At 41.5% G+C, this 115,076-nt stretch overlaps 7 protein-coding genes and 1 pseudogene across 10 annotated transcripts; all 8 read left to right on the forward strand.

Moving 5' to 3' along the window:
* Window positions 1-841: 841 nt before the first annotated feature.
* OR4X5 (olfactory receptor family 4 subfamily X member 5) lies at window positions 842-1,771 on the forward strand. Its single transcript, NM_001075450.1, is given in 1 exon segment — window positions 842-1,771. A coding segment is annotated over 1 exon segment (930 nt).
* Window positions 1,772-9,076: 7,305 nt separating this feature from the next.
* On the forward strand, window positions 9,077-57,159 carry OR4X17 (olfactory receptor family 4 subfamily X member 17). 2 transcript variants are annotated; one of them, XM_059874648.1, is made up of 2 exons: window positions 9,077-9,154; window positions 55,993-57,159. In XM_059874648.1, exons 1-2 carry the CDS (start codon window positions 9,124-9,126, stop codon window positions 56,958-56,960), a joined length of 999 nt encoding a protein of 332 aa, XP_059730631.1. In that variant the 5' UTR covers window positions 9,077-9,123; the 3' UTR covers window positions 56,961-57,159. The 2 variants fall into 2 exon arrangements, with proteins under 2 accessions (XP_059730631.1, NP_001376789.1); NM_001389860.1 differs by lacking the exon at window positions 9,077-9,154 and having other exon boundaries at window positions 56,031-56,960.
* On the forward strand, window positions 9,077-107,821 carry OR4C45 (olfactory receptor family 4 subfamily C member 45). 3 transcript variants are annotated; one of them, XM_059874535.1, is made up of 2 exons: window positions 9,077-9,154; window positions 106,784-107,821. In XM_059874535.1, the coding sequence occupies exon 2, from the start codon at window positions 106,802-106,804 to the stop codon at window positions 107,708-107,710; it is 909 nt and encodes a 302-aa protein (XP_059730518.1). In that variant the 5' UTR covers window positions 9,077-9,154; window positions 106,784-106,801; the 3' UTR covers window positions 107,711-107,821. The 3 variants fall into 3 exon arrangements, with proteins under 3 accessions (XP_059730518.1, XP_059730519.1, NP_001377660.1); XM_059874536.1 differs by lacking the exon at window positions 9,077-9,154 and adding an exon at window positions 96,045-98,629; NM_001390731.1 differs by lacking the exon at window positions 9,077-9,154 and having other exon boundaries at window positions 106,802-107,710.
* On the forward strand, window positions 21,240-23,629 carry OR4S1 (olfactory receptor family 4 subfamily S member 1). The gene has a single exon (XM_024975920.2). It carries the CDS (start codon window positions 21,744-21,746, stop codon window positions 22,830-22,832), a length of 1,089 nt encoding a protein of 362 aa, XP_024831688.1. The 5' UTR covers window positions 21,240-21,743; the 3' UTR covers window positions 22,833-23,629.
* OR4X16 (olfactory receptor family 4 subfamily X member 16) lies at window positions 42,143-43,072 on the forward strand. The gene has a single exon (NM_001389848.1). It carries the CDS (start codon window positions 42,143-42,145, stop codon window positions 43,070-43,072), a length of 930 nt encoding a protein of 309 aa, NP_001376777.1.
* On the forward strand, window positions 72,394-73,313 carry OR4B1GP (olfactory receptor family 4 subfamily B member 1G, pseudogene; annotated as a pseudogene).
* On the forward strand, window positions 78,600-79,529 carry OR4X2B (olfactory receptor family 4 subfamily X member 2B). Its single transcript, NM_001389871.1, has one exon. The coding sequence runs from the start codon at window positions 78,600-78,602 to the stop codon at window positions 79,527-79,529; it is 930 nt and encodes a 309-aa protein (NP_001376800.1).
* OR4C3B (olfactory receptor family 4 subfamily C member 3B) lies at window positions 100,190-101,098 on the forward strand. The gene has a single exon (NM_001390080.1). It carries the CDS (start codon window positions 100,190-100,192, stop codon window positions 101,096-101,098), a length of 909 nt encoding a protein of 302 aa, NP_001377009.1.
* Window positions 107,822-115,076: the final 7,255 nt, after the last annotated feature.

A 115,076-nucleotide genomic window follows, 5' to 3' on the forward strand; every position in this document is an offset into this window, starting at 1 on the left:
CACACAGACGCTGACCTGGACTGCGGGCTGGTTGTGAAGTGTGTGAATATGGTCTTAGGATGCCTTTAGGTTTGCTGGCCGAGCTTGTTTACCTTGAGGGAACGACGGCTTCAGAAATGTGATTATGGATTTTCTGTGTCTGATCACCCTTTGTCAGTTTGCAGAGCTCTCTAAAGACTTACTCACGTTTCCTCTGCTCCATAGACACCTCCAAGGACAGCAGATGAGGCAGGGTGACTGTCTCTTCCCTTTCAGCCTCTCTCCTATGCGTTTTAGGGAGGCAGCCTGCAATTCAATAACTGCAGGGTAATTGAGGTTGAGAACGTCTAGTAGCCACTGCAAAAGTTGCTTCCATGTTACCATGAATGGCAAGACTGACTGAAACGCTTATTATGGATCCAAACATAAGGTGCACACTTCAGGAGCAGAATATGTAGTAGCAGCAGCTACATTTTGAGAGATGCAGACATCAGTTTAAAGACGAGCTGTGTGTCATTGAATTAAGGACTGAATTTCTCTGAGCTTCATTTGTTTTGTGTGAAATATTCTCTTATTTCCTCGTGGAGATTCATTAGTTAATGAAGTGACTGAATCAGAGAAAACACTTCAAAGAAGATTATTACAAGCTCAGCTCCTGCTTTGGGAATAATATCAAGATTTTATGACCATTGTCTTGTCCATTTGTCTCAAGGAGAGCATGTTTTGGAGAAGCTCAAGACAGAGGGGATCAAGAAGGATCATAAGGACAGTTTTCCTCAAGGTCTGAAAAGGATGCTTCTAATTATTGAAAAGACATCTTTGCTTTCTGTGATTTCAGGTGTCAGCTCCTGAGCTTTAGAACATGGCTGCTACAAGCAATGTGACTGAAATCATTTTCTTGGGATTCTCCCAGAACCAGGGTGCCCAGAAGGTCATTTCTGTGCTGTTTCTCCTCTTGTACGTGGCCATCCTGCTGGGTAATGGCCTCATTGTGGTGACCATCATGGCCGGCAAAGGGCTCACCTCCCCCATGTATCTATTCCTCAGCTACTTGTCCTTTGCGGAGATCTGCTACTGTTCTGTCACAGCCCCCAAACTCATCCTGGACTCTTTTATGGAGAGGAAAGTCATTTCCCTCAAGGGCTGCATCACACAGATATTTTTCCTCCATTTCTTTGGTGGCACCGAGATCTTTCTCCTGACGCTGATGGCCTACGACCGCTACGTGGCCATCTGCAAGCCCCTGCACTACACGGTCGTCATGAACCAAAGGGCGTGTGGCCTCCTGGTGGGGGCAGCATGGGGTGGGGGCTTACTGCATTCAGTTGGGCAAACCGTCCTCATCTTCCAGCTGCCCTTATGTGGCCCCAAGGTCCTTGACCACTACTTCTGTGATGTCCACCCGGTGCTGAAGCTGGCCTGCTCAGACACCTTCCTCATCAGCGTGCTGATCATCACCAATGGTGGCTCCATCTCAGTGGTCAGCTTCACGGGGCTGCTTGCTTCCTACGTGGTCATCCTGCGCTCCCTGAGGACCCAGACCTCAGAAGGCCGGCGCAAGGCCCTCTCCACCTGCGCCTCCCACCTTGCAGTCGTGGCCCTGTTCTTCGTCCCCTGTTCCTTTGTCTACATGAGGCCCTGTGTCACCCTCCCTGCAGACAAAATAGTCGCTGTGTTTTACACGGTGGTCACACCTCTCTTAAACCCCGTCATTTACTCCTTCAGGAATGCTGAAGTGCAAAACGCCCTAAGGAGACTGATGGGGAGGAAAGGGAGTTGGGAAGAGAAATAAATGATTCCATCAGGGAAAAATGGGGAGCAAGGCATAGGAAATTGGGGTACCGAGATTTCACTGTCTACATTTAACTGACCTGGAGGTCTTGGCCCAGCCACCATCTTTTTTTTTTTTTTTTAACATATAATTTCTTCCTTTCTTGTTCCTTCCTTCCTTTCTTTCCTATTCTTCAAATTCTTCTCCTATTTAGGTTATTACAGAATATGGAACTAAATTCCTGTGCTGTACAGTAGGTCCTTGTTGGTTATCTATTTTAAATATAGCAGTGTTTATATGTCCATCCCAAACTCCCAGTCTATCCCTTCCCAACCCACTCTTCCCCACTGGTAACCATAAATTCATTCTCTAAGTCTGTGAGTCTGTCTTTTAATCAAGTTTATTTGTATCATTAAAAAAAAAATATTCTGCATGTAAGTGATATCATTCAGAGAAGGCACTGGCAACCCACTCCAGTACTCTTGCCTGGGAAATCCTATGGACGGAGGAACCTGGTAGGCTGCAGTCCATGGGGTCACGAAGAGTTGGACGTGACTGAGCGAGTTCACTTTCACTTTTCACTTTCATGCACTGGAGAAGGAAATGGCAACCCACTTCAGTATTCTTGCCTGGAGAATCCCAGGGACGGGAGCCTGGTGGGCTGCCATCTATGGGGTCGCACAGAATCGGACACGACTGATGTGACTTAGCAGTAGCAGCAAGTGATATCATATGATATTTGTGTTTTTCTGTCTGACTTACTTCACTTATTATGATACTCCCCGGGTCCATCCATGCTGTGGCAGATGGCATTATTTCACTCTTTTTAACGACAGAGTAATATTCCATGTGTATATGTACCACATTTTCTGACCCATTCACCTGTTGATAGACATTTAGCTTACTTTCATGTCTTATCTATTGTAAACAGTGATGCTCTGAACATTCGGGTGCATGAATAGTTTTGAGCCAAATTTTTCTCTGGATATATGCCCACCTTTCAGTTTCTTCATCTTAATGGGACTGGACAGGATTGAAGGGGTCACTAGGACGAAGTCTAGGAGGGGTCTTCTGGTGCTGCACTTCCACACTCGACAGTGCTCTTGAGGCAGATTGGCTGATATGGGGAGAATGAACTCTCTAGAAAACCAGGGGTGCTCTGGGAATAATGAAGAGGTAGGTGGAAAAGCAGAAGGAGCTGCTTCAGGGAGGTGAAAGTTTAGGAGAGAAATAGTGGCCCTTCCAGTGCTTAGAAACTTTATTGTTCTGACAAACCAAAGATTTGCCCAGTGGGTTCTAGGCAGGCCAAGTTGAGCCTGGAGGTTTTAGTCCTCAGAATAGAAGGTGGTTTAGCTTTCGACAGAGATTCATATAAGCTCATGCTACTAAATGGAACCACAAGGAGATTTTAAGAGGTCTGAAAGCACTAGGTGATGATATCTACTTAGGCACAGATATTTCCCATGTACCATTACCATGCTGATGTCTAAAATTCTCTTCTGTTCACCTCTGTCTGTCCTTTTCTCTCCCTCCTTATGCCTTCATTGTTTGACCCATTAGTTTTCTCTCTCTTCAGCCTCTTGGCTTCTCATGTTTCTCAGCCCTTTGAAAAAAGCACCCCAACAACCTGCTCTCTTGTGCAACCCTGTCGCTCTCCATCCATGAGCACCCCTGCTGCCTCACTCTGGAGCTGCCTGTTGACTACGGTATGAAGTCAACTGCCCCTGGGGCCTCACTGCTTGTCAATCATATTTTTTGAGTCCTAATATCTATAACTACCTCCCACATTAGAAGAACATACCCCTCAAACTCTAACCCTGGCACTGACCCTCACTCACAGCAGATGATTTCTTTTCAGAAATCACCTGGAAGCACTTCTCTGATTTCAGCGTTTCTCTCAAGACTCTTCCACGACTCCCCATTGCCTCTGAATCAACCACAAACTCCTATTTGACATGTAATACCCTTAAGGTATGGCCTACTCTTAATGTTCTATTTTTTTTTTTAAGCTGCATTCTGGTAAAGCTCACTGGCTTCTGAAGATCCCTAGTGCCTTTCCTTTAAAATATTTTCCCATCTCTACCTTTCAGCACCTTACCTACTTTACAATGCCCCTCAGAAATGCTGCCACCTTTAGGGAGCTTCCAAAATTATCCAAATTGAATATGCCTTTTTCCTTCTTTGAACTCCCATAATGCTCAGCTGGAATCTTTTAAGAACTTTAATAACTATTTTTCAGTGTTCATTTCCCCCATTAGAATATAACTCCTTTGAGAATATGGCCTGAATCCTATTTATTTGTATCTTGCTCTAAGTGACATAGTGTAAAACTCAGTAAATATTTTGTTGATTAAGTTTCTAGAATTCCATAGTGCTTCAGGTTGTACGTGAACAATGGTTGTTATATCTGTATTATTTTGGTTCATCTCAATTATCTAAATAATACACCATCATCACTTGTGGTGGTAAGACAAATAGTTACACCTTGTATTATTTCTGAAGATAATGTTATATACAAAGAATAAATATGTATATGTGTGTGTATTTTACAATTATCCAAGTGATTTCATATATTTTATCTCATTTTATCCTATTATTAATAAGAAAACACTTTGGTGAGATGAATATGTATCCTTTTGTTTTACAGGTGAAGACACTGAACCTTTGGGAGATCAGTGTCTTGATTAAGGTCACAGAGTTAGTAACCTACAAAGCTGGGTTCAAACTCAGGTTTGCCTGATTTCTAAGCCCTTGTTCTCTCTGTACATGCCTCTGCTTCTCTTTAAGGATCACCAAAACATAAATACATCTAAGTTTCTGAATTCTGATCTGAGAGACCTGATAATTTCTTTACTGTAAGGTATTTCTTTCCAGACACTTCAGGGTAAAAATAAATGTTTTTAAAAAATTGCTGCATGACTCCCTGCATGTTTCTGGGTCCACAGAAAACCTGAGCTGCAGATCTGGAAGTATAGGGCATGAAAACAGAAAGATAAGATATTTCTGTCAGCTCAAGCTCCTCTTCTTACGGAGGCAAAACCTAGGCATTGAGCCGCGAGAGTTACCTAACACATGGAAACAAAACTCAATGTGTTGGCCAAGAAGAGAGTTTTATTCTAGTGACATAATACTGAAAATGGCACAAATCTTGAGAATATCACACAGATCAGACAATAGAAAGTACGAATCAAATGACCACTATGAACTGAGCATCCACCAATAAATTTCTTAAATTAGATTTCAGGGGACAAAGCTCACTTTGCATTTGAGGAAACTTCAGGTCAAAGACTTTTCCAAAACCCTTGATGTTTTTTCTCTACCAGTTGTGTGTGGACTATGATTTAGAATCCAGAGTTCTTCAGGTACGTCCGGGGCTGGTTGGGGAGCAGAGCAGGAGAGGATAGGATGCAATCTAACAGGCATGTGAGGACTTTCAATCAGAGCAGTGAATTATCTCTTAAAATCATTTTATGTAAGATTTATGTTGATAAAAGTCAAATATTTTTATAAACATATATCTTGTTGATTCATGTTGATAAAAATATTCAACTCCTTAAAAAAGTTTAAAGTCACCATAATATAATATGTTCACACTTCTTTGTTGATTGGTTATGGCCAGGTTCTGTGGCTTGGTTATGGAGTGGCAGGCTTTAGGAAATTTCCTACATGCTGAGCAGGGAAAGCATCTAAAGTTCAAGTCTAGACAGTCAGGGCAAGACCTTCCTCAATGAAAGTGAAGGCATGCCTCGGAACATGTAGCACGTCCAATCAGGGTGAACGCTTCTGAACATGCAGTTGTTGACTCAGCCTGCTCAGCCCTCTTGGGATGATATCACTATTGTCTCTTTCTATTATAATTGCAGACTGTATCATGAGACTCATAGCATTCAGAGTCTTTTTCAAAATTTAAAAAAATGTGAGACTTGTATGGAACTAGAAGTATTGTACTTTATGTGTGTGGTTAATGTCAAGGGAATTGGGTGAAACATTGTTGCTGTTCAGTTGCTAAGTTGCATTCTGACTCTTGGTGATCCCACGGACTACAGCATGCCAGGCTTCCCTGTTCTTCATTATCTCCAGGAGTTTGCCAAAATTCATGCCCATCGAGTCAGTGATGCTGTCTAACCATCTCAACCTCTGTCGCTTCCTTCTCCTTTTGCCTTCACTCTTTCCCAGCATCAGGGTCTTTTCCAATGAGTTCGCTCTTCACATCAAGTGGCCAAAGGATTGGAGCTTCTGCTTCAGCAGCAGTCCTTCCAATGAATGGGTTGATTTCCTTAAAGATTGACTGGTTTGACCTCCTTGCAGTCCAAGGAACTCTCAAGAGGCTTCTCCAGCACTACAGTTCGATATCAATTCTTCAGTGCTCAGACTTCTTTGTGATCCAACTTTTGCATCCATACATGACTACTGGAAAAACCATAACTTTGACTACATGGACCTTTGTCAGCAAAGTGATGTCTTTGCTTTTTAATACACTGTCTAGGTTCATCATCGGAGAAGGCAATGGCACCCCACTCCAGTACTTTTGCCTGGAAAATCCCATGGATGGAGGAGCCTGGTAGGCTGCAATCCATGGGGTCGCTAAGAGTCGGACATGACTGAGCAACTTCGTTTTCACTTTTCACTTTCATGCATTGGAGAAGGAGATGGCAATCCACTCCAGTGTTCTTGCCTGGAGAATCCCAGGGACGGGGGAGCCTGGTGGCTGCCATCTATGGGGTTGCACAGAGTCGGACACGACTGAAGTGACTTAGCATAGGTTTATCATATTCTTTGTAAATTACATTGAGAGTTCTAGGTGTTTGGGCTTTTATCAGTTGATAAACCATCTTCAGAGACATCTCCCTGGTTCTCTCACTTCTTAGCCTTGGTTGACATCCACATTTAGTCACATTTCTGGGAAGCAGAGACATAAAACTGAGATGTGGCTTCTTTAGGAAAAGTCTGAAAAGCCAGATGTTGCAACAGAGTTAACCACATTGTATATGTTCTGAAAATGGTGATTTTCTTGTATGTGAAAACCTACCCTGGGGAATCATAAACAGTGTTAGAGCTGACAGAGTCATAGTCACGTATGACATAGCTGTGGTCATATGCAGGACATCACATAATGTAGGCATTGGGGGAGGTGTTATTATCCCCAATGTACATGGATCTGGCTAATACTCAGATAATTTTGGTTAAAACTGCAGAGTAGATAGGTAGGGATTGGGTTTCACACCTATTTAATTTGGGAAAGCTCTTTGACATAAAGCCTGGGTGCTTTTTCGAAAGGCTGCTTCTGTGCTGGACTCAGGTGGATGAGTTTGCCCACAAGCCTTTAAAGAGCCATTTCTTAGTTTGCTATAGCCCTTTGAATCTTGTGGACATGAGCCCTGTTGGTTTTAAAAGCCGGATGTGTTGGGGGCTTATCTCTTGGGTATAGGTCTTAAAAGTTGGGATGCTTGAAGTGGGATACAAAGCCTTCACTCCTCAAGGAGAAGTTCTGGCTTGTGAGTTCCCTCCTGATTGGGGGTGTGTTCTGGGGTTGGGGTTCATGTAGAGGTTGTGTCTGAGCCTTGGAGGTATTAATATCTCCTACTATCATTGTGAATTTTATATTGATTTCTTTAAATCTGAGATAGAAAAAAAAATTCAGATGGGAAAATGGCATTCAGGAGATGTTAAGTCACTTGTTAAAAGTTATGTATCTACCAGGGGGCAAAGTTAACCTTTAAACAAGGCAAATTGACCCTTTAGCCCTTGCTTTTAGGCAACATAGTATACTGTCTGTTGTCTGTCTTACCCTATTCACAGGGTGGAAATACTTTTCCACATGTTTTGTTAACATAAGGTGGTAGTCAAGTTGCTAGGTTAGTTCCAACTTGTCCCTGCTGCTTAAGAAAAACAAGACAAAACCAGACAAGTTCATACTTAATACTAGCTTTTCCCCTAAATTGATAACACAATACTGCACTCTATATGTAGTAGGTGTTGTTGTCCAGTTGCTCAGTAGTGTCTGATTCTTTGAGACACCATAGACTGCAGCACGCCAGGCTTCCCTGTTCTTTACTATCTCCTGGAGCTTGCTCAGACTCATGTCCATTGAGTTGGTGATGCCATCCAACCATCTTGTCCTCTGTCATCCCCTTCTAGTCTTGCCTTCAATCTTTCCCAGCATCAGGTTCTTTTCTAATGAGTCAGCTCTTCACATCAGGTGGCCAAAGTTTTGGAGCGTCAGCTTTAGCATCAGTCCTTCCAATGAATATTCAGGATTGATTTTCTTTAGGATTGACTTGTTTGATCTCCTTGCTGTCCAAGGGACTCTAAAGAGTCTTCTCCAATACCACAGTTCAAAAGCATCAATTCTTTGGCGTTCAGCCTTCTTTATGTCCCAACTCTTGTATCCATACATGACTACTGGAAAAACCATAACTTTAACTATATGGACCTTTGTTGGCAAAGTAATGTCTCTGGGCCTGTACTTGACCCCACATGTTTTTAACATTTGTTTCATGGTGTTATTTTCAGGCAAAAAAGTCCCCATTATCTAAAACCCTACACATCAGATTTTCTGTTATTTCTCAAGAATTTTGGCACATCTGAATGTTTTCATCTACTCTGCACAGGACAGAATCCCACAATGCAGAAAACACTGTAGATTTTGGAAGCACTTCCAGTGAAGCCACAGTGGGTGGTAAAATATTTTCTTACATGGACTTTCCCCCCAATTAAATAATATCTGTAGAAAATGAAGAGAGAAGGGAAACCCAGCAGCAAACCTGAGGATAGTTCCGGAGCCTTCCTGTTATGCAGACAGCAGGGGCCCAGGTGCAAAAGGAGCGGGAAAGTCAGGGATTTTGGATGCAAGAGCCAAAGTGCAGCTCTTAGTGTTTGCAGCTCCGGTCACTACATATGTAACCTGAGTAGCCCCTGCCCCGTCTGGCTAAGGCAGAGGGATGATGGCAGTGCGAGGAGGCGCTGCACTTTGTAAGTAGAAGGTGCAACAGAAAGTGTTCTCTCAATGCTAATTTTAGGCCGACTGCTTCCTTAACACAGGCAGAATCACCTGGGCGGCCTTTTGAGGAAAGGGTCGAGGGTTTGTATGCTCAGACCACCCTAGATGACTGTCCTCCCGTACGTCCCCTGCTGGACCAGTGCCTGCTTCATCTGCACCCTACTCACAGAACTGACCTTCCTACAAACTCGCCCCAGGCCCAGCTGATGATTGTTTCCAATAGCTCATCAAAAGGGCGGTAAGGGGCGTGCCCCTCTGCTGGTTTCCCGGGTAACTGATGAGCCGACCTTGCGTCATTTCCTCCTGTAACTGATTACCTAGCCTCCAGAGCGAAGCCTGCCGCCATGTCCTGTTGTGTCTGCTGCACATAGTAATGAGTTGCTCCAGGACCTTGCTTCAGACATGTAAGTTCTCCTTACCTGTTAAACCACTGTTTCTGTTGCTGACTTTGGACTTTTTCTTCAGTCTTTATGCTGGTCAAGTAAAGGCCTGGCAGGCCTGCAGGATAGAGGTCTTGTAGACCTCTGGGGTAGAGGCCTGGTGGGCCTGTGGGGTAGAGACCTTGTGGGCCTGTGCCGTAGAGGCGTGGTGGGCCCTTGGGGTAGAGACCTTGTGGGCCTGTGGGGTAGAGGCCTGGTGGGCCTGTTGGGTAGAGACCTTGAGGGCCTGTGCCGTAGAGGCGTGGTGGGCCCTTGGGGTAGAGACCTTGTGGGCCTGTGGGGTAGAGGCCTGGTGGGCCTGTGGGGCAAAACCTCTTAGGCCTGTGGTGTGCAGCCCAACAGGGCCAGAGACACAGTGCTGTGAAATATGCTCCTCCCTTTATGTCAATTACAAGAAACTGCAGTTATGCCATTTGCCTGTTGCCGTGCCCTGATTCAGTTGACCAATCCTTGGGCTTCTTAGAGTTAAGGCCTTAGACTGATCTGTTAGCCTGGTTCAATACCTTAATAATGATATGGCCCCTGCAGGTCCACGTTAATGCTCCTTAATCCTTGTGGTTTGCACTGTGTACGTGCATGCTAAGTCACTTCAGTGGTGTCCGACTCTTTGCAACCCTATAGACTGTAGCCCACCAGGCTCCTCTGTCCATGGGATTCTCCAGGTGAGAGTGCTGGAGTGGGTTGCTATGTTCTACTCCTGGGGATATTCCCAACCCAGCTAAGTTTACACTAGGAGCCAATATTTTTCCATGATCTAAGACAACCTCATGTCAGCTGCAAGAATGAAAACCAGGAAAGGTCCTAAAACATAGCCTCCAGGTGGAGAGCACTCACTGACTTCTGGTCACTAATAGGAATTATTACAGTGGCTTTCGCCATATAGAAATATTGCTCTGAACTCAAGGTCATTTGGCAAGTCCACAAGAACCACAGAATGTAAGAGCCATGCTCAGGCCCTTTATGACAGACGAGGAAGACCACAGAGGGGCAGTGACTTGCCCAAGGTCACAAAACATAAATGGTGGCAAAGCTGCTCCAAGAGCCCTTACGTTGCACAGCTGATGTTGAGCTGCAGACCTTGACTGTGTGATTCTAGAACTTGTGTTTCTAACTAGTGTGCTTTGGTCCCTACAATGTATTAAAGAGCAAGGTCTCTGCAAGATCATATTTCCTAGACAACTTAGGTTCAATTTTTTAAACACCAAAGCATCTAATTGTAGCCTAACATCTATTATGTACTTCATATCCAATATAAAGGTCACCAATCAGAACCCTCTGGGCTATTGAAGTATTGCAGGGACAAAGTTCCCCTTCACTGGATAACTTCAGACTTCCTTGATTTTTGAATGTAACAATTTTATTATTGCTATCATTATTACCTTTTAAAATTGCAAAGTAATACATGCTCATTGCATTAAGTTTAAAAAGATACAGAAAATAATGTATTCAAATGAAGTCCTCATGGTCATATGGGAGGGATTGTTGATGAAGGAATTCTGATAGGCTGTTCTGGATGACCTCTAGGGTTTATTCTAGTTCAGTGTTTCCATGTTGATTCAGTTCCCCGAAACACCTAGCATCTCATCATCAGAGCTGTCTGGTCTTGGCTGTTTCCTCCATCCAGTTACATTATTACTTTCCCTATAAGCTACCATGGACTACCTACAAGCTTTCTCTACAAGCTTCAAGTCCTCCATGACCTGATTGTCTAACTAAATTTCCCAGTGTTGTCTTATTTAGGCCTCAGACACAGTTGTTTTAGGAAAGCATCTTTTGTTCTGAACCATATAGACAATGTTTACTTGGTCTTCTTTACTCAGTGTTATCTGGAGACCACTGGCATCAGATTAATCTGAGATCTGAGATGCACTTGTTAAAAATGGAGATTAAAGGAATTTCACACAAGAGCTATTAAATAAGAAAGTCTAAGACTGAAATCAGAAATCAACATTTTTCTTCAACCAAAACATGCTTTGTTTTGTGTTAGCAAATTGTCAAACATATTCAAAAGTAGAGATAATACTATAATAAGCCATATGTAGTCATTACTCAGTTTCAACAATTATTAACCCATGGTCAGTCTTGTTTCATCTGTAAGTTGAAGTAAATTCCAGACACGATATCATTTGAATGTTTGCAGATCTGTCTATACAACATAACCATAATACAATTATCATATCTAAAAGTTAAATAATAATCATTAATGTCATTACATTTCTAGGGCAGATTTTCCTTGTCTTAAATATTTCTTAGTTATGTAGTGTCTCACTGCAGATGGTAATTGCAGCCATGAAATTAAAAGGCACTTACTCCTTGGAAGGAAAGTTATGACCAACCTAGATAGCATATTCAAAAGTAGAGACATTACTTTGCCAACAAAGGTCCGTCTAGTCAAGGCTATGGTTTTTCCAGTGGTCATGTATGGATGTGAGAGTTGGACTATAAAGAAAGCTGAGCACCGAAGAATTGATTCTTTTGAACTATGGTGTTGGAGAAGACTCTTGAGAGTCCCTTGCACTGCAAGGAGATCCAATTAGTCCATTCTAAAGGAGATCGGTCCTGGGTGTTCGTTGGAAGGACTGATGCTGAAGTTGAAACTCCAATACTTTGGCCACCTGATGCGAAGACTTGACTTATTGGAAAAGACTCTGATGCTGGGAGGGATTGGGGGCAGGAGGAGAAGGGGACGACAGAGGATGAGATGGCTGGATGGCATCACCAACTCGATGGACGTGAGTCTGAGTGAACTCCAGGAGTTGGTGATGGACAGGGAGACCTGGTGTGCTGCAATTCATGGGGTCACAAAGAGTTGGACACGACTGAGCGCCTGAACTGAACTAGATGCTGAATCATATCATTGTTTATATTTCTTTATTTTCTGTGATATATGGGATGTTGGGAGCAAATTCAGTAGCCACTTCTGGCAACTTTACAAAACCTCATCTATGCATTTTGTCTATGTACTTCCCCCTGACTTCATCTTCATTTTACAGGCTTCCCTGTCCTTCACCATCTCCCAGAGTTTGCTCAAACTCATGTCCATTGAGTTGGTGATGTCATCCAACCATCTCATCCTCAATTGTCCCCTTCTCGTCCTGCCTTCAAACTTTCCCAGCATCAGGGTCTTTTCTAGTGAGTCAGCTCTTTCCATCAGGTGGAGTTTCAGTTTCAGCATCATTGCTTCCAATGAATATTCAAGACTGATTTCTTTAGGATTGACTGCTTTGGTCTCCTTGCATTCCAAGGGACTCTCAATAGTCTTCTCCAGAAACACAGGTCAAAATCATCAATTCTTTGGCACTCAGCCTCCTTTGTAGTCCAACTCTCGCATCCGCACATGACTACTGGAAAAAACATAGCTTTGACTAGGTGGACCTTTATTGGCAAAGTAGTGTCTCTGCTTTTTAAATACATTGTCTAGGTTTGTCATAGCTTTTCTTTCAAGGAGCAAACATCTTTTAATTTCATGGCAGCAGTCACCATCTGCAGTGATTTTGGAGCCCCCCAAAATAAAGTCTGTCACTATTTCCATTGTTTCCCCATCTATTTGCTATGAAGTGATGGGACTGGATGCCATGATTTCAGTTTTTTGAATGTTGAATTTTAAGCCAACTTTTTCACTATCCTCTTTCACCTTCCTCAGGAGGCTCTTTAGTTCCTCTTCACTTTCTGCCATAAGGGTGGTGTCATCTGCATATCTGAGGTTATTGATATTTCTCCTGGCAATCTTGATTCCAGCTCGTGCTTTATCCAGCCCTGCATTTCACATGATATACTCTGCATATAAGTTAAATAAGCTAGGTGACAATATACAGCCTTGATGTACTCCTTTTCCAACTTGGAACCAGTTCATCCATGTCTGGTTCTAACTGTTGCATACATACAAGTTTCTCAGGAGGCAGGTAATGGTCTGATATTCCCATCTCTCACAGTTTTCCACAGTTCATTGTGATCCACACAGTCAAAGGCTTTAGAGCATAGTCAGTGAAGCAGACATAGATGTTTTTCTGAAGTTCTGTTGGTTTTTTTCTATGAACCAACGGATGTTGGCAATTTGATGTTTGGTTCCTTTGCATTTTCTAAATCCAACTTGGACATCATGAAGTTCTCGGTTCATGTACTGTTGAAGCCTAGCTTGGGGAATTTTGAGCATTACTTTGCTAGTATGTAAAATGAATGCAGTTGTGTTTTAGTGAGGGAATCACACCATCATGGCTATCTGGGTCTTTAATATCTTTTTTATATAGTTCTTCTGTGTATTCTTGCCACTTCTTAAAATCTTCTGCTTCGGTTAGATCCCTACCATTTCTGTCCTTTATTGTGCTCATCTTTGCATGAAAATTTCCCTTGGTATCTCTAAACTTTTTTGAAGAGATCTCTAGTCTTTCCCATTCTATTGCTCTTCTATATTTCATTGCATTGGCCACTTAGGAAGACTTTCTTATCTCTCCTTGCTATTCTTTGGAACTCTGCATTCAGGTGGATATATTTTTTCTTTTCTCCTTTGCCTTTCGCGTCTCTTCTTTTCGCAGCTATTTGTAAGGCCTCCTCAGACAACCATTTTGCCTTCTTGCATTTCTTTTTCTTGGGATGGTTTTGATCACTGCCTCCTGTATAGTGTTACAAACCTTCTTCCATAGTTCTTCAGGTACTCTATCAGGTCTAATACCTTGAATCTATTTGTCACTTCCACTCTTTAATCATAAGAGATTTGATTTGGTCATACCTGAATGGTCTAGTGGTTTCCATACTTTCTTCAATTTAAGTCTGAATTTTGCAATAAAGAGTTCATGATCTGAGCCACAGTCAGCTCCTGGTCTTGTTTTTGCTGACTGTTTGGAGCTTCTCCATCTTTGGCTAAAGAATATCTTTATCTTCAGCTAAAGAATCTGATTTCGGTATTGACGATCCGGTGATGTCCATGTCTCTTGTGTTGTTGGTAGAGGTGTTTGCTATGACCAGTGCATTCTCTTGGCAAAATTCTGATAACACAGTTTTGTGTCATCAGAAAAAATTGATAACAGGGAACTGTTCCCTGTATGTAGTAGTGACTTAATAAATATAGTTGAGTGAATGAGTTTGGGATGATTTGGTACGGAAATTCAAAGTTGGGATAAAAAAGTGGTTTCTGTGGACAGAGGAGCCTGGTGGGCTGCAGTCCATTGGGTCGCAAAGAGTTGGACACAGCAAAGCACGGCGTGGTGGTTTGTCTGAGCCACTAAGTTAATGCGACAAGAGAGCTGTGCCTGTCTCTGTGGCCCCCTCCTCTAATTGGATTGTAATGCCTTTGGGGTCTCATTAGCAAACCTCAAGGTGCTCTTGCCAACCATGAATGTGTGTTGCTGACACTTCAGAAGCAGAGGTGTCCAAGCTCTACAATGGCTTTGCCTGTGGAAATTCTGTGTAAGATTCCCTGAACACTTTGTGCTTAAAAGTTTCCTGAGACCTTTCACTTCTCCAGCCAGAGTCCTTTATTCTCACTGCTCAGCTAGGAGGGTGGAGCTCACTAAGGTCAGTTCTCATGTAGTCATGGTTTTCTGGGGGACTCTCTAGCTAGAATAAACCTGAACCAACCAGGGACTCTTACAGAAAACAGATGTTTTCACTTGGTCTGTGCTTTCTCTGTTTTGTTCTCAGTACAAAGATAGAAGTCCTGCTGCACAGTATCTTAGTGTTTCTCAGGTCCTTGCCTTTAAATGCATAAAGTGTCAAATTGATTTATTTTCATATTCCCACGGCATCACTAGAATCCTTCCGCTTCAGCCATTTTCTTTTTTTGCTATACAGTAAACATACACACACACACACACACACACACACACATATATATATACACACACACATACATGTCATAGAGGGGGTTCCCTGGTGGCTCAGTGGTAAAGAACCTGCTTGCTAATGCAAATGCGGGTTTGATTTCTGGGTCAGAAAGATCTCCTAGAGAAAGTAATAGCAACCATGGAGAAGGCAATGGCACCCCACTCCAGTACTCTTGCCTGGAAAATCCATGGACGGAGGAGCCTGGTAGGCTGCAGTCCATGGGATCGCTAAGAGTCGGACACAACTGAGCGACTTCACTTTCACTTTTTACTTTCATGCACTGGAGAAGGAAATGGCAACCCATTCCAGTGTTCTTGCCTGGAGAATCCCAGGGACGGGGAAGCCTGGTGGGCTGCCGACTATGGAGTCGCACAGAGTCGGACACGACTGAAGTGACTTAGCAGCAGCAGCAGCCAGTATTCTTGCCTGGGAAATCCCATGGACAGAAGGAACCTGGTGGGCTACAGTCCATGGAGTTGCAAGAGTTGGACACACCTTAGTGACTAAACAACAGCAATATATCATAGAATTATTTATTTGAGAAAATTTCCTTTTTTAGATCACCTTATTTTAAACAAAGTTAAATGTATCTAGATGAAAAATAGAAATTCACTCTACTGTAAAGATTTAGAGATTTAAAAAGAAGCATTCCAGAATTTGTAACATATTTGTGGAATTCATCTGAGTAATTTAAAGAAATAAAGGAATTGAATTTTTCAAGCTTCCTCCCCATGCACCGTTACCGTATTGATGTAATTGTTCTCCTTTTGTCTTGATTTTTTTTTCCTGAAGACATGGCATTTTTGTGGTTACAAAGCAGGGATGCCCCGAAAGCGTCTTTTCCAGGGTCCGATGTAGCCTGTGCTCACCTCTCATCGCTGAGCTTCTGTCTGCTGCCTTCAGCTGTCATCTCCCTCCTTTTTGGATGATCAGATGCTCCTACTTTCCTAGTCAGGAGTGTTGTGCAGCAACTGAGAGCATGACTTTGGAGCTGTGTACCTTGGGTTGCATTTCTGGCTCTGACTTTTACTGGTCTGAGAAGTTGGCCAAGTCACTCATTTGCTCTAATCCTTATTTCCCTCATCTGAAAAAGAGAAACAAGCATCATAGCTTCCTCCAAGTATCGTTGAGTGGATTTACTGAGATGATGCATTTTAAGTGCTCCCTGTAGGGCTTGGCATACAGCATTGCTTAATAAATGCAAGCAAATGTCTTCGTGCCTGGGTGACCATTCCCTCTACTTGTGGAGATGTTCAGACTCAGAGAGTGTTTTCACAGATATTTTATTATTTAGAGGCTTGCCATATGAATGCCCCGTCCTTGGCTGGGGGTTGCTGAAGGCAGAATGGAAGGATCAGAGTACGCAGAGAAGGCTGAGTTCCCAGCTTTTCCCATGGGCTGTCCTGGTGTGTGGTCCCTGACACCAGTCAACTTCCTGGAAATTCGAGCAGATTCCAGAGTGTATTTCACTGAGGCACAGTCTTAGCACCCTTTCCCCAAAGCCCAGCTGGCAAGGTAGTCGTTCATGTCAGTGACTCCTTAGATACCTAAGTCTGAAAGCCTCTTAAAAGACTTACTGACATTTTAATCTTTTAAGGTAAAAATGTTTCTAAATTGCATTACAAATTTCCTTTCTCTTTCAAGAGAGAGAATATATCTGAAAACTCGTGTGAGCTCAATCAAATTCAATGTAAGGCATGGGAAATATGAAATGTATACCCCAAACCCCCACTAACGCCTAAGCAAGGGAGTGAAAGACGTGAGTAATCATACAAAGGTATTTACTTGCTTTCTAGTTATTTTAAAATTCACCACGATATTGATGATGTTTATCAGTGAAATTAACCTGAAGGCTGTGTATTTCTACTTTCCCAGCTTAAAATCATAGTACTTTGTCTTACTATCATTTTGAATAGATGGGGAAATAGGGCACCAGGCAGAGAGAGAAAGAGAGTTGTTTGAGGTGACTGCAAACAACAAAGCTGGGACTAATACTGAGGTCTTTTGACTTCCAGGTCAATGCCCTTTTCAGGGTTTCAAGCTGCTGCTTTTGGGCAAAGTCAACTCTATGTTAATCACCTGAAAATTTTCAGTAGGTTTAGAGTAGCAAGTACTGTAGGGGAGAGAGTAGGAGGAAATGGTTGCAATAGGGGTGCGGGGACTGTTGTATTGACTGAAAAAAAAAAAAAAGGCTCAACCTAGAAGTTTAGAATTATGTTTTATTTGGTGGACAAAACTGAGGATTTAAGCTAGGGACACAGCCTCTCAGATAACTCTGAGGGACTGGTCTGAAGATGCAGGGACAGGAATCAAGATATATAGAAGTTTTTGCAACAAAGACCAGGCAGTTGGAACACCAAAGATTATTGTTAACTAAAGAAAACCAGATAGCTCCAGTTGACGAATTCAGCACTTTTCTAAGTGTGGGAGGATGCAGGAGTCTGGGCTCCCTGAAATTGCCCCTTTGAGATGCACTCAGCTCTCTGCTTTCCTCATCCCAGTCTCCTCAGGGAGTGCCCTTGAGGATGGCTGCAGCAGGTGGCTGCTAGATGTCAGGCGTCCTCTTTCCAACCTGAGTTCCCTCAGGGCTCACTGGAGGTGTGGCTGTAATGTGACGGCTTGATGGCTGCAGCATCCTTTGCTTGCGGATACAGCAGGCAACCGTTTTCATTCACAACTGCAATAGGGAGACCTCTCTGACAATAAGGTGTACAAGTGTCTTTCAGGTCAGCTTGTAACACCTGTCACGGTGTTTGCTATCAGTGACCTCGAGCAAGTCCCATAAACACTAAAGTTTTTGAGCTTCCTTTTCCTCACCTCCGAAGTGAGAATAGTAATAGTTGTCTTAAAGGTTTGTTATGAGTGTGAACTCGCATAATGCGTGAATGAAGGTCATGAGCCGTGCCTGACCCGCGGCAGCTTTGCCAGGGTGACGGCAGCATGAACCGCAAGAGGTGAAAAGTTCTTTTTGCACTCCACGCAGTCTTGTTCAGGTCCTCACAGGCTGCAAGGTCCAAAGATGTGTTTACAGGTTAAGGGTGGTGTGAGGACTTTGGGGGGAACCAGAAAGAACCTTGGAGGAAACAAGGACAGAAATGAGTCCTTGGAGGAGAGGCTGAAGGTGTATGGAGATGTTTAGGTTGGGGAAAAGTGGTCTGTGTTGGGAGTTAATGAGCATTCTTATTTCATCAGTGTTTACTTCTGGGAACAGCAAATGATATTGTTTCAAACTGCGTGAGATTCTAGCTGGACCCTAAAAAATCGTCATGCCCTCTACCTCAGTCTTCCCATTCCAAGAAATTGATCCCAAGATATTTACAGAGGGAGGCCATACACTGGAGTATGAAATAGGGAGCAACTCAAAGCTCATAAATAAAAAAAAAATAGTCAAATAAATTAGGGTATGTGTTTTAAGATGCACCGTTAAAAACAATCTCTTGAAAACTATCGCCTTGGGGAAATGCTTAAAGAAAGTGTTAAGGGAAAATGCTGAATATAATACTATGTATACATCTCTTTCAAATTCATAAAAATGTTTTCATAACTGAAGGAAACAACCAAAAGAAGCTCTCTGTAATAATAATGACTTCTAACTTCTAATAGTATTTTCACTACTTTCCAAAGTATCTCTAGTGAATATGCTGAACTTGAGCAAATTAGCTAATCTCCCTGAGCCTAATTTTCCTTATCTGTAAAATGGGGATAAGGACAGTAAACATATACTCTGGATTAAATAACAAAGGCATGTATTATTTCATTATTTTATGATAAAAATCATAAAAGTAAAGTTCATATGATTAAGATGATGTTCTCTGGGAGCGTCTGGGTCAGAAGAGAGTCTCATGAGAGAAAGGGAAGTGAGAACAAATCTTGACTTGCATCACCCAAGCATGTTGTTCCCTCTTTGTCCTCAGAGGAATTGGCTTTAAGAGCAGGTGGATGACCGTCTTGCTCATTAGATATCCCAAGTTTAATGATTCTTCGTACTAGAAATTTAATAAAAATGTTTGGAAATTAAATGGCAAATCACCTTGGCTATAAATCCTAGGAGATGGCCCTTGCAAACCAATCTCCCACCTGAGAATGACGTGAAACCATTGAGGCCTAGTAATACTTGGTATTTACTGAGCACCTACTAAGGGCAAATAACTGGGCTAAATGCTCTTTTCTTTAAAAAATTATTTATTTATTTTTGGTTGCACTGGGTTTTGCTGCTGTGTACAGATTTTCTATGTTTGTAGCGAGCAGCAGCTATTTTTCATTATGGTGTGTGGGTTTCAAAAGTTGTGGTACACTGGCTTAGTCGCTCTGCAGCTTGTGCAGTCTTCCTGGACCAAGGATTGAACCCACGTCCCCTGCATTGGCAGGAGGATTCCTATCCACTGTGCCACCAGGGAAGTCCTAAATACTCTTCCCTTATCTTATAATGGCAGCCTAGGTGATATGTATTATTATCTGATATAGGAGGAAGCAGAGTTTCTAAGGGGTCAAGCAACTTGTCCAATGTCATCCAGAGAGGGACTGGAAGAACTGGAAATCAGTTTCACAGAATTTGTCTCTAGTGGCTGGCTTCTTGCTGACTGTGATACTGCCTCCCAAGCAGTTTTCATTTGATGGCCTGAACACCAGCTGTGCAATTCCAAGCATTTGATCTCACATCAGAATGTCTTTTTTTTCAGCATGACAAAATGCCAGATAGAAACAATGGGTGTATTTTACATTTATTACAAGACTAAATAAAATATGGCAGACATTTTTTTTCATGGAAATAATGGTTAGATTATTTATCTGCTATCAAAATCTGTTTTGGGGTGTGCACAATGATTGTATCATTATTTTTTTTATAGCATTCTCCTTCAGTGGCTGGCAGGAACTGGCTATTTCCAGTGCTATCTCTCCTCTCTGCCTTGTGGGTGAATTTAACCATCTGATCAAAGCATTTGCACAATTTGAGCAGGGAGTAGTTGAGCAGGGAGTAGAAGAATCTTGCTGTAAGATCCTGGATTTTAGGAAACTTCTGGATAAGGGAGATGCTAAATAAGTCTGGGTAATATCCCAGGGCATGACAATTTTTCCCTTGTTCTTGCCTCTGGCATTGTCATTGTTTATTGTTTTAATTTTCAGCTTAAAGCAGATTCAACCGCTTAAAGACAAGCAGTGTGTCTGGGACCTGGAATTGGAGGTAGGAAGGAGTGGAAGAGGCTCTGAGTGTGAATTCTTTGTGTCAGCCTCTGTGGGTCAATGTCCCAAGTGTTTCAAGTCGTCCTCTCTGTCTTCTGTGAACCTTTTCCAGGATCCTAAGTCGCCTGGGAATGTAGGGACTAGAGTTGATCACATACAGTGTGATCATCTTTCTAAAAACATACTTATTATATTTATTTATTTGACTGGCCCTTTCTTAGTTGTGGCACTCAGGATCTTTAGTTGTGGCACATGCGATCCAGTTCCCTGACCAGGGATTGAACCTGGGCCCCTGGCATTGGGAGTGTGGAGACTTAGCCACTGGACCACTAGGAAAGTCCCCAAATGTGATCATCTTTACTGTTCTGCTGGGCTTCACTGATGGCTCAGACGGTAAAGAATCTGCCTGCAATGTGGGAGACCCAGGTTCAATCCCTAAAAGTCCCCTGGAGAAGGGAATGGCTACCCACTCCAGTATTCTTGCCTGGAGAATCCCATTGACAGAGGAGCCTGGTGTGGCTGTAGTCCATGGGGTCGCAAACAGTCAGAGATGACTGAGCAACTATCACTTTACTGTTCTGCTATTCATAAATGTTATTTGCCATTTTTGTTTTTCAACAGCCATGATAACAAGACACTTGTGATAAAAGCACTACTCAGAACAGTCTTGTATGATTTCCCTTCCTTTTTCCCTACACTCTACCAACCTGCCCTTGACTATGAAATAATTACCATCCAGCACTCTCTGGTTGTTACTGAGGTACTTATGGTGGTTTTTCATACTTACTGATTGATGTACACAAAGCCCAGCTTTGTAATGTTAGCATCTCTCATCTTCCCCCTTAAAGTTTTTAAATTATATGCTATACACAGCCCTGTGGTTAAAAACATTTGGTATGGTCCTAGGCACTTAAGGATCAGTGACAATGTTTGTTGGCACTTAGAGGGCTCAACAATTTTTGTTGAATTTAATGCAATTTTTTATATCTTAATCATTTATAAATTTAGTATCTGAGACATTTGTTCATGCATTCATTAACTTATTATTTCATTTATTTCTTTTACATGCTTTCCTATTTTGCCAGGTCTGTCTCTGGTCTGTGTTCTGATACATGTATGTTCTAGGGTAGATCTGTGCATGAAATCTTACAGGTTCTAGATAACAAAATGTTTTCCACATACTGTATTTTAGCTATGGCATAGAAAGGAATTATGAATGTTAGTTTTAACACCCTTTGAAACAGGGTGTTAAAATCATTATCAGACTTGAATACAGTGTACTGACTCCTGGATTTGGGAAACTATCTGTAATTTTTTTTTTTTAATTTATTTTTAAAATTGGACTGTAATTGCTTTGCAAAGTTCTGCTGTACAACAACCATGATTCAGCTATGAGAATGCATATATCCCCTCTCTCTTGAGCATCTCTCCCATCCCCCCATCCCTCCCCTTCTAGATCATCACAGAACACTAAACTGAGCTCCCTGTGCTCTACAGCAGCCTCTCACTAGCTATCTATTTACACACGGCAGCCTATGTATATACGTCAATAATGCTCTCTCAGTTCATCCCGTCCTCCCTCCCCCACACTGTGTCCATAAGCCCCTTCTCCATGGGAAGCTTTCTTACATCCTGCAGTTTGTGTCCTTGCAGACCTAACCAGATTGTCAGTGCTCAGGAGAGACAATCCATGGGCGCCAAGAACAACCTGACTGAGTTCGTCTTGCTCGGCCTTTTCCGGAGCCAGGAGATGCAGCGTGCCTGCTTCCTGGTCTTCTCTCTCTTCCACGTGCTCACGGTCCTGGGGAACCTTCTGGTCATTGTCACCATCAACGCCAGCAAGACCCTGCACGCTCCCATGTACTTCTTCCTCTGCCACTTGTCCTTTGCCGACATGTGCTATCCATCCGCTTCCACACCCAAGATGATTGCTGACACTTTGGTGGAGCGCAAGACCATCTCCTTCAAGGGCTGCATGACCCAGCTCTTTTCTGCCCACTTTTTTGGTGGCACCGAGATCTTCCTCCTCACGGCCATGGCCTACGACCGCTATGTGGCCATCTGTCGGCCCCTGCACTATGAGACCATCATGGGCCGCCGGAAGTGCGGCCTGCTGGCGGGGGCCTCCTGGGTGGCTGGCTTCCTGCATTCCATCCTGCAGACGCTCCTCACAGTCCAGCTGCCCTTCTGTGGGCCCAACGAGATCGACAGCTTCTTCTGTGACGTCCATCCCCTGCTGAAGCTGGCCTGTGCGGACACCTACGTGGTGGGGCTCATCGTGGTGGCCAACAGCGGCATGATTTCTTTAGTGTCCTTCATCATCCTTATCATCTCCTATGTGGTCATCCTACTGAACCTGAGAAGCCGGTCTTCTGAGAGCCAGCGCAAGGCTCTGTCCACATGCGGCTCACATATCATCGCTGTGCTTCTGGTCCTGGTGCCCCCCATGTTCATGTACATTCGGCCCTCCACCACTCTGGCCGCTGACAAACTTGTCATCCTCTTTAACATCGTCATGCCACCTTTGCTGAACCCTCTGATCTACACGCTGAGGAACAGTGAGGTGAAAAATGCCATGAGGAAGATCTTCAGGGTCAAGGGGAGCTCGCGGAGAGAAGTGAAATTACAAGGCTTCTCATGAGCCTGGACTTGGGAGACTTCCCGTCTTTGTAGCATCTAAGACAGTTTTTTTATTTTTTTTATTTTTAAACTTTACAATATTGTATTGGTTTTGCACATACCGAAATGAATCTGCCACAGGTATACAAGTGTTCCCCATCCTGAACCCTCCTCCGTCCTCCCTCCCCATACCCTCCCTCTGGGTCATCCCAGCGCACCAGCCACAAGCATCCAGTATCGTGCATTGAACTTGGACTGGCGACTCGTTTCATACATGATATTATACGCTTCAATGCCCTTCTCCCAAATCTTTCCACCCTCTCCCTTTCCCACAGAGTCCATAAGACTATTCTATACATCAGTGTCTCTTTTGCTGTCTTGTACACAGGGTTATTGTTAGCATCTTTCTAAATGCCATATATGTGCGTTAGTATACTGTATTGGTGTTTTTCTTTCTGGCTTACTTCACTCTATATAATAGGCTCCAGTTTCATCCACCTCATTAGAACTGATTTCAAATGTATTCTTTTTAATGGCTGAGTAATACTCCATTGTGTATATGTACCATAGCTTTCTTATCCATTCATCTGCTGATGGACATCTAGGTTGCTTCCATGTCCTGGCTATTACAAACAGTGCTGCGATGAACACTGGGGTACACGTGTCTCTTTCCCTTCTGGTTTCCTCAGTGTGTATGCCCAGCAGTGGGATTGCTGGATCATAAGGCAGTTCTATTTCCAGTTTTTTAAGGAATCTCCATACTGTTCTCCATAGTGGCTGTACTAGTTTGCATTCCCACCAACAGTGTAAGAGGGTTCCCTTTTCTCCACACCCTCTACAGCATTTATTGCTTGTAGACTTTTGGATCGCAGCCATTCTGACTGGTGTGAAATGGTACCTCATAGTGGTTTTGATTTGCATTTCTCTGATAATGAGTGATGTTGAGCATCTTTTCATGTGTTTGTTAGCCATCTGTATGTCTTCTTTGGAGAAATGTCTAGTTCTTTGGCGCATTTTTTGATTGGATCATTTATTTTTCTGGAGTTGAGCTGTAGGGGTTGCTTGTATATTTTTGAGGTTAGTTGTTTGTCAGTTGCTTCATTTGCTATTATTTTCTCCCATTCTGAAGGCTGCCTTTTCACCTTGCTATTAGTTTCCTTTGTTGTGCCGAAGCTTTTAAGTTTAATTAGGTCCCATTTGTTTATTTTTGCTTTTATTTCCAATATTCTTGGAGGTGGGTCATAGAGAGTCCTGCTGTGATGTATGTCGGAGAGTGTTTTGCCTATGTTCTCCTCTAGGAGTTTTATAGTTTCTGGTCTTATGTTGAGATCTTGAATCCATTTTGAGTTTATTTTTGTGTATGGTGTTAGAAAGTGTTCTAGTTTCATTCTTTTACAAGTGGTTGACCAGATTTCCCAGCACCACTTGTTAAAGAGATTGTCTTTAATCCATTGTATATTCTTGCCTCCTTTGTCAAAGATAAGGTGTCCATATGTGCGTGGATTTATCTCTGGGCTTTCTATTTTGTTCCATTGATCTATATTTCTGTCTTTGTGCCAGTACCATACTCTCTTGATAACTGTGGCTTTGTAATAGAGCCTGAAGTCAGGTAGGTTGATTCCTCCAGTCCCATTCTTCTTTCTCAAGATCGCTTTGGCTATTCGAGGTTTTTTGTATTTCCATACAAATTGTGAAATTATTTGTTCTAGCTCTGTGAAGAATACCATTGGTAGCTTGATAGGGATTGCATTGAATCTATAAATTGCTTTGGGTAGTATACTCATTTTCACTATATTGATTCTGCCAATCCATGAACATGGTATATTTCTTCACCTATTAGTGTCCTCTTTGATTTCTTTCACCAGTGTTTTATAGTTTTCTATATATAGGTCTTTAGTTTCTCTAGGTAGATATATTCCTAAGTATTTTATTCTTTCCGTTGCAATGGTGAATGGAATTGTTTCCTTAATTTCTCTTTCTATTTTCTCATTATTAGTGTATAGGAATGCAAGGGATTTCTGTGTGTTGATTTTATATCCTGCAACTTTACTATAATCATTGATTAGTTCTAGTAATTTTCTGGTGGAGTCTTTAGGGTTTTATATGTCATCTGCAAACAGTGAGAGTTTTACTTCTTCTTTTCCAATTTGGATTCCTTTTATTTCTTTTTCTGCTCTGATTGCTGTGGCCAAAACTTCCAAAACTATGTTGAATAGTAATGGTGAAAGTGGGCACCCTTGTCTTGTTCCTGACTTTAGAGGAAATGCTTTCAATTTTTCACCATTAAGGATAATGTTTGCTGTGGGTTTGTCATATATAGCTTTTATTATGTTGAGATATGTTCCTTCTATTCTGCTTTCTGGAGAGTTTTTATCCTAAATGGATGTTGAATTTTGTCAAAGACTTTCTCTGCATCTATTGAGATAATCATATGGTTTTTATTTTTCAATTTGTTAATGTGGTGTATTACATTGATTGATTTGCGGATATTGAAGAATCCTTGCATCCCTGGGATAAAGCCCACTTAGTCATGGTGTATGATCTTTTTAATGTGTTGTTGGATTCTGAGTGCTAGAATTTTGTTAAGGATTTTTGCATCTATGTTCATCAGTGATATTGGCCTGTAGTTTTCTTTTTCTGTGGGATCTTTGTCAGGTTTTGGTATTAGGGTGATAGTAGCCTCATAGAATGAGTTTGGAAGTTTACCTTCCTCTGCAATTTTCTGGAGGAGGTTGAGTAGGATCGGTGTTAGCTCTTCTCTAAATTTTTGGTAAAATTCAGCTGTGAAGCCGTCTGGACCTGGGCTTTTGTTTGCTGGAAGATTTCTGATTACAGTTTCAATTTCCGTGCTTGTGATGGGTCTGTTAAGATTTTCTATTTCTTCCTGGTCCAGTTTTGGAAAGTTGTACTTTTCTAAGAATTTGTCCATTTGTTCCACGTTGTCCATTTTATTGGCATATAATTGTTGATAGTAGTCTCTTATCATCCTTTGTATTTCTGTGTTGTCTGTTGTGATCTCTCCATTTTCATTTCTAATTTTATTGATTTGATTTTTCTCCCTTTGTTTCTTGATGAGTCTGGCTAATGGTTTGTCAATTTTAATTATCCTTTCAAAGAACCAGCTTTTGGCTTTGTTGATTTTTGCTATGGTCTGTTTTGTTTCTTTTGCATTTATTTCTGCCCTAATTTTTAAGATTTCTTTCCTTCTACTAACCCTGGGGTTCTTCATTTCTTCCTTTTCTAGTTGCTTTAGGTGTAGAGTTAGGTTATTTATTTGACTTTTTTCTTGTTTCTTGAGGTATGCCTGTATTGCTATGAACTTTCCCCTTAGGACTGCTTTTACAGTGTCCCACAGGTTTTGGGTTGTTGTGTTTTCATTTTCATTCGTTTCTATGCAAATTTTGATTTCTTTTTTTATTTCTTCTGTGATTTGTTGGTTATTCAGCAGCGTGTTTTTCAGCCTCCATATATTGGAAGTTTTAATAGTTTTTCTTCTTTAATTGAGATCTAATCTTACTGCATTGTGGTCAGAAAAGATGCTTGGAATGATTTCTATTTTTTTGAATTTACCAAGGCTATATTTATGGCCCAGGATGTGATCTATCCTGGAGAAGGTTCCATGTGCGCTTGAGAAAAAGGTGAAATTCATTGTTTTGGGATGAAATGTCCTATAGATATCAATTAGGTCTAACTGGTCTATTGTATCATTTAAAGTTTGTGTTTCCTTGTTAATTTTCTGTTTAGTTGATCTATCCATAGGTGTGAGTGGGGTATTAAAGTCTCCCACTATTATTGTGTTATTGTTAATTTCTCCTTTCATACTTGTTAGCATTTGTCTTACATATTGCAGTGCTCCCATGTTGGGTGCATATATATTTATAATTGTTATATCTTCTTCTTGGATTGATCCTTTGATTGTTATGGAGTGACCATCTTTGTCTCTTTTCACAGCCTTTGTTTTAAAGTCTATTTTATCTGATATGAGTATTGCTAGTCCTGCTTTCTTTTGGTCCCTATTTGCATGGAAAATCTTTTTCCAGCCCTTCACTTTCAGTCTGTATGTGTCCCCTGTTTTGAGTGGGTCTCTTGTAGACAACATATGTAGGGGTCTTGTTTTTGTATCCATTCAGCCAGTCTTTGTCTTTTGGTTGGGACATTCAACCCATTTACATTTAAGGTAATTACTGATAAGTATGATCCTGTTGCCATTTACTTTATTGTTTTGGGTTCGAATTTATACACCGTTTTTGTGTTTCCTGTCTAGAGAATATCCTTTAGTATTTGTTGGAGAGCTGGTTTGGTGGTGCTGATTTCTCTCAGCTTTTGCTTGTCTGAAAAGCTTTTGATTTCTCCTTCATATTTGAATGAGATCCTTGCTGGGTACAATAATCTGGGCTGTAGGTTATTTTCTTTCATCATTTTAAATATGTCTTGCCATTCCTTCCTGGCTTGAAGAGTTTCTATTGAAAGATCAGCTGTTATCCTTATCGGAATTCCCTTGTGTGTTATTTGTTGTTTTTCCCTTGCTGCTTTTAATATTTGTTCTTTGTGTTTGATCTTTGTTAATTTGATTAATATGTGTCTTGGGATGTTTCGCCTTGGGTTTATCCTGTTTGGGACTCTTTGGGTTTCTTGGACTTGAGTGATTATTTCCTTCCCCATTTTAGGCAAGTTTTCAACTATTATCTCCTCAAGTATTTTCTCATGGTCTTTCTTTTTGTCTTCTTCTTCTGGGACCCCTATGATTTGAATGTTGTAGTGTTTAATATTGTCCTGGAGGTCTCTGAGATTGTCCTCATTTCTTTTAATTCATTTTTCTTTTTTCTTTTCTGATTCATTTATTTCTACCATTCTATCTTCTAATTCACTAATCCTATCTTCTACCTCTGTTATTCTACTATTTGTTGCCTCCAGAGTGTTTTTGATTTCATTTATTGCATTATTCATTATATATTGACTCTTTTTTATTTCTTTTAGGTCCTTGTTAAACCTTTCTTATATCTTCTCAATCCTTGTCTCCAGGCTATTTATCTTTGATTCCATTTTAATTTCAAGATTTTGGATCAATTTCACTATCATTATTCAGAATTATTTATCAGGTAGATTCCCTATCTCTTCCTCTTTTGTTTGGTTTGGTGGGCATTTATCCTATTCCTTTATCTGCTGGGTATTCCTCTGTCTCTTCATCTTGTTTAAATTGCTGACTTTGGGGTGTCCTTTCTGTATTCTGGCAGTTTGTGGAGTTCTCTTTATTGTGGCATTTCCTCACTCTGTGTGGGTTTGTACAGGTGGCTTGTCAAGGTTTCTTGGTTAGGGAAGCTTGTGTCAGTGTTCTGGTGGGTGGAGCTGTATTTCTTCTCTCTGGAGTGCAATGAAGTGTCCAGTAATGAGTTATGAGATGTCTGTGGTTTTGGGGTGACTTTGGGTAGCCTGTATCTTTGAGCTCAGGGCTGTGTTCCTGTGTTGCTGGAGAATTTGCTTGGTATGTCTTGCCCTGGAACTTGTTGGCCCTTGTGTGGTGCTTGGTTTCAGTGTAGGTATGGAGGCATTTGATGAGCTCCTGTCAGTTAATGTTTCCTGGAGTCAGGAGTTCCCTGGAGTCAGGGTTTGGACTTAAGCCTCCTGCTTCCAGTTATCGGTCTTATTTTTACAGTAGTTTCAAAACTTCTCCTTCTATACAGCACCATTGATAAAACATCTACGTTAAAGATGAAAAGTTTCTCTACCGTGAGGGTCACCCAGAGAGGTTCACAGCGTTACATGGAGAAGAGAAGAGGGAGGAGGGAGTTAGAGGTGACTCGAAAGAGATGAGGTGGAATCAATAGAGGAGAGAGCGGGCTAGCCAGTAATCACTTCCTTATGTGCATTGCACAACTGGACCGGTCAGAGATGTTCACGGAGTTATACAGAGAAGAGAAGAAGCAGGAAGGAGAGAGAGGTGGCCAGGAGGATAAAAGGAGGAAATGAAAAGGAGGGAGACAGATCCAGCCAGTAATCAGTTTCCTAAGTGTTCTCCACCATCTGGAACACACAGAAATTCACAGAGTTGGGTAGAGTAGAGAGGGGTTAGGGAGGAGACACAGGCGACCTGGTGGAGAAAAAGGAGAGTCCAAAGGGAGAGAGAGCAGTTAAGCCAGTAATCTCGCTCCCTAGTGAAAAATGGGTACTGAAGATTGAGTTCTTAAAGGTACAAAATTGGTAACAAGTACATAAAAGCAAAAATTAAAAATCTAGAGTAGAGTTTGGAATTTCAAAAATATGATGTTAAAGAAAAGAAGGAAAAGAAAGAGAAAAAAGGAACAAACAAACAAACAAGGTCGCGAAAATTATAAAGAAAATATAGGTACAAAATTGATAACTAATACCAAAAAGCCAAAGTTAAAAATCTAGAGTAGGGTGGGGAGATTTGGGAGAATGGCATTGAAACATGTATAATATCGTGTATGAAATGAGTTGCCAGTCCAGGTTCGATGCACGGTACTGGATGCTTGGGGCTGGTGCACTGGGACGACCCAGAGGGAGGGTATGGGGAGGGAGGAGGGAGGAGGGTTCAGGATGGGGAACACAGGTATACCTGTGGCAGATTCATTTCAATATTTGGCAAAACTAATACAATATTGTAAAGTTTAAAGGGAGGAGGGAGGAGGGTTCAGGATGGGGAACACATGTATACCTGTGGCAGATTCATTTTGATATTTGGCAAAACTAATACAATTATGTAAAGTTTAAAAAAAAAATACAGGTACAAAATTGTTAAGAAATACCAAAAAGCATAAATTAAAAATGTAGAGTAGAGTTTGGAATTTCAGATATACAATGTTATATAAAAGAAGAAGAGAAAGAAACAGAGAAAAAAAAAGTCACAGAAATTATAAAAAAATATATAGGTACAAAATTGATAACAAATACCAAAAAGCTAAAATTAAAAATCTAGAGTAGAGTTTGGAATTTCAAAAATACAATGTTAAAGAAAAGAAGAAAAAAAAAAAAAACAAACAAGGTCAAAAAAATTATAAAAAATATATATATGAAGTTTGCTTTAATAAAATAGTGTCTTTTTTTTTTTTTTTGCAAAATAATAGGTTATCAAAGTGAAAATTAAAGGAATAATAGAGGACTTAAAATTTTTTAAAAAAATTAAAAAAAAAAGAAAGAATGATCATAAAAATAGTAAAAATATATCTAGGACTTTCTCTTGTTTTGTTGCGAGTATTGTGGGTTCAGTTCATTTTTGGCTAGTTCCTTGGTCCGACTTATATTTCTCAAGATCTATAGGCCCCTTCCTATGTAGTCGGTACTAACCACAGGGTTTTAATCTATTGCCTGTAGCTTCCAAGGTGGTTCCTTCTGTTATTGCTTCTTCTGTTTGCTGGTCTCTTCAGTGTCTGGTTTCTGCCCTGACACAAAGGGGACGGTGGAGGACACTTTTTTTTTTTTTTTAGGGTCACTTGTTCAGTCGCGCTGTGGGGAGGTAGGGACGCTGCAAAAAAATAACACTGGCGTGGGCTCACAGTGCCTCAGCCACACTGGGTCTGCCTCCCACTCACAGCGCGTGTAGCCTCCCTGCCCGCAGTGCTCAGGCTCTAGGTTGCTCCGCCAGGAACCATCCGTGGCGGGCCCTGGGCTGCTTGCACCTCCTGGGTCCAAGCCTCTCAGGTTCAGGCACTCGGGTAATCCTCAGAGGCGCAGACTTGGTTGGGCCTGCGTTTTGTGCCCTTCCCAGGTCTGAGCAGCTCAGGTGATGAGGTGTTTGGCCAGCACGATTGCTGTGACTTATCGCCTCCCCACCGCTCGGTTAACTGGTGCACCTTCTCAGGTGGATGTTGACCATCCAGACCCCCAAGAAATTTTAGTTAGCAAAAAAGCCTGCTTAAGTTTTATAGATGATGTCTCTCTGGGGCTGCGATTGCCCCCTTCCGGCTCTGGCTGCCTGTCACCGGAGGGGGATGGTCTGTAGCCCGCTGTCTCTGTTCAGTCCTTTGTTTCATCCGTAGGCCTGGCGGTGTCTTAGGTTAGGGCTGGCTTTTCACGTGGTAGATATCCCACAGTCTGGTTTGCTAGCCCGAATTATTTCACTCAGATAGCGCTCAGGGTATTCAGGCCAGATTCTTACTCTAAGCGATGCAGCCCGCGCCGCGCCTCCCTGCCCAGCCCCCGCTTGCTAGTGGTGTGTGCAGGCATCTGTGCTGCTTCTCTGCTAGGGGAGTTACCAGTAGGGCTCGAAATCTGCGGGTTTTAATTGTTTATTTATTTTTCCTCACTGTTATGTTGCCCTCTGTGCTTCCAAGGCTCGGCACAGATTCGGCAGTGAGAAGGTTTCTTGGTGTTTGGAAACTTCTCTCTTTTTAAGACTCCCTTCCCAGGACGGAGCTCCGTCCCTCCCTCTTTTGTCTCTTTTTTTGTCTTTTATATTTTTTCCTACCTCCTTTCAAAGACTTGGGTTGCTTTTCTGGGTGCCTAATGTCCTCTGCCGGCATTCAGAAGTTGTTTTGTGGAATTTACTCGGCATTTAAATGTTCTTTTGATGAATTTGTGTTGGAGAAAGTGTTCTCCCCATCCTACTCCTCCGCCATCTTAGCTGCTCCCTCTCTAAGACAGTTTTGCATCTCTGGTCTGATGCTTGTAATGACAACTATTGTTCTTTTTCTAATAATATTCCACTTACCCCTCAATCTTTGCAGATATTTATTATCCGCAATGAGTGAGGCACTGGGAATACAAATAAAAGTAAATTGTAATCACTACACTCGAGGTGGGGTCATAGTCCCGGGGGCTCATATATGCTAAATTGCTTCTGTCATGTCTGACTCTTTGCAACCCCATGGATTGTAGCCTGCTAGGCTCCTCTGTCCATGGGTGTCTCCTGGCAAGAAGACTGGAGTGGCTAGCTGTTCCATTCTCCAGGGGATCTTCCTGATCCTGGGATTGAACCTGGGTCTCCTGCACTGCAGGCAGATTCTCTACCATCTGAGCCATAGTGGAAGCCTTTATGAGGCTCTTAGTGTGATATTCAAAGGCTTGTTCAGGAAACCTATGACAGCCGGTGAATGTACAGGTATCTCATCTATAAAATGGATAATAGCACCCAATAATTCCTTTATTAGCACAATAGTTGTTGAAGTTCACTTTCTCTTTGGTTATGATATTCAAGGCACTTTACTCATATTCCTCATTTTGTGCTCTCAGGAGATCAGCTGAGTAAATAAATGTAGCAAGGTTGAAAGATTTACCCAGGTCACACAGTAAGTCTTGAGCAAAGTGGTGACCAGGATCATAAGCCTGCTTCCAGGGCTCTTACCACCTCCAGAGGACTCCATGACAAAGACTGAGTGCATGGCTACCAGTCAGGATGGACCAGGAATTTTGGGGACCAACAATTGATGGTTTCCTGGGATGCTGGGGAGCAGAGCTGGGGAGAATAGGTTGTTAGCATTCCACCCAGTAGTGTCCAGTCCTTGTCCAGCAGAACAGGGACTGTTCCACATTAATCTCCTTTGCTTTGCCCTGTTTAGACAGGGCTAGTTTGTTTAGGATGGAATTTGAAAAGCAGGGTTAGAAGTCCTACTGAAGCAACCATTCATGGATCATTTAATTCATTTGGGTCTCAGTTTCTACAAATACAAACGGAGACAGTAATAATACCAGCTTCACAAGGTTTCAAGGGGACCTTCAGGGCTTTATACATTCTTATATCAAAGAATGTTGTTCAGGGGTGGCTGCTACCTCTGTTCCTTTATAATGTCTTCTAATCCCTTTTCTCTTCCTATTCCTCACTTTGTCCCTGACCTAAAGCCCTCTAATAACCATATTGATTAGTCCTTCCTCACATGTCTGTTGATCACTTAGTATGTGATAGGTTTGTTCTTTTTTTTTTTTTTCCAATTTGTGTTTGTGTTTCTTCAATACAGGCAAGCACCCAGCTCTTTCTCAGAAAAGTAGCTGAGCTGGAGGAACAAGACAAAGGGTTTCAAGGTGTGAGTGTGGATTGGGGTGAAGCCTGAGATGAGGGTGTACATGAGACATGGACACCTATTATCAGTGCCCACCCCTGAATCCTCACTCCTCACACATTCTAGGTGGGGCCAGTGAAGTTTGTCCATGGGAACAGGTCTTGGACTTTCTACCACTTCCAACCTTTTTTTTTTTTCATTTCTGCCCTCTCTCTTTCCTAAGGCAAATACTTCTTCCCATTCTGTAGGTTGTCCTTCTGTTTTGTTTTATGGTTTCCTTTGCTGTGCAAAAACTTAGGCGTTTGATAGGTCCCATCTGGTTATTTCATCCCAAAGTCACAGTTCAGTTCAGTTGCTCAGTCATGTCCGACTCTTTGTGACCCCGTGAATTGCAGCATGCCAGGCCTCCCTGTTCATCACCAACTCCTGGAGTTCACTCAGACTCACGTCCATTGAGTCAGTGATGCCATCCAGCCATCTCATCCTCTGTCGTCCCCTTCTCCTCCTACCCCCAATCCCTCCCAGCATCAGAGTCTTTCCCAATGAGTCAACTCTTTGCATGAGGTGGCCAAAGTACTGGAGTTTCAGCTTTAGCATCATTCCTTCCAAAGAAATCCCAGGGCTGATCTCCTTCAGAATGGTCTGGTTGGATCTCCTTGCAGTCCAAGGGACTCTCAAGAGTCTTCTCCAACACCACAGTTCAAACGCATCAATTCTTCGGTGCTCAGCTTTCTTCACAGTCCAACTCTCACATCCATACATGACCACTGGAAAAACCATAGCCTTGACTAGATGGACCTTTGTTGGCAAAGTAATGTCTCTGCTTTTGAATATGCTATCTAGGTTGGTCATAACTTTCCTTCCAAGGAGTAAGCGTCTTTTAATTTCGTGGCTGCAGTCACCATCTGCTGTGATTTTGGAGCCTAGAAAAATAAAGTCTGACACTGTTTCCACTGTTTCCCCATCTATTTCCCATGAAGTGATGGGACCAGATGCCATGATCTTTGTTTTCCGAATGTTGAGCTTTAAGCCAACTTTTTCACTCTCCTTTTTCACCTTCATCAAGAGGCCTTTTAGTTCCTCTTCACTTTCTGCCATAAGGGTGGTGTCATCTGCATATCTGAGGTTATAGATATTTCTTCCGGCAATCTTGATTCCAGCTTGTGCTTCTTCCAGCCCAGCGTTTCTCATGATGTGCTCTACATAGATGTTAAATAAGCAGGGTGACAATATACAGCCGTGACGTACTCCTTTTCCTATTTGGAACCAGTCTGTTGTTCCATGTCCAGTTCTAACTCTTGCTTCCTGACCTGCATACAGATTTCTCAAGAGGCAGGTCAGGTGCTCTGGTATTCCCATCTCTTTCAGAATTTTCCAGAGTTTATTGTGATCCGCACAATCAAAGGCTTTGGCATAGTCAAAGCAGAAGTAGATGTTTTTCTGGAACTCTCTTGCTTTTTCCATGATCCAGCGGATGTTAGCAATTTGATCTCTGGTTCCTCTGCCTTTTCTAAAACCAGCTTGAACATGTGGAAGTTCATGGTTCACATATTGCTGAAGCCTGGCTTGGAGAATTTTGAGCATTACTTTACTAGCATGGGAGATGAGTGCAATTACGTGGTAGTTTGAGCATTCTTTGGCATTGCCTTTCTATGGGACTGGAAGTCCCTATCACAAGGACTGTTCAACATACACAAATCAATCAATGTGATACACTTCATCAACAAAAGAAAAGATAAAAACCACATGATCATTCATTAGATACAGTGAAGCATCTGATAAAATTCAACATCCATTTATGTAAAAGCTCTCACCAAAGTGGGTATATAGGGAGCATATCAAAATATAATAAAAGCTGTTTACAACAAACCCTCAGCCAACATAGTACTCAGTGGTGAAAAACTGAGTCTTCCTGTTAAAATCTGGAAAAAGACAAGGATGAGCACTCTCACCACTTGTTCCACATTGTATTGGAAGTCCTGGTTACAGTCATTAAACAAACAAACAAAAAAATGGAATATTACTCAGCCATTAAAAAGAATACATTTGAATCAGTTCTAGTGAGGTGGATGAAACTGGAGCCTATTATACAGAGTGAAGTAAGCCAGAAAGAAAACCACCAATACAGTATACTAACACATGTATATGGAATTTAGAAAAATGGTAACAATAACCCTATATGCGAGACAGAAAAAGAGACACAGATGTAAAGAACAGACTTTTGGACTCTGTGAGAGAAGTCGAGAATGGGATGATTTGAGAGAGTAGCATTGAAACATGTATATTATCATATGTGAAACAGATCGCCAGTCCAGGTTCGATGCATGAGACAGGGTGCTCGGGACTGGTGCACTGGGATGACCCTGAGGGATGGGATGGGGAGGGAGGTGGGAGGGGGGTTCAGGATGGGGAACACATGTACACTCATGGCTGATTCATATCAATGTATGGCAAAAACCGCCACAATATTGTAAAGAATTAGCCTCCAATGAAAATAAAAAAATAAAAAAAGAAAGTTATCCAAATTGGAAAGGAAGAGGTAAAACTGTCATTATATGCATATGACATGACACTCTGTGTAGAAAACCCTTAAAACTCCACAGAAAAACCTTTAGAACTTACAAATGAATTCAGCAAGTCAGCATATAAAAGAATACAGGAATCTATTGCATTTCTTTAGATGAACAATGAAATATCAGAAAGAGAAAGTAAAAAAACAATCCCTGTTAAAATTGCATAAAAAAAATCATAGGAGAAAACTCGACCAAGTAGGTGAAAGACTTATATGCTGAGAACTATAAAACACTGATAAAGGAAATTGAAGATGATTTAAAGAAATGAAAAGATATCCCATGCTCCTGGATTAGAAGAATTAATATTGTTAAAATGGCCATATCACCCAGAGCAATCTACAGATTTAATGTGATCCCTGTCCAATACATGACATTTTTCATGGGACTGAACATATGGAAGTCCCCTGCTTTCATTGTATTATTGTTGATTTTCCCCATTAGTATTAGCTTAACATATAGGATTGGCCAGAAAATTAGTGTGAGTTTTTCTATAAAATCTTATGGAATGAACTTTTTGCCCAACAAAATATTTAGGTGTTTCAGTGTTAGTTGCATATATATTTACAAACACTACACCTTTTTGATGAATTGACTACTTTATTATTATCTAATGACCGTCATCTCCTATTCCAGTTTTTGTCCTAAAGTCTCCTTTGTCTGATATAAATATACAGCTATTCTGCCCTCTTTTGGTTTCCATTTGCATGAGCATTTTTTTTCCACCCCTTTACTCTTGAGTGTGGTGGTGGTTTAGTCACTAAATCATGTCCGACTCTTGTGACTCCATGGACAGTAGCCTGCCAGGCTCCTCTGTCCATGGGATTCTCCAGGCAAGAATACTGGAGTGGGTTGCTATTTCCTTCTCCAGGAGATCTTCCCAACCCAAGGATTGAACCCAGGTCTCCTGCATTGCAGGCAGATTCTTTACCAACTGAGCTACGAGGGAAGCTCTTCTCTTGGGTGTAGATTTTCCTAAATCTATTGTGTAACAGCATATAACTGAGTGTTCTTTTTATTTTTTTAAATCCTTCCAGCAACTCTGTGCCTTTTGATTGGAGAATTCAATCCACTTATCCTTACAGCAGTCATTGAAATGTAAAGAATTACTATTGCCATTTGATTGTTTTCTGGCTGTTTTCTAGTTGATTTTTTGATTCTTTTGCTGACTACATTTTTGAATTGGTAACTTTGCGTGGTGTTGTGCTCTGATTTCCTTGCCTTTATTCTTTTTGAATCTACTGTAGGTTTTGCTTGTGGTTACCATGAAGCTTACATGAAACAGCAACACAGTATGTCGATGGCAGCTTAATTCAGTTGCATACAACAACTCTACCCTCTTACGTCTCCTTTAATGTCTTTAATGTTGTAATATGCCTCTTTTTATATTGCATATTCTTTCACAAACTACAGTAGTTGTGGTTATTTTTGATACTCATGTCTTTTAACCTTTATACTAGAGTTAAGCGGTTACACACCATTTGTTACAGTATTAGATTTTCAGAAATTGACTATACATTTTCTTTATTCAGTGTGTTATATATTTTTCATATATTTTCATGTTCTACCTAATGTTTTTTACTTTAGCCAAACAAACTGTCCGTATTTCTTGTAAGATAGGTGGAATTGAATTTTTTTAGCTATTTGTCTGAGAAAGTCTTTTTTTCCTTTATTACTGAGTGATAACTTTTCTGGATAGAGTATTCTGTGTTGGAAAAAAATTTTTTTTTGTTCAATAATTTCAGAATATCAATTCATTTTCTACAGGCCTCTAAGATTTTGGCTGAGAAATCTTTTGATAATCTCATGGAGGTCCTTTTCAGGCTTCAAACTTCTTTCCTCTTGCTGCTTTTAGGATTCACTCGTGACTTTTACAATTTTATTATAATGTGTCTTGAGAAGGTAATTTTGGATTGGCATAATGAGTTTTGTCTGCCTCTTGCCCCATACACCTGTGGATGAGACTCTTCTCAAGTTCCTTGGCATATGGAGCTGGATCCCACATGTCCCATAGATGGACTTCTTCATGGGTAGATGCCAAATATTTATTGTTAAATGAAGGGAGGAGACAAAAGTGAGGGTGTCTTAAGCCACCATGATGCTGCTGTCACTCTATATTTTCAGGCATTTGAGGCAATTCAGTCCTTCTGTTTTAAGGCTCCTTTGGCCAGTTTTGCTTAATAGTTTTTGCTTACCAGGCACAGTACTTGGCACAATATAGCTGCTTAATAAATATTTGTTACATAGATATTGTCTGTAACATAGCACCTCTCCTGTTTTTTATGCTAGATATGCTTATATGGTTGACTCTTGAAACACGTGGATTTGAACTATGCAGGGCCACTTATATGAGGATTATTTCCAATAAGTATATTGAAAAAATTTTGGAGATTTGTGACAGTTTGAAAAACTTTAGAGGAACCATGTAGCATAGAAATACCTTGAAAATTATGAAAAAGTTAGGTATGTCATTATTAAAATACACATGAATAGATATGAATCTACCATTTGCTACAATTAAATATATACAAATCCATCACAAGCAGTGAAAATTTGTCAAAAATATGCACATTTAATATTAATATTAAATATTGGAAGCTTTTATGTAATTATTTGCTAATCTTCTTCCTAGTGCTTTTTTTCAATATAGAGAATAATGATTAATTAGGGTTTGCATTCTCAAAGCGATTGCATTAAAATCTTTAAAACAATCTTAAAATATATCATTATAATTTTCTCCTTAATTATGAGTTGAAATTTCTCATCTTGTTTCAGCTTTAATTTTACTCAAGACTGCATTAATGACATTCATGAATAGCACTGGTGTAGAGTACATTGATTCTGCAAAGTGCCATTATGGCATTGGTAAAACATTTTGTTGCAGAGTCAAAGCAGATTAATAAACTCATATGCAATCAAAGTCCAGTTTTAATAAACACCAATTCAGATTTTTGTTTCCTCTTTAGCAGGGTATCTGAATAGCAATAGTATTGTGATTTGGCTCAGATAAGCTATGCAGTAGAGGCTATCCTGTGCATTATAGGATGTTTCTTAGCATCTCTGGCCTCTGCCCACTAGATGCTAATAACACCTCCACCCCTGCAGGTTGGTTCAATGAAAAATGTGTCCAGATATTGCCAAATATATTCTTGAAGGCAAAAACTGCTCACGGTTGAGATCTACTCTTCTGTACCCTCATCCACACCAAAGGCCAGTAGAAGTGCTATCTCAGTTTACTGACACCACCCATACCAGACCACCTGATCTGCCTCTTGAGAAATCTGTATGCAGGTCAGGAAGCAACAGTTAGAACTGGACATGGAACAACAGACTGGTTCCAAATAGGAAAAGGAGTACGTCAAAGCTGTATATTGTCACCCTGCTTATTTAACTTCTATGCAGAGCACATCATGAAAAACACGGGGCTGGAAGAAACACAAGCTGGAATCAAGATTGCCGGGAGAAATATCAATAACCTCAGATATGCAGATGACACCACCCTTATGGCAGAAAGTGAAGAGGAACTCAAAAGCTTCTTGATGAAAGTGAAAGAGGAGAGTGAAAAAGTTGGCTTAAAGCTCAACATTCAGAAAACGAAGATCATGGCATCCAGTCCCATCACTTCATGGGAAATAGATGGGGAAACAGTGGAAACAGTATCAGACTTTATTTTTCTGGGCTCCAAAATCACAGCAGATGGTGACTGCAGCCATGAAATTAAAAGACGCTTACTCCTTGGAGGGAAAGTTATGACCAACCTAGATAGCATATTGAAAAGCAGAGACATTACTTTGCCAACAAAGGTCCGTCTAGTCAAGGCTATGGTTTTTCCTGTGGTCATGTATGGATGTGAGAGTTGGACTGTGAAGAAGGCTGAGCGCCGAAGAATTGATGCTTTTGAACTGTGGTGTTGGAGAAGACTCTTGAGAGTCCCTTGGACTGCAAGGAGATCCAACCAGTCCATTCTGAAGGAGATCAGCCCTGGGATTTCTTTGGAAGGAATGATGCTAAAGCTGAAACTCCAGTACTTTGGCCACCTCATGCGAAGAGTTGACTCATTGGAAAAGACTCTGATGCTGGGAGGGATTGGGGTCAGGAGGAGAAGGGGATGACAGAGGATGAGATGGCTGGATGGCATCACTGACTCGATGGATGTGAGTCTGGGTGAACTCCGGGAGTTGGTGATGGACAGGGAGGCCTGGCGTGCTGTGATTCATGGGGTCGCAAAGAGTCGGACACGACTAAGCGACTGAACTGAACGGAACCCATATTCCTTGGACCCATCCTTTGAACGGTGTCATTTCATGTAAAGTCAAATATCTGAGTTCACGATAAAAGCTGGATCTAACTGACCTCTAAACAGCATGGAGCCCCATAGCCTAAGTACCCTGTGAACACTGGGTGAAATTAATTTACCATTCCCTATTGATATCTGGAGTTATGTTACCTATGAGGAAGTTTGAGGTGTTAGTATCCAGGTCCTGCTTCCCATGAGGTAGGTGCCTGATTAGGAAGGGGCCAGGCATGGGTCTCTGGGGACCAATCTTCTCTCACTTGATCACCATGCCTTCCTCCCTGGTATCTCTCAGCTACGTGAACTCAGGCTGAGTCACCAGGATTCTTATATCTCTAGGGAACACAAGGGAGGCAAGTTTACTCTGCTCTTGTTTTAAATCAGCAGAGTGGACCTTCTGGCTTAGTCTCAACATTCCCAAGCCTGAGGCTGCAGAGGAGCGGATTCTCCATCTGGTGAATCCTGAGATGTATGAGCTCTCTTTGGTTGCTTGGCCTTAATGGTTTTAGACTGAATAACTGGGAAACTGCATGCTCTAGGGGATGTTCTTGGGGGTATTATTTGCCTCTCTGTGGTCAGAACAGAAAAAAGAATTGTGGTGAGACAGTAAACACTGGGGTGAGTTTTATTTTGTGAGCATGTGATGGTTGCTTTCAAAATTTCACTTTGAAAGCAAAGGGAATATTGTAAGACATCCATGGCATTTTACAAAGTGCTTCACATTGATCTGGTCTCTGCCTGAGGCAAGCACTGTGCTAGACACGGGACACAGGGATGGAGAATACATGGTGTTAATCTTTTGTTCTTTCAACATTTAATGAATATTTACAGTGTACCAAATACTGTGCTCAGAAGCTAGGAAAGATCTGTATTTCCTGCTTATTCTATGCATATTCACTGAGTACTGTATTGTGATGGATATTCAGTTGGCACCAGAGATGGAGTGTTGAGCAGCTTATAATCTCTGCCCCAGTAAACTCACAATTTAGTGGAGCAGATGATCACAGAACACAGTTATAAGTCAGTGTGTAAGATGCTGTGATTTCAAAATGTCTTGAGAGAGGAGGTATCACTGACTGTAAGGGTCTATAGATTGGGAAATGGATTTCCTATGTCTGAGAAGCTTCCAAGGCAGCACAGTATATGAATACTTAACTTCTTCTGGGATGGGCTAGGAGGGAGATATATGGCATCTGATTGTGAGGTAGGTTTTATCTCCATGGAACAGTGTGGATTTGAGTCTCTGAGAGGGTAACTAACTTTCTAGATTAGTTACCACCTGTAGTAATTGGAATGTGAACCTAGGAGTCCAGCAGTGGTTTCTTCTAGGAGTGATTTGGTAAAATTCTCAAAAGATCTGAGGGTTTAGTGATGGTTTCTGCAGTCATAAACTCTATTGGTGATTTCCTTATAGCGGTGACTTGTGATAGTCCATAATCATCTGTTGCCAGTGTTCAAGGAAGGATGCTTTGTGGTGTGAGTGGATGTCACATGACTCCTGGTCTCAGGTGCCCTGGAGTCCACCTATAGAAGGGACCATGTTGATGCAGTTTGATCTCAGTCACCTTGACCACATCCAGCATGGGTGAAGATAGTCTGCTAACCAGTCAATGCACAATCGTGGCAATGTTTTGAGGTGTTGGAAGGCCTGCCTTCTTATAAGGATGTGTCATAGTCGGCATTTTGGGTGGAGAGTGGTTTGTACTTCTGTTGCCACTGAGGGACAGAAGCCAGAAAGAAGTGAAGGTACCTGTAAAGAGAAGAATTGTGAATTGATTGAGCTGGAACTTTTGCAAGGAACTAGGTCACCTGGTGACCGAATGTAGAAGCAGATAATTAAGTGAAGAAGCAGAAATAAGAGACCATGCTGAATGTCCAGGGAAATTTCTTCAGAAGACCCTGAAGGGTATATGGGAAGGTGAGACTCCTATTCTGAAAAGCAGAAAGGGAGAGGAGCAAAAGGAAGTAGGATGAAGGAAATCTGCAGGCGAAAGACAGAAGCACTCAGTGGCAATAGAGACAGTTACTATGGACACAGCAGTGCTGTACCTGCTGCCCTACGTCATCCAGTGAGGCAATCAGTCTCCTAATAGACTTCTCCTAGTTCAGCCTCTGGTCCACTAGTCCAATTTCTGCATACCAAGCATACCTGCATACCAAGCCTTTGGGTCCACTAACATTTTTGATGATTACTCATTGTCTGTTGAGCAAACCCCAAAGTCCATAATAGTCCTTTGTGAATTGGTACTAGATCCTGTCTCCAACTTTATGGTTGCTATTCTTCACTTTACTCCAGCCTCGCTCAAATTTCTATAGTTTGCACTTCCTCCATGGCTTCCTTGCAGTGTTCTTTCCTTCTTTTCTAAATAACTAAATCCTACTTATCATTCAGTACCCAGCTCACAAGCTTCTCACACTTAAAACAGATTGTTATGTAAATTTCCCACTTAATGTAGGAGTCTTGTTTCCTGTCATTTCAGATCACCCTTCCAAATTCCTGCCTCCTGGTGGCTGTATCATGGCTAAAACACACAATGTGACAGAATTCATTTTCCTGGGACTTTCTTCCAATCCAGAGGTGCAGAAAGTCTGCTTTGTGATGTTTCTGCTCCTGTACACAGCCATTGTGCTGGGGAATCTCCTCATTGTCCTCACTGTCATGAGCAGCAGAAGCCTTGGTTCCCCCATGTACTTCTTCCTGAGCTACCTGTCCTTTGTGGAGATCTGCTACGCCTCGACGACAGTCCCCAAACTCATCTCAGATCTGCTGGCTGAGAGGAAAGCCATACCTCTGTGGGGCTGCATGTCACAGTTTTTCTTTATCCACTTGTTTGGTGGCACTGAGGCTTTCTTGCTCACTGTGATGGCCTATGACCGCTACGTGGCCATCTGCAAGCCCCTCAGCTACACCACCATCATGAGCCGGCAAGCGTGTGCCTTCCTGGTGGGAGCAGCATGGGTGGGGGCCTTTGTGCATTCCTTGGTTGATAGCCTTCTCGTCTTCCGCTTGCCCTTCTGTGGCCCCAATGTGATCGACCACTATTTCTGTGACGTGCTTCCCCTGCTCAAACTTGCCTGCTCTGACACCGTCCTCATTGGTCTTCTGATCGTTGCTAACGGGGGGACCCTGTCTGTGATCAGCTTTGTGGTCCTCTTAGCCTCCTATGTGGTCATCTTGCTCCATCTGAGGACTCGGAGCTCCGCGGGGCGGCGCAAGGCCCTGTCCACCTGTGGGTCCCACGTCACTGTGGTCACCTTGTTCTTTGGGCCCTGCATCTTCATCTATCTGAGACCTTCTACCACGCTGTCTGTGGACAAGACGGTGGCTGTGTTCTACACGGTGATCACCCCACTGCTCAACCCTGTCATCTACTCCCTGAGAAATGCTGAAGTGAAGAAGGCCATGAAGAGGCTGTGGGTCAGAGCAATGAAACTAGAAGAGAGGTAGAGGCTGAGCTTGGTATCTTGGTATTAACATCCATCACCACAAATAGTTACATATATTATATATATATATTACATATATGTAATATATATATATATATATATATTTTTTTTTTTTAACCTTGTGAGAATCCATTTTCCCCCCCCAGTCCAGCTGTGTTGCTTGTGGCATCTTAATTTCCTGAGCAGGAATGGAGACTGCATCCTCATCATTGAAACCATGTAGTCCTAACCATGAGACTGTCAGGGAATTCCTCTTCTTTTTTAAAAATCCATCCAGCAAGTCTGTGCCTTTTGATTGGAGAATTCAATCTATTTATCCTTAAAATAATCATTGAAATGTAAAGCCTTACTGTTTCCATTTGATGAGATACTTTCTGGCTGTTTTGTGGTTAATTTTTAATACTCTTGTTACCTACATTTGTGAATTGGTGACTTTGCATGGCATTATCCTCTTATTTCCTTATCTTTATTTCTTGTGAATCTACTGTAGATTTGCCTTGTGGTTATTATGATGCTTACATAAAAGACAACAAACTAGTCTACCTTATGTTGTTAGCAACTTAATTCAATTGCATACAAACACTTTACCCTCTTATAGCTACCAAATGTCTTCAATATTACAACATGCCTCTTTTTATATTGTGTGTTCTTTCATAAATTATAGTAGCTATGATTACTTTGCCACTCATATCTTTTAACTTTTATACCATAGTTAAGTGGTTAACACATCTATTACAGTATTAGATTTTCAGAATATGACTATACATTTGCTTTATTTTATGTGTTGAATAGTTTCCATATATTTTCATGTTACTAGTCACTGTCTTTTTTTATTTTACCATAAGGAACTTTTGACACTTCTTGTAAGGTATGTCTGGTGATATTGAATTATCCTAGGTGTTTATCTGTGAAAATTTTTTCTTCTTTATTTCTGAATGATAACTTTTCTGGATAGAGTATTCTGGGTTGGCATGTTTTTTGTTTTTTTTTTTTTCAATAATTTGAGAATATCTTTTCATTCCGTTCAAGCCTGCAAGATTTCTGCTATGAAATCTGCTGATAATCTAATGGAGGTTTCTTTGCTGGCTTCAAACTTCTCTTCTCTCTCTGCTTTGAAGATTATCCCTTTGTGTTTGATTTTTACAGTTTTGTTATAATATGTATTGAGAAGGTCATTTTGGATTGATATAAGGAATAATTTATTACTTTCATGACTTGAATGCCCAAATCTCTCTCCAGGTTTGGAGAGTCTTCTGTAATTTCTTCAAATAAGCTGTCTGACCCCTTCTCTTTTTCTTTGGAATGACAATGATATTGATTTTTTTTTTTTTTTTTGATGGTCTCCTATAGGTAACATTTCTTCACCTTTTAATTTTTTTCTATTCAGCATTGGATATTCCAATGTTTCTATTCTGTGTCTGGGCTTCCCTGGTGGCTCAGATGGCAAATAATTCACCTGCAATGAGGGAGGCGTGGGTTTGAACCCTGGATTGGGAAGGTCCCCTGGAGGAGGGAATGGCAACCCACTCCAGTATTCTTGCCTGGAGAATCCCCATTAACAAAGGATCCTGGCTATGGGATCACAAAGAGTTGGACATGACTGAGCAACTAAACACATTCTGTATATACTGATTTTTTTTTCTAGGTCTACTCTGTTCTTGATGCTCTCTATTGCATTTTCTATCTATTGAATTCTTCAGAAATTCAGCTCCAGAATTTCTGTTTAGTTCTTTTGTATGATCACTAATCTTTGTTAATTGTCTCATTTTGATCATGTATTGTTTGCCTGATTTCATTGGATTGTCTTGCTATGATTTCTTGAAACTCAGTGAATTTCCTTAAAGGAAATTTTGAATTATCTATTATTTATCTAAATTGTAGATCTCCATGTCTTTGGGTTTGGTTACAGGAAGATTACCGCAATCTTTTGGTGTTGTCTTGTTTCCTTGATATTTTATGTTCCTGGGAATTTTGCATTGTTCTTCTTGCATTTGATTTAACTGCCACTTGCTCTGTTATTTACCAATTGCTTTAGGATAAAATATCTTTCATCAGTCTTGCTACTGATTCTAAGATGTTATAGATTCTAAGGCTTTCTCATACTTTGTATAGATGTACCAGCTCTAAACCTCTTGCTTCCTTTGTGGCATAATTCTTAAGATTATTTGTATTCTTTTGAGCCTACACTGTGTCAATGGAACTGTCTCTCTCCTTTTCCCCTGGATACAGTGCACAGTACAGGTTTATGCCCACACACCTGGTGCTATTTCTACATGTCCGCCTATCTGTTAGAACCTGATCTTGCTGTTGCTCTTGGGAGTATGCATTGGGAGTTGGCTGCAGAAGAGGGGAAGGTGGGAGCTTGCATGCACGTGTGCTGGGGATGCCAGTGGTTTAGCTGGCTGTTCCTGGATGAGATTTGCTCCATGACTTGTGAACAATCTTCCTGATGGAATCTAGAATTCAATCAGTATGAACTTGTTGTTCAGTCACTAAGCTGTATCCAACTCTTTGTGACCCCATGGACTGTAGCACACCCGACTTCCCTGTCCTTTATTATCTCCCAGAGTTCACTCAAATTCATGTCCATTGAGTTGGTGATGCCATCCAACCATCTCATCCTCTGTCACCTGCTTCTTTGGTCTTCAATCTTTCCCAACATCCAGGTCTTTTAAATGAGTCAGTTCTTTGCATCATGTGGCCAAAGTATTGGAGCTTCAGCTTCAGCATCAGTCCCTCCAATGAATATTCAGGACTGATTTCCTTTAGGATTGACTGGTTTGATCTCCTTGCTATCCAAGGGACACTCAAGAGTCTTCTCCAACACCACAATTCAAAAGCATCAATTCTTCATTGCTCAGCCTTCTTTCTGGTCCATCTATCACATCTGTATATTACTACTAGAAAAAACCATAGCTTTGACTATATGCACCTTTGCCAGCAAAGTGATGTTTTGCTTTTTAATATGCTATCTAGGTATGTCATAGCTTTTCTCCCAAGGTTTAAGTGTCTTTTAATTTCATGGCTGGAGTCACCATCTGCTGTGATTTTGAAGCTCAAGAAAATTAAGTCTGTCACGGTTTCCATTGTTTCCTCATCTATTTGCCAAGAAGTGATGGGACCGGATGCCATGATCTTTGTTTTTTGAATATTGAGTTTTAAACCAGCTTTTTCTCTCTCCTTTTTCACCTCCATCAAGAGGCTCTTTACTTATAGTGGTATCGTTTGTATATCTGAGGTTGTTGATGTTTCTCCTAGCTATCTTGATTCCAGCTTGTGATTCATTCAGCCTGGCATTTTGCATGATGTATTCTGCATATAAATTAAATAAGCAGGGTGAACTTAAGTCTGTTTAATAAATTCAAGAATCCAAAATTCCTCACCACCCATCTGCTTCCTCCTTCCCTCCCTATCTGTGCTAATCATGAAACCCCCCATACAATTCTCTGGAAGCTGTGAGGGTGAAACGAGCCTTCTCAGCAGCATCCTGCAGAGCTGGTGAAGTCATATGTTCACTCACCAGCTCTCCTTTTCTCCTGTGGGAAAATCACAGGCAACCAAGGTCAGCCCTAAGTTGTGCCCCTTTGGGGGAGGAGTGATGCCCGCAAAGTCAAGATGTTCATTCTTCACACCCTAGTGCATCCAAAGGTGTATATATATATGTGTGTGTGTGTGTGTTATACACGAAAGTCTCACCTCCACAAAGATTCTCTCATATGTAGGTGAAATCCCCAGTTAGTGTTCCCACTGGCCCTCCCATGACAGGGCCAAGAGGGGCCAGAACTCATTCACAGTCTCCTGTAGGCCACACGGCTGGTCCTGACATCTGCCTGCCTCTTGCCCCATACACCTGTGGGTGAGGTTCTTGGTGAGTTCCTTGGCGTATGGAGCTGGATCCCACATTTCCCATAGAGGCACTTTTGCTCATGGGTGGATACCAAGTGTTTACTGTTAAAGGGAGGGGGCGGAACTGAGCGCATCCTATGCCAGCGTGATGCTGCCATCACTCTCCATTTTCAGGCATTTGAGGCAATTAAATTCTTCCTTTTTGAAGCTTCTTTGGCCTCTGTTGCTTAATAGTTTTTGTTTGCCAGGTACAGTACCTGGTATGATGTAGCTGCTCAATAAGTACTTGTTACATAGATGTTGTCTGTAACATAGCATCTCTATTATTCTTTATGCTAAATATGCTTACATGATTGATCCTTGAACAATATGGATTTGGACTGTGCAGGGTCACTTATCTGAGGATACTTTCCAATAAATATGTTGAAAAATTTCTGGAGGTTTGTGACAATTTGAAAGAGCTGGTAGATGAACCACGGAGCATAGAAATATCTAAAAAATTAAGAAAAAGCTCAAATTAAGAAATTAAGAAAATTAAGAAAAATACATGTAGATATTAGCCTACTTTGCTATTTACTGCAAATAATACACACAAATCCATTATAAACTGCTAAATTTGTCAATACTTAATATTACTTAAATATTGGAAACTTTTATGTAATTATTTGCTTATCTTTTTTTAATGTTTTTTGTGTGTGTGTGTGTGTGTGTGAAATGAAGTGAAAGTCACTCAGTTGTGTCCGATTCTCTGTGACCTCATGGACTGTCCTCTGTCCATGGGATTCTCCAGGCAAGAATACTGGAATGGGTTGCTATTTCCTTCTCCAAGTGTTTTTGTTTTTTTTTTTCAGTTTTGCCAAGAAAATGCACTGGTCATAGCAAACACCCTCTTCCAACAATACACGTGGACATCATCAGATGATCAACACCAAAATCAGATTGATTATATTCTTTGCAGCCAAAGATGGAGAAGCTCTATACAGTCAACAAAAACAGGACCAGGAGCTGACTATGGCTCAGATCATGAACTCCTTATTGCCAAATTCAGACTGAAATTGAAGAAAATAGGGAAAACCAATAGACCATTCAGGTATGACCTTAATCAAATCCCTTATGATTATACAGTGGAAGTGAGAAATAGATTTAAGGGCCTAGATCTGATAGATAGAGTGCCTGATGAACTATGGACTGAGGTTTGTGACATTGTACAGGAGACAGGGATCAAGACCATCCCCATGGAAAAGAAATGCAAAAAAGCAAGATGGCTGTCTGGGGAGGCCTTACAAATAGCTGTGAAAAGAAGAGAAGCGAAAAGCAAAGGAGAAAAGGAAAGATATAAGCATCTGAATGTAGAGTTCCAAAGAATAGCAAGGAAAGCTAAGAAAGCCTTCCTCAGCGATCAATGCAAAGAAATAGAGGAAAACAACAGAATGGGAAAGACTAGAGATCTCTTCAAGAAAATTAGAGATACCAAGGGAACATTTCATGCAAAGATGGGCTCGATAAAGGACAGAAATGGTATGGACCTAACAGAAGCAGAAGATATTAAGAAGAGGTGGCAAGAATACACAGAAGAACTGTACAAAAAAGATCTTCATGACCCAGATAATCACGATGGTGTGATCACTCATCTAGAGCCAGACATCCTGGAATGTGAAGTTAAGTGGGCCTTAGAAAGCATCACTAACAAAGCTAGTGGAGGTGATGGAATTCCAGTTGAGCTATTCCAAATCCTGAAAGATGATGCTGTGAAAGTGCTGCACTCAATATGCCAGAAAATTTGGAAACCTCAGCAGTGGCCACAGGACTGGAAAAGGTCAGTTTTCATTCCAATCCCAAAGAAAGGCAATGCCAAAGAATGCTCAAACTACCGTACAATTGCACTCATCTCACATGCTAGTAAAGTAATGCTCAAAATTCTCCAAGCCAGGCTTCAGAAATACGTGAACCTTGAACTTCATGATGTTCAAGCTGGTTTTAGAAAAGGCAGAGGAACCAGAAATCAAATAGCTAACATCCACAGGATCATCGAAAAAGCAAGAGAGTTCCAGAAAACCATCTATTTCTGCTTTATTGACTATGCCAAAACCTTTGACTGTGTGGATCACAATAAACTGTGGAAAATTCTGACAGAGATGGGAATACCAGACCACCTGACCTGCCTCTTGAGAAATCTGTATGCAGATGAGGAAGCAACAGTTAGAACTGGACATGGAACAACAGACTGCTTCCAAATAGGAAAAGGAGTACGTCAAGGCTGTATATTGTTCACCCTGCTTATTTAACTTATATGCAGAGTACATCATGAGAATCACTGGACTGGAAGAAGCACAAGCTGGAATCAAGATTGCTTGGAGAAATATCAATAAGCTCAGATATGCAGATGACACCACCCTTATGGCAGAAAGTGAAGAGGAACTCAAAAGCCTCTTGAGGAAAGTGAAAAAGTTGGCTTAAAGCTCAACATCCAGAAAACAAAGATCATGCCATCTGGTCCCATCACTTCATGGGAAATAGATGGGGAAACAGTGGAAACAGTGTCAGACTTTATTTTTCTGGGCTCCAAAATCACTGCAGATGGTGACTGCAGCCATGAAATTAAAAGACGCTTACTCCTTGGAAGGAAGGTTATGACCAATCTAGATAGCACATTCAAAAGCAAGACATTACTTTGCTAACAAAGGTTCGTCTAGTCAAGGCTATGGTTTTTCCTGTGGTCATGTTTGGATGTGAGAGTTGGACTGTGAAGAAGGCTGAGTGCTGAAGAATTGATGCTTTTGAACTGTGGTGTTGGAGAAGACTCTTGAGAGTCCCTTGGACTGCAAGGAGATCCAACCAGTCCATTCTGAAGGAGATCAGCCCTGGGATTTCTTTGGAAGGAATGACACTAAAGCTGAAACTCCAGTACTTTGGCCACCTCATGGGAAGAGTTGACTCATTGGAAAAGACTGTGATGCTGGGAGGGATTGGGGGCAGGAGGAGAAGGGGATGACAGAGGATGAGATGGCTGGATGGCATCACTGACTCAATGGACATGAGTTTGAGTGAACTCCGGGAGTTGGTGATGGACAGAGAAGCCTGGTGTGCTGCGATTCATGGGGTCGCAAAGAGTCAGAGACAACTGAGTGACTGAACTGAACTGAACTGAATTGCTTTACAATGTTGCATTGGTTTCTGCCATGCTGCTGCTGCTGCTGCTGCTGCTAAGTCACTTCAGTCGTGTCCAACTCTGTGGGACCTCATAGACAGCAGCCCACCAGACTTCCCCGTCCCTGGGATTCTCCAGGCAGGAACACTGGAGTGGGTTGCCATTTCCTTCTCCAAGGCATGAAAGTGAAAAGTGAAAGTGAAGTCGCTCAGTCGTGTCTGACTCTAGCGACCCCATGGCCTGCAGCCCACCAGGCTCCTCCGTCCATAGGGATTGTCCAGGCAAGAGTACTGAAGTGGGTTGCCACTGCCTTCTCTGGGTTTCTGCCATACAATAATGCAAATCAGCCATAAGTGTATAGATATATATCCCCTTCCTCTTAGGCTTCCCGCCCACCCCCTGCCCCCATCCCATTCGTCTAGGTCATCACAGAGCATCGCTGGGCTGAACGACCACCACAGAGCAGCTTTCCCTAGCTATTTTACACACTCTTTTGCAACATAAAGGGTAATGGTTAATTCAGGGTTTTCACTCTCAAAAGCACTTGCATTAAAGTCTTTAAAATGATGTTAAAATGTATAATATTTTCTCCTTAATCATTAGTTAAAACTTGGCATCTCATTAGAACTTTAATCAGCGTTGAATTAATGACATCCTGAATAGCACTGGTCTAGAGCACACTGAGCTTTCAAAGTGCCATTGTGGCACTGGTGAAAGCTTTCACTACAAAAATTTTAATACATATTCGGGTGTGGTCAAGACAGATTAATATAATCACATGTAACCAAAATCCAGCTTGAATAAATACTGCTTTGGACAAATTTTGTTTCCTCTTGAGCAGGGTATCTCAATAGCAGTAGTATTGTTGCTCTGGACTCAGGTAACCTTTGCTGTGGGGGGCTGTCCTGTGCATTGTAAGATACTGCTCAGAATCTCTGGCCTCTTCTCACGAGTTGCTAGCAGCATGTCCTCTCCACCCAGATTGGGATGATAAAAAATGTCTCCAGATATTGGGGGACAAAAACTACCCATGATTCAAAACCACTATACCTTATCCTCATCAATGGCCAGGAAGTGCTATTTCAGTATTCTGACCCTTGTGGCCCATATTCCTGGTGCCCATCCTTGAAATGGTATCATTTCATGTAAAGTCACGTGATTGAGTTCACGATAAGCAGGAGGTGTGTCTAATTGACTTCTGAACAGCATAGAGGTCCATAGCCTAAGTGCCCTGTGAACACTGGCTGAAATTAATTTAACATTTCCTATTGATTTCTGAAGTTATGTTACCTACAAGGAAGTTTGAGATGTTCGTATCCAGGTCCTGCTTCCCATGAGATAGGTGCCTGATTAGGAAGGGGCCAGGCATGGGTCTCTGGGGACCAATCTTCTCTCACTTGATCATCATGCCTTCCCCCTGGTATCTCTCGGCAGAGTGAACTCAAGGCTGAGCTGCTAGACTTCTTATTTATGGAACATAGAGAGGCAAGTCTACTCTGCTCTTGTTTTTAATCAGGTGGAGTAGATGCACTGGCTTAGTCTCAACATTTGCAAGCCTAAGGCTGGAAGGGGATCATATTTTCCATGTGGCAACTCCTGAGATGTATGAGCTCTGGTTGAGATTTTGGTCTTAGTGCTTTCGGATTGAATAACTGGGAAACCTGCATGCTCTGTGGGGTAGTTTCAGGGCATCATCTGCCTTCTGTGGTCGTAACAGAAAAAAGAATTGTGGTGAGACAACAGAGCCACAGAAACATTGGGGTGAGTTTTGTTTTGTGAGCATGTGTTGATTACAACTGCACTTTGAAAGCAAAGTGAGTTGCCCATGGCATTTTACAAAGTGCTCTCACATTGGTCTGGTCTTTGCCAGAAGCAAGCACTGTGCCAAGTATTGGAATTCAGGGATGAAGAATATGTGGTCTTCGTCCCTGGGGACCTTTATTCTTTCAACATTTTCTGAACACTTACAATGTTGCCAAATACTGAAAGGTTGTTGTTGAATCACGCGAAGACACCGGGATTCTTGGCCCCTGGAGGAGAAGAATTCAATCCGGGGCCAGAGACGAGGCTTGATCGCTCAGAGCTTTTGTGTAATAAAGTTTTATTAAAGTGTAAAGGAGATAGAGAAAGCTTCTGACATAGACATCAGAAGGGGGCAGAAAGAGTACCGGCTTGCTAGTGTTAACAATGAAGTTATATACTCCAAAGAATGTCTGGAGGTTGTAAGGACCTCCCATAATTTACATTTTAAGATAACAGAATTAGCCAGAAGGTTTGATCCAGAGACTGTCCTTAGGCAGGATACATTATTGTTATATAATCCTAAGGAATGTGGAGAAAGAGAAAAAGTTTGTCCTTTCTTCCTCCTTGAGAATTCCAGACCCCTCTCTCCTTGGGGACCCCTAGACTCCCTATCAACCTGCCTATGAAATGACTCTCTCATTACATTCCTTAGGATTATATAACAATAATGTATCCTGCCTAAGGACAGTCTCTGGATCAAACCTTCTGGCTAATTCTGTTATCTTAAAATGTAAATTATGGGAGGTCCTTACAACCTCCAGACATTCTTTGAAGTATATAACTTCATTGTTAACACTAGCAAGCGGGTACTCTTTCTGCCCCCTTCTGATGCCTATGTCAGAAGCTTTCTCTATCTCCTTTATACTTTAATAAAACTTTATTACACAAAAGCTCTGAGCCATCAAGCCTCGTCTCTGGCCCCGGATTGAATTCTCCTCCGGGGGCCAAGAATCCCGGTGTCATCGCATGATTCAACAACAACCTTTGAATACTGTGCTATGACGATAGTTAGTCAGTGTTAGTCTCTTAGTCGTGTTCGACTCTTTGTGACCCCATGTACTGTAGCCCACCAGGCTCCTCTGTCCATGGAATTTCCAGGCAAGAAACCTGGAGTGGTTTGGCATTCCCTTCTTCAAGGGATAGTCCTGACCCAGGGATTGAACTCCAGTCGTCTGCATTGTAGGCAGTTTCTTTACCATCTAAACCACCAGATCTGTAGCCACTCTTCATTCTGTGTACACCACTGAGTGCTGTATTATGGAGGATATTCAGTTAGCACTGGAGATGGAGTGTTGAGCAGGACATAATCTCTGCAAGTTCACAACTTAGTGGGGCAGATGGTCACATAACACAATTATAAATCAGTGTGTAAAGTGCTGTGATTCCAAAACGTCCTGAGAGTAGAAGGCCACTGACTGCAAGGCCTGTGGATTCAGAAGATGGACTTCCTATCTTTGAGAAGCATCCATGGCAGCACAGTGAATGAGTCCTTAATTTCTCCTGGGATGGAGACGTATGACATCCACCTGTGAGGTAGGTTTTGATTCCATGGTACAATTTGGATCTTGAGTCTCTGTGAGGTGAAATAACTTTCCAGATAAGTTACCACTTAAGGATATTGGTATGTATACCTAGGACTCCAAACAGTTCTTTCTTCCATGAGTGATTTGGTAAAATTCCCAAGCTGATCTGAGAGGTTACTGCTGGTCTCTGCAATTGTAAACTCTGTCGGTTTCTTTATGGTGGTGACTCATGATAGTCCTCGATCATCTGGGCCTGTCTCCAATGCTAAAGGAAGGAAGCTTTGTGGCGTGAGTTGATGTCATATGACTCCTAGTGTCAAGCACCCTGGAGCTTAACCATACAAGGGCCTATGTTGATACACACTGGTCTCAGTCAACTTGGATAAATCCAGATGGATGAAAAGAGTCTGCTAAACAGTCAGTGCACAATCTTGGTGATGCTTTAGGTGTTGTAAGGTTGGACTTCAGAGGAGGATTTGTCAAGGCACTAGTTGGGATTCTGGGTGGAGAAGTCGTTTGCACTTCTGTTGCCACTGGGGATATACAATTGAAAAAGTGAAGGTACCCGGGTAGAGAGTTGTGAATGTATTGAACTGGAGCTTTTGCAAGGAACTAGGTCACCTAGTTCCAAGTGTAGAAGCAGATAATTAGGAGGAGAAGCAAAAATAAGGAGTCCTGAGTGTCAAGTGAAATTTCTTCAGAAGACTCTGAAGGGTATATGGGGAGGTGAGAATCCTATTTTGTAAGCCACAAAGAGAAAAGGAGCAAAAGACAGTGAGATAATGGAAATTTGTAGGTAAAAACCAAAGCATTCAAAGTCAATACAGAGATGATTATCATGAAGATAGCAACACTGTCCTTTCTGCCCCTATATCACCCAATGGGGCAACAAATTTTATAATAGGTTTCTCCTAGTCCAAAGTCTGGGATTCGCTGGTGGCTCAGTTCATCACTCATTTGTGTCTGACTCTTTGCGACCCCATGGACTGCAGCACGCCAGGCTTCCCTGTCCATCACCAACTCCCGGAGTTTACTCAAACTCATGTCCATTGAGTCGGTGATGCCATCCAGCCATCTCATCCTCTGTCATCCCCTTCTCCTCCCGCCCTCAATCCCTCCCAGCATCAGGGTCTTTTCCAATGAGTAAGTTCTTCACATCAGGTGGCCAACATATTGGAGTTTCAGCTTAAGCATCAGTCCTTCCAATGAATATTCAGACTGATTTCCTTTAGGATGGACTGGTTGGATCTCCTTACAGTCCAAGGGACTCTCAAGAGTCTTCTCCAACACCACAGTTCAAAAGCATCAATTCTTTGGCACTCAGCTTTCTTTATAATCCAACTCTCACATCAGTACATGATTACTGGAAAAGCTGTAACTTTGACTAGACAGATCTGTGTTGGCAAAGTAATGTTTCTGCTTTTGAATATGCTGTCTAGGTTGCTCATAACTTTTCTTCCAAGGAGCAAGCGTCTTTTAATTTCATGGCTGCACTCACCATCTGCAGTGATTTTGGAGTCCAAAAAAATAAAGTCTGTCACTGTTTCCATTGTTTCCCCATCTATTTGCCATGAAGTGATGGGACCTGATCCCATGATCTTAGTTTTCTGAATGCTGAGTTTTAAGCGAACTTTTTCACTCTCCTCTTTCACTTTCATCAAGAAGTTCTTCAGTTCTTCATTTTCTGTCATAAAGGTGGTGTCACCTGCATATCTGAGGTTATTGATATTTCTCCCAGCAGTCTTGATTCCAGCTAGTGCTTCATCCAGTCCAGCATTTATCATGATGTAGTCTGCATTTAAGTTAAATAAGCAGGGTGACAATATACAGCCTTGATGCACTCCTTTCCCGATTTGGAACCAGTCTGTAGTTCCATGTCCAGTTCTAACTGTTGCTTCTTGACCTGCATACAGATTTCTCAGGAGGCAGATCAGGCGGTCTGGTATTCCCATCTCTTTAAGAATTTCCCAGTGTTTGTTGTGATCCACACAGTCAAAGGCTTTGGTATAGTCAATAAAGCAGAAGTAGATGTTTTTCTGGAAAATCTGCCTTCAATGCAGGAGACCTGGGTTGGATCCTCTGGTGAGGAAGATCCCCTGGAGAAGGGAATGGCTACCTACTCCAGTATTCTTGCCTGGATAATTCCATGGATGAAGGAGCCTGGTGGACTACAGCCCATAGGGCCTCAAAGAGTCAGACTTAATTGAGAGACTAACACTTTCAGCTGTTTCACAGTTCAAAGTCTAATCCACTAGTCCAACCTCTACCTACAAAACGCTTTTACTTTTCAGTTGCCTGACTTTTTTCAGGATTTCCCATTGTCTGTTGACTGAACTCCAAAGTCCATAGGAGTCTTTTATGAAGTGATACTATAACCTATTTCCAGCTTTAGTATTTCTATTTCCACTTTACTCCAGCCCTACTCAATGAATTTCCATTGTTTGTACATCCTCTTCTGCTTTTTTGAAGTGTTCTTCCCTTTTTTTTCACATGACTAACTCCTACTAATCTTTCAGTATCCAGGTCACAAGCTTCTCAGACATGCAAGGGATTGTTATGCAATTTTCCTACTTAATGTATGAGTCTTTTGTTTCATTTCAGATCACCCATTGAAATTCCTGCCTCCTGGTGGCTACATCATGGCTAAAACACACAATGTGACAGAATTCATTTTCCTGGGACTTTCTTCCAATCCAGAGGTGCAGAAAGTCTGCTTTGTGATGTTTCTGCTCCTGTACACAGCCACTGTGCTGGGGAATTTCCTCATCGTCCTCACTGTCAGGAGTAGCAGAACCCTTGGCTCCCCTATGTACTTCTTCCTGAGCTACCTGTCCTTTGTGGAGATCTGCTACGCCTCGACAACAGTCCCCAGACTCATCTCAGATCTGCTGGCTGAGAGGAAAGCCATACCTCTGTGGGGCTGCATGTCACAAGTTTTCTTTATCCACTTCTTTGGTGGCATTGAAATGTTCTTGCTCACTGTGATGGCCTATGACCGCTACGTGGCCATCTGCAAGCCCCTCAGCTACACCACCATCATGAGCCGGCAGGCGTGTGCCCTCCTGGTGGGAGCAGCATGGGTGGGGGGCTTTGTGCATTCCTTGGCCCAAATCCTTCTCATCTTCCACTTGCCCTTCTGTGGCCCCAATGTGATCGACCACTATTTCTGTGACGTGCTTCCCCTGCTCAAACTTGCCTGCTCTGACACCGTCCTCATTGGTCTTCTGGTTGTTGCCAATGGGGGGACCCTGTCCGTGATCAGCTTTGTGGTCCTCTTAGCCTCCTATGTGGTCATCTTGCTCCATCTGAGGACTCGGAGCTCCACGGGGCGGTGCAAGGCCCTGTCCACCTGTGGGGCCCACGTCACTGTGGTCACCTTGTTCTTTGGGCCCTGCATCTTCATCTATCTGAGACCTTCTACCACCCTGTCTGTGGACAAGACGGTGGCCATATTCTACACAGTGATCACACCACTGCTTAACCCTGTCATCTACTCCCTGAGAAATGCTGAAGTGAAGAAGGCCGTGAGGAGGCTGTGGGTCAGAGCAATCAAATTAGAAGAGAGGTAGAGGCTGAGCCTTGGTCTTGATCCACGGGCTTAGAATGATGGTGAATAAAAGTGAAGTGACACAATGGAATGAAGGACACTTCCTAGGGTTTATTTTTAGATTACTCCAACTGGTTCCATTCTTCAACAGCTTCATTGTACTCATTTATTAAATATTTTCTTTTATGGATATACTATTACTTAACTAGCCATTTTTCTGTTACATGTTTAGATTATTTATATATTTTTACTACTATAAATAATAATGTGCTAAGTATTCTTGAATAAAAATCTTGATTGATACTTCTCATTTTTAAGTCTAATTTGCTATCATAAATTTACTGCATTAAAAGTTACTATAACTTTTGATGCATAGTCTCAAATCAATTCTCAGAAGATTTGTAATCCAGCACAGTCATTACAGTTTTTCTTGGTGAGAAATAAAGTTTTATACACTCTCAAATGACCTCCCCACAAGATGTTTATTAATTGTAAAAATTTAAAGGTAACTTTATAGTTGTGAAACCTGGTAGACACTTCCTTTAACTATTACTCACATTTATTATTGCCATTTACAAAGAGACACACAACATCAGTGTGATATTTCTACCCAAAATACATAATATGAGTTTAAATATGAAAAAAAGTCGGTCAAACTTTAGTCAAAAGACATTTTGAAAGGAGAGAGATCAAGATGGTAGAGTAGGAGGAAGCTGGCTCATCTCCCTTTGTAAATATATGAAAACTACAGCTGCATATACAGTGACTCTCACTGAAGTTGGTACAGGTACTAGCAGAATTGTTCTTCTACAACCAAAGCTGTAAAGAGAGACCCCCATGGATTCTGATGGAAAGGGAGGAGATGTGATCTGTTTAGGACTCACACCCCCAGTGGGGAACACAGAAAAGGAGAGGATATTATAGACTCAGGGTATTGAGGGGTTGAAACTACGTATTAAACACCCCAGGCCTGAAGTCTGATACCAGGAAGAGGAGCCCTCTTAGCTGGCTTGAAAACCAATGGGGCTTACCAGAAGGATTTAAGAATCCAAGACTCTGCTCTTAAAAGCATACACACAGCCTTGCTTACTCCAAGTTACAGCACAAAGACAGCAGATTGAAAACTGTCTGGGGATCTAGCTGTTCCTCCAGCACCCCTCAAGCATGCCACTCTTCTTGCCTGTCTGCGCTGGGCCCCTAATGCTCTGGGGCTGTTTACCAGTAAGCCAGAGGCTGCCACTACTAACAGGGAGCACATATTTGAGGGAAAAAACCAGAATGAATCCAGCCCCTGTTTCTGATCGGGGCAGAAGGAGCCATTGCCAGTGCATGCTTTGGTGCACACACTTGGGAGAGTGAGACTAGCTCCAGGGCAGAGAGGGCCTCTGCTATTGTCTCTGTACACTCTCAGAAGGGAGCGAAACTAGCTCTAGGTGGAGACCTCCATCAAAGTACTGAAAGGAAAAAGCCTACAGCCTAGGATACTCTACCAGCAAGATTATTTTTCAAAATTGAAGGAGAAATAAATAACTTCTCAGACTAGCAAAAACGAAAAGATTTCATCAATACTAACCTGACCTTATAAGAAGTATTAAAGGGTCTACTTAAGGGAAAGATAAAAGGCTACAGAACTAAGAAATTATAGGAAGGGGAAAATTCCACTGGTAAAGGCAAATATATAATAAAGGCTGTGGATCAGCTACTTAAATAAACTAGCATGAAATTTAAAAGACAATGTAAAATCAGGTATCACTACAATAAAGAGTTAAGGGATATGCATGAAGATGTAGAATATAACATCAAAAAATGTGGGGAGGAGTGAAAAATACAGAGATTTTAGAATGTGCATTTAAATGACAATCAGTTTAAAACAAGTAGATACAGGTCAACGTATATGAATTCCATGATTACCACAAATCAAAAACCTACAATATATACACAAAAATTAGAAAGAAGCACAAACAGCATTAAAGAAAATCATCAAACCACAAGGGAAGAGTCTAAAAGAACAACAGAGTAGAACTACAAAGACAATCAGAAAATAAATGGCAAAATCACTAGTCCATACCTATCAACAATTACTTAAAATTTTACTGGGCTAAATGCTCTAACCAAAGACTTAGGGAGGTTATTTGGATAAATAAACAAGGCTTATCTAAGTGCTGCCTCCAAGAGACTTCAGAGATAAAGATACAAACAAACAAAGTGTGGGGATGGAAGGAATATATCATGAAAACAGAAATGGAAAGAAAGCTGGGATAGCAATATGCATTTCAGACAAAATATGCTTTAAAAAAATCTATAATAGACAAGAAAAGACATTACACAATGATAAAGTGATAAATATGAGAAGGTGATATAGCATTTATAATATACTTACTATAGGAGGATCTAACTATATAAGACTATATAAATTATATATATATATAAATTTTATATATATAAAAATATATATAAATTATAAATTATGTATATAAATTATATATATAATTTATATTAATATAAATTGAAACAATAATACAGTAATTGGAAGGGACTTGTCCGCTTACTTCATTGAACAGTCATTCAGATTTCTCTACCTGTTAACATCCTACCCACCCTCAAAAACCCACCTGAAATGCTGCTGCCTTAAAATTTATCAAAACTTAGGTACACACACACTTACAGACCATGTAAGTGTAAAGCGTGGTGCTATTTGCAGTAGAAATGTAAACAAATGTGAAGATGCAATATCAAGTCAAACTTCATAAAACTAATGGTAGTACATCCAGTATGACTGTAATAATTCCATTGCCACCTCCTGTTGCTATGACAGTGAGCTCAAGTGTTGCAAAGATACACTTAAAATGCATCTTCATGCTAATCAATTACCCATGAGCAGTCACCTCTGCAGTAAATTGTTTTTCTCAGTAGAAAGTGATCTCTTGAGGTTCTTGTGTAGTTTTCATCATATTTAGTGCAATATCGTAAACATTGGATAACACTAGGGACCCTTATGAAGTGCCACCAGTGATTCTAGAAGTACTTTTAAGAAGCAAAGTCATGACGTTACAGAAAAGTTGAATTGCTTGATATGTTCCATAGATTGAGATATGCAGCAAGGGCCGCCTGCCACTTTAAGATAAATGATTCTAGTATAAGGATGATTGTAAAAAGAAAAGAAAATCCATAAAGCTATCATTGCAGCTATTGGTTCCATTGACACTTTGAAGTCAGGAAGTACCTTGCCAGTAAGGGACTGTCTTTTAAATCTCTTTTGGTTTTGGACAATGCCCTTGGTTACTCCTTGGAAGGAAAGTTATGACCAACTTAGACAGCATATTAAAAAGCAGAGACATTACTTTGCCAACAAAGGTCCGTCTAGTCAAGGCTATGGTTTTTCCAGTGGTCAGGTATGGATGTGAGAGTTGGACTATAAAGAATGCTGAGTGCCAAAGAATTAATGCTTTTGAGCTGTGGTGTTGGAGAAGACTCTTGAGAGTCCCTTGGACTGCAAGGAGATCCAACCAGTCCATCCTAAAGAAGATCATCAGTCCTGGGTGTTCATTGGAAGGACTGATATTGAAGCTGAAACTCCTATACTTTGGCCACTTGATGCGAAGAGCTGACTCATTGGAAAAGACTATGATGCTGGGAAAGATTGAGGGCAGGAGGAGAAGGGGATGACAGGGGATGAGATGGTTGGATGGCATCACCGACTCGATGGACATGGGTTTGGGTGGACTCCAGGAGTTGGTGATGGACAGGGAGGCCTGGCATGCTGCGGTTCATGGGGTCACAAAGAGTCAGACACGACTAGGTGACTGAACTGGACTTGATTACTCAGAACCCTGTGAGGTTAACACTGAAAGCATCAAAGTTGTCTGCTTGTCCCCAAACACAAGGAGTATAATTAAGCCTCTAGATTGAGGGAGGGGGCAGGAGGAGAAGGGGACAACAGAGGATGAGATGGCTGGATGGCATCACTGACTCGATGGACGTGAGTCTGAGTGAACTCTGGGAGTTGGTGATGGACAGGGAGGCCTGGCGTGCTGCAATGCATGGGGTCGCAAAGAGTCGGACACGACTGAGCAACTGAACTGAATTGAACTGAACTGAAGGACCTTTGAGGTCCATTATCTGTGTTGCTCTATGGAAAGGATTGTCAACACTATGGGAGAGAACCTGATAGAGAAAGCACCATGAAAGTCTGGAATAATCACACCAGTGAAGATGCCATTATTGAAAAATCTGTGAAACATCAAGCCTGAAACAATAAATTCCTGCTACAGAAAACTTTCCAGATGCTGTGCATGACTTCACAGGATTTATGACAGAACCAATCAAGAAAATCATGAAAGAGATTGTGGATATGGGAAAACAAAAAAGGTAGGGAGTGAAGTGTTTCAAGATATGGATCTTGAAGAAATTCAAGAGCTAATAGACTGCACGCTAGTGGCATTAGCAGAAGGCACCTTGATGGAGGTAAGTGCTTCCAAATTAGCGCCTGGAAATGAAGAAGACATCAAAGTAGCACCAGGAGATGTTGACATTAGACAGCTTGCACAAGGGTTCCAATTAGAAAGGGCTGATTTTGACTTCTTTTAAAACATAGACCCTTCTATGAAACAGGCACAGAAACTAAATAGTAGAAGAAGGATTAATACTTTGTAGAAACAATTTTACAGAAACGAAAAGCAAAAAGTCAGACAGAAGTTATGATGTATTTCCATACAGTTACATCAAATGCATCTGCCTCTTCTGCCTCCCCTTCCACCTCTGCCCGAGACAGCAAGACCAACCCCTCTTCTTCCTCCTCTTCCTCAGTCTACTCAGCGTGAAGATGAGGAGGATGGTAGCAGGGAGTTGGACACGACGGAGCGGCTGAACTGAACTGAAAGCATTTGGTCCAGACCTAAACTCAGGGGAGCTGCCCTCCCTTTCTCTCAGTCCTTGATGCAGCAGGCTAGGATGTTAGTCTGCAGGCTGTGATAGGAGTTGCTTACTCATGTGGATGTTTCATTTTCTCCTGAGATCTACAGAAAGGACATTAGCAATGAACTTGAGTCACTGGATATTGCAAGAACAGATAATATCTACTTCTACTAAACTGTCAAAATTCTCAGGGATTATCTCATCTATTGAGGATTGAGAGTTAGTTGGTCTATTGAGGGATAATTGATCACTTTTTTCCTGGTCTCACTGGAAAAAACACAGGAATCAATGAAAACATTTTATTTTTTTTTTTAAGAGGCAGAGATTGTAAAATGTTTAAAATGCCTTCTTAAAGTGTAATGATATTACACAGCATTGGAGACCTCCTGGTTAGGTTCTTAATTGTCAGTTCTGTTACAACATAAAACCTCAAGAAAATGTGTTTTCTAGGCAATAAATTGGAGAAGGAAATGACAACCCACTCCAGTGTGCTTGCCTAGAGAATCCTGTGGACAGAGGAGCCTGGTGGGCTGCCGTCTGTGGGGTCACGCAGTGTCGGACACGACTGAAGCGACTTAGCTGTAGCTGTAGGCAATAAATACAATAGTACAGAAGAAAATTTGTAGAGGGCAGAAGACTACTCTGTGTATACAAGTTTGTATTCTCTTCCCACTTATTATTTGTATCCTTTTGGGTATAGCTTGAACTGCATATAACAGGAAACAGAGCCGCTTATAAGATGGAAGTACAGAGGCAGACAAGCCAGCGTGATTATTGAGGTCTACCAATATTATCAGAAATCTAGACTCCGCCACCTCAATCCTGCAGCTTTAGCCTCATCACCTCTAAGGGCTGCCAGTGCTGTGCTCCAGTGCTGCCCAGTGGAATTTTATGCTGTGCTAGAGACGTGCTCTGTCGGTGTTGTCCTGTGTGATAGTGACAACTGAGATGTGGCTATCCAGACCAAGGAATGGAATTTTAAAATGTATTTATTTTTAATAAGTTAAAGGTAAAACGTTTCGTGGGGCTAGTGGGTACCATGCTGGACAACACAGCTCTCACATTTCATCTGTCTTCCCAGGAAGCAGGAAAGGAGTACGGGGAAGGGGCAAATGAATTCCTTTCTTTTCAGATTTTTCAAAAGTGCCACATAGCACTTTTACTTTCACATTATATGATGGACATTAGTCACATGATTACCCTTATTTGCAGGGGAGATTGGAAACTAAAATATTTTCTTCTGTGTAGAATTATGTTCTGCTAAATATCAGGGTTTTGCCCTGTTCCAAAAGGGAAGAGGATGGATGTAAGGATTGGCTTATGGTCTCAGGCAGTCTATTAGAGTCTATTGTATGCTCAGTCACTCTGTCATGTCAGACTCTGTGGCCCCATGTACTGTAGCCCACCAGGCTCCTCTGTCCATGGGATTTTCTAGGCAAGAATACTGGAATGGTTGCCATTTCCTCCTTCAGGGGACCTTCCCCACCCAGGGATTGAACCTACATCTCGCAGATTCTTTACCACTGAACCACCTGGGAATCTATTACCCATGTAATTAAACACTTTTTATAAACATGATTTTGATAGCTTGATTATGTCACAGAGTCCAATTGTGGCATAATTTACTAATTATTCACTCACTTCAGAATTTTCAGATACATTTAATAACTTATTCAACAAAACTTAATGAGCATGTGCTGCATTCCAGACGTTGATGAAGAGACTGACGCATGGGGGGAACTAAGTGACTTGAATCCATGAACGTTAGAATCAGGAGGTACATTGGAGTTAACCTAGTGCAATCCTGTCACGTTATACAGAAGAGGAAACCCGGGAGAGTGACAGGTGAAACGGTGAGATGACGTGGCCTAAGTTAGTTAATCGACTCCTGACCCAGCTAGTGCCCAGGGGTCCTGGCTCCCTGCGGTCCTTTTTCTTTTCTGTTTTTTCTCCTATTCATTCTCAGTAGTACAGTCTGGAAAAAATTTTCCTTCATCTTACTTTCAAGTTTCCTCTCTTACTGTCTCATTCTTAAGTGCAAAAACCTTATAGAAATCTCACTAAGCTAATTGAAAGTGATTTTGAATCTTTCCCCAAGTCATAGTTTACTTGGTAAAGTTCACCCTAGAGAAAGGAAATTCTGTGGGGAAATTGTTCCCTTGATTATATGTGTGGCTGACATTATTTCAAATAGTTCACGGATCTAAGCATTTAATCACAACCCTTGGACTTTCAGTGGGTGGATAGGTTTGTCTACAGGAAAGGCAGGATCTTAAAAATCTCTGGGTTGCTGCTTCCTGGGCTTATGTGTATTTCTTCTATATTTTATAAATCCAGATATTAATCTGTATCCAAATCCTCTGTATTTTCCTTTTTGTTTTTGCTGATTCATCTTAGCCATGACCTTTGTTTTCTAAAAGTCCTAGGAATATTGCTGATTTTTCTCTTGGGGACAAGATCTGATCTTGAGTCCAGTAGCAACCACCACACAGTCCCATCAGAAGGCAGCTTAGTGTTATTGAAAGAGCACTCATTTCTAAGTTAGTAACCTGGCAACTAACTGGTGTGTGCCTTAGGATCCAATTAACATGGCCCATCCTCTGTCACTCTATCAAGTCATTAACAAAGGAGGTTAGAATGAAAGGTCTCTAAATCTTTTCAGCACGACTCTTAGAGTGGCGTAGCTGAGTGTGACCTGAACTTGGCTCACTGGGGGCCCTCAGGGGAAAATCATCTGAGTGTGTTAATATTAGCCAAAGCATCTTGCTTGTTAGGATTCCCAGAGAGATTTAATGCTTCATCCCCTCCCAGTTTCTCCAAACCAGATCATTTCCTGAAGTAATGATCGATTCCAGCAGAAGTTAACTTCATGCTGAATTGGAGGCACTTGAATGCATTTGGGATCCATCTGAGCAGTTGCCTGCCCTAAGGCAGAACGGACCACACCAGATTCTCTGACTTAAGGGTAGGTGATATGACTGGAAGTAAGTTGTAGAGTTTCTGACTAGCCATATGTATAATATTGGGCAAGTCAGTTCTCTTTCAGCCACAAACGCTCATTTGTTAATTTACAAATTGCATACTGTTTATTTCTTTTTGGTTATGTCACAGGTATGTGGGAATTTCCCTGACCAGGGATCAAACCCATGTCCCCCTGCATGGGAAGTCTTAACCACTGGGCAACCAGGGAACTCCCTCATTTGTTAAACCGACTCTGTGACCGCATGGGCTGTAGCCGGCCAGGCTCCTCCATCCATGGGATTTTCCAGGCAAGAGTACTGGAGTGGGTTGCCATTTCCTTCTCTAGGGGATCTTCCTGACCCAGGGATTGAACCCGGGTCTGCCCGCATTATAGGCCAGACGCTTTACTGTCTGAGCCACCAGGGAAGATCATGCTATTTATTTGTTTTTTTGGTTATGCCACAAGCATGTGGGAACTTCCCTGACCAGGGATCAAACCCATGACCCCCTTCCTGGGAAGTCTTAACCACTGGACAACCAGGGAAGTCCCTCCTTTGTTAATTAGGTGGTCGATTTTGAAGATTTTTTTGGAGGGAGGGGACAGGGCAAGGAATCGATTTATTCATTTTTGTAAAATATACGTAATGTAAGATTTGGTGATTTGTAAGTCTTTTACAATTTTGTGATTCTGTGAGGTAATATTTGGGATTATCAAGTGAGAACCATGTCATTGAGATGGAGGTTCTGTGACTTCATTCCGAGACCAGTCCCAGTGGCACATGAAGCTCTCTTTTATTGTCTGCCTTCTATCTATCACTGGCTCTGGTCCCCAGTCCAGCAGGTTACCTGATGTACATGCTCAAATGCTGATTTAGGCTTTTACATGCTGGTCACGTCTTCTTTCCATGTTTCTTGGGGAGGCAGCTTTGCAGGGAACAAGGAGGTATGTCTTCTCACTTAAGTGGGAGAGATGGTGGGAATGGCCAGTTAATTCCCTTACTGCCAGGGTCCAGCCCTGGCTGATCCAGGGTATTTGAAGCGGGGACGGCGTCGGTGAGGATCAGGATACAATAGCTTCAATTAGTTATTAATTAAAGATGTAAAGAGTAATAGAATGAGGATAGCTCAGTAGGAAAATTCAGTGGAGAAAAGAGGCTGAGTAGCTTGGTTTACGCAGGAGACCAATAAAACTTCAAGACAAGAAGCTTGCACCACTTACGTAGGCCGCAGGCGTCCTTCCGTTCTCCCGAAGGAGAGGAGACACTGAGGCCTCCCTGGTCGGATCTTAGAAGCCCAGGCAAAATTAGTAAGCTTGGTGGGTTCTGTGCTCCAGATGGAAACTCAGCCAGAGTGAGAGAGAGAGCGACATGGGGAGACCAGTATTTCGAGAAACTGATCCCAATTCTTTATTTTCCATGGTCTACTTTTATACACTGAGATGTTATGCAAAAGTCACGTGGGGCCAGCAGTCCTGACTTTTATCAAAGTCAGGTGCTTCATACAAATGTATACAGAGGTCTTAGGGGTGTTACATCATCTTCTGGCCAGGGGGCCTGCTGACAATTTATGACCCTCTCCTTGTGACAGCGGTCAGTCAACCAGGACACTTATTTCTCCAGGGGTGATTATTCTCAAAACAGACGCCACCCAAATAAAGTTACATTCCTATAGGGTGAGGGTATAGTGGGTTTTAGTTAAGGAAAGAATTTACTTAGCCTAAGGTCTAACGTGATTTATATCAAAGGTTAATACTTATTTCTTCTATATATTCATTAATGTGTTTAAGGGCAGGGGATGTGGAGACTTAGCAACAAACATTGGCTCAACAAATGAAAAACCCTTCACCAACACAATTTCTAATCAGCCCACTATACTTATACTAATAGTGTTCTAACTTTTCTAAGGAACCTGTTTTTAGAAGGTTTAAAGCATCTCGTGCCTCTCATGGCTGGGAGGCTGTGAGCAATCACATGTGGCCGGACAAGCCTGTCAGGCAGGCTAGAGAACCTTCAGAGGAGTTTGTAGGTTGAAACACTCCTATCACGCCCAGGAGTTTTTATTAACTGGAGCTCTAAGTTAACTCCTTCTCTGAAAGAGGTGGTGGGGGTCAGCCCCACATAAAGTCAGAGGTGAGAGCACAAAGTAGTAAAGTAGGCAGGCTCTGGTTATGGGGGTAGATGCTCGAGGATTTCCAGGGGGACTCCTGAGGCTTGATCCCGCCTTTGCGTATGTCGAGCCTCCTTCCTCATGACCTTTGCCACGGGTGGAGTACCTCACGCTGGCCCCCAACATCTTACCTGTGCTTCTATTTCCTCATCTGTATAAAAAAAGCAGTGACTATAATAATATCCACATTACAGGCCTGTTGTGAGAATTAAATGAATTAATGTATGTATAGCAAATGGCAAGTACTATTGCAATGCTAGCTATAATTATTAACCAAAAAATGCAATTAATAATAAAGACTGAAGAAGAATATTAAGCAGAAAATTTTGAATGTCATCATAATATATGATAGTCTGTATAGACTCAGAAGTTATAATTATGAAATGATTTAGAAGAGGTATGATAAAATACTATGAGAGACCAAAGAAAAGACTATTACTCCTGTAGTAGTGAGGTTCTTTATCTCTAAAGTAGGGATGCTAAGCATAAAGACAGAGGAAAGAAACTTTGTGTTAAGAAATACCATATAATATTCCATTGGGTAATGAAAAAACAAGGATGTAAACACAGGCAATGGTCAGTTCAAGAAGGACCTGGAAATCATAGTGAGAATATTATATTTTATGCCATGGGCAATGGGGAGCTGTTGCTAGATTTTAGATAGAGACGTAGTGTAACAAGATTTACATTTAAGGATAATCACCAAAGGATTTACAGTGCCTAAAGAAGAGAAGACACATGGTTGGAGGAGTCTTAAAGGCAAGCATCATTGAACAAACAGGACTGGGTTGGAAGGTGGGTCGAATTGGAAGGGATAAAGAGAAGTCATTTCTGGTGAAGGAGGGCTCTGTGGTGGGGATTATCAGGGTGGGCTTGTGTGAGGAGGAGAGGACCCTGAGTTGAATAGAGGTGAGTCGAAGTTTAGTGGGTAGGAGGGTGATAGTTGAAGTGGCTCAATCTGTTCAAGTCTTTAAAAGTGAGCAGGAGAGCTTAGGTTTTCCCCAACTCATTCAAAGCCAGTGGAGGATCTGAGGAAAGAAGGGTCTAAGGAACACTTTTCTGGCTGTAGTCTGCAGGATGGATGGAGTGGGACCATCTGGAGGCTGAGAAGCTCCGGTAATCTTGGTATCAGCTGACAGCAGTATAGACGGTGGTAGCAGGAAGAATGGAAAAAAGAATGGCCCGCAGGAGAGGATCAAAGACAGAATGAACGGGATGCGGTGGCAGGAGAGGTGATCAAAGACAAAATGAATGGGAAGAGGTAGGAGGAGAGGTGATCAGAGACAGAATGAACAGGATGTGGTAACTGACTGGGTGCAGGAATGAAAGGGAGGTATGGATCACACAGGACACCACAGCGACAAGCCTGGCATCTTGGAGGCTGATGATGCCTCCGGGTATCTTCCAGGTCACCCTTGCTTTAGGTCTCCTGTTACTCTGTAGTTTAGTCTTATTAGATTCAACCTCGTGGGCTCAGTCACTCAGTTGTGTCAGACTCTTTGTGACCCCATGGGTTGTAGCCCCACAAGTCTCCTTTGTCCATGGAATTTTCCAGGCAAGAATACTGGAGTGAGTTGCCATTTCCTTCTTTGATTCAACCCTAATCTCTGTCCAAATCATTTTCTTGGGTTTGTGAGTGTAAATGTAGTAATGGTGATTCTTGAGAATCACAGTCTTCTCTTTCAACCATTGAGCTGCTTGATTTTCCAAGGTGGGAGATTGTGCCAGGTATTTTTAATGATTTTGGGTCCCTGGTGCCTCTATTGGAAATCCCACCACACTGTGATGTGCTTAACAATACTGCTTTTGTTTGGCATGACCATCAACACAACTTCTCTGCAGCATCCACCTTCCTGGAATTTTAGCTCTCTAGTAGGTAGCTTTCTTCTTTGTTGAATGGCAAAACTCCTTTGCTTCTGCAAAGAGAATTTCCTATTATTTTTATTTTACTTCCAAGAAATTATATTGTTCTGATTCCCATTCAGGCAGACAGATAATCCCACGGCAGATATGGTGGATATTTATGTCGGTATAGAATATTTTTTTTTAATAAACCGTTTGTGAGAAAAGATATCATTTGGGGGTTTGAAGAAACTTAACATATCTCTTTCTATGTGAATGGTGAATTAATTTCTAAATTAAAGGAATAAGGCATTTTGAAGGGAAGAAACATTATCTTTGTTTAGGATCAAAGATATAACAGGAAAAGATGATAATGAAGATTGTGGTGTATAATCTGCTACAAGTGGCTTTTCTGAACCCTAGTCTCAGGTAAAGCTTCACATCCATTCATGGCAAGTAAATGTACTCGGGACTTATATCAAAAGGGCACCATTCTCTGTCCATGGAATTCTCCAGGCAAGAATGCTGGAGTAGGTTGCCATTTCCTACTCTAGGGGAATTCCATGGACAGAGGAGCCTGGTGGGCTACAGTCCACGGGCTTGCAAAGAGTCAGATATGACTGAGTGACTGACACAGACACAGACGGGACCTACCCTAAGAAGCTGTCTGTCTCTACCTCACTGAAACAGAACTTGCCCCAGGGCAGTGTAGAAAGTGTTCTCTCTGCAGCATCTCACTCCAAGAAAAGGAGGAGAGGGCATGCCTAATCTCCGCTTCGCAATTTACTCCACCTCCGCGGAGGCAGCGTGGTGCCAGGAGTTTAGTGGCTGTAACTTCCTCTGTGTGAAGCAAACATCAGGAATGTAGCGGAAAGGCTCTCCTCCAGCCTCCTATCGGTGGTGTGCTGGTAAATAGTTAATAACTGGCTCTCCTAAGTAAAGAGCACTGATTTGTATCATTTCCTGATTTCCAACGTGCTCCCACCATGGCTAATTTCAAGCTACCAATGTGATGTGTGGAGTTGAAAGAGATGCCTGTGACAGATTCTCCTGAGCTGGTCTGAACTGGATCCAACACAGCACAGCTTCCAACACTTGTACACTTAACTCATGTCTTCATGGAATATTAATTGTAGGAAGAAAGGGGTGTACATTTGACACATGCTATTTGTTCTCAGAATGGTTGTTCTGCTCTCCATGTCTACAACTTAAAATGAAACTTGTTTATTTTTTCATTATGCCAACTCTCCAAGTACCAATCTTTTACTTTTGTTAAAAATAGTATTTGTGTTTTATGGGCACTTATTTTATTGTTGTTGTGAAGTTGCTCAGTCGTGTCTGAGTCATTGTGACCCCATGGACTATAGTCTGCCAGGGTCCTCTGTCCATGGAACTCTCCAGACAAGAATACTGGAGTGGGTTGCCATTCTGTTCTCTAGGGGATCTTCCTGACCCAGGGATTAAACCTGGGTTTCCTGCATTGCAGACAGATTCTTTACCATCTGAGCCACCAGGGAAGCCCCAGAAGAGTATATATGCTTTATGAGCATTTATTTTTAGTGTGTCTCAGAGTCACCTCAGTCATTTCTTTGACTCTCTCAGAAGTCATGACCTCTTTCTCTAGTCTTTTCCTTGCTCCAGAACACTAGTTTCTATAATTTTTCAAGTTCAGTAACTTCGTACAGTCTTAACCTTGACTTACGTCCTTACCTGATTTGTCTCCATCAGTCCAGATCACTGGCCTTTGGGTTTTGTTCTTTTGTTGTTACTTCTGCTCCTTGCTGTTGAGGTTTTTTTTTCAGTTCTTCAAAAGTATATTTCTTTCTTGTTTTTGCAAACAAGCAAAAATCTGTGTTTACTAACAGCTCTGAGAGGTGTACATTTCAAAGGCTGATTAAGATTTGGAGGGCATAAGATAATAGTTCTTTCGTGACACTTCAAGTCAAAATTGTAAAAGCGAACAAATATAAAGCAACGATCCTAACAAGACCAAGGTATGTAAGCAACCAACATGCTTTCCCTTAGTGTAAATAAATTGACAAGACAGAATTTCTGCTCTTTTAAAGTGAACCATATATTCCTAAACCCTTTTCAAAAATAATATTCCCCACATCCCCAACACTAGAGTAGATGTCTACAACAGTATTGAATTACTATCTAAATGAACAGACCTCAAGAAATGGAAAAGCTGTTCAAACTTAACATGGCAGCAGAAGAAACAAAGTTCTGTATGGAAAAGTTTGGAATCATGGTGAATGGAAATGTTTCCATGATCGCTTGCATCCCTGGGGTTGAAGCCTTTCCATCTTTTATTTTTTTTCTTTTCTTTTTTCCCCCTATTTTTATTTCTTTTTCTGTTTTGTAAATAAGCTCATTTGTATCATGTCCAAAGCTATAGTTTCTGAAAGTTTTAGTATAAAATCAGAGATAGCTCAATTCAGTTCAGTTGCTCAGTCATGTCAGACTCTTTGCAACCCCATGGACTGCAGCATGCCAGGCCTCCCTGTCCATCACCAACTCCTGGAGATAAGGGGAAAGATAATAGGATAAAACTTAGAAATTCAAAGCATTAATACTATTTCATTCTTATGTCTCATGGACTTTATGTGGTGAAAAAAGTCCTAGTTGGTTAGCTTAATCTGGAAGATATTTTTTTGAATTACATGGCATTGTTAGCTTGAGGTGGTATCATGATCTGTATTTCTTCCCTCTAGTTTGGGGCTGTATAGATGTGTAAGGGGTGTCAGTAAGTATGTTCCAGGGATATAACTCATAGAGAAATTCTCTACTAACCTGGAAAAAGAATAAGCAGGCTGGCCACCCTTGCTGTCTAAGGACCAGCTCTGTGAGCTCATGATCTGTCAGCAGCTTGAGCAGAGGGTCACAGGTTTTGAAAGTGAAAGTGTAATGATGGTGACAAGCTGTGGATTGAATTATCTCCAGTGTGTTTGAGCATTTGTCATAGGAACATAGTTATTGAAGATGCAAAACTGGAGAAGGAATCTGACCTGAAGAGACTGAGGCCTGGCAGAAAGGAGTGAAGAAATCAGGACAGAAGACCTTTTGGAAAAAGGTAGAAATATCAGTGGGAAGATGATTCCCTGAGGCAGAGATAAGGGAAAAAGGAAATTAAGAAAAGAAATGTCTCATGAAAATCCCCCAATAGGAGACAGTGTTCAAAATGCAATGAAGTAAAGAACACTAAAAAATGCAAAAGGATAATGAAACTATAAGCTCTGAACTTAAATGATTCCCTAAATTCAGAATACCTTTTAATGGACTAAAACGAATTGTGGCTAAAGTCAGAAAGTCTGGTTCTGAGTCCCAGAATTCACTACTTTCTGTGCGATCTTGGGTAAATAGCCAATTCTCTGAGCCTTAATTTTCTGATATATAAACTGTTAATCCTTAATACGTTCATACTGGCTAAATGAATGATATCATAGTAAGTGTATTATAACGTTGTTTGCACTGCCCAACATGCTATATATGGAGTGAATTAATTATGATCAGTGTTTGTTTTATTACAGGGCTCTCAGTAGCTCTTATCCAATCGCGCCTGAAAGGATTCCATGGCGAGGACCAATAATGTGACTGAGTTAATTATCAGCGGTCTTTTCCAGGACCCAGAGGTGCAGAGAGCGTGCTTTGCGGTGTTTCTGCCCATGTACTTGGCCACGGTGGTGGGCAATGGCCTCATTGTTCTGACGGTCAGAGTCAGTAAGAGCCTGCGTTCCCCCATGTACTTCTTCCTTAGCCACCTGTCGCTGGTGGAGATCAGTTACTCCTCCACTGTTGTCCCTAAATTCATCACAGACTTACTTTCCAGGATTAAGACCATCTCCCTGGAGGGCTGTGTGGCTCAGATATTCTTCTTTCACTTGTTTGGAGTTGCTGAGATCTTCCTGCTCACGGTGATGGCCTATGACCGCTACGTGGCCATCTGCAAGCCCCTTCACTACACAATCATCATGAGCCGGCCTGTGTGCCACCGCCTGGCAGCCGCTTCCTGGCTGGGGGGCATAATTCACTCCATGGTGCAGATCCTTGTCACTGTCCAGTTGCCCTTCTGCGGTCCCAACGTGATTGACCACTACTTCTGTGACCTCCATCCCTTGTTCAAGCTTGCCTGCACTGACACATTCGTGGAGGGCATCATTGTGTTGACCAACAGTGGATTAATCTCTGTCTTCTCCTTCCTCCTCTTGGTGTCCTCATACGTTGTCATCCTGGTCAACTTGAGGAACCATTCAGCAGAGGGGAGACGCAAAGCCCTCTCCACCTGTGCCTCTCACGTCACGGTGGTCGTCCTGTTCTTTGGACCCGCCATCTTCCTCTACATGCGGCCCCCTCCACCTTCACTGAGGACAAGCTGGTGGCCGTGTTCTACACGGTGGTCACCCCCATGCTGAACCCCATCATCTACACACTCAGAAATGCAGAGGTGAAAATTGCCTTGAAGAGGCTGTGGGGCAGGAAAGTTAACTCAGGGGTGGAATAACAATGAAAACCTTAAAAAACTGAGCATGCATATGGTGACTAAATAGAAGTTTGATTTTAGTGAACTATGAAGAACAGAGCAAATGTTCACCTATTTATGTTTTTTGGTTGTATTTTAGGTGAGGGCTTTATATTCCATAAAATAAATCAGATGCTTTTCATAGCCCTCTGTATTTTGGAGAAAGTTGACAATTGAGCTGCATTGTTGTTTTTCTTCATGTTCTTCAGTATACAGGGCATAGACACTAGGGAGGGATCACCTGGGTTGGAATTCCCACTCTGTCACCTTCTACCTGCGAACCCTGGGTTCATTTACTTTACTTCTCAGTAAACGATACTTCTTAGCATGCTGCAATGTGTGGAAAGATTGTGGTACTGGGAGAAATAAGTTTATGTTTTATTCTTTCCCTCTATCAATGTGCTCTTGTGGGAATCCCTGGAAGGCTTTTCTATCAATACTTCATTTTAGGTCTAGTTAGGGAGTGTGGGGGAGAAGGAAATGGCAACCCACTGCAGTATTCTTGGCTGGAGAATCCAATGGATAGAGGAGCCTGGTGGGCTGTGGTCCATAGCGTCCCAAAGGGTCGGACTCGACTGAAATGACTTAGCGTGCCCAGGGAGTTTGGGATGGGCATGTACCCACTGCTATATTTAAAATGGATAATCAACAATGGCTTACTGTAGATCACATGCAACTCTGCTCAATGTTATGTGGCAGCCTGGATGGAAGGGGCGTTTGGGGAAGGATGGAAACATGTATACCTATGGCTGAGTCCCTTCACTGTTCACCTGAAACTATTCCAACATTGTTTGTTAATCAACTCTACCCCAGTACAAAATAAAAATTTTAATAATGTTAAAAACTGAAAAACCATTGCTAAGAACATAACTATTTCATCTTTTCTAGTAAGTGAAAATATTTAAATATCTCCCATCTCTGTGACAGCTGCGCTCAGCACCTCTCTCTCATCCTTTCAGATACTGTTATAGATGGCTTTTCAAACCAGTTTGTATAAACTTGATCAATTAAGTTTGTCAAAGTTCACTTAGCAGGAATCATCTTATCAGCTCTTGACAACTGTATATATAATTCTATCATAGGAGAAGGTTTTTCTCTCCGATGTTTTTTAAATGGAAAAAAATATGAAGGCAATTTTTTAGGAATGCATCTTCTCAAATATGAACCCTATTAAAGTTGTCTATTTCTTAAAAAAAAAAAAACCAACAACTTAATTTTAGTTTTCCCCCTTCATTGACCTGAATCCAATGCCTCAAATTCCACAGTAGGAGCTTTGTTTAATGGAAGTAGGACATTGTTAGAATGGAAAGGTCTGTGGAAGGTGAAATATAATAGAGCTATGATTAATCATTCACATGGGCTTCCCAGGTGGCTCAGTGGTAAAGAATCTGCGTGCCAAGGCAGGAGACACAGAAGAGGAGGGTATGATCCCTGGGTTGGGAAGATCCCCTTGAGGAGGAAATGTCAACCTGCTCCAGTTTCTTGCCTGGATGATCCCATGCACAGAGAAACCTGGCAGGCTACAGTTCATGGGGTTGCAGAGTCGGACCTGATGGCAACTGAGCAGGCATGCAACTAGGCATATCTTTTTGTTTTCAAACTTTTAATTTTGTGTAGGAGTATAGCAGATTAACAATGTTGTGATAGTTTCAGGTGAACCGCAAAGACTCAGCCATAAATAAACAGCCATTCATATCTTCATCCAAATAATTTTACAAGACCCTTTCCTTTCTAGACAGTTGTATGTGCACTGAGTTATGTGCTTGTGTGTGTGTGTGTGTGTGTTAGTCACTCAGTCATGCATGGCTTAAGCCAAAATGTTGCCTGTTTTTGTATGACCTGTGAGCCAAGAAAGGCTTTTACATTTTCAAATGGTTGAAAAAATTAAAGTAAAATAATATTTTGTGACACATAAAAGTTGGATGAAATTTAAGCTTTATTGCCCACAAATAAGTTTTATTGGATTACAGTCATGCCCCATTATTTTACTCTTTTTATCTATGGCAGCTTTTGTTGGAGTGGCATGGTTGCATAGTTACGACAGAGACTGTGTGGTCTGCAAAGCCCATATATTTTCTTTTTTATGTATGAAATTTTTATATTTATTTACAAATTAATTTTTATTGGAGTAAACTGCTTTATGATGTTGTCAGTTTCTGCTGTGCAGCAAAGCAAATCAGTGCTATGTATACATATATGCCCGCTTTTTTAGATTTCCTTCTCATTTAGGTCATCGCAGATCAGTGAGTAGGGTTCTCTACGCTAAACAGTAGGTTCTCACAAGTTATTATTTTGTGTAGAGCAGTGTGTATACGTCAATCCCAATCTCCCAATCTGTCCCACCCCTCATTGTCTCTTGGTAACTCTAAGCTTGTTCTCTACATTCATGACTCTGCTTGCAAAGCCTGTATATTTTCTGTGTAGCACTTTACTGAACATGTTTCCCAGCCCCTGGCTTAAGCCATAGTAACATTTATTGCTTACTCAACAGGAAGTTGGGAGGTCAGTGGTCCCAGGGTTGTTTTGTTATTCCCACCATGCCCAAGCCCCTTCAGTTCTCTTGGCTGGCCCCTCATGGCTGCAAGATGTCTAAAGCAGCTCTCGGTATTACATGCTCACATGTAAGAAGGGAGGGGTTTTCATTTCATTTCAGAAAACAGTTCCAAGGACTTTTCCAGAACAATTCTTATTTTGTTCTTATTGAGCGGAACTAGCTTATATATCTATCCCTAGATGCAAAGGAGCCTGGAACAGTAAGTAGTGGCATAAACATAAAAAGGGTAAGCTGACCAATTCACATCTTCATTTTAACTTGCAAAATGGCGAAAGTTGTGTAGTACTATCCCTAATTCTTAAAGAATCTGTACTTTTCATATAATGGTGGAGTTTAATTAGAACTAGGCAAGTGTGGCCATAGTCAGTGGGTTAATCTTCACCAGGTTAGAAAATAACATCAGCCTTTCCTGAAAATGTATAACTTTAGGTGAGCAAATAGTCTCATACCACAAACATTTTAACAAATGTATTTTCCTGTAACTCATGTTCATAGACTCATATTAAAAACTCATCTTCCTTAGATGTGTTAAACTGAATCATTCAGCAGAGAAAAGATTTTGACTTACAGCCTTCCACAAAAGCTTAGTGATGAGATGTATAGAATAAATGAATAAATGTAGATTTTCTTAAATATTTTGAGCTTTTATGTAATTATTTGTTAATGTTCCTCCTAAATGTTTTTTAAAAATATAATGGATAATGAAAAAAATGATAATGGTTAATTCAGAGTTTGCACTCTCAAAAGCAATTATTGGGTTGGCCAAAAAGTTTGTTTGGGTTTTTTACATGACATCTTATGTTAAAACCTGTAAAATAATTTAAAAAAAATATGGTCATAATAGTCTCTTAATCACTAGTTGAAAATGGCATTTTGTTTCAGCTTTAATTTTAGTCAGGCTAAATTAATGACAATTATGTTTAGGACTGGGAGAGAGCATGCTGATCATACAAAGTGTTATTATAGCATTTGTAAAACTATTCATGACAGAAAATTTATTACAGATGAGGCCAAAGCAGAGTAATAAACTCACATGTAGTGTTTTCAAACCAATATCCAGTTTAGTATTGATAAAGATCAGTTTGGAAAGGTTTTGTTTCCTTCTGAGCAGGCATCTCAACAGCAGTTGCATTGTGATTTTGGCTCAGATAACCCTTGCTGTGGTGGTAGGGGCTGTCTTCCGCATTGTAGGGTGTTAGCATCTCTGGCCTCTGTCCAGTAAGTGCCAATAACACCGTCTTCCCACACAGGTAAATGAAAAGTTTAGGAAATGAAAGTTTAAAAATGTTTCTAGATGTTGCCACATATCCTCTTGGGGGCAAAATCACCCATGGTTGAGAACCACTATTCTGTAGCCTCACCGTCATCCACACCAAAGGCCGGGAGAAGGGCTGTCTCAGTTTCTGACATTTGTGGTCCATAATTCCTTGAACCCATCCTTGGGATGGCATCATATGTAAAATCACATAATTGAGTTCATGATAAGCAAGAGCTGGATCTAATTGCCCTCAGAACAGCATAGAGTCCCATAGCCTAAGTGCTCTGTGAACACTGAGTAAAATTAATTTAATATATTCCCTATTGATTTCTGAAGTTATGTTACCTACAAGAAAGTTTGAGAGGTTGGTATTCAGGTCCCGCTTCCCATGAGGTAGGTGCCTGATGACGAAGGGGAAAGGCATTGCTCTCTGGGGACCAATCTTCTCTCATTTGATCACAGTGCGCCCCGCTCCACCCCCAGTATCTCTCAGCAGTGTGAACTCAAGGCTGAGCTGCCAGAATTCTTATTTCTCTGTGGGCCATCTGAGAGGCAAGTCTGCTGTGCTCTTGTTTTTAATCAGGTGGAATCGACTTACTGGCTTAGTCTCAGCATTCCTAAGGCTGCAGGGAGAGCAGATCCTCCATCTGGCAACTCCTACGATGTATGAGCTCTGGCACATAACTTGGCCTTAATGCTCGGAGATTGAATAACTGGGAAACCGTCACGAGGTAATGGATGGTCTCAGGGCACTATTTTGCTCTCTGGGATCGGAACAGATAAAAGGAACAGTGGTGAGACAGCAGAGGCCCAGAAACAGTGGGGTGAGTTTTGTTTTGTAAGCGTGTGATGATTATAATTCCGCTTTGAAAGTAAAGGGAATGCTAAGTGCTCTCACGCTGGTCTGGTCTTTGCCTGAAATAAGCGCTCTGCTAGACACAGGATTCAGGGATGAAAAGATGTGGTCCTGGTCCTTGCTGACCTTTGTTCTTTCGGTATTTTCTGAACTTCTGTGGTGTACCAAATACTGTGCTAAGAAGGCAGGATGATCTATATGCACTGTTCCCACCCTAAGTACGTTCACTGAGTGTAGTTTTGTGCAGGTGCTTCAGTTAGCACTGGAGATGGAGTGGTAGCCAGACATACTCTCTGCTCTAAAACGTCCACAGTTTGGTGGACCAGATGGTCACATAGCACAATTCCAATTCAATGTGCAAAGTGCTGTATTTCCAGAATGTCCTAAGAGAAGAGTGTCACCGACTGTAAGGGTCTATGGATTGCTGAGATGGATTTCCTATTTCTGAGAAGACTAAGTTTATAGAGTCTGAATGGTAGCATTTCAGGTACGCAAGGGACTATTATATAATTCACTCCTTAAGGAAGGAGTCTTTTGTTTTGTATCATTTCATATCACCCTTCTGAATTCCTGCCTCCTGGTGGCTACGTCATGGCTGAAACACACAATGTGACAGAATTCATTTTCCTGGGACTTTCTTCCAATCCAGAGGTGCAGAAAGTCTGCTTTGTGATGTTTCTGCTCCTGTACACAGCCATTGTGCTGGGGAATCTCCTCATCGTCCTCACTGTCATGAGCAGCAGAAGCCTTGGCTCCCCCATGTACTTCTTCCTGAGCTACCTGTCCTTTGTTGAGATCTGCTACGCCTCGACAACAGTCCCCAGACTCATCTCAGATCTGCTGGCTGAGAGGAAAGCCATATCTCTGTGGGGCTGCATGACACAGCTTTCCTTTCTCCACTTCTTTGCCGGCACTGAGATTTTCCTGCTCACTGTGATGGCCTATGACCGCTACGTGGCCATCTGCAAGCCCCTCAGCTACACCACCATCATGAACCGGCGGGTGTGTGCCTTCCTGGTGGGAGCAGCATGGGTGTGGGGCTTAGTGCATTCCTTGGCCCAAATCCTTCTCATCTTCCGCTTGCCCTTCTGTGGCCCCAATGTGATCGACCACTATTTCTGTGACGTGCTTCCCCTGCTCAAACTTGCCTGCTCTGACACCGTCCTCATTGGTCTTCTGATCGTTGCCAATGGGGGGACCCTGTCTGTGATCAGCTTTGTGGTCCTCTTAGCCTCCTATGTGGTCATCTTGCTCCATCTGAGGACTTGGAGCTCCGCGGGGCGGCGCAAGGCCCTGTCCACCTGTGGATCCCACATCACTGTGGTCACCTTGTTCTTTGGGCCCTGCATCTTCATCTATCTGAGACCTTCTACCACCCTATCTGTGGACAAGACAGTGGCCGTGTTCTACACGGTGATCACCCCACTGCTCAACCCTGTCATCTACTCCCTGAGAAATGCTGAAGTGAAGAAGGCCATGAAGAGGCTGTGGGTCAGAGCAATGAAACTAGAAGAGAGGTAGAGGCTGAGCCTTGGTCTTGATCCTTGGGTTTAGGTGATGCTCTGTCAAACTGAAGGGGCAGAATGAGATGAAGGACAAGTTCCCAGGACTTGTTAATTTTAGAGTTACTCTCCATCAACTTCACTATAATCAATTACCATATATTTTCTCTTCAGTTCAGTTCAGTCACTCAGTCGTGTCCGACTCTTTGCGATTGCATGAATCTAGCATGCCAGGCCTTCCTGTCCATCACCAACTCCTGGAGTTCACCCAAACCCATGTCCATCGAGTTGGTGATGCCATCCAGCCATCTCATCCTCTGTCGTCCCCTTCTCCTCTTGCCCTCAATCCGTCCCAGCATCAGAGTCTTTTCTAATGAGTCAATTCTTTGCATCAGGTGGCTAAAGTATTGGAGTTTCAGCTTTAGCATCAGTCCTTCCAAAGAACACTCAGGACTGATCTCCTTTAGGATGGACTGGTTGGATCTCCTTGCAGTCCAAGGGACTCTCAAGAATCTTCTCCAACACCACAGTTCAAAAGCATCAATTATTCAGCACTCAGCTTTCTTCACAGTCCAGCTCTCACATCCATACATGACCACTGGAAAAACCATAGCCTTGACTAGACGGACCTTTGTTGGCAAAGTAATGTCTCTGCTTTTGAATATGCTATCTAGGTTGGTCATAACTTTCCTTCCAAGGAGTAAGTGTCTTTTAATTTCGTGGCTGCAATCACCATCTGCAGTGATTTTGGAGCCCCCCAAAATAAAGTCTGACACTGTTTCCACTGTTTCCCCATCTATTTCCCATGAAGTAATGGGACCAGATGCCATGATCTTAGTTTTCTGAATGTTGAGCTTTAAGCCAACTTTTTCACTCTCCTCTTTCACTTTCATCAAGAGGCTTTTTCTTATCTCTTACTGTTACTTAATTGGCCACTTTTCTGTCAGATGTTTAAATTGTTTCTGAAGTTTTATAAATAACAATGTTCTACATTTCCTGAACAGAATTTTTTAATGATACTGATTTTTAAACAGTTATTTGCTATAGAAACCTTACTTTGTTAAAAAGTGTAATAACTTTTGATGCGTGGTGCTAAATAAATTCTCAGAATGTTTGTAACTCAACAGTCATTAAATTTTTTCTTGATGAGAAATAGTATTTTAGATAGTCTCATCTCATCTCCCCGTAAGATATTTATTAATTGCAAAAGCATAAATATGACTTTACAATCAAGAATCCTAGAAGGTACTCTTCTTAGTAATTAGACACATTTATGATATTTAGACTGAGAGGCACACAGCATAATTACTGTAGCATTCCTATAAAAAATATACAATGTCACTTTAATCAGAAAATATCAGTTAAGCCTGCGCTGAATAATAGTTTGCAAGGAAAGAGATCAAGATAGTCGAGTAGGAGGATGCTGGCTCACCTCCCTTCATGAACACATGAAAACTACAACTACATATATAGTGACTCTGCCTGTAGTCAACCTGGGTGCTAGCAGAATTCTCCTACCACCAAAGCTGTGAAGAAACATCCACATGGAGTCTGCTAGTAAGGGAGGAGAAGCAGTCTGGCCAGGACGCATACTTCCCAGGGGCACACACGAGAGTGTGTTACAGGGTCAGGAATCCTCCCTGGGGAGTGAGGATTTCGACCTACACCTTAGGTACCCCAGCCCTTTGGTTCTGATACTGGTAAGACAAGCCTCTTAACTGGAAAACCGGTGAGGATTACTGGAGGACTGTGAGAGACTCTGCTCTTGAAAACAACACACACACATATTTGCTTACTTCCAGTCACAGCTCGAAGGCAGCGGGTCAAAAGCTGCCTGTTGCTCCTGCTGGCTCACCAGGGTCACCCCAGTGTCCCCAGGTCCCCACCGGGCTCCTGTTGCAGCCCCTCCTGCTCTGGTGCTTCTTCCCACAAAAGCAGGGGCTGCCATTGCCAGTGAAGGGGTGCAGACTTTGAGGGAACAAAGTCAGCTTGGACTCTGGCCCCACTTCTGACTGGGGAGGAGGCAGCCACTGTCAGTGCACGCCTTGGTGCACGTCCTGGAGAGGGAGCGAGACTAGCTCCCGAGCGGAGATGGCCCCCGCCAGAGCGTCTGTCACCGTGCACACTCTCTGAAGGCAGAGGGGGAGGCGGTAGCATAGAGACCTCCACCCCTGGGGCGTGCATCCCCTGTGCACACTCGGGAGGGAGTGGGACAAGCCCAGTGGTGTGGCACCCACTGCTCAGACCCCAGTCCATCCTGTAACTAAGGTACACACGTGTGTGCATGCTAAGTCACTCCAGTTGTGTCCACCTCTTTATGATCCCATGGGCTGTGTGTAGCCCATTGGCTTCTCTGTCCATGGGGTTCTCCAAGAATACTAGAGTGGGTTGCCATGCCCTTCACCAGACCTTCCTGATCCAGGGATCGAAACTGCGTCTCTTATCTGTTGTGTTTGTTAGGCAGGTTCTTTACCACCAGCACCACCTGGGAAGTGCAGCTGCAAGACCTCACACCCCAGCAAGGTCCCAGACCAGGGAGGAGACTGCCATCAAACCTGGGAGGAGCCCTGGTGTTCTCAGGGCTCCTGCTTCACCTCCTTGGGCCAGAGTCCACCTCCAACAGGGCGGTGACGGCCACTGCACACAGGGGAAGCTCTGCCTCCAAGCCACGGAGCACACAGACTGCACAGAGCTGCTTCCTCAAAAGGACATGCTTTCACGACTGGCATAGGTGACAGCTTCACTTAATTTCAAAGAGAAAGGTAAACAAAATGAGAAGACAAAGGGACAGGTTTCACATGAAAGAACAAGAAAATAAACCATGAAAAAATCTGAGTGAAACAGAGAAATAACTTGCCTGATAAAGAGTTTGAATCAATCGTAACTGAACTTGGGAAAAGAACAGTTGAACACAGTGGGAATTTTAACAAAGATTAAGGAAGTATAAAAACCAATCAGAGCTGAAGAATACAATAAATGAAGTGAAAACTACACTAAAGGGAATTAACAGCAGATTAGATGGTTCAGAAGAATATATAAGCGATCTGGTAGATAGAATAATAGAAAACACTCAACCAGAACAGCAAAAAGACAGATTTAGAAAAACGAGAATAATTTTCGGAACTCTGTGACAACATCAAGCATACCAACATTCGCATTTTAGGAGTCCCAGGATAAAAGAGAGAGAAAAATGTATTCAATACTTTGAATTCCCACAGCACTTAGCTAGAATCTTTTCAAGTCTTTGCTCCCTAAATTTCAGTGTTTATTTTTCTTACTCCTCCAGCCCTGACTCTGCCCCTAGACTTTAACTCTTGGGTATATGGCATGAATCTTACTCATTTTTATACCTTGCTCTTAATGATATCTAGTAAACCGTAATAAATATATGGTCTATTAAATTTCCAGAAGTCAGAAGTGCTTCAGATTGTAAGTGGACAGTGGTTGTTACATCTGTATCTTCGCCTCAACTATCTAATTAATAAACTGATATTATACTGCTTGAGACCAAATCAATAATCACTGCTTAATTTTTTCTGAGAATAACATACATTGGCTGGAGAATCCAAAGGACAGGATCCTGGCGGGCTACAGTCCATTGGGTCGCAGAGTCAGCTATGACTGAGGTCACTTAGAACACACACACGTTATATATGCATACGAAAAGAGCATGTATTATGTATATATTTTACTATTATCCAAGAGATTTCATATATTTTATCTCCATTTTATCCTAAAATGCTCTGGTGATGTAGGTGTGAGTCTCCTGCTTTATAGATAACGAGGCTGAGGCTTTGGGAGGTAGGTGCCTTGATCCAGGTCAGAGAGTTAGGTCCCCCAAAGGCTGAACTCAAACCCAGGACTGTCTGATTTCTAAGTTCTTTCTCTCTCTGTGTATCCCTCTGCTTCTCTTTAAGGATCACAGAGCACAAACACATCTAAGTCTCTGGATTCCAAAACTGAGGTTTCATAATCTCTGTTACTGTCAGGTGTTTTTCTGTGGAATCACTTCAATGTAAATGAAAAGTGTTTCTTAGAAATACAGCCTGAACTGCCTTCTGGTCGCAAGTATTCCTGGGTCCACAGAAAACCAGGGCCTGATATGCCAGATCTGGAAATGGTGAGCTGAAACACCAGGGAGACACGGTGCTCCTCGCAGCTCAGCCTCTGATTCTCACGAAAGGAAAAGCTCACTGAGCTGCAAGGCTTAGCTAATATATAGGATCAAAATGCCTTATGTTGGTCAAGAAGAATTTTTCAAATGCTGAAAAAGGCAGCATTCTTGAGACTGACACACGTTTCAGAAAATGGGAAATAGAAGTCAAAGACTAATATGAGTTGAGTATCTTCTATTCAATTTCCTAAAATTAGACCTGAAGGGCACTGCCCCATAGGTAGGACAATGCTCACTTTGCAGTTGAGGAAACTGCAGGTCAAGGACTCTTCCAAAGCCCTGGTTGTTTTTTCTGAACCAGCTGTTTGTGAACCATGAGTTAGAACCCAGAGTTCTTCAGGCACCTCAGGGATTGGTGAAGAGGCAGAGCAGGAGAGGACAAGATGCAGTCAAACAGGTCCTTGTGGGACTTCAATTAAAGCAGCAGATTATCTTGTTTCTTTTTGAAAAATAAGCTTTACATGTAAGATTTATGTTCATAAAAGATAGTCAAATCCTTTAAGAAACTTAAAAAAAACATTGTAAAATATTCTGTCTACATGTCTTTCTTGATTTCTTCATAGTCAGGTTCTGCAGCTTGGTATGGAGTGACAGGCTTTAGGAAACGACCATTCTGAGCAGGGGGAGCAGAGCCAAGCCTTCTTCTTTAAAACTAGATCATTTTTCAAGAGGATTTTTAAAACACTTTATTTTATGCTAGAGTATAGCTGACTTAATACTGTTGTGAGAGTTTCAGGTGGACACCAAAGGGAGCAGCCATACGTATACATGTATCCATTCTCCCCCAGACTTCCTTCCTATCCAGGCTGCCCCATAACATTGAGCAGAGTTCTCTGTGCTCTACAGAAAGTCCTTGTTCCTTCTAAAGTCCAAGTCCAGAAAATCAGGGCAAGACGTTCCTCAGTGAGAGTGAAGGCATGCCTCAGAAAAGATAGTGTGCCCAATCAGGGCGAACTCTCCTGAACATGCAGTGTTGACTCAGACTGCCCTGAAATTGCCTCACTGCCGGGAGCCAGCGAGAGACATTCCACTCGTGACAAAGGTCATGAGGAAGGAGGCTCAGCATACGCAAAGGCGGGATCGAGCCTCAGGAGTCCCCCCGGATATTCTCGAGCATCTACCCCCAAAAAACCAGAGTCTGCCTACTTTATTGCTTTGTGCTCTCACCTCTGACTTTACTGGGGGCTGTCCCCTACCACCATCTCGCTCTCTCTGTCAAAGAGTTAACTTACAGCTCCAATTAATAAAAGTTCCTGGGCAATTAGGAGTGTTTAAATCCAAACCCCTCAGATGGCTCTCTAACTCGCCTGACAAATTTACCCGGACTCCTACAGCTATGCATACGATTGTTTACAGTCTCCCAGCCTCGAGAGGCACGGGAAGCTTAAGATATTCAAATAGCTTAGAGCCTCTCAGAGAGTTAGAAACTGTCAGAATAAAACTAGTAAAAATTTCATTGATGAGCCAATGCTTGTTGCCAAGTTTTCACATCCCCTGAATTGTATCCTTGAATGTGTATTAATTAATATAGTTGGTATGTAGAAAAAATAAGTAGTGGCCTTGGTGTTAGTAACTTTAGACCCTTAAGGTAATAAATTCTTTCCTTTGTTGTAAACCCATTACACATCCGCCCTATAGGAATGCAATTTTATCTTCGGAAGATGGCGCCAAACCTTAAAATAATTACTCTTAGAGAAAATAAGTCTTACGGTTGATAAGTCTTTGTCAAGAGTCATAAAATGTTAATAAGCCTTCTGGCCAGAAGATGATGTAAATCACCTAAACCATTTGTATATGATAAATTTGCAGGAAAGAAACCCTGGTTTTTGATAAGGATCAAAGACTGCTGACTTTGCATCCCCTATTATCCTCTATGTGTAACTTAGGGTATAAAAGCCCCTGTTGAAAATAAAGCTACGGGCCTTGCTCACCAAGCGCTTGGTCTCCCCATGTCATTCTTCCCCTTAACTTCCAGCTGAGTCTCCATCTGGAGCACGGATATCCTCTGCGACCATTTATTTGCCTGGGCTTCTAAGACCCACTCAAGAAGGTGTCTAAGGTGGGGCACCTTCCTCTATTTGAGAGGGCGCCTGTGGCCTCCGTGGTCAGAGCTAACCTGGTGTCACGGGTTATATTGATTTTCCGTGTAAACCAAGCTACTCAGCTTCTTTTCTCCACTGAATTTTCCTACTGAGCTATCCTCATTCTATTACTCTTTATATCTTTGATAAATAAATAAATAAATAGGTCGCCGAAGCCGTCTCTCCTTCGAATACCCTGGATCAGCTGGGGCTGGACCTCGGCACCTCACCTCTTAGGATGACGTCACTATTGCATTTTCTATTATGACTGCAGACTGTGCCACAGGACGTGTAGCGTTCAGTCGTCTTCATAAACCTTTATTTATTTATTTATTTTCATTTTGTGAACTGTATAGAACTAGACCAACTTGCCCGTTAGGTATCCTAAGTTTTATGATTCTTTGTAATTGAAATTTAATAAAAATGTTTTGAAATAAATAGAAGTAAAAGAGAACCTTGGAATTAAATCCTATGGCAGTGGCCTTGTAAACTAATCTCCTACTTGACTCTAACGTGCAACCATTGAGATCTAATAATACTTGATATTTATTAAGCACCTCAGTTCAGTTTAGTTCAGTTCAGTCGCTCAGTTGTGTCTGACTCTTTGTGACTCCATGAACTGCAGCATGCCAGGCCTCTCTGTCCATCATGAACTTCAGGAGTCAACCCAAACCCATGTCCATTGAGTCGGTGATGCCATCCAACCATCTCATCCTCTGTTGTCCCCTTCTTCTGTCTTCAATCTTTCCCAGCATCAGGATCTTTTCCAACGAGTCAGTTCTTTGCATCAGGTGGTCAAAGTATTGGAGCTTCAGCTTCAGCATCAGTCCTTTCAATGATTATTCAGGACTTATTTCCTTCAGTATTGACTGGTTTTATCTCCCTGCAGTCCAAGGGACTCTCAAGAGTCTTCTCCAACACCACAGTTCAAAAGCATTAATTCTTCAGTGCTCAGCTTTCTTTATAGTCCAACTCTCATATCATGACTACTGATATGAGAGTCTCCATTCATGACTACTGCAGAAACCATAGCTTTGACAGCTTTTTAATATCCTGTCTAGGTTGGTCATAACTTTTCTTCCAAGGAGCAAGCGTCTTTTAATTTCATGGCTGCAGCCACTGTCTACAGTGATTCTGGAGCCCAAGAAAATAAAGTCTGTCACTGTTTCCATTGTTTCCCCATCTATTTGCCATGAGGTTATGGGACCAGATGCCATCATCTTAGTTTTCTGAAGGGAGGGAAAGAGGCCAGAAAATGAGGAATTGTGGTCTGAACAATGGAATATGTTTACCAAATTACTTCATCTTTTTCTTCTGGGCACACAAGCTGCCGTTCCTGGCCCTCTTACATCCACATGGGGTCTTGTTACTAATAGGTGGAAATAATATACCTGTTTAGGCTTGGTCCATAAAATGTCCCTAGTAATCCTCAATTTAACTTTGATGACTGGCTAGCTGGGCGCACATGACCCAGCAGATGGTCCTGAAGCCCCAGGAGACCAGAGGTACCACAGATTGCCATGGGCCTGTTACTGATGGTCATAGCTTGGTGGACAGCTCTCCCTAAAACCTGCAAATCTGCATTGGACTTAGTATGAATGAGAAATAAACTTTCACTGGGATTAGTTCAGTTCAGTCACTCAGTTGTGTCCAACATGAACTGCAGCACGCCAGGCCTCCCTGTACATCACCAACTCCCGGAGTTTACCCAAACCCGTGTCCATCGAGTAGGTGATGCCATCCAACCATCTCATCCTCTGTTGTCCCCTTCTCCTCCTGCCCTCAATCTTTCCCAGCATCAGGGTCTTTTCAAATGAATCAGCTCTTTGCAAAATGTGGCCAAAGTATTGGAGTTTCAGCTTCAACATCAGTCCCTCCAATGAACACCCAAGACTAATCTCCTTTAAGAAGGACTGGTTTGATCTCCTTGCAGTCCAAGGGACTCTCAAGAGTCTTCTCCAACACCACAGTTCAAAAACATCAATTCTTCAGCACTCAGCTTTCTTTAGAGTCCAACTACACATCCATACATGACTACTGGAAAAACCATAGCCTTGACTAGATGGACCTTTGTTGGCAAAGTAATGTCTCTGCTTTTTAATATGCTATCTAGGTTGCTCATAACTTTCCTTCCAAGGAGTAAGCGTCTTTTAATTTCATGGCTGCAATCATCATCTGCAGTGATTTTGTAGCCCAGAAAAATAAAGTCAGATACTGTTTCCACTGTTTCCCCATCTATTTCCATGAAGTGATGGGACCAGATGCCATGATCTTTGTTTTCTGAATGTTGAGCTTTAAGCCAACTTTTTCATTCTCCTCTTTCACTTTCATCAAGATGCTCTTTAGTTCCTCTTTCTGCCATAAGTGTCGTGTCATCTGCATATCTGAGGTTATTGATATTTCTCCCGGCAATCTTGATTCCAGCTTGTGCTTTGTCCAGCCCAGCATTTCTCATGATGTACTCTGCATATAAGTTAAATAAACAGTTGACAATATACAGCCTTGACATACTTCTTTTCCTATTTGGAACCAGTCTGTTGTTCCATGTCCAGTTCTAACTGTTGCTTCCTGACCTGCATATAGGTTTCTCAAGAGGCAGGTCAGGTGGTCTGGTATTCCCATCTCTTTCAGAATTTTCCACAGCTTATAGTGATCCACACAGTCAAAGGCTTTGCCATAGTCAATCAAGAAGAAATAGATGTTTTTCTGGAACTCTCTTGCTTTTTCCATGATCCAGCGGATGTTGGCAATTTGGTCTCTGGTTCCTCTGCCTTTTCTAAAACCAGCTTGAACATCTGGAAGTTCCCAGTTCACGTATTGCTGAAGCCTGGCTTGGAGAATTTTGAGCATTACTTTACTAGCATGTGAGATGAGTGCAATTGTGCGGTAGTTTGAGCATTCTTTGGCATTGCATTACTTTGGGATTGAAATGAAAACTGATCTTTTCCAGTCTTGTGGCCACTGATGAGTTTTCCAAATTTGCTGGCATATTGAGTGCAGCACTTTCATAGCATCATCTTTCAGGATTTGGAATAGCTCAACTGGAATTCCATCACCTCCTCTAGCTTTGTTCATAGTGATGCTTTCTAAGGCCTATTTGACTTCACATTCCAGGATGTCTGGCTCCAGGTGAGTGATCACACCATCATGATTATCTGGGTCATGAAGATCTTTTTTGTACAGTTCTTCTTACCACCTCTTCTTGATATCTTCTGCTTCTGATAGGTCCATACCATTTCTGTCCTTTATTGAGCCCATCTTTGCATGCAATGTTCCCTTGGTATCTCTGATTTTCTTGACGAGATCTCTAGTCTTTCCCATCCTGTTGTTTTCCTCTATTTCTTTGCATTTATTGCTGAGGAAGGCTTTCTTATCTTTCCTTGCTATTCTTTGGAACTTTGCATTCAAATGGGAATATCTTTCCTTTTCTGCTTTGCTTCTCACTTGCCTTCTTTTCACAGCCATTTGCAAGGCCTTCTCAGAAGCCATTTTGTTTTTTTGCATCTCTTTTTCTTGGGGATGGTCTTGATTCCTGTCTCTTGTACAATGTTATGAACCTCCATCCATTGTTCATCAGGCACTATTTATCAGATCTAGTCCCTTAAATCTGTTTATCACTTCCACTGTGTAATCATAAGGGATTTGATTTAGATCATACCTGAATAGGCTAGTGGTTTTCTCCACTTTCTTCAATTTCAGTCTGTATTTGGCAATAAGGAGTTCATGGTCTGAGCCACAGTCAGCTCCTGGTCTTGTTTTTGCTGACTGTATAGAGCTCCTTCATCTTTGGCTGCAAAGAATATAGTCAATCTGATTTTGGTGTCAACCATCTGGTGATGTCCATGTGTAGAGTCTTCTTCTGTGTTGTTGGAAGAGGGTGTTTGCTATGACCAGTGCATTCTCTTGGCATAAGTCTATTAGCCTTTGCCCTGCTTCATTCTGTATTCCAAGGCCAAATTTGCCTGTTACTCCAGGTGTTTTTTGACTTCCTACTTTTGCATTCCAGTCCCCTATAATGAAAAGGACATTTTTTGGGGTGTTAGTTCTAGAAGGTCTTGTAGGTCTTCATAGAACTGTGCAACTTCAGCTTCTTCAGCATTACTGGTTGGGGCATAGACTTGGATTACTGTGATATTGAATGGTTTGCCTTGGAAATGAATAGAGATCATTCTGTCATTTTTGAGATTGCATCCACGTACTGCATTGGGGACTCTTTTGTTGACTATGATGGCTACTCCATTTCCTCGAAGAGATTTTCCCACAGAGGTAGATATAATGGTCATCTGAGTTAAATTCACCCATTACAGTCCATCTTAGTTCACTGATTCCTAGAATGTCGATATCCACTATTGTCATCTCCTGTTTGGCCACTTCCAATTTGCCTTGATTCATGGACCTAACATTCCAGGTTCCTATGCAATATTATTCTTTACAGCATCGAACCCTGCTTCCATCACCAGTCCCATTCACACCTGGGTATTGTTTTTGCTTTGACTCCATCCCTTCATTCTTTCTGGAGTTATTTCTCCATTAGCATTTTGGGCACCTACCAACCTGGGGAGTTCCTGTTTTCAGTGTCCTATCTTTTTGTGTTTTCATACTGCTCATGGGGTTCTCAAGGCAAGAATACTGAAGTGGTTTGCCATTCCCTTCTCCAGTGGACCACATTCTGTCAGACCTCTCCACCATGACACAGCTGTCTTGGGTGGTCCCACACGGCATGGCTTAGTTTCATTGAATTAAACAAGGCTGTGGTCACTGGGGTTAGGCCACTGAATTTTGGGCTATTTTGTACTACAACAGCATTTCTAGCCCATGACAATTAATACAGATAATAGAGTTGCTAATGAATTTATTTGATAACGTGAAGAATGGAAGAGGTAGGGATAGGGGCACCTAGGAAGGACTGGATGAATGGACCATTCCGAGGAGCACTATTCATGAGACCAGGAGCTGTCCTGGATAGAACTCTTGCTGTGCTGCCCCATGTCTCTAACCTCTGGACGCCTCCCCACAGTGCCCCCAGCTACCTGGTGCCGAGGGTGAATGCAGCACAACTACTGCATTAGTGGTGGAGGAACACCCTTACTTGGGAGAATTTCTGAAATGAGGAAACTTAGACCTCTGAGCTGAATTAATGATTGCTAAGGCAGCAGTGTATTACAGAGTAAATGAACACTGATAACCACATCTGCCCTGCCTTCTATTAATACACAACATTCTGATCAAAAAAGTGTTAATGGATGAGCCAATCCTTTGCAAAATTCAATGCACAGATAAGAGAAAGCACAATTCTTACTATTCAGTTCAGTTCAGTTCGGTTCAGTCGCCACGTGTCTGACTCTTTGTGACCCCATGGACCACAGCACTCCAGGCCTCCCTGTCCATCACCAACTCCCAGAGTCTACTCAAACTCATGTCCATTGAGCTGGTGATGCCATCCACCCATCTCATCCTCTGTTGTCCCCTTCTCTTCCTGTCTTCAAACTTTCCCAGCATCAGGGCCTTTTCAAATGAGTCAGCTCTTCCCATCAGGTGGCCAAAGTATTAGAGTTTCAGCTTCAGTATCAGATCTTCCAATGAACACCCAGGAGTGATCTCCTTTAGGATGGACTGGTTGGATCTCCTTGCATTCCAAGGGACTCTCAAGAGTCTTCTCCAACACCACAGTTCAAAAGCATCAAGTCTTTGGCACTCAGCTTTCTTTATAGTCCAACTCTCACATCCACACATGACCACTGGAAAAACCATAGCCTTGACTAGATGGACCTTTGTTGGCAAAGTAATGTCTCTGCTTTTAACAGTGTTTAACTCCAAGGTGCCCCTAGGTTATATTGTTGAAATCATGAAAAATCTTCCTGATCCCAAATTATATCCCCCTAAATGAGTCATTATGCCTACTAGATTGACCATGCCATGGGGGAGGAAGCCATGTTTTTTTTTTTTTTCTATATGACCCTCCTTAACCTGAAACCTCATTGTATAGAATGTCCAGCTCAAACGTGTCAGTTCCTCTTGGATGGAAGGATGAGCAGATGGGATGAAGGTCAGAGTGGTGTGGTGACTTTGACAAGGCTGTACATTTTCCGAGATGGATCCTAGCTCTTAATTTCCACCATTTCCTCACACTTTCATTACCTTTTCTGAGGTGTGTGTCTCTTTTCTTTAAAATGAGAAGTTAGATTTATAAACTTTCAAACGTCCCTACCAGATTTTATATCCCACTATTTCAAGAAAAAATAATGGATTGCATATAGTTTCATTTTTACAGTTCCCTAATGTACCCTCTGGGTATAAAACGACCAATGGGAGGAGGAAAGAGACAAATGTGTGAAGCAGGCGGCATCATGTGATAGCATGCTAAGGTTTAGAGCCAAGCCCTGAAGGCCATCGTTGGCGAGTGGCGATGCTGAAAAAGTCACAGAAGGAAGAGGGCCTCTAGGTGGTCTATGGCCACTAGGGGAGGTGAAGGGAACATTTTAGAAGATTTTCAGTTTCACGCTATAAAAAATGAGCCTTAATAAGTCTTTCAACATACTAAAGACGATAGCAAAAGTCATATTTGGAGTGGGTACCACTGATTTTTTAAGAAAAGATTTCCATTATCATTTGACTTTTATAAATCTAGGTCTCTGAATCTCTAAAAAGAAGTTGAGGCAGAGAAGATCTAAGCTGCACTGTTTAGGTTATTTGTACCTAATAAAATATACTAGTAACAGAATAAAGTATAGTAAAATAAAAGGCTGATTATTTTGAGTGAAGAAGTTGTAAGGATGCTAACTGATTCTTTCTCTCTCTCCAAAGAACTGGAGGTAGACATGTAGGGCTATGGACAGAGGGAAGAGAAGATCCAGCAGATGTGATGGGGCCAGAAGAAGCACCCTTGAGAGATGGGGGCGACCTGATCTAGAGACTCCCTAGGATGGACGTGGTGTGGTTGGTGGCCGCTGAGAGCACTGGTGCCTGATATTAAGGATTTCCTTTATTTTGTTCTATTTATTTTTAATTGGAGGATAATCGCTTTACAATGTTCGGTTGGTTTCTGCCATACAACAACGTGAATCAGCCATAAGTATGGATCCTTCCCTCTTGAACCTCCCCTCCCCTGCCCTCATTTCACCTGCTCTAGTTCATCGGGATTTCCTTTATATTACTAAACTTTCTTTATGCTATCTTCGTGTCATATAATCCAGTCAAGTGTCCGTATGCTGCAATGAGGTTGCTGTAGCGGCACAGAAGTGGCGAGATGCACATGCTTGTTGTTGCTATTGTTTAGTCGCTCAGTCGTGTCCGACTCTTTGTGACCCCATGGACTGTAGCCCACTAGGCTCCTTTGTCCCTGGGATTTCCCAGGCAAGAAGAGTGGAGTGGGTTGCTGATTCCTTCTCCAGGGGATCTTCCTGACTCAGGGATCAAACCTGCGTCTCATGCACTGGCAGGGAGATTCTTCACCGCTGAGCCACCAGCGAAGCCTGAGCACATGGTTAGGGAATAGCAACACTGAAGATAATAATGATGATGGTGTTACTAACAGTAGCAGTGATAGCAAACACTTACATAGCAGTTACTGGCTGCCAGGCATTGCTCTAAGCATTTGATACAAACTCTCATCTTATCCTCATAATGACCTTATGAGGTAGGCATTATTTGTTCCCAGCTTCATCAAGATGTTATTAACATGTAGCATATGTAAGTTTAAGGTATACAATGTGATGACTTGATATATATATATATATATATATATATATATATATATATATATATAATGTATTTTGTTATATGATGACCACAGTAGGTCAGTTAACACCTCATTTCCTTATCACTTTTTTGGATGTGTGGTGAGAATATTTAAAATCTGCTCTCTTTAACAAGTTTCTGTGCTGTTAATTCCCAAGTAAACACTATTTTAGCCCCATTTTTCAGGTGAGGAAACTGAAACACAGAAGGTTAAATGTCAAGTTGCCTAAAGGGAGAAACCTGGAGCAGAAACCCAGATGCTCCAGAATCATTCTCTGCAGGAATCCAAGGTAGAGTGTTAAGCTGCTTTATTGGAATAGTATTAATAACAGAGAGTGACCATCGAAGGCTGGGCAACCTGGGGCCACAGGTTCAGCACTTGTGACCACCTCTGTCCACTTCTCTGTATTTCTATGTGCTGGTCCTGGTCCACACTCAGATGTGGTAGCCTCTGAGACAGAGTCTCACAGGACTGAAATGTTTAACTTCCTGGTCCATTGCCAGCTTCTTCCAGCTGACTAGGAGGAGGGAGTCAGTTCCTTTCAATTGTTCCTGTTTCCAGGACAATGAGATTAAGATGTTCCCGTTCTGGTGGGTGTTATACATTTAGTGGTTGCATCCAAGCGGTCAGACATCAGGGCTTTAGGACTGGGGTCATCTAAAGCGTGGTGTTGCCGCCTCTTGCTTCCCAACTCTGACTCCAGAGAGCCAGCAGGTCTCGACCAGCTTTAAGTGAGTTCAGTGCTGTGGTGATTGTCACAAGAGAGATGCTGGGAACCACTCTTACAGCCAGAATCCAAAACTTCAACTCATATTTCAGAAATTTCTAACCTTCAATACTTTTTCTAGAGAAATATCCAAGCAAGAAAATAAACTACACATTATTCAAGTCCTTCAACCTTGCTGTACAAGTAAGTTTTCCTTCATTGTTGATATATTTTCTATTTAATTCAAAGTTCCTATCATTTCCGATGGAAATAGACAATTAAACAACTCATTTGATAGTTTGTAATGAACCTAAAGTTCATTTTTCTAAATTTTGATTAAAGTTTTCAAAATCTTATTGTATACCTGTTTTCAAGGTTTGAATTAAGAAAAAAATAACAATATGTAAGTAATAATAATCAACAACTTTTTTTCCTAAAGCTTTGCAATGTCTATAATCTATTCATTTACTTTTTTCATCTGATCTTATCCATAGCAGGTAGAGAATAATTATTGGCATCCCTATTTTACAAATGAAGAAACTGAGGCTCAAACTGTCTGAGTGGAAGACCTGGGACCTCCATGGGTTAACAGCTATTTCAAAATCTGAGGATCTAATAATATTAAGAACTTGTCATCAGAACCAGATGTAGAATAGCCCAGTCCAGGGTAGTGAGTCCCACACCCATTCTGAATTGTTATAAATATCTTTTGCCTGATTTCTCTACCTCTCCTCTGCCAGCCCCTCATTATAAGGATGCAAGATAATACAAAATTTCTCAAGCTCTTTCTGAAAGAGATTCAGCTTCTCTTTAAAATATATTTTCAGCTACTGTTATCTGCGAGGATCAGTGAGTTTACCTAGCAATTCCATAGCACCTTCTTCTGGAATTCTGCAGCATTCGTAAAAAATGTTCTTTTGACTTTCTTTGTTTATGACTCTCACAATTATGGATGAGGCTGGAAGTGTCAATAACGATCAGTGTGTTGAAATTTATGGGCCCTAATCAACAACTTGGGTGTCCGAGATCGGAGCTTAGTGATAGAGGAGGGCATTGCAGAACTTGAAATAAAGGGGTCCCATGACTGGGAGAGCTGGATGGGTGGAGGAACCGTGGAAAATAGACTTGGTATGGACTTGGAAGGGACACTTGCGGGGCTGTCTTCCAGGGGCCATAGGGTGGCAGCGGCAGGGTTCCCAGGTGAGAGTTGAGTCTGTCTGTGCAGTGAGAAGCTGAGAGTGCTCAGCACCCAGGGAACTAAGTTTAGCGCTTGTGAGTAATTCAGTTTTCCCACTCTTTGCCTCCAGGTTGAGGTGGGACTCATCCTTGTGCTCAGACAGTCCCTGGGCAAATGTCTGTCACAGCACTGAATACCACGCTCTCTGTGAGAAGAGGAATCAAGCTGATTTCCTCTGCTGCTTCCTGATCAGTTAGCCCAATACCTAAAATAATACCTGTTGAATAAATGAATAAATGAGTAAATGAATAGAGAGTCTAAGGCTCTTCCCATATTTCAGTGCTATTTTAATTTGATTTGATTAATTCTAGGAAGTGTTAGTGCTCATCCACTAAGATGTGGACCTCTGTCTGTAAGGAAGCTGATCCCAAAGGGACTGGGAATGCTCTGACCACTCTCAGGGATTTTAGAATACACTAAACTGCTCCTTTGCTGGCTTGATACTGTAATTTTTTTTTCCTTTTTGAATAAAAATATTCTTTGGATCACTTGTGTCCATTAGAATTCCAGAGTTTTTTTTTTTTTAAGGAATTAAGTTTAAAAAAAAATAATTTTGTGTATTTATTTATTTGGGCTGTGCTGGGTCTTTGTTGCTGCACAGGCTAATCCCTAGCTGCTGTGAGCAGGCCTCCCATTGTGGTGGCCTCTCCTGTATCAGAGCACAGGCTCCAGGGTGTAGGCTCAGATGTTGCAGTTTCTGGGCTCCAGAGCACAGGCCCAATAATTGGGGTGCACGGGCATAGCCACTCCACGGCACGTGGGATCTTCCTGGGTTGGGGATTGAACCCAACCCAATCTGCCTGCATTGGCAGGCAGATTCTCTACCACTGAGCTACAAGGAAAGCCCTGAATTTTAAATTTTGGGCTTTTAAAATTTTGTTCTTTTTGACCCTATGTCTCAGTCTTTATTATAACAAAGCATGAAACTGATACTTCTCTCTCCCAGTTTTTAAAAGAGGACAGGCTGGTCTTTGGATCTGGTTGAATTCCTCAATGTAATAACATTTTTAAGTTCTGGGCCCCAGCTATGAATCTTCTGGTTTAATGATGTTTTAGCCTGTAAATTTCCTTTTTACCCAGAGTGAGCATCTGCTCATTCTGGCAGAATCTATTGCTATTTCCAGTTGATCACAATTGACCATTTAGTACTTCAGGGTCATTCTGTTTCAAACCCCTGATGTGTATTCAAATAGATAGCTTCAGTTAAAATCCAGACTGGACTACTTACTGCTCATGAGAAGTAAGCTTGAGCATGCCAATTGTCTTTGACACGGATTCTTCATTATAAAGATGGCACATGTATCTTAAGGATTATTGTGGAGATTGAGTGAGATAATGCATGTGAAGAGTTTACTGCAGAGTGAGTGATGACTCAGAGTTGTGCCTGACTCTTTGCAACCCCATGGACTGTAGCCTGATAGGCTCCTCTGTTCATGGAATTCTCCAGGCAGGATTACTGGAGTGGGTTGCCATTTCCTTCTAACCAGTGACAATTAAACATCAATACATGCTTGTTCTTACTCTCTGTAAACAAACAAACAAAAAAGCCCCAAACGATCTCTCTTCCTTGATTGCTCTTTCTCTGACTCCTCCTTCCCAGAAGCTCCTGTTTGTAGAAAATGCCTCTCTTCCCTCCATCCTTTTACTAAGACTTTTCCCTCTTGTGTGTAAATTTGAACTTTTTTATTTTTTAACAACAACAGACTAGTGTTCTTTGATACTAAACTTAGGCTGGGTGAGTGAGGCTTTCTACTTAGGCAAAATTTTCTTGAAACCTCAATCACAGGTTATAGTTTTCCTGAGATGATGGATTCCCTATAATGTGTCTCCCCATGACCTGCCATATAACCAGAAGACTACAACACATGTTTGGAGTGCCAGTCCCAATCTGTTAGTTTCTCCCAGTGCCTTGGGTTGATTATGTCTGCAAGGAGAGTGGAACATGGAGGATAAATTTTCTCATTGCTAAATTGTAGCTAGATCCATTTCTTCCTGGCTGCCAAGAGAATGTATTTTTGGGTTTAATAATTGTGGGTGGGCCTTTCAAACCTACTGTGAATCTCAGGAGCTGTGAATGAACTCCAGCTTTACATGGCTTACAAGTAATTTGAATATGACATTTCCCTTATGATTTCCTATAGCTCATCTTTCAAGGTGCATGTAGAATAAGTCAAGCCCTTCTTTCGGACTTCTAGCCTGCCAGACTCCTTCCTCTGTCCGTGGGGTTTCCCAGGCAAGAATACTGGAGTGGGTTGCCATTCCCTTCTCCAGGGGATCTTCCCAACCCAGGATCGAACCTGGGTCTCCCACATTGCAGGCAGATTCTTTACCACCTGAGCCACCAAGGAAGCCTAGGTATCTCATATATGTGGGATCAAACAGTATTTGTCTGCACTCAGTGCATATTGGAATGCATTTTTAAGGTTAACTTAATATATGTCCTACAAACTAATTGAACATTTCCCCCCACTGTGCTATACTATAGGTTCTCATTAGTTATACATTTTACATATAGTGGTGTATATATGTCAGTTCCAATCTCCTAATTTACCCCATCCCCCCTTTGCCCCTGTCCATATGTTTGTTCTCTATGTCTTGATAACACTCTTTACCTTCAGTTTCCCTCACTTTACAAGTGAGAATATTATGGCTCAGGAAGGTGAAGTGAATTTCAAGAAATCTCACAGTTACCTCTTGGCTAAGTTAGGACCAGAACACAGCACTCCTGACTCAGTCAGGCACTATTAACACCAAATGGTGTTACTTAGGAAAGAAAGAATTATGAAACTCAGTCAGTTTTCTAACCTAATAGAATGATCCAGTGAAAAGTGTGTGGGAAGTGATGATTTAAGAAGTCTGCTGTAGCCCATAAATAAATGAAATCCCTCATCCAGCTTTTGAACCTGGGTGACTGAGGATTGTGGGAGATTTCCGAGTCAAAGAAGAGATTATGAAATCATAGATAATTTCTCACTGTGTTTTTTTTTTTCCTCTCAGCAGGAACTTTAAAAAATCTTATTTAGGCATTTAACACACATATCATCAAAGCAGGGGGAAGAAAGACCAGATGATGCAGAAATACAGACCAGATGACCGGTTAAGAATTCTATTGGTTCTGTCACCCTGCTGTGTTAGAATGTAACAGAAATTCTAATAGGAAACTATCAACCTTCTTAGATCCAGGTATTGTAAGTTTCCTATATTTTTTGGTTTTAGATTTTTAGTCATTCAACAGCTATTCATTGAACACTGCTCCAGGTGTGGCAGTGAGATTCTTAGCACAAAAAATTCCTGCTTTTGAGCTGCTCCTAATGTAGGGTGGGAAGATAGAGGAAAACCAACACAGCATAGTGTGCAAAAGTCCAGGATGGAGATGGTATAGGTGGACAGTGGAAGTTCTTATAATCTAGACTAAGGTGAGGGAAGAGACCATTTTCCTTGTGGAAATTTTGAAGGATGTTTAAGAGTCAGTCAGTAGAAACGGGAATGGGTATGTAGGATGGGGCAGTAGGTGGGGTGATGGAATAACATGTGGAAGGCAATGAGGTGTGAATGAGCATGACTTGGTCAGAAATTTAGGGTAGTCCACAGTAGTGAACAGGGAGGGGAGCTGAAGGATAACATGGATGGGTTTTCAGGGTCCAGGGACTTGTAATGAGACTAAAATGCTTGGATTTTATCTTGAATATAAAGAGGAGTCTTTGAAGAATTTTAAACTGGATAATGACATGATTGAATGATTATGTTTTATAAATATCATTGTGATTGAAGTGTGGACACTGAGCAGGTGTCTTGGTGAGGAAGATGACGGAGACACCAGATATGATGTTATTGTAGCAGCCATCAACTTACTTTGCTAATTAGTCTAAATCTAGTGCTGAGCACTATGGTTGGGTATGGCGAAAGTGAAGTGAAAGCGTTTGTTACTCAGGTGTGTTTGACCCTTTGAGAACCCGCCAGGCTGTTATGTCCATGGATTCTCTAGGCAAGAATACTGGAGTGGGGCAGCCATTCCCTTCTCCAGGGAATCTTCCCAACCCAGGGATCGAACCTGGGTCTCCTCACTGCAGGCAGATTCTTTACTGTCTGAGCCACTAGGAAAGCCCATAGTGTGGTAGGTACTCAAAAATGTTTATGGAATAAATAAATGAAGGAATAAATGAATGGAAGAATGGATGAAGTTTAAGGAATAAGATTTGAAAAGTTGCAGTGATTCATTTTGGTATTATAAGATGGACTAGTAAAGGGAAAAGTCAAGGATGATTTCCATGGTTATAGTGGATGGTGGAGGAAATATAGAAGATAACCAGGTGCATTGAACAGTACAATGGGGAGTTGGAAGTGTGGCTATGAAAAATATTTAGGAAAATTATTTTCCCATAACTGGCTATTTTTAATGAACTTATATATGTGTATATATATATATATAATTTTTATTATAAAAGACTCCTTGAAGATATCAATCTAAAAAAATGAGAATTTATTCTTAATGGTTACAAAGCAAGAGGTGTAATATTTTGCAGAGTTATTTTGTCTATGATTTAGCTTTGTACTTTGGGAAAATTACTGATTTGAAGTGCAGAAAATAATATGTATGTTTTTGCTTTGGGATTCAGGATTTGGTTTAATTGTATTGCACATTGAACTCCCCCATTTTTTATTTTTGAAATGTCTTATAAGAGGTAGTAACAATTTTTTCTTGGTAAACCTCTTCACCCAAGTTCTTGTGGCAGCTCACGATTCATGGATAGTCCAAGAAATGTCACGGAGTTTTTCATGCTGGGACTCTCACAAAACCCCAAGGTGCAGAGGGTTTTGCTTGTGTTCTTTTTGATTGTCTACCTGGTCTCTGTTGGAGGCAACCTGCTTATCATGATCACCATTGTCTTCAGCCCCACCTTGGGCTCACCTATGTACTTTTTCCTCTCCTGTTTGTCCTTTATTGATACTTGCTATTCCTCATGTATGACTCCCAAACTTGTTGCTGACTCCTTGTATGAGGGGAGAGCCATCACTTTTGAGGGCTGCCTGGCTCAATTCTTTGTTGCCCATTTACTGGGAGGGACTGAGATCATCCTGCTCACGGTGATGGCCTATGACCGCTACGTGGCCATCTGCAAGCCCCTGCACTACACGGCCATCATGACCAGGCATCGCTGTGCCCTGCTGGTGGGGCTGGCTTGGCTGGGGGGCTTCCTGCATTCCCTGGTTCAGCTCCTGCTGGTCCTGCAGTTGCCCTTCTGCGGGCCTAACGTGATCAATCACTTTGTCTGTGACTTGTACCCCTTGCTGGAACTTGCCTGCACCGACACCTATGTCATCGGCCTGCTGGTGGTGGCCAACAGTGGCGTGATCTGCCTGTTGAACTTCCTCCTGCTGGCTGCCTCCTACCTGGTCATCCTGCGCTCCTTGAGGTCCCACAGCGCAGAGGGGAGGCGCAGGGCCCTCTCCACCTGCGGGGCCCACTTCACGGTTGTTGCTTTGTTCTTCATGCCCTGTATATTTATTTACATGCGGCCGTCATCTACTTTGTCCATTGACAAAATAGTGGCTGTGTTTTACTGTATTTTGACACCCATGTTCAACCCCCTGATTTATACCCTGAGAAATGCAGAGGTGAAAAATGCCTTGAAAAATCTCTGGAAAAAATGAGCAATTGTGGATGGAGGATACAGGAACCTAGGGAAAGAAATGACCAGTCACTCTCAGAGAAGAATTCTTACTGTCATTGTGAAAGTTGAGAAATCATCAAAAAATTTCAGAATAAAGCTGATTTGAAAGTTTGAAATTATGCCTAGTATATCCATATCCTATGTTGTTGACCATGCAAGTGAGTATATGCCCCTTCATGGTTTTAATTCTTAAGTTTGTCCTAAACCGCAGAGCATGGAAGCACCACATTTCTCTTCCCAACTTGTATTTGAGATGGAGCCTTCCTCAGTCATGATAAAAATCTCCTTATTGAAATGTTACTAACCTGGTCCTCCAACTGCGCATCAGAGTACTGATCACAACAGCTATTGATGATTCACCTGCACCTGATTTATACTGACAGTGATATTAGAATCCATAGTGTGATGGGACTTTGAGAAAACAGGGACTACAATTAAGGTTGACTGAACTAAAGTCATGGAAGTGTATAGAATAGGTTTATACACTAAAACATAAGCATGATTGTATACTAACTGTAATGTGGTGTGAAATTCTGAAACAAATGTCCAGTGTGCACATGTGACCACACACACTTGCAGCCCTAACACATATACCCCTACATGGTGTATGGTTTATCGAGCATTGATCTGGTATCAGCACACACTGCTCCACTTCTCAGACACTCAGTCGTGTCTGACACTTGCAACCCTATGGACTGTGGCCAGCCAAGCTCCTCTTTCATGGGATTATCCAGGCGAGAATATTGGAGTGGGGTGCCATTTTCTCCTTCAGGGGATCTTCCCCACCCAGGGATTGAACCTGCACCTCTTAAATCTCCAGCATTGGCAGGCAGGTTCTTTACCACTGAACCACTGGAGAGGCCCCACTTCTTATCATTCAGCTTAGTTCAGTTGCTCAGTTGTGTCTAACTCTTTGAGACCCCATAGACTGCAACATGCCAGGCTTCCCTGGGAGTTCCCATACCAACTCCCGGACTTTGCTCAAATTCATGTCCAAGTTGACAATGCCATCCAAGCATCTCATCATACTGATCAGATTCTCAGCAGGTTGAGATATTTAGCTACTTTAAGGAGACTCATGTTTCCAGGAAAATAGTAGACTGCTGGTAGGTGGGACAGTTTTTATTTTATTAAAACTTAGATAAACATAGGCATTTCCTGAATATAAGGAGAATAAAGGGTAGGTAGGAATATTTTATCAGATGAGATTCTAATTTATAAGGACATTGCTTAAGACAGGGCATTGGTTTTTCCTCCTTCCCTTAAGTGAATAGGCAGATAGTCATTTAATAGAATCTTTCACTGACAGTCACAAAACTCTTTTTTTTTTTTTTTAAACATTGATTCATCCCTTTAGACTGTAGAAGGATGGGTAGCCTTTAACTAGAAGGATTTCTCCAAGTTGAAGGAAAGCAAAACGCAGAAGTATATATAATGTATAAAGCCAGGGGAAAGAGTAATTTAACTTCTTACTCATGATACTGTCTGTAGCACAGGCAGAAGTGGGGGTAAGCGAGCAAGTGGGGGTAAAGGAGAAGCTGGGCAAGTCTCCAGCTACGGCCAAGTCACTGTCTCCCCATTCTACTTCAGCTTACTTTCCATTAATTTGTGTTACTATTGGAAACACAACAGAACATGTAGAAAACCTCATTGCGTAGCAGAAGAAAGATTTAACTCAAAAAGTATGGACTATACATACAGAGATTTCAGGAAACCCTATTCATTACTCAAGGGCCATTGTATCTATGTGGAACCCTGCTGAAAATTGTCAGAGATGTACTCAGGTTGAACTAGAAGAATCAATGTCTGCCAAATGTTCTGATTCAGTAGAAACAAAATGAATTTTAGGTAATTAAATTATTATTTTCCTGTAATAACTTAGGTATCTAGTACCTAAAGGGCTTCCCTGGTGGCTCAAAGGGTACAGGGTCTGCCTGCAATGCAGGAGACCCAGGTTCAATGCCTGGGTTGGGAAGATCCCCTGGAGAAAAAATGGCAACCTACTCCAGTATTCTTACCTGGAAAATCCCATGGACGGAGGAGTCTGGTAAGCTACAGTCCATGGGGTTGCAAAGAGTTGGACACAACTGAGTGATTTCACTTTCACTTTAACCTAGTGTTCACATGCTCAAAAACAGTTTAATTTTTTAAATGGGCAAAGGACTTGAATATGTTTTTCTACAAAAGAGACATACATATGAATAACGAGTATATGAAAAGATGTTCAACAACATTAATCATCAGGGAAATGCAAATCCAAACCACAGTGAGATATCCCCTCACTGTTAGAACATGCATTATATAAAACAAAAGGTTTGGCAAGGATGTGGAGAAATGGGGGCTTTTGTCTTATTGTCAATGTGAATATAAACTGGTACAGACCCTTTGGAAAACAGGGTGGGGTTTCCTCAAGAAATCAAAGTTAGAAGTACCGTATGTCCTGTAATCCCACTTCTGGGTATTTATTCAAAACAATTTAAATTAGGATCTCAAGGAAGTATTTGCACTATTAAGCTCATTTCAGCATTGTTCAATCCCTGGGCTGGGAAAATCCCCTGGAGAAAGGAAAGGCTGCCCACTCCAGTAATGACCTGGAAAATTCCATGGACTGTATAGCCCATGGGGTCTCAAAGAGTTGGACACGACTGAGCGACTTTCACTTTCATGCTTCCCTGATAGCTCAGTTGGGAAAGAATCCATCTGCAATGCAGGAGACCCCAGTTCAATTCCTCGGTGGGGAAGATCCGCTGGAGAAGGGATAGGCCACCCACTCCAGTATTCTTGGGCTTCCCTGGTGACTCAGCTGGTAAAGAATCTGCCTCCAATGTGGGAGTCCTGGGTTTGATCCCTGGATTGGGAAGATCCCCTGGGGAAGGGAAAGGCTGCCCACTCCAGTATTCTGACCTGGAGAATTCCATTTACTGTATAGTCCATGGGGTTGCAAAGAGTTAGACATGACTGAGCAACTTTCACTTTTCACTGTCAGCATTATTCACAACAGCCAGGACTTGGAAACAACCTAAATGTCCGTCAGTAGATGAATGGATTTTCTGACGTGGTGCATACTTACGTGGAAAATCATTCAGGCTCTAAAAAGAAGGAAACCCTGCTGTTTGTAGCAACATGGATGAACACTCAGGTCATTATTATAAGTAAAATAAGTCAGTGATAGAAGGACAAATACTGCATAATTCAATTTATTTAATTGTATAAAATAATAAAACTCTTAGAGACAAAAAGAGCAAAATTATGGCTTCTAGGGGCTGGAGGAAGGCGGGAATGAGAAGCAATTATTTAACGGATGTGGAGTTTCAATCTGAGAAGATGAAAAACTTATGAAGATGTTTACATGACAACGTATTAATAAATGTATTAAATGCCACTGAACTGTGCACTTAAAATGGTAAATTTCACGTTATGTGTATTGTATGACTAAAATAATCAAGGGGGAGGGACAGACTTTGAGTGAGGTTGGCAGCAAACAGGAGCAAAGTTGTTAACTGTTGTGGACAAATTTGAGTGCATGGCTTCTGAACTTCAGGAATGCATTCATATGGTTTAAAGGTAAAGGCTGTGTAAAATATCATGTATGAAACGAGATGCCAGTCCAGGTTTGATACATGATACTGGATGCTTGGGGCTAGTGCACTGGGACGACCCAGAGAGATGGTATGGGGAGGGAGGAGGGAGGAGGGTTCAGGATGGGGAACACATGTATACCTGTGGTGGATTCATTTTGATATTTGGCAAAACTAATACAATTATGTAAAGTTTAAAAATAAAATAAAATTAAAAAAAAAATAAAGGTAAAGGCTGATAACAAAGAAAGGTGATTCTGTGTAGGGGTCCAGCTGGCTCTTCATCACTTCAGAAGCGGAGGGACAGAAGACAGTGGTGGAGCCTCCTTTCTGTAGTGTTTCCATTCTCTGCCTCTGGACATCTTTATTCATGAGAGACTAGCTGGGTGTGATTTTCTCAATGGCTACTCTGTGAAGGCCTAGGATTTACTGTAAGTTCCCATGATTCTCTCTCTGAGTAGAGAGAATGCCATGAGAATACCACAGAAACCATGAGACTCTGTCACCTAGGTACTCATCCCAGAGGAAGTTTATATGTTTATGACTTTTAAATTACTCAGTGTTTGGGAACTGGGACTCCTGTCATTTCAGTCTCCTCAGTGAATCATTTATAAAAATGTCACACTGTCCCAGAATAAGCTGGCACATAACTTTGAAGACTGTCATTTCCATTCTCAGAGCAACCATACCCTTTAGAACATTCATATTTTCAGAGAGAAATTTATTCTCTGAACTCTGACCTATGCCTAAAATCACCCCATATATCCTCTGCCAGGATCATCAATGCCAAAATGAAGAACAAAGCCCTGTCACCAAAGTTTGCACTTACCTTACAAGTCTCAGCCTTAACTATAGCCAGAGGCATGTGTTTAACCACAGCTCAACTGCATTTCTGGCCTCTAAGTGTTGTTTGTGGGAGCCAGATGGGGGCAAAGGCAAGTCCTTGGCAACACATCAGTAAAGATTCCAACAGGGCCAATTACTAATCCTCTGAGGACTTGACAGGTCAATGTACCAAACCCTGCACTTTGTGAAAATCTATTTAAGCGCTTCTCTACAGTCAATGAAGAAAGAATTGCAAAGAAGGACCTTGAAATAAATAACCACAGAGCCATAAATCAACAAGCTGAAAATCTGTTTGGGACTCATTGCTCCCAAGGACTCTTTGGCAGAATTGATTTGAGAAAACCATGTCCAATCAAATGGATTTGATTTACTTATACATTCTATAATTCCATATACTAGTTTTTCCTGATTTGAAGAATTGTTTATAATGCATGTTTGAAGATGCATTTATAACCTCACAAGAAGCCAAGAAAGTGAGTCGAGTCAAAATTAAATCGTAGAGCTACCACTTTCTTAACTAACAGTTCATTTTCTGAGTAAATCCCGAAAATGAGAGAGTTGTCTAGAGACAAAGAACTCCAGTGTTCCTCCTGATAGTTCACGTAGTCTATTTGCAGCTGTGGGGCAAATGCCTGGTGGGGAGAAAACAATGACTGTGGTTAATTTAAAAACTGAGGAATCTCCAGTTAACCAGTCCAGGTTAGTGATAACTAATTCTTTTTTCTGCCATTTAAGAAAGGTTAACTTAATTTAGCCAATTTTGTTTCACTGAAATAATTGTTGTAGTTAGATTATGTGAAGTGAAGGTTAAACTTTCTAAGAATGAATTTGGATGTAATGATGAGAAAATATCAATAAGAAACACTATAATGTTCCCAACAGGCTTCCTTGGTGCTCAGTGGTAGGTGAATCTGCCTGCCAATGCAGGAAACATGGGTTTGATCCCAGGGTTGGGAAGATCCATTGTAGAGGAAATGGCAACCCACTCCAGTATTCTGGCCTGGGAAAGCCCATGGACAAAGGAGCCTGGTGGCCTACAGTTAATGGGGTCACAAAACAGACAGACATGACTTAGTGACCAAACAGCAACAACGTTCCCCAAAAGATGCTGTTGAAAACTACAAATCACTTTAGAAAACTGTCTTAGTATTTATGTATCACCAAATAGATTGATTCTGTACATATGAATTATTTTATATTGAATTTGAGACCATCATTCAGAAAAATTGTGATCTTTCCAGGTGGACCAAGATGAATTGATGGAGAGGATGAGCAATGTAACAGAATTCATCCTACTGGGCCTGACCCAGAATCCAGGACTGCAGACACTCTTATTTGCTGTGTTTCTGATCATCTACTTGATCACATTGGCAGGTAACCTGCTCATCCCCATCACCGTCTTCACCAGCCCAGCCCTCGGCTCTCCCATGTACTATTTTCTGTCCTATTTGTCCATGATAGATGCTTTCTACTCTTCCTCCATAGCACCCAAGTTGGTCTTTGACTTGGTCTCTGGAAAGAACACCATTTCCTTCAGTGGCTGCATGACTCAGGTCTTTGCTGAACATTTCTTTGCTGGAGCCGAGATTGTCTTGTTGGCTGTCATGGCCTATGACCGCTATGTGGCCATCTGTAAGCCCCTGCACTACATGACCATCATGAGTCGACCCGTGTGTGTGCTCCTGGTTGGAATGGCTGGGGCATTAGGCTTTCTCCATGGAGGGATCCAGATTTTGTTCATGGTTCAGTTACCATTCTGTGGCCCCAATGTCATTGACCATTTTATGTGTGATTTAATACCTCTCCTGGAGCTAGCTTGCATGGACACTCACTCTCTGGGGCCCCTGATTTCTTCCAACAGTGGGTCACTGTGTCTGCTAACTTTCCTAATGCTGGTTGCTTCCTATGTTGTCATCCTGCGCTCCCTGAGGACTCACAGCTCTGAAGGGCGTCGCAAAGCCCTGTCCACCTGTGCCTCTCATGTCACAGTTGTCATCCTGTTCTTTGTACCTTGTTCATTCCTCTACCTAAGACCCACAACCTCCTTCTCCATTGACAAAGCTGTGACTGTGTTTTGCACCATAGTAACTCCTATGCTGAACCCTTTAATCTACACCCTGAGAAATGCAGAAGTGAAAAATGTCATGAAGAAGCTCTGGGACAAATAATGAAAACTAGTGATGAATAAACCTTGTGTGGAGTATTCAGGTTAAAAAAAAAAACACTAGTGATATTTTATAGAAATTTATTTCCTGTATTAGTCTGGATCAGTTTTTTTTCAGGGGCTCATATATTGTAAGCCAGGGTTGCTATCCATTAAGGCATAGTCGACACAGTGCCTACAGCCCACAATAGTTTTAAGAGCCCCTGAAATGTTTTATTTTGAAAACAGCAGGAAAAAAATTAATATAATTTAAATTCAACTTGGATTATAGTCATCTATATAAAAATGCAGTCAGAAAATATGATTTTTAATATTTTATGGAGGAAATGGTCTATAAGGATGTAAGTACCAAGGGCTCACAAAAGTCATAATGTTGCCCTGATTGTGGGTATGCAACAGATCAACAGTAATATTCTTGAACACTCATTATACCAAGCACTTTAGCTAGAGTGGTTTTATTTTAAAAGAGGGAAAGCAACTATACATGAAAAAAATGTAGAACTGTAAAGAAACTCTTCTAAACGTACATTTATCAAAGTATACTTTTTCTGATCACCCTTGGTTTGAGAGGTTTATAAATGTTCTCCCACTACAGTAATTAAAAAAACCAACTTTTTACTTATCACATTCCCAAGAAGAGAGAATTTGCATACAGAAGTAGCTTTCAAAAATTGTACCATAGTTCGCAAAAAGACTTGGAAATAGAATATTGGCGAGCATAAAAGAAATATAATTTATAAAGTCTGTACAGTTAAGGCAGAAAATACCTGTACATTAAAGTAGTTTAAGACTCCAAAAAAGGAAAAGAAGACTCTGAAAATGAAGCAACTGTTATGGGAAATCACCAGTGATTTAAGAACAAGTGTCTCATAGAGGGTTTTGCTGGTGGTGGAGTAGTAAAGAATCTGTCTACCAAGCCCAAAACATGGATTCAGTTCTTGGTTAGAAAGATCCCTTGGAGAAGGAAAGGCAACCCACTGCAGTACTCCTGTCTGGGAAATCCTATGGACAGAGGAGCCTGGTGGGCTACAGTCCGTGGCGTCACAATGAGTGGGACATGACCAAGTGACCAAGTGCAAGAATGTGTGCCCAGAACTTGGCAGCAATCACACATCTGTGTTATAGAAAAGAATCTGTACCATAAATGTAAGGGAATTCTAAGAGATTTAGAAACAGTCAGTTGTTTTGAAATCAGAACTAAGAGCTTTGGCTTAAAAACTCTTGATTTCTCATCGTCTACAGCGTGAATCAGCTTTGTCAGTGTTAGCAAGTTGCTTCACCTCTCTGCCTTTTTTTTTTTGTTGTTGTTTTTTCATCTGTAAAAGGGAACTAACATTATGCACTTGCTTAAGTGGTGAGGATTAAATAACTGAATTGGGAAAATGAGTCTGCTGAAAAGCTAAAATTGCTCAGAAGTTGTCGTAGCCTTCAGAGATGCCACCAGAGCATAAGGGATGTTGGGGACAGTGGTTCCTGATGGAGGAGCCCAGAAACCAGTACTGTTATTCACTAACCACAATCACAGGGAGACCAAACGTCCATCCCAGCCTCACTTCACTGCAAAATGTGTCATGTAAGCCAGAGCCAGGTCTCTGAATATTGAGAGCTAGTCCCTCACCTACTCCCTATTCTGGGATTAAAATGCCCTTAAATATCTCTACAGTGACAAGTGGGAGAGCTGGTGGAATCAGCTGTGAGATACTTGAGCAGCACTTATTTCAGAAGCTCTCACTGATGGTGGATCCTGTCCTGATCCTGTCCTCAGGAAGAAAGAGAAGAAGGGACAGCTCAGTTCCAGGATCCTGTCCTGATCCTGTCCTCAGGAAGAAAGAGGATAAGGGACAACTCAGTTCCAGAGACCAAAAGGCCCATCTCTGTACAGAGCTTGCGATTTCTGAGGGAGAGCTCAGAAACTTGTTTTCATGAGATTTCTCAACCAAGGATTTGAATATCAGGCGATGCTGGCTTTTCATTTCTCATGTTCTTCGGACTTTATTATCAGGTTAGATCTCACTGTATGTATAAAGGCTTTAAACCTAGAGGGGTGGGATAGGGAGGGAGATTCAAAAGGGAGGGTATATATGTATACTTATGGTTGATTCATGTTGAGGTTTGACAGAAAACAGCAAAATTCTGTAAAGCAATGATCCTTCAATAAAAAAAAAAATCCCTGTTTGCTATAAAAAAATAGATATTTTATTTTGCCATAACCTCCTATGAGTGATCATTTTGTAAATATATGTAAGCAACTGTGTGTTTAAAAAAAAATCACATATATCTTTTAAATATCTAGTTGTAGTCTCCAAGAAAGCTGGAATGAAACGGGATGATATAAAAGGAAGGATAATAGTGATGATAATGATAGCTGTTTACTGAGTCCTTTCTGTGAATAAAGTCTTCATCTGAGCACTCACTCATTTTATATGTTTTGGAGGAAACAGATTTGTGACCTTAATTTATGTCTTTCTTTAATTTGTCTCAAACTGTGGAACTTATCTCTGTCTTAAATATTTCTTCATCTGAACATAATGGTAAACCTATGTTAAGGATGGTGTGAATGTAAATAAATCAATGCTAGTGTAAAAATTATGACAGCTTTTCTTACTTATGTTTTCACCCTGTGCAAAGTGGTTTATATTTGTTTTATTTAATTTTCACTACAGCCCAATAATTGCAGTCATATTAATATTCCCATTTCATAAATTAGGAAACAAAGTGTCAGAGAGGTCAATTATATTGCTAGAGATCAGTTGTCTTAAGTTTGGCTGAATGAGAATTTAAATCTAAGCCTATGTGACCCACAGCCTTAGTGCTTTACCAAAACCATTTTGCACCCCCCTAATATAAACAGCCAATAAACTAAATTTCTCATGTTTCCCTTGAATCTTTAGAATTCTCTTCTTGAAACCTTTTGGCCTTCATGTGTTAACCTATTGGAAAGTGGACTTTCTTTTAACAGACCTGAAATGCATGAGTCTGAGAAGAACTGGCTAGTGACTGGGTGGTGATTCCGAAACTTTTTGATTCCCATGTAATAGGAAATTCCTTTGAAATTATTTTCTTCTCCATCTGCACTAGTTTATACATAACAATTGGCTTATACTGTAGTACTTTCCTGTGTTAATTTTTTAAAATTAGCAAATATATTTGATATGAATATGTATTCATTCTGCTGTTGTCCATTAAAAATATATACCTAAAGAAACTAAAGACCTATATATAGAAAACTATAAAACACTGGTGAAAGAAATCAAAGAGGACACTAATAGATGGAGAAATATACCATGTTCATGGATTGGAAGAATCAATATAGTGAAAATGAGTATACTACCCAAAGCAATTTATAGATTCAACGCAATCCCTATCAAGCTACCAACAGTATTCTTCACAGAGCTAGAACAAATAATTTCACAATTTGTATGGAAATACAAAAAACCTCGAATAGCCAAAGCGATCTTGAGAAAGAAGAATGGAACTGGAGGAATCAACCTGCCTGACTTCAGGCTCTACTACAAAGCCACAGTTATCAAGACAGTATGGTACTGGCACAAAGACAGAAATATTGATCAATGGAATAAAATAGAAAGCCCAGAGATAAATCCACACACATATGGACACCTTATCTTTGACAAAGGAGGCAAGAATATACAATGGATTAAAGACAATCTCTTTAACAAGTGGTGCTGGGAAATCTGGTCAACCACTTGTAAAAGAATGAAACTAGACCACTTTCTAACACCATACACAAAAATAAACTCAAAATGGATTAAAGATCTAAACGTAAGACCAGAAACTATAAAACTCCTAGAGGAGAACATAGGCAAAACACTCTCCGACATACATCACAGCAGGATCGTCTATGACCCACCTCCCAGAATATTGGAAATAAAAGCAAAAATAAACAAATGGGACCTAATTAACCTTAAAAGCTTCGGCACATCAAAGGAAACTATTAGCAAGGTGAAAAGACAGCCTTCAGAATGGGAGAAAATAATAGCAAATGAAGCAACCGACAAACAACTAATCTCAAAAATATACAAGCAACTCCTACAGCTCAACTCCAGAAAAATAAACGACCCAATCAAAAAATGGGCCAAAGAACTAAATAGACATTTCTCCAAAGAAGACATACAGATGGCTAACAAACACATGAAAAGATGCTCAACATCACTCATTATCAGAGAAATGCAAATCAAAACCACTATGAGGTACCATTTCACACCAGTCAGAATGGCTGCGATCCAAAAGTCTACAAATAATAAATGCTGTAGAGGGTGTGGAGAAAAGGGAACCCTCTTACACTGTTGGTGGGAATGCAAACTAGTACAGCCACTATGGAGAACAGTATGGAGATTCCTTAAAAAACTGGAAATAGAACTGCCTTATGATCCAGCAATCCCACTGCTGGGCATACACACTGAGGAAACCAGAAGGGAAAGAGACATGTGTACCCCAATGTTCATTGCAGCACTGTTTATAATAGCCAGGACATGGAAGCAACCTAGATGTCCATCAGCAGATGAATGGATAAGAAAGCTGTGGTACATATACACAATGGAGTATGACTCAGCCATTAAAAAGAATACATTTGAATCAGTTCTAATGAGGTGGATGAAACTGGAGCCTATTATACAGAGTGAAGTAAGCCAGAAGGAAAAACATAAATAGAGTATACTAACGCATATATATGGAATTTAGAAAGATGGTAACAATAACCCAGTGTACGAGACAGCAAAAGAGACACTGATGTATAGAACAGTCTTTGGACTCTGTGGGAGAGGGAAAGGGTGGGAAGATTTGGGAGAATGGCATTGAAACATGTAAAATATCATGTAAGAAACGAGTTGCCAGTCCAGGTTCGATGCACGATACTGGATGCTTGGGGCTAGTGCACTGGGACGACCCAGAGGGATGGTATGGGGAGGGAGGAGGGAGGAGAGTTCAGGATGGGGAACACATGTATACCTGTGGCGGATTCATTTTGATGTTTGGCAAAACTAATACAATTATGTAAAGTTTAAAAATAAAATAAAATTAGAAAAAAAATATAAATAAATAAAATAATACTCTTCTTGAGGTAGGGGAGTTCAAGAGAGATGATAAACTTTTTATTAAGTAGCTGAGCAATAGACATGTAACCATGACCAGTGGAATAATAATGCCAGATACAGTTTTTTTTTTTCTTTTTATCACACAAGTATATTTTTGACAACTCATTAGACTCCTATCACCTGTCAGATACAATGCTTTTCATAGTCAATCTCCTTTCATAAGGTCATAAGGATGAGATTGTGCTGCTTTTTAAATTTTTTAATTAAAATTTAAAATTTTTTTAAAATTAAAAATTAAATTTAATTAAAAAATTTAAAAAATATTTATTTTGGCAAAAGAGGAGGGTGAAAAACTTGGCTTAAAAGTCAACATTCAGAAAACTAAGATCATGGCATACGGTCCCATCACTTCATGGCAAATAGATGGGGAAACAATGGAAACAGTGACAGACTTTATTTTTGGGGGCTCAAAATTCACTGCAGATGGTGACTGCAGGCATGAAATTAAAAGACGCTTGCTCCTTGGAAGAAAAGCTATTACCAACCAAGACAGCATATTTAAAAGCAGAGACATTACTTTGCCAACAAAGGTCCATCTGCTCAAAGCTATGGTTTTTCCAGTAGTCATGTATGGATGTGAGAGTTGGACTATAAAGAAAGCTGAGTGCAGAAGAATTAATGCTTTTGAACTCTGGTGTTGGAGAAGACTCTTGAGAGTCCCTTGGACTGCAAGGAGATCCAACCAGTCCATCCTAAAGGAAATCAGTCCTGAATGTTCATTGGAAGGACTGATGCTGAAGGTGAAGCTCCAATACTTTGGCCACCTGATGTGAAGAACTGACTCGTTTGAAAAGACGGTGATGCTGGGAAAGATTGAGGGCAGGAGGAGAAGGGGATGACAGAGGATAAGATGGTTGGATGGTATCACCAACCTTATAAACATGAGTTTGGGTGAACTCCGGGAGTTGGTGATGGACAAGGAAGCCTGGCGTACTGCAATCCATGGGGTCACAAAGAGTTGTACACAACTGAGTGACTGAACTGAACTGCACTGGGTCTTGCTTCAGGCACATGGGCTTCTCTAGTCCTGGCCTATGGGCACTAGAGCCCTAGGGCTCAGTAGCTGTGGCTTTCAGGCTTTGTTGTGGTATCTTAGTTCCCTGACCAGGGACTGAATCTGGCCCCCTGCAATAGGAACGTGGAGTCTTAGCCTCTGGATCCTCAGGGAAGTCCCCTAAACTGCCCATTGCTGGATGCGCAAACTGAGGATCAGAAATGCTTGTTTGCCTAAGATGCCTTGTAAACTAAACAAAGAAACAATTTAGTCCCAGAGAGTAACTTTTAGAATGGTAGAAGCTTAACCAAGTTTGTAGAAATAGCTGAAGGAATAAGTGGAAGAGAAGAAAAAGATGATGATGATTAAAAGGATAGTTACCAAATTGTTGATGGTGATTACCTTTAGGTAGTGGGCTTATAAGTGGATTTACACACACATGTGTGTGTGTGTTGCCAGTCTTATTTTCTAAATTCTAAAAGAGATATGTGTTTAGGAGGAAAAATATTTTACATAGTCTTGGAGATAACACTTCCTTTGTAAACAAGATCAGCAATAATTTATAAATCATCTAGAAAACTTCTGGTGGTATTTACTGATGTGTTTATTCCAACAGGTTGAAATTTTTCAAAAATGAGCAGTATTTATAAGATGGTTGAGCTGCTGTTAATCACGACTTGAACAACAAAAAACAAGAGGGCACTACATCAGTCCTTTTGGCTATTTGCTATTTTAACTGTAATAAAAATAAAAGTGCTTTTTGAATTTCAAAAGTATTCTTTTCTAGAAAGCTTCCTGAAGCTGGCTTGGCAACTTTTTACTAACCCTCCCAATGATTTCATATTTTGTAGTTAATTGGAAAATTAGCTCAATTATATTTTTATAATCTAACAGCAAAAATGAATTGGTAAAGGCTCAAGGTCTGCTATACTTAGCTATTATTAACTACATCATCAAAATGTGGTAAAGTTAAGAAAGACAATATTTTGCCTAAGAATTCGGCAACTGTTGTTTTTGTTATGCATAGAAGTTCAGGGTAAAGCAATAACTATTTCCTAATTATCTCTGAACTTAATGGTTCTTGGAGACTGATTTTGAATACCTGTAGAAGGAAAATTATTTTTCCATACTAATTTCTAGTTTTTTGGTTTTTCCTTTTTTAGTGTAAAAAATGGATATTTGTGGCACAGTGAATTACAAATCATTTGTCAAACAAGATATAAGCTTATTGTAAATTATAGGGATGAATGTGGTCAGAGTTTCAT

The sequence above is a fragment of the Bos taurus genome, chromosome 15, assembly GCF_002263795.3.
Source record: "Bos taurus isolate L1 Dominette 01449 registration number 42190680 breed Hereford chromosome 15, ARS-UCD2.0, whole genome shotgun sequence".
NCBI classification, from domain to species: domain Eukaryota; kingdom Metazoa; phylum Chordata; class Mammalia; order Artiodactyla; family Bovidae; genus Bos; species Bos taurus.

Coding starts and splice junctions, on each gene's coding strand:
- OR4C45 (XM_059874535.1), top strand. CDS start 106,802: ATGGAGAGGATGAGCAATGTAACAGAATTCATCCTACTGGGCCTGACC.
- OR4X2B (NM_001389871.1), top strand. CDS start 78,600: ATGGCTGAAACACACAATGTGACAGAATTCATTTTCCTGGGACTTTCT.
- OR4X16 (NM_001389848.1), top strand. CDS start 42,143: ATGGCTAAAACACACAATGTGACAGAATTCATTTTCCTGGGACTTTCT.
- OR4X17 (XM_059874648.1), top strand. CDS start 9,124: ATGAGTTGCTCCAGGACCTTGCTTCAGACAT. Junction 9,155..55,992: donor CAGGACCTTGCTTCAGACAT/GTAAGTTCTCCT, acceptor GTTTCATTTCAG/ATCACCCATTGAAATTCCTG.
- OR4S1 (XM_024975920.2), top strand. CDS start 21,744: ATGCTCTCTCAGTTCATCCCGTCCTCCCTCCCCCACACTGTGTCCATA.
- OR4C3B (NM_001390080.1), top strand. CDS start 100,190: ATGGATAGTCCAAGAAATGTCACGGAGTTTTTCATGCTGGGACTCTCA.